The 144179-nt window shown below is 43.2% G+C and overlaps 1 protein-coding gene across 1 annotated transcript; it reads right to left on the minus strand.

Moving 5' to 3' along the window:
• Positions 1-36041: 36041 nt before the first annotated feature.
• On the minus strand, positions 36042-105495 carry LOC147435481 (eukaryotic translation initiation factor 4E-1-like). The gene is made up of 4 exons (XM_086488543.1): positions 105254-105495; positions 36666-36837; positions 36365-36556; positions 36042-36281 (listed from the first exon to the last, which is right to left on the minus strand). Exons 1-4 carry the CDS (start codon positions 105430-105432, stop codon positions 36231-36233), a joined length of 594 nt encoding a protein of 197 aa, XP_086344669.1. The 5' UTR covers positions 105433-105495; the 3' UTR covers positions 36042-36230.
• Positions 105496-144179: the final 38684 nt, after the last annotated feature.

A 144179-nucleotide genomic window follows, 5' to 3' on the forward strand; every position in this document is an offset into this window, starting at 1 on the left:
TTTGTAAAGGGAGACTTTTTCATAATCAAAACTTTAGCGCTGCCATCTACTGTGTGTGATAGAGAAAGAGAGTGAGCGTGAGCTTTATCCTCTAGCTACGCCCGGCTCGCTCAACACATTGGAGATCCCACTGCACCATTGTTGTAGGCTCGAGAAGAGCTACGCGACAACGCCAAGCATTCCACGCAAGACGAAGCGCACATGCCGACGCATCTACGAGCTATTTGTGGCCGTAAGTGTATCAAACGATGTCTGTTTTCTGCATGCTAGTAGTCTATAGAATCGTGGCGACATAAGCTACACATAGGTACTCATAAATTTTAGTTTCAGACACTTTCAAAATTTTGCTCTGTCATCCTACGCGTTTTCTGCAAACGGGTTTAGAGTGAGGGTTTTGAGTGTAGAAGCGTAGGGACAGGTGTATCCTAGTGAGGGGATGGTGTTCCTTAAGTTTCGTACGAATCTGGCATGATTAGGTGATTTACCTTCCGTATGTGTGTATGTGGCTAGGTGGTGTAGTTGAGAGCAGTGAGGTTCTTGATTGTGGTATAGTTGGCCTTCCAGAGTGTTGTATGTGTAGGATGGTCTCAGGCTGACAAGCTAAAGAGATTTCCTCCGTGTGCCTATTGTGTCATCTATGTCCTCGATTGACATTATGTTGATCTAGGTAGTGTTTGCATGCACTTCATGGGTGTGTGAGTCGCTCCTGCAACATTGGCGCCGCTGCCGGGGACACAAGGACCTAAGTAGGTTTCCTACTAGCACTCGTGTGATGGTTGCTTGATTTAGTTTCGGCTAAAGAAAGCGTTTTTCTTAAGTGGATCCGGAAGAGGATATTCCGCGATCAAGTGGATAGCCAGGAAGCGTGTGTCTTGCCAAGGGTCTGCGATTAGATAGGTTTAGTTAGGATCTGTGGATTAGAGTAGTTGTTGGTGGTCGAGTGATTTGTGAGGTGATAAAAGCGTTTACTAGTCCGTGTGTGGCAGTGAAGCGTTTTTCTACTCATAGATGCAAAACCCCATATGATTTGTCGGAGTAGCTTAGGTAAGTGATCCGATTTTGATCTAGAGCTATTCATCACTGAATTATTTGCTAAAGTGCTTGATTGCATTTGAAATCACGGAAAAGTGTGCTTTTGAGGGTAAAAATGCATTAAACAATCTTTTGTGGATATTTTTGTATGATTGACTGATGCTGTGCATATAAAAGAGCATTTGAAAGGGTTCTATGAAGAAAACCTGCAATTCTGTAAACATAGGCATCCTACGCGTAGGATGTCTCAAGGGGGTTCTGGAGACCAAATTTGAAAATTTTGACTGCACCAGTGTGTTCAGAAGGGGGGGTTTACCCTAAGTATACATTGAAACTAGAGTTTTGACCAACTCTTGATACCCAAAAGACCAAAGACGGAGTGTAAAAAACACGAAAACAAGAAACTTAAGATTATGAGAACAATTTTGCATAAAAACTGGTAGGAATGCTTGAAAAGTAGTGCTCAAGACTTGGGGATGCATGTGGATGAGTTCTGCCAAAAATTTCATCATTAGACATCCTACGCGTAGGATGTCTAGAGAGTGATTCTGGAGGCAAAAATCGAGTTTTGACATCATACCCATATTCTGCATGTTATGTTGGACACACACACCAAAGCTCATGGCATTTGGACATATAGACTGAGAGTTAAGGGGATGTTACTCTTTCAGAGAAATATTTTCCCAAAAGTGGTGATTCTGAGCAATTTTGACATCCAAAATTTGTTGTGATCACATATTCTTGTTATATGCATCAAGAAGCACCTTGGGTAGAAATAGAAATCAAATCTGAGAAAAAAAGACGTCCTACGTGTAGGATGTCTATAGGGGATCTGGTGGAAATTTTAAAATTATGACTGCACCAGTGGGTTTAGAGGGTAGGTTTTACCCTAGTAACATATTGACTTGAGTGTTTTTCCCTATTTTTGTTGACCAAAAGCCAAAAGACGGAGTCAAAAAACGTAAAAGTTCAGAAAAGGCTTAAATTGAGTGATTTTTGCATGTTTTTGCAATTGTGAAGCATACTTACACTGGCTGAGAGCGTAAGGAAGCATCAGGGACACTTCAGTCTGAAAAAATAAGCAGTAGACATCCTACGCGTAGGATGTCTATAGGGTGATCTGGGCATTTTTTTGAAAATCTGAGGTTACCAGTGTGTTTAGAAGGTAGGTTTTACCCTTTTTTCACCTGGAAAGTGGAAATTTGACCAAATTTTGACAGATCAAAGCCAAAAGATGAGAATTGCCAGACATCCTACCCACATTGTGCCCAAGGCATAATTTTGAGACCAAACCATAGGATGACTCCATAGGCATGTTCTAAATGTTGTATTGAGTGCATGTGATAAATTTCATCTCATTTGGGTCAGTGAAAGGAAGATTGAACAGACTTTAGCATTTTTGAATGGAAAAGGCAAGAATAGCTAGTTTTGGGGTCTTTTGACATCCAAACTCAAATCTAAGCATACCAGTGGGTTGCTGAAGACTAGGGGGATCTTTGGTCCAAGTTTGGGTTCATTCTGAGCAAAAAGACATCCTACGCGTAGGATGTTTACTGCATGATTTTGAAACCAAAATTCTATTGTGACCATACCATGCTATCATATAGCCTTAGATAAGCCTCCTAGGCAAATTTGGTCCAATTTGGAGTTGATTTGACTTGGGAATTCATCAGAACAGACATCAGGCTTTTGGAACAGATTCTTGATCATTTGACCAACCTATAGGTGTCAGAATCAAAAAGTAAAAATAGCTATGAGTTTAGCACATCAAGGGGAAGCTACAGTGCAAGTTTGAGCTGAAACAAAGCAAAAAGACATCCTACGCGTAGGATGTCTCTAGGGTCATAAAGTGGTCAAAATTCTACTTTGGCCATATAGGGAGGTTCTAAGTGTCTCAAGGATTCCAGAACTTTTTTCAAAAGTGAATTTGGACCTTGTTTGGCCTATTTACCAAGCAAAGACAAGAATTGTCAGATATCCTACTCTTGGAGTGCACTAAAAGCTTATGCAGCCCAAATCTTGACCTATTGGCATCCAAATTTAATTTTGAGCATACCATTGGGTTGCTGAGCACTAGGAGAATCTTGGGATCAAGTTTGGACAAAATCTGAGCAATTAGACATCCTACGCGTAGGATGTCTCCAGCTTGATTTAGGACTCCAAACCAACCTATGAGCACACCACAGTGATCAACACATCAAGGAGAAGCTAGGGTGAAAATTCTGAGCAATCCAAATGAAATTTTGAGCATACCATTGTATTGCTGGACTCAAGGGGAGTCTCTGGACCAAACTTTGTTAAATTCTGAGCATATAGACATCCGACGCGTAGGATGTCTTTAGGCCAGTTTTAAAGTCCAACTGTACTTTTGACCATACAGGAGTGTTCACAGTGTCACATAGATCCCAAATCTTCTTTTAAAATTGAATTTGGACTCATTTTGACCAGTTTAAACTGCATTTCACTATTTTGGCCATAACTTTAACAAACGGTATCAGATTGAAAAAGTTTTTATATCAAAACGTAGCCTGAGAGCGGCTCTACAGATCGTAGAGCAAAACTTGAACTAAATGTATGCCAACAACAACCATTTAGTTCAACTTTGAAAAAAAACATCGTTTGAGGCCTCAAAATACATCCGCAAGTTAGGGGTGTCTGAAAGCGACAATTTGCGAGAATTGTGACAAAACAGTTGCGGTTTTGGACATAGTTTCGACTTTTCCCTAACCAAAGAACTTGAACACAGTGGAATAAGTTTACTTGAACCAAGCAAAAGCTCTTAAGCCCAAAAATCATGTCTACCCTAGATTCAGACGCAGCTTACACAAGCTTGGAGATCCCGACGATAGAGGAATATCCTCCCACAATGGATCTTCCAAACTTACAATTGATAAAGATCCATCTTGTTGAGAGATTTTGGATGATTGGTCATGAGAGTGAAGGACTATATAGATACATTAACGACAATGAGGTCAATCTTTATAGGTGCTCAGATCCATACCTAGAAGAGATAACATATTACAAGCTCTTATATGTCTACACATACGGAGTCGACTGTCAATGGAGATCTATAGTTGTGGACAAGTATGGACAAGAATACAGAGTTGTAGAAAGAACAAATACACAGACTGTACTAGGAAGAGGTGGATATTTGGTCAATGAAGGACCACAAATGCCTCCACCAAACACGAGAATTCCTATAGGAATTCCAAGAAGAGAGCCACTAGGATTCCCTTCAAGAGCGATAACGAGAGAAGGATTGGGAGAGTCTCTAGTTAGACTTGTAAACAATCGACGAGTTAGACCATCCCGAGTGCAGAAATGGGTGAGCAGAAAATACTCCGGAGATAAAGATCCGAGAGATCACGTAACGGCTTTTAGAAGAGTGATTAGAGCAGAGGAAGTTTCAGATTTTGCGACACAGTTTGCGGGATTTGGATTGACTCTAGAAGATGATGCAGCTACATGGTTCGACTCAGTGGAAAAATGGGATTTTGAGACCCTAGATGAGCTGTTTGAGGAGTTTATTGAAGAATTCTCGCCAAAAGGCATTGCTCACAACACAGTCTCACAAATCCATAGATTCAAGCAGAAAGAGAATGAATCAGTACGCAAAGCATCATTACGGCTCAAGAGATATGTTAAGCTCTGTCCGAGAGTGGAATTACCTACGCAAGCACGAATGATGTTGATCTTTATCCAAGGAATGAGACAGGCGGGCCTTCAGAAGGATCTGCATATGATAAGGAGGATGACGCTCATTAGGAGAAATATGAACCTTGCATGGGCCTTGTAAGGAATCCTAATTTTTAGGGATTAAGGCTAATGTTGTGTGGGGTTTAGGGGGCAAGGGCATTGAAGAAGGTAGTTTTGAGTAGTCTTTTCTAGCCTTTTTTTTAGACAAATGTAGGATGTGGACCTAAAGGGTTGCTTTCTCTCTCTAGCTTTTTTTAAAGTGAAGGAAGCATAGGAGTGTGTCCACATCAGCAATTCCGTGGGTCAAAAAGAGTCAAAATTTGACTTTTTAAAAAAAATAATCATTTTTATTTGTTTTTTACTTAAAACTCCCTCCTAACATATATACATATCCAAAAATCATTTTTTGACCCATTTTTTAACCCACAAGCTTAGAAAGTCCATTTTTTCAAAAATCTTTTCCCCCAAAAAGTAATAAACATTTTGTTCTCTCCTCCTCCTCCCTCCTCCCTCCTCTCTCCCTCTCCCTCTCCTCTCCCTCTCTGCCCCTACCTTCCTCCTCCTCCCCAATCTCTCCCTCCCCTCCCTCCCTCCTTCTCTCCTCCCATCCTGCTCGGCCTCTCTACCCTTCCCCCTCTATCTTTTCATCATTTGCTTCCTCACGCAACAGCTTCCATGGTGCTCACGGACATCACAAATGGTTTGCTTCCACCACCACGTACTCCGCACACCAAAAGCATACATATTCGCTTACCCACGGCATTTGTACCGAAGACCACTAGTGAAGGTGATCAAAGGTCATCACAGGAACGTCGCACCGCTTGTGAGACCAATGTTGACATTTGGGTGGATGGCCATTTGTACCCTTACGATCCTATAAGCCGCTTCCATCCACCGTTTAATAGCCTTTCCACATTTCTTCAATTTCTTGGGAGGGGAGAAGCAGGCTTGTTAGGCTATTGCAAACGGCTGTGTATGGGTGCAGGTGCTTCTTTGCATATGTGGATGCACGAATGTCAAGCTCTTCACCTCAAGACGACGGCATTACAAGAGAGTGTTGCCTCTTCGGAGAGGGTAGTTAAAAGTCTTGAACAACAAATGCAAGAAAAGGAGTCCCACATCCAGAAGCTTACCAACACCATCACATACTTGAAAGAAACACCCCTTGGTGCAAGGGAACGCAAACGCCCGTATTCATCCATTGAAACTCTTGCACATTCCGAAGGAGCACGCAAACGACGAGTTACAGCCACAAGGTGATTTGGTCTTTACTTGCATGCTGCATTCTTACTTCAAACTATTTTCTAACATTTATGTTTATTTGTTGCTAGAAACTTCATCCAGGAGGCATGCGGTGGAACAAGCCAAGATAATCGAGTCAACCTTCTCACTAGTTGTCTCAATACCGAGGACATTATTTCTATCTTACAATCACCTGGAGGTAAGCACATTAAGGATGCAGTCACCAAGGACCTTATGTGTAAATTAAGAAATGTGGTTAATGATGATGACGTTCAACAAGCTTGTGATGAGGTTGGAATCAGCACCAAAGCCTATCAGGCTATTTTTCAACTCCTAAAGGATGCCCTCAAAGAACATGGCATTGTGGAAAACCTATTTCCCGTTCCTCACAAGGTCAAGCTCGCAAAGAAGGCCACAAACGAAGATGTGTTCTCCCGCATTGGGACATACCTACACATTGAGGACACAATGCCAACTTCCCTTTATGCTTCGTGCGCAACAAAGACAAGGGGAAAAGGTAAGAAACAATCCATAAGACCTTCGAATAAGGGCTTTCCTTACACAATGTGGAACAATATTTTCGTGGATCTTAGAAGGCTTCAAGAAGCCATGCTTAGATTTTACGAGTTACCTGAAGAAGGTGACACACTTTACTTTTTTCTTTGGTATTATTCTTTTCATAGAAGCTGAAGTTTAAGGTCTTAGCACTATTTATTTTGTAGTGCTTGGCACAAAAGTCGCTTTTGTGCTGAAACTCGATGAGTGTCAAATAGTGAAAGGCCGAAGGTTAGAGAGGCTAAGTGTCACTCTAATGAACGAGACCCTTCTGCAAACCAAGCGAAGGGATTCAGTCGAGCCATATCCCACCCTATCTTTTAGCGTGCAATCAGAGAAAGACATTTGGTGGTTGGGTGCTATTGAGGTGGCCAAAGAGACCAATGGAGTACTTTCGTGGATTTTCGAGAGAACTCCATGGATCACAGAAGTAATACACTCCCAAATTGCAGGTCAGAAGTTGGAGATTGAGGGCTTTGGTAGTTATGATGTGGAGTGGCACTTAGGTGGGGATTTGAAGACCATAAAGTGTTTGCTTGGCTGCAAACAAGGGGCTTCTTCTCTCATGCCTTGTCCATTTTGCACTCGAGGGTACAAACCTAATGAACAAAAATCACATAAGAGCACTGCAAAGGCCAGTTACATGCTTCCATGGCAAGGGCATGGAGAACAAGGGTTAGATTGTCATGATGTTGGAGATGAAGGTAGAGAATGGGAAGCGTCTATTCTGAGATGTCCCATGCTCAATGCCCCAGACCGTGATCAAAAGGACCACACTTGGAATCCAATCTTTCGATTTCCTCTATCGAATGTACATTTTTGTACATTACACGCATTCATGCGTATTTTTGATAGGCTATTGAAGCTCCACATTGACTATGCTTTCACAATGAAACCGTTGGAAAAGTCCCAGGAAGCGATCGAAAGAGTGGAGGTACTCTTGAATTCCATTGGCTGTCACGGTGGAAATGTGTCTATAGTTGCTGCAAAGAACACAGGGGAGGCCCATGAAATTGCTCAACAAGTGTCAATGAGTGGACAAAAAGCTAGACACTTTTTGAAGAAAGTTTCCCAAGGAAAGCCAAGCCGATATGATGCTCAAAGCAGCTCCAACCAGTAGGCAGGTAACCTTTGGGAGCTTTGGAAGGAGTTATGCAAAGCTACTACTGACAATGATTCAAATGGCGAGCTTGCAAACAAGCGCAAGCAAGTTTGGGCCCATTTTGATAAAATGGTCAAGCTTATGAGCCTTAACAGCACAACAGAAGAACAACGGCAATCATTTCAAGAAGCTTTGGCGGATTTTACCAAGGTCTTCACCCTTTCTTGGGGTGAAAATAACATCACACATTACATGGTAAGTCATTCATGGTGTATTCATTACAAGGGATTGTTTTTATTTACTAATGTGGATTGTTTGCTCATGTGAACAACATATCTTGTTTGCGCATGGTGCATTTTTTATGCACAAGTATGGATCGCTTGAAATTTTTAGCACTCAAGGCATGGAGAAGTCCCATTATCGAGCAAGGGGAGTGTACTTCAAAAATACTCGACATGGTGGTGGAATGGTGCAATCCAATTATTTGGAGGAGATGTTCAACGGGTTTTTTCGCACAACATTTGCTCGTAAGCTCACAATGGAGCGTGCGCGACAATCCAAGATTGCTATTGAAGTGCGCAAATGGAGTCGTCAAGAGCATAGCAACAAGTGGCAAATGTCGCAAGGTCCCACCAAGCATGCTGCATGGCGGCGATGCAGAGTGCGACAAGGATCAAAGTGGATACTGCGCGAGTCACTAAACGTGAACGCAGGGTCCAACTCTTAGCGACATATTTATTTAAAAAATAATACTTCTTTTAAAAAAATTAGTGTGAACAGGGCCCTTTTTAAATGGGCCCTTATAAATATTGCATGCTCTCATAAATCACTCATTTCTTAAGAACAGGTGAGCTCTTACCAACGAAATGGCGCGCACCAAACAAACCGCGAAAGAGCATCCGCCTGCCAACAAAAACACCCTCCAAGGATGTGAGAAGCCGTCATGGCTTAAAGGCACAAGAAAACGGCCACGAACACCTGGCCATTCCAGGAACTCTTCTGGTAGTGGGCATGGTGGTAGGGCACGAGAGTCATCAAGGACTGTTGAATCTCCACCTCCTCAAGATATAACACCTAGAAAGAGAATGAAGCAACGTGCCCAGCGCTGGAGAGAAGCAGAGGGCCAGCAAACATCAGAGTCCGATAGGGAGCAGCCGTCGCGCCCCCAATCACAAGCAGGACCATCCAGGACTCGGGTGGTCAATACAGACACCGAATCAGAGAGTGAGCCACCATGGCTGCAAGAAAAAATACCGCGCACACACCGGGTGGCCGTTGGGGGGAAGAAATTGCCACTGGACCAAATGAGAGAAATATTGCTGAATTTAAAGCTGATTTGAATGCTACTTTCAAGATGAAAGATTTGGGGCTGTTGCATCATTATTTGGGCATATAGTTTAAGCAGTGTGATGGTGGTATTGCCTTGTGTCAGAAAAGTTACATAGAGACATTGCTATGTAAGTTTGGACTTGAGGATTGCAAAACTATTGCCACTCCCATGGAAACAGGTTTGAAGTTGAGTCTACATGATGCTGGCGATCTTGCTGATGTCACTCTTTACCAAACTGCTGCTCGCTGCCTCATTTATGTATGCAACACGAGGCCAGATATTCAGTTTGCAGTCTCACAAGTCAGCAGATTTATGCATAGCCCAGGGTCTAAGCATTGGCAGGTTGTCAAGAGGATTTTCCACTACCTTAGTGGCACTTTACATCTTGGCTTGTTTTATCCCAAGGGGGGATCATTGCCGCCAGACTTACATGCTTTTTCGAACTCAGATTGGGCTGGTTGTTTTGACACGCGAGTGTCCACAAGTGGTTTTTGTTTCATGCTTGGCAGTTCATGTATATCATGGTTGAGCAAGAAGCAACCTACTGTGGCCACTTCCAGTTGTGAGGCTGAGTACAGAGCAGTCTTCACAGCTACGGTTGAGTGTGTATGGCTCAGACGCCTTATTGGCTGATTTGGGTGTTGGACAGGACACTGTCAACACTATCTACACTGACAGTCAGAGCGCATAGGCAGTTGCGAGGAACCCAGTTTTTCATGCTCGCACAAAGCACATTGAGGTGCATTACCACTATGTCAGGGAGAGGCTCTCAGCAGGAGAGATCAGCTTGGCTTATGTGCCAACACAAGACAACCTTGCAGATCTTTTCACAAAGGCATTGTCTCGTGAGAAGCTTGAAGCTTTCCGCAAAGCTTTGGGCTTACTCCCCTTTGTGGACTGATCCTGTCCTCAGGGCATGGCACTTCCCTTTACTCATGTGCCAGCTCTCGTTCACTGCATCACTCCAGGGGGATTTGTTACCATATACATGTGGTAGTGATGTGTGTGAACACACTAGGACCGCCGGGGCATTTTTTCCCTCTTTAGGAGGTTTTTTCCCCTGTGCATTGTATATACGCCCATCACTCTAGGGCTGTCTATCTTTCCATTGCACACTAAGTAATACACTCTCTATTGTGTGCCTTGAGCTTCCTTCGTCTTCTCCAAGCTGTGTGTGTTTCTTTGCAACCCTAATTCCAACAACTATCACTGTACAAGAGACAATTGTTTTGTTTGAATCCAAGCTCTTCTAAGAATCAATGAAGCCACATAATTTCTTTGCTTGCCTCCGTCATTGCTACATACTCTGCTTCAGTGATAGAAAGTGAGACCACTTTCTGCAGCTTTGAAGCCCAGCTTACTGTTGTGCCTCCAATCGTGAAGACATAACCAGTAGTGCTCCTTTGAGTATCTTTGTCACTTGCCATATCTGCATCGGCATACCCTTCTAGAAAAATATCAGTTCCTCCAAAATACAAAGCATTTGTTGTTGTCCCTTTTAGATACCTAAGTATCCACTTCACAACTTGCTAGTGTTCTTTACCTGGGTTGTCCATGAACCTACTCAGAACTCCCACTGCATGTGCAATATCTGGCCTTGTACAGACCATAGCATACATTAGAGAACCTACCATTGCAGCATATGGAACTTTAGACATATAGGCTATCTCCTCTTGTGTCTTTGGACACATATCCTTCGTTAGTTTAAAGTGGCCAGCCAAAGGTGTAGAAATTGGTTTTGCATTTTGCATTGCAAACCTTTCTAGTACCTTCTTGATGTAATCCTCTTGAGATAGCTTTATCGTCTTCTTCGTCCTGTCCCTTGATATTTTCATAACAAGTATCCTCTTTGCAGCACCTAAATCTTTCATTGAAAAATATTTAGACAACTCCTCTTTTAGGTTTTTGATGTCCTACATGTTAACACTTGCAACAATTAACATGTCATCAAGATACAACATTAGGATGATAAATTTCCCATCTCCCAAATTCTTCATGTAGACACAGTGATCCTAGTTGCATCTTGTGAATCCATGATCAAACATCCATCGATCAAACCTCAAGTACCATTGTCTTGATGCTTGTTTTAAACCATACAAGATCTTCTTTAACCTGCAAACCATTTTCTCCTTACATTTTACTTCATACCCCTTTGGTTGAAGCATGTAGTTCTCCTCCTCTAAGTCATCGTGAGGGAATGCTGTATTTACATCCATTTACTCGAGATTTAGATCATGAGCAGCCACAAGGCTTAAGACAAGCTTAATTGAGTTCATTTTTACAATAGAAGAAAATATTTCATTGAAGTCAATACCTTTCTTTTGAGAGAACCCTTTTGCCACAAGCCTAGACTTATACCTTTTCTTCCCACCTTCTTCTTTCTTCAGCTTGTACACCCATTTGTTTTGAAGTGCCCGCTTACCTTTAGGCAACTCAAGCAACTCCCATGTTTGGTTGCGATGTAGTGAGTCGATCTCCACTTGCATGCTCTTCGTCCATTCCTCTTTGGATTCATGTTGCATAGATTTTTTGTATGATTTTGGCTCTCCAGAATCTGAGATCAAGAGATGGTTGAAGGAAGAAACAAACCTTTCTGTAGGTCTACTTTCTCTTGTAGATCTTCGGGGAATAGGTCGAGGCTCCTCATTTGGTTGACGTTGTTGCACATTGTCACCATTTGCAGTCCTTGAGTCTTCACGTCCTCAAGCTCCATGTACTCATCACCTGTTTCTTTTGTTTGTTTTCTTTCCAAGTAATCTTTGTACATATTTTTTTCGTTAAAAATTACATCCCTACTCTTTAAGATTTTACCATCTTCAGGATTCCATAGGCGATACCTAAAGTCACCTTCTCCATAGCCAATGAAGAAACACTTTTTGGACTTTGCATCTAGCTTTGATCTTAGGCTTCTATCTATGTGCATGAAAGCCTCACACCCAAACACTTTGAGAAATGCATAATTCACCTGTTTACCTGTCCATGCCTCTTCTAGAACTCCCCCATCGAATGCCAAGCGGTAGGCCTACATGTAGCCGCATACTCCATGCTCTCTCCATGATTGTCATGTTCATCCTTTCCGAAATCCCATTTTGTTTAGGTGTCCTTGGGGTTGCCCTTTGCCTCCGAATGCCATTGCTAGCACAAAAGCTTTCAAAAGCTTGGCTGCAATATTCGCCTCCATTGTCGGATCTGAGGCATTTAACCTGGGTACTTGTTTCATTCTCCACAAAGGCTTTCCACCTGTGAAATATGGAAAATACATCAGACTTATTCTTCATGACATAAACCCATGTTCTTCTAGTCGCATCGTCTATGAATGTTACATAGTACAATGATCCACCAAGTGATGGTGTACTTGCTGGACCCCAAACATCAGAATGAACCAACTCAAGTTTTTTATTTTTTCTATCATTTCCTGATTTTTGAAATTTTATCCTCTTTTGTTTACCATAAACACAATCTTCAAAGAACTCTAAGTCCACTTCTTTCAAACCTGGTAGAAGCTTCTTCATTTGGCACTCATATGCCCAAGCCGGTAGTGCCACACTGCACTGTCAACTTCTGTAGTTGTTGCACAAGCTGAAGGTTGCGTGCTGATAGTACAAAAGTAAAGTCTACCGACCTTTTCTCCCTTGGCAACCACCAAAGATCCCTTTGAGATCTTCCACCATTTGTTTTCGAATGCAATGTTGTGACCTTCATCGTCTAATTGTCCTGTAGAGATCAAATTTTTCCGAAGAGAAGGAACATGCCTAACATCTTTAAGCTTCCACTCATTTTCGTTAGCAGTTTTGACAGAAACTGTACCTTTGCCGACAATCTCACAAGCTTCATTATCTCCCAAGTATACATACCCAAAATTACCTTTGCTGTAATCTTGGAAATGTTTCTTGTGTGGTGTCGCATGGAATGAAGCCCCAGATTCTACTATGTAGGAATTAGACACATTGTCTAATGAGAGAATTAGAGCATCTTGCTCTACTTTTCCTGCCACATTGGCCTCCGATGTTGGCTTGTTGTGTTGAGACTCAGTCTTCTTCTTCTTCTTGGACCAACAATCCTTCTTGACGTGGCCCTTCTTGCCGCAGTTCCAACCGTCTTGAGCGATCACGACCCTTTTGGTTTTTGAACCTCTCCTTAGGCCTTCCTCTTGTTTCCACTTACAGTGCAGCACTTGATGATTCTCCTGTGCTTCTCCTTTGTATTTACTCGCTTAGGAGAACACCCACAACATCATCAAACTTAAGAGTATTTGTGCTAGAAATAGAATTACTTACAGCCATCACAAGGCTGTCCCAACTATCCGGTAGAGATGATAGTATAAGGAGAGCTCGCACTTCGTCATCGAAATTGATTTTCATCGATCGAAGTTGGCTTTTGTTTGTGTTAAAGTAATTTAGGTGTTCTGCAACTAAACCATTCTCTGCCATCTTTATATTGAACAAGCGCTTCATAAGAAATACCTTATTGGATGCCGATGGTTTCTCGTAGAAGTCGTCAAGTGACTTCATCAAGTCCTCCGTGGTCTTCATCTCCGAAACATTGAAGGCCATCGTTGACGCCAAGCTTAACCGGATTGTTCCCAATGACTTTCCATCAAAGACAATCCATGCTTCATCTGTCATTGTTGCGGGCTTCTTTGCAAGACCGCCTAGTGGCAAATAGAGGTCCTTCTGGTAGAGATAGTCTTCAATCTGCATCTTCCAATGTTGGTAGTTTTTGCCATTGAACTTCTCAATCCTGAGCTTCCCTTCCTCCGCCATAACTCCCACTCAATTCAAGGAATCCTTTCCTTGAGATAATTTAGCTATGAGCAAACCTTGCTCTGATACCAGTTGTTAGGAAATATGACGTAGCTAAATAGATATTTGAGTAGATTACTTAATGGAGAGAGATAGATTTCACACACAAGAGATTATAGAGTAGAGAGAGAGAGAGAGAGTACACATGATATACGTGGTTCACCCAATGTGGGCTACGTCCACGGGAAAGCAGCCACTCAATGGATTTAGTACTTCAAAACAAGAAGTAGTTTACAAAGGGATTATACCCTTAATAGAGCTCCCGCCTTGCTTCACTCTCACCACCTCACACCCACCTTATTGCATCAACTTCACACTATGAAATGTGTGTAGAAATGGCCTCCTTTTATAGGCCAAAAGTGTTGCCCTTTCTCATGAGAGGCAGCCATGTGTAGCTGCCCTTGTGTAGATAAGTCCAAATCGGACCCTCCAATCCGCCCATGTGTGGCCGCCTTTGAGAAGACAAGTCCGCTTTTGACTTCGGCCACCGGCCATTGACTTCTGACCATCGGGCACCGGCCATTGACTACCGGCTACCGGCCAACCGATCGGTCATTTTCCGACCACTTTCCGGCGTCCGTCCAACCATAATATTCTTGAGAAAATGAATATTCCGGGGCCATGAAAATTTTGGTTTCCGGCGAGTGATTTTTATTTCCGATGAGTGATTTTCCTTCATGCACGATGGCTTCTCCTCATAATGGGGGCCTTACAAATGTGCATTTTTACCACAAAAAATTACAAGGGGTAAATCAGGCTCCATACTCAACACTTAGCTACGTCGTATTTCCTAACATGGTATCCAGTCCAAGGTCAACTCACTCAAGTCACCTTTTCTCTATGAGGCAATATCCCATATTGAACATAACAAACACAACAAGATCCAGGTAAGTCAGTTTCAATTCATGCTTTGCTTTACCTAAAAGGTAAAATTGATAACAGTAGTGTGTATGTACTACATGATGATGATAGTTCACATGATTTCATTTTCCAAAAACTTCTTAACACTAGTTCTTTAATCGAATACTCAAGTGTCCTGAAACACTAAAGTGTCCTCTTTTTCTAGTAACTTGTTATAATTATTTAATGAAGCTAGAGAATAAAAATTATAGGTCACGTTCATACCTTAGGCCAATCATGAGTTAAAGAACATAAATAAATTTTACTTTTTTAAAATTAATACCAAATTAAGATTATGGTGATAAGTTTTAAGATGAAAAAATCTTAAAAATTTAGTTCAATTTTAACAAAATTTTCATAAATTGAATATAACTTCTGATCAAAATAATATTTTTCATAGATTCCAAATTGTATGGATAGGAAAAAATTAATATAGCAAGAAAGTGAGCTTCATAACTTGGTCATGAGACTAATTTTTGTTATAATAAAAAAACTCAAATCTTGAAAACGTCGACAAAGGGGAAAATTTTGATCTTTAAGGCCTCTTTCATGATGAGGTAATATGGTAAAGGTTAAGCTCCATAAAATGTATACATAATCCAATACCCATCAACTAAGAATTCTCCAAGCTTTCAAACTCACAAAAATCTTGTAATTTGAGCTCATTTTAAAAAATATATAGTGCGTAATTTCTTGAAAAAAAATATTGCTATGAAAAACTAATGAAATTGTGTAAAATTCCCCGATTGTATCCATACGAGGTATTTGAATACAAATAAGTGACACAAACTAATAAAATTGTGTATAAATTCCCCAATTGTGTCCATAGGTATTTGTATACAAATAAGTGATATGAATGGAAAAATACAAAAGTGGACTTTATTTTAAGGCTAATCTTTGATAAATTAAAAACAAGAATTACAACATGCGCAGTTTTTGGGATATGACACAAATCACCAAATGTACCTTACATAACCATCAAATAGTATCATATTAAGTAAAGGAGTCATAGATCTAGTATATATGCATCTAGGACATTGCAAATTTAGATGAACTACATGGTTTATGTGGTTATTAATTGAATTTGTAAACATTGCATATTAAATTTTAGTCACAAAAAGAAAAATTATTTCATATGACAATTGCAAAAATGTCAAACATATATATATATATGTAGTTATAATGGATTATTGCATGCACCTTGCTCATTTTTCTTAGACTAAAGTACGTGTTTTAGTGAACCATTGACCGTTGTTTTGCATAGGTGTTTTTCATGACTGTAGTTACTATGAAGGTTGTGTACAAAAGTAACGGATTCTAATATTTGGATAACATTTTATAAGTTTACAAAAGCATTTCTTATGACATTTTCTAGATTTTATGTACCATTTTATATAAATTTGTGAAAAAGGACACTAAAATTATCTTGTTGGTACCAAACTAGTGTTAAAAAATTGGATCTAAAAAACACACCGTCTACACTAAAAAACAAGGTTGTTTTATTGCACCACTACAATCCACAAGCATCATCAACACCCATGTAGAGTCCCATATAGGCATAGTCATTTACACCAACAAAAAAAACAAAGACAAATCATTGAACTCTTAAAAAAGGGTTTGAGTCTTCTAAGCTCTTCCTTTTTTGGTGGAGTGTATTGTTAGTGCCAAAGGAAAACAAAACTTTTCATACGGGCGTCAACTATATGACCTTAAACAAAGTAGCCCAAAAAATTGCTACCCCATTCCTCGTATTGATGTCCTTCTTAATAGATTAAGAGATGCACAAATGTTTGGCAAAATGACCTAAAATATGGCTGCCACCAAATTTGCATGCACCCTAGTGATATCTTTAAAATTGATTTTGTATACAATCCGACCCAAGGGATCCACTCTTTATAGAAAAGGAGATGCCACTTTTGAGAAAAGAGTCTAAGATCTTGTAAGGTGCTTTCAAAAAATGCTAGTAATGAAGCTCTCTTTTGTGTTTTTAAGTATTAGTTTATGTTGATATGCCTTCATGAGATTCTCCTTATTCCTAAGCCTCAAATAATCCTAACACCATAAGAGACAACAAAAATAAAAAGTACTCGTTAGTAGGTAATCCTTGATGGTAGCGTGAGTACGTATAAACTTGAGGTGGTTATATGAAAAGGCTCTAAGTTTTATAATGTGAGAGACTTACTTTCAAGATATGAGAGATTGAGTTTCAAATGATATGAGAATTACAAAATTTTTGTTAACAATGCTGATCTCTGATGTATTCACGAAACTCTCTATCTATATATGTCAATGTCAATCTATGTTATTGATAGGCTTCATAGAGAGAAGATATGTTTCTCAAATGTATTCATCAAACTCTCTATCTATATATGTCAATACCAATCTATGTTATTGATAGACTTCATAGAGAGAAGGTATGTTTCTCTATTATCAATACATCTCTCTCTCCTTCTTCCCCTTTTATCCTCCCCCTTGAGTCAGACTTATATCCCATCCCCTAATTATTAAAAGGAAAATTACTAGGGGTCTACCCATGGGCCCTAACTTATTTAGATTTTTTGAAAAATCCCTCTCCCTTGCACTTACAAGGTACGGTAAGTTTTCCATGGTCGATCCCCCAAAAATCATCAAATTGTAACAATCACTTATTCTATAAAGAAACATTTTTCTGGCATTGTTGGAAACGGACATTCATGGAACATGTTACATAATGCATGATGTACCAAAAAGTAAAATGTGATAGAGGCAAGTATCCAAGTTTATTTCTACCACTACCAATATTAGAGGTACCATAGAAGAGTATAATTATAGAATTTATCTTTGGTCTACTGAAGCCTCTCAATGGTAACAAGGGTATTTGGAAATAGTAGACAAGTTCAGCAAAGCAAGCACATTTAATACTTGTCTCAAGAAGACTATCAAGCCTCATTATATTCTTTTTTTCTCTCAAATTTTCAAGCATCATGGCTTACCAAATTCAATAGTCTCTCATAGAGACTCACATATGACAAATATCTTTTGACAAGGATCGTTTGAAAATTTAGGTAGTAAATTAAACGTTTCCTCTTCTTATCACCCATCATAGCTTGATGGGCAAAGTGAAATTGTTATCTCCACTATTTTGGGTCTATGTAAGAATTATTTCGATGAAGTAGAACAAAGAAATCAATGGGAGAATTACCTACCACTTGTAGAATATGCATATAATAACGGAGTGCATGCTTCTACTGGAAAATCTCCATTTGAGATTATTGAAGGAGGATCTAAGGTTACTCCTATCCTAAGAACACATAAAATGACCTTTGTTGTTGATGAGTATGTGCATGATTTATAGATTGCATTTTAAAACATTAAAGATTTTATAAGTTACTCTTAGCATAAATAGGAGCTAGTTGTAGATAAGCACAATTGTGCTCTCGCATTCAATAGTGATGATTGGATTTTTCTCAAATTTCAAAGGCTCTATTGCATCAAGAATTGACAAGGTGATAAAATTGAACATAAAACTGTTATACAAAGCTAGCTCATGGTTATTTTGGACCATTCCAAATTTAGGAAACGATTAATAATATGGCATATAAGCGCAAGCCTCCATCCTAGTGGAAGGTATATAACGCTTTTTATGCTACCTTATTAAATCCAGTTAAAGGGTCTCCTCCTACAGAGTCACTTCACAAAGATCCTCCTAAATCATTTGATGAGATAGATGAAATACTCCAACCAAAAGTCATTTTGTGACACAAAGATAATCTTTTGTGCAATGGTAATAATTGGTGTAAGTATTTAACCAAATTTAAGAATTATTCTTTTGATGATGGAAAATGGTGATGGAACTTGAACTTAAAGACTCTCTCCTTAGTTGAATACTATAATCATACACATGAGTTGAGTATGGAAAAAGACATTTTTGGGTAAAAAGTTTTATGAAGCCAAATTTTGTCTCTTTGTTTGTTTATTGCTTTCATTTTGTACAATGAGATTGGTATGCACACAATGTTTTCATGCATACATCAAGTCTTTACGTCTCTAGCACTAGATAGTGTAGCATACTATGTTAGGCAAAGTAGAGTTTCTCTTCTATAACTTGTGTAGCCCATATCTTCACCTTCCTTCTCATGAATGTTTTGTTGTACTGCTACTCATGATATGCTTGCAAAGTCTTGGATAGTGTTACTTGCAATCATGCGCAAACGTCATGCAACCTCTTAATTACAACATCCTTTGTTTCCACTTTGTTTTCCAAGTTGAAAATGGTCTTGCACATGGATGTAGTTTCTTACTTTATCAACTTTCATGCATAAATTCACTCAATTGATTATGATATTAACTAGACTCTCTAGCTACCAACAATACGCATGTAAGCGTAGCCAATGCAAAAATGGCATCTTTGCCAGTGGAATAGCAAGATCTTTAAAGGAAGCATTTCCAGATGATAGTAGATCTACAAGTCAGAGTTCTTAATTCAACACAAACATTACAATTAACTCACCTCTCTAGCTACCAACAATACACATGTAAGCATAGCCAATGCAAAAATGGCATCTTTGCCATTGGAATAGCAAGCTCTTTAAAGGTTTCATTTCTGGATGCTAGTAGATCTACAACTCAAACTTCTTGATTCAACACAAACATTACAATTATTTTAGAAGATACTAGCAAAAAACACATGGGGCAATGAAGCTTACTTCTCTCTATTAGTGTATGCTTTGTGTGACTTGGAGAGGCTTGAGAGACTGTGAAGGGACTCATCTTGTTTCCCTTCTAACCCTAGCTAGTATACAAGATGCATGTAATTAAAAAAGTTGGTCATTATTGGGGTTTGTGATTTGATGATGACAATCTTTAGTCCCTTGCACACATTTTTTTTTTATAATCTTTCTTAATGCATCAAGATAGTTTTCCTCATATAAGCACTTGGTAACTTATTACTCTTTGCTACCTCTTGCAAGCACATCCTTGATCTTTGTGCAGTACATTGCATCAAGCTCATCTTGGAAAAAAAACAATAAAGAATTGTGCATCGATGCACACAACAAAGCAAAGAAAAAGTTGTAAAAGCTTCCCTTCCAGAGTAATTGTGCTAGCAAAGACATTGATAATATAAACTACCTTAATCTATTCATAGCATTTTGTTTGTATAGCCCTTATGAGATACAACATTGTTGTTGTCATCAAACTTCTCTAATAGGGAGGCATGGTTCACAAGGCTAAGCTTTTACATCTTATAATATCATGGGTAGTATTATGCAAGACACACACTAGAGTCAATCTATTAGAACACATGACGAAAGGAAGGAACATTTTGGTCTAAATGAGGTTTAAACTGAGAGAGAGAGAGAGAGAGAGAGAGAGAGAGAGAGAGAGAGAGAGAGAGAGAGAGAGAGAGAGAGAGAGAGAGAGAGAGAGAGAGAGAGAGAGAGAGAGAGAGAGAGAGAGAACTTACTTGTTGATCATCTTGAGCCCCAACAAAAGCTCTACCATCTCTTGCTACTTGAATTGCACTAGGGTGCACTCTCCATGTAAGGTTGTGTTTACTTCCAATCATTCCCTATATGGCCACTCCTTCCATTCGTGCAATTGGTGATTGCTATCCCACACACATTAAGGTAACTTTGAGGTCTTTTTTTGCCTTTTAATGTTTAGAGAGAGAGAGAGAGAGAGACAAAGTGCTTTATGGAAATGGGGGGTGGATTCCATTACGGAACCTTCGTTTTATAAATTCTTTTGAATTTTTAAAATGATTTTTTTAATAGACAATCTAAAGTAAATTTCCATTACATGATAATTTTACCTCAAGACGGTCTCTTTCATTGACCAAGACAAGTTTTTGAATTTTCTCATTGCCTTCTGTTCCCTCCTCTCTCCTCGTCCCACCACCTTCTTCTCCCCTCTCTTTACCTTCATCTTTTGTGTGGCATCTTCTTCAAGCAATGGAGTCCACCCGATCCAAACACCCTAGCATATCCATTCAAATCATCACCACCTATGGAACATTAGGTGGATCCCAATATCCATAACCAAGGGTAGCTAGGTATTCATGCAGTAGAGCCAAAGAAGGAAAGCCTCAATTTTTCTCATGCTGAAAAGGAAGAGCGAAAGATTTCAGGCTTTCTAGAGCCAAGAAGATAGTGAAGTAAGCTAAAGTGCAACAAGTTTATATTCACAAGGAGCTTCACTATTGTCCTGGGAGCTCCAACTTTTCTCTGCACATGACAAGCCTAAGTGATTCATATGTTTACACTATATTATTGATTGTTTTTTTTTTTTTTGCTTGTTTCCGCTACTATGCTTCTATGATTGTTATATTTTCTGCTTTTTTTGTGCTACGATGCTCTATTTGACAGATAAAGCATATGAGTGCCCACCTATCCAAACACCGCATTTTTAATGTATTTGTATTCTATTATTTTTTCAAGCTAGTGTAGCTACACTGTGTGTAAATCCAGATCCCAAAGGTCCAGGTTGATTCCCTGAGTTGTAATTTTGTCATGATATGTATAAAGGCCCATGTGAGCTAACCATTGGCCATTTAGAAAGCCCTAGGTATAAAAGATAATAATTTTAATGTGACAAGAAGGATTATCTTTTTGAGAAAGGAAGCTCTATGCACGCACGCTCAAGCGGCCAAGTAGCTCCAACTTGTAATCAACTTTTTCAACGATTGGGTAATCCGATTTCAATTCCAAAACTTGCATTGTGTTCCTCTTTCTTTGCTCTTTCAATCAAGTGTAGGAATTTCAAGTTTTTTGGGGTTTGTGGATACGCATTTGTGAGTCTAATCTTCAGTTTTGAGTGCTTAAATGACTGTTTTTTGATGTTTTTACAACTAGAGAGTGTTATTAGACCTTAGGGCGACCTGTTTGGGCTATTCTGTTGCAGTTTTTGTGACCAGGGTCATGATGGATCGTGATCCATGTACCTTGTTAGAATGTGACCAAACTTTATAGACTTGTCCCCTTAGGCCTAGTGAAGCTTCCCTTAAAGTTTCATGTCACGATCCAAGTCCGTTTAGTCAATGAAATGGTGTGATGACCTAGAGTCGTGAGAAAATGCATAGGCAGATTTCCTGATCATTGAGTGGTGGTTTGCTTGTTGAATTGATGTGTTCGCTTGTTAGGTTCACTTCTTGAGGACTGACAACCACAAAGAGTCTTAGTGCCCAATCTGAATCACTTCCCTGAGGATTGACATATTGTGTTAGTGCCAAATAGCTATGCTACAGAAATCCATCGTGGTGACCCGTTAACATGCTCCTTACAAACCTGTATCCCTTAAGCATAGAGGAACTGTAGCCAATGGACTATGTCGTTGACATTTTGGATGTCTAGCATGGATCCAATTGGGAGAAGCTTTACAAAGGGAGAACTCATGGGTCTCTCGTAGAGAAGGGATTCACACTATCGTGATGTAATTCTCAAGCTGGAGGGTTTGGATACCTTTCAGTAAGTGTGTGGGCTTGATCGACACCACATCTTAAGAAGCATGTCAAAACCCAAGACCCTAAGATGCTTGAGGAGGTCATAGTGCAAGTGCATATACACAACAATCCCGATGAGAAAGCACTACATAATACTCATGTGCCTGACACTGCACATGAAAATGCACACACAAAACATGGGCACAACAAAAGAAAGTTTATGGTAGCTACATCTCAGGCATCTAAGAAACCCAAGGGGTCTAGAAGCCCTCTATCTAGTGAAGAGTTTGAGAAGTCTAAAAATAAAAAATTATGTTTTACATGTTTACGGACTAGACATGGAAAAAAGGATTGTCCCAAGGGGATATCTGCTGCCTAAGCTAAGGAGAAAGTAGTGCACATGGTGCAGTTGTTGCCTCTTGAGTCCTCCTCTCATTTCTCCAATGTGGAGGTAACACACATACCAAAGAAGTGCACGAGTGTTGTATAACGCCTCAATGTGGCACCCAACTTTTGTTCCACATGATTTGGTGTGTATGCATGGGTCTATCCAAGGACACAAGGTGAAAATCTTGGTGGATGATGGTGCTTCACACAATTTCATTAACTATAAGTTCGTGAAACAACTCAAGTTAACCCAGGCTGCAAGTTCCCACTGTTACAAGAAGGTAGTTGCGATTAACGGCCATGATTCCAAGGTGTGGGATACTCAAGTAAAAGATGTACCATTAGAGATTCAAGGGTATTACACATCCTTAAATTTTTCAAGTCATGAATATGGAGCAAGCAGATGTGGTCCTTAGTAGGAAGCGGTTGCATAGTCTAAGATCATCATTTAAACATAGCTATGAGCACAATAATTTGATGTTTGAGTTCAATGGTGTGCACATGCTGTTGTTGAGAGAGAAAGAATGTTCCCTCCTTGCCACACACTTGTACAAATGAGCTTATGAAGCTCTCTTCTCAAGATGAAATAGAAGAACTCTTTTTGTGTTACTCCATGTGTCATTTTCTTTCAAATGTTGATAATGTTTTGAATGGCAATTTCTCAATGTAGCATGCTTCTCTCTCTTCTCTTCCACCTATGGCTACTTCTCTTTCTAGAACAAGCAAATGTTACTAATAAATCAAAAGATTTATTAATAGAGTACAAAGATGTATTTCTAGATGATTTTCCATCAAGGTTATTGCTAACACGTGTTGTGCAGCATCACCTAGACATGGTTGCAAGTAATAAGCCCTAAGTAAACCACCCTATAGAATGAGTCATTCTAAGGCTACTGAGGTGGAATGTCAGCTTAGTGACTATCTTAATAGAGGGGTTATCCAAACCAATTCTTCACTTGGGCCTCTCCCATCCTGTTGGTGAAGAAAAACGACAGTAATATGCGCAGGTGTGTAGCTGTGGTTTATATACGGTTACTGTGTTGGAATTAGGGTTGTAAGAAAACACACACAGCTTGGAGAAGACGAAGGAAGCTTAAGGCACACAATAGAGAGTGTATTACTTAGTTTGCAATGGGAAGATACATAGCCTTAGAGTGATGGACGTATATACAATGCACAATGGAAAAAACCTCCTAAAGACGGAAAAAAAGTCCCGGCGGTCCTAATGTGTTCACACACATCACTACCACATGTATATGCTAACAAATACCCCCCTGGAGTGATGCGGTGAACAAGAGATGGCACATATGTAAAGGGAAGTTCCATGCCCTAAAGACATGATCAGTCCATAAAGGGGAGTAATCCCAAAGCTTTGCGGAAAGCTTCAAGCTTCTCATGAGACAATGCCTTTGTGAAAAGATCTGCAAGGTTTTCCTGTGTTGGCACATAAGCCAAGATGACCTCTCCTGCTGAGAGCCTCTCCCTGACATAGTGGTAATGCACCTCAATGTGCTTTGTACGAGCATGAAAAACTGGGTTCCTTGCAATTGCCAATGCGCTCTGACTGTTAGTGTAGATAGTGTTGGCAGTGTCCTGTCCAACACCCAAATCAGCCATAAGGCGTCTAAGCCATACACACTCAATCTTTAGCTCTGAAGATTGCCCTGTACTCAGCCTCACAACTAGAAGTGGCCACAGTAGGTTGCTTCTTGCTCAAACATGATATACATGAACTGCCAAGCATGAAACGAAAACCACTTGTGGACACTCTCGTATCAAAACAACCAGTCCAATTTGAATCCGAAAAAGCATGTAAGTCTCGCAGCAATGATCCCCCCTTGGGATAAAACAAGCCAATATGTAAAGTGCCACTAAGGTAGCGGAAAATTCTCTTGACAGCCTGCCAATGCTTGGACAGTGGGCTATGCATAAATTTGCTGACCTGTGAGACTACAAACTGAATATCCAGCCTCGTGTTGCATACATAAATGAGGCATCCAACAACATTTTGGTAAAGAGTGACATCTGCAAGATCACCAACATCATGAAGACTCAATTTCAAATTGTTTCCATGGTAGTCTCAACAGGTTTGCAATCCTCAAGTCCAAACTTACATAACAATGTCTCTATGTAACTTTTCTGACACAAGGAAATACCACCATCACACTGCTTAAACTGTCTACCCACGTAATAATGCAGCAACCCCAAATATTTCATTTTGAAAGTAGCATTCAAATCAGCCTTAAATTCAGAAATATGTCTCTCATTTGGTCCAGTGATCAGCAAATCATCTACATAAAGAACCACAATGAGAAGTACATCACCCTCACACTTTACATACAATGTGCTTTCTGTTGGACTATTACGAAAGCCTTGTTTGACCAAATGAGTGTTAGATTTCTCATACCAAGCACGAGGAGATTACTTCAAGCCATACAAAGCCTTCTTACATATGCACACTTTGTCCTCTTGTCCTTTCTTGACAAAACCGCAAGGTTGCATTACATAAACTTCCTCAAATATGTCACCATTCAAGAAAGCGCTAACAATGTCTGATTGATGTACATCCCAACCAAAATGAGCTTCCAATGCACATAGAAAATGCACAGTAGTCATACGACAAGTGGGAGCAAAAGTCTCTTCATAATCTATGCCTTTTTGTTGTGCATAACCCTTTGCAACAAGTCGAGCCTTATGGCGATCGATCTCGCCATCTAGCTTGCGTTTCAACTTATAAACCCACTTCATACCAATGGCTTTTTTGCCAGGAGGCAAATCACATAAAGTCCATGTGTCATTTTCTATAAGTGCATCATATTCTGATTGCATGGCAGCCATCCAATTTTTTTAATTCTGTGCTTCATCAAAAGATAGAGGTTCCTCAACATCATGTAAGCTAGACACAGCCAAAGCATAACAATCTGATGCATAAGATGCATGACAAGAGCCTAAACGAGTACGAATAGACAAAGGTGCATCCAATTTACTGATATGCAATGTATGCACTAGCCATTTTGACATACTTCTAGCCTGCTCATTTTCAGTCCTTTCCTCATCAAGTACATCATGTACATCTGCATCAGTAATAGGTTGATCTGTAATATTTTTTGAAACCCCCGTAGGCTGTACATTTGCTGTGAGCTTACATGTCCTGTGAGATTACATTACTGTCTCTAGTACATGACAGCAAGGGCTGAACAGAATCTTCCACAAACACTACATCCTGTGAAACCAGAATACGCTTTTTTTGCGGATGATACAACTTGTAACCTTTGCTTTCAGCACTATAAGCAACAAAAATACATTTGACAGCCTTATCATCCAATTTTCTGCACTGTGTTTGTGGCACCAAAGCATATGGCAAACAACCAAAAACATGCATGTGCTCAATAGAAGGCTTTCTATCATGCCATGCTTCATATGGAGTAATAGACTGCAAATATTTTGTAGGACACCTGTTTAGTACATAAGTGGCACATATGATGGCCTCAAGCTAAAAAGAATGCGGCAAAGCTTGACTTTTGACCATACATTGTGTCATTTTCATAAGTGACCTGTTTTTCCTCTAAGAAACACCATTTTGCTGAGGTGTATAAGGCACTGTACATTTTATCCCACAACGAGCTATAAATGCATTAAATTCATTAGACATATACTCCCCCCCTCGATCAGAATGGAGGGTGCCCATAGTACATTTTGATACATTTTTAGCCATAGTCAGAAATTGTTTGAAGCACATAAAAACTTCAGACTTCTCTTTAAGCGGAAATACCCATGCATGCGTGGAGTAATCATCAATGAAAATCACAAAGTAAAGGTAATTGCCCAAGGATGGAGTTTGCATGGGCCCACAAACATCACTATATGCACAAGCTACAATCTGCATGTGGCCCTAACTGAACCATCCTTTGGAAACTTAGAACGCTGCATCTTACCCAAAATACAACCTTCACAAACATGTTTGACAGGAGCTTCAAGAGGTGGCAAACAAGCAACCATATCAGATTTCTGCAAACACAGCAAACTGGCAAAATTCAGATGACCCAAACATGCATGCCAAATTTTTGCATCCGAAATAGCCCTTGAATCTGCAACTGCATTTGCAAAATTTTGTCCTCACTTGTCATACAAAGTGAGCTTATACAGCCCACGGCACAAAAGTCGAGATGCAACAATTTCATCACCAAAACAGAGATCATGAACTATACATTTGTCATCCACAAATTTGACTATAAGTCCAAGTCTAGCAAGTGCAGATACAGACACTTTTCTCATTATCATTATCATTTTTCTCAATGATATTTTAGTGTATAGTGCCCTTGAGGAAGAACATTTACAACATCTGAAGTAGGTGTTTGAATTATTAAGAGAAAATAAGTTATATGCCAAAGAATCCAAACGTAATTTTCTCAAGGAGAAAATTCACTACTTAGGGCATGTTATTTCAGCTGATGGGATACACATGGATCAGTCCAAAGTGGATGCCATTTGGAGCTAACCTTCTCCCACAATTCCGAAATAGTTACATATCTTTTTGGGATTCGTATATTTTTATCAAAGTTTCATTAAAAACTATGCTCATATTGTTGTTCCAATGACGGACCAACTGAAAGCCAAGGGGAAAACATTTCAGTGGGGTGAAGCTCAACAACAAAGTTTTGATGCTCTTAAGGATGCATTAGCTACATCTACTATTTTGGATATCATGGATCCTTTGAAGCCATTTGTTTTAGAAATGGATGCTAGTAATTGTGTTATTGGAGCAATCCTTCTGTAAGAGGAAAGGCCAATTGCATTTGAAATCAAGAATATTCATTCAAAATAGTAGAATTATTACGCTTACGAAAGTGAAAACATCTCAAAAACATGGTGACATTATTTGTATGGAGCTCAGTTGGAGATTGTGTTTGACCATGAAAGCATAGAATGGTTTACATAGCAAACAAATTTGAAGGGTCAAAAGGCTAGGTGAGCTGCGATTCTTCAGGAGTATGATGCAAAGCTTTGGTGTTGTAAAGGACGATAGAATGTGGTAGATGATGCTCTTAGTTGTATGCTTGAGATCAACTCTCTTCTCTTTATCGAGCTTCAAAGTGATTTTTTGGAATCTCTCAAGGGTAAATGTGAGCATGACGATGCATACTCCAAAGTGTGGAACCATGTGAAAATGAGGGATCCTTCTCATTTCAATGCTAGTATTGTATCTTTAACCTAGGCACCAAGCTCTCCTCTTTCGAGTGATGAGCTACAAAGATGGAAGAATTTTTCCATAGACTATGAGTACTTAATCCACAAGGGGAGCATTTGTGTACCAACGAATGCAGACATTTAGTGCCAAATTCTTTATAAATGTCACAACAAGTGCAATGCACCCATGCATAAACAAAACTTATGCACTTATACGACAATAGTTTTACTAGCCAAGCTTACATGGCTATGTTCAAAACTATGTCTTGCATTGTAAAAAATGGAGCAAAAATGTCAAGTAAATAAAGCAAAGCGACTAAAGATAGGAGGTCTCTTGCATCCATTGAAGATTCCTAATAGTAACTGAGAAAGTATCTCTATGGATTTTATTGTGGGTTTACCAACCACTATACGAGGTCATGACTCGGTATGGGTGGTGGTAGACCAGTTGACTAAACTTTGCAAGTTTATTCCAACCAAATTCACGATCAAAACTTGAGAGCTAGCTAAGTTATTTGTGAACAATCTGTATAGGTTGTATGGCCTACCAAGTAACATTGTGAGTGATCGTGATCATTTTTGGAGGGTTGTGTTTAAACGATTGGGTACACAAATCAAGTACTATAGATCATCCTGAAACGGATGGTGAGACTAATCGTGTCAACCAAGTGCTAGAGGATATGCTATGAGCATACGTTAGCAAGAATCAATCGGATTGGGAAGATTATCTCCCTATTCTTGAGTTTCTTACAATAGTGCTAAGCATGTGATGAGTGGTTTTAGTCCTTTCATGCTTATGTACGGTTTTCAACCTAGGTCACCAATTACGGTGGGATTGGTGACTGAAAATCTAAAGCAGGTCAGGGATTTCCTCCAAGACCATATAGAAATGCTAAGATTTCCTTGTCAAGTGTTTGACAAGCACATGATCAATATAAAAAGTATGATATGAAACGTCGACAAGTTACCTTCACGGAAGGGGAAGAGGTATTTTCACATGTGCCAGAGCAATTAGAAAATCTAAAGGCTGTGCCAACACCTAAAGTATCTTTGAGGTATTGTGGGCCTTTTATTAAGATACTCAAGCGAGTTGGTGATATGGCCTACAAACTCTCATTATCTGTGCACTCTCACAGTCATCCGGTATTCCATGTAAGTCATTTACGTAGATTTTGGTTGATTTCATTCAACCTCCAGCTTAACAGCATGAACCTGAGCATATACTCAAGTACCATGACCTATCTACGCATCATCATGTACATTGACAAGCATTAATCAAGTGGAAAGACAGACCTAAGGAAGGTGCCACTTGGGAAGAAATTTCCCATTTTTATTTCTGAGGATGAAAACGCTTCTACAAGTGGGGAGTAATGTCAGGCCAAGGGCCTAGAGGCCAGGGGCCAAGTCTAAACTCAGCTTGAGGATTGCCTATTTATTGACAAGAGGCTGGGAGAAGAGGATAGAGTTCAGTACCCCTGCCTCATATAAGGCCACTACAATTTAATTTTTGCAGATTTGGACATTTCCATGATTGTTTTGGAAGTTGCCACTACCAAAAGCCATTTTTTACATTTTCTTATGCTCAGTGAACTTGATCATGTCGACACGATTTGCTTCATAACATTTTATTTGCACATAACATACATGCTATAGAGAAATAAAATATGCAAAATGGCTCTTTGAAAGAGCATGTGTTGACACGGAGTGCTAGATGAAGGAAATTTGAGTGTAGTGTACCTAGACACGTTCTTGGTTTGTCATCATTGCCTGGTATTGTAGATTGAGCTACAATTTAAAGACAAATGTTGAGTTGTTGTTTAGTTATGCAGATTGAGCTGCTCTTTGAAAATATTATTTGATTGGACCTGCCAAAAACACTAATATTTATCACATATTTGCTGGCAAAGATATGCTTTAGCACTATTTCGCGATTCATGCTAGCTTGTGAATGCAAAACCTGACATTATTGAGTTGAGTCCTAACTTGATCCCTAAATTGAGCAACCTTACATTGATGCCCTAAGCTCCAAAATGCCTTGATTTCTTCCATGACTAGAATGGAGCAAAAATATGATAGGCATCCATGGATAGAGTATGTGATAAGCAACAATGACAACTTTTTTGGTATAGTGAGTTTTAATAGATGTTATGGTCATCTTTGTTGTGCCAATCTTGATTGTCCTTACTATCATAGGAAATCTATTTTCAATGATTCTTAGTGGAGTGGAAGACTATCAAGATTGGTATAAACCAAAGAGTCAGGCTCTCTCATGTGTATTCACTGCAAGTGAATGCCAAAGTGCATTGAAACATTCCCTACTATCATGTATTTTTGCATTCATCAAGACAAAGTTGGAGTGACAAGTGACAAGATGTGTTATTCACCTAGGGCATCACAAGCACCTAGTTGTGGAAGGAAAAAGTAGAGTCGTCTCTGAGCATATTCAAGAGATTTTGCATACCCGTGCATCATTGGAACTTCTTAACAATTGGAAAAAAAAGCTATTGAGGATATAATTATGGACAAACTTGTCACTAATGATATAGGTGCTAGTGACATCATGGGTGATAAGGAGTTTCAGAATTCCTTGATACATTTACTCCATTGTCCAGATGGAGCATGCCTTGGAAGATGCTAAGAGAACAAAAGGGATCATTGCTAAAGGTCTAGAGGTTGTACTTGACCTGAAGTCAAGAATCGTTATGTATTTATTCATAGTGTGTTATATCCACGATAGTTAGAAAGAGAAAGCCAACTACATGTCTTTAAAATGATCACTCATGGCCCTGGTAGTGGTGTTGATTTTATCAATAGAATGTGGCATGGGGGAAACTTGCAGCATATGTGGGTTTATTTTGATCATGACCACCGCATTCCTGGATGGCCTACCATGTCAGCTCATGTGTATGACCCATATGTTCGTGAGCTTCTCACATTTTGCCACATGTGAGTTCACTGTTGAGAATAAGCATGCACAAATTAAATTTTGGAACATGCTAAATAGAGTTGTTATGAAAGAAGGTTGTGAGGTGCCCGTATTTGGGGTTTTTATGGCTGATGAAGCCAATGCAAATTGGATTATAGTGTGTACTATGTACTTCAGTGGGTCGTTGGAGAATCAAGTGCATGATGAAGAAAGGTCGTGCAATTTTCATTGGTGTGTCATACCACTAAGTGCATACTCACCCTTTACAAGAGGAGCATAAGATTTTATATCACAAATGGAGAGACTCTCCTTCTGAACATGATGTAGAGTGCGAACTAAGAAATTTTTGGAAAGCAGGCCATGCCATTGATAGTGAGATCCCATCCTTGGAAACATGGTTGTTATGGTGAGATGTGTGGGTGTGGCAATGGGGAGGTAGGTTTTTTTCACAAGATGCCTTTGGTGTGTTTGTCCCAACAACTAATCTTTTTGAGACTAAGCATGCATGCATCTATGGGGTACAAGGCAAGCCTTGGTCTATATGAGGCAACATCTACAAACATGGTTCTTATAGTACGAAGTATAATGTGTACTTAAAAGGTATCCATAGCTCCACAAGGCCTAGAATTCATGACCTTGCCTATTGATTCAGGAGGCGATCATCAAGAATTGGTCCAAAAAACAAGCTATCTGACATGGCACACTCCTCAATGTACGAAATAGGTACAAATAGTCTTGAAATGATTGGATCCACCATAAGGGAAGAGAGTGTGCACAAAAAAGGCCTATCTTGTAATGATGATGATATCTTGGATGATGATAGCCATCATCTAGAGTATGTTACAATCACAAAATCCACCACTGCAAGAGATGAGAGAGTACAAGGAGTATACAGTTGAGAGACATTGTGAGGCATTAGACCATCTTGTATAGAGTGGTGTAGACGAGAAAGACACTACTTATACTTGGGTCTATAGCCTTAGCATGGGGTTTGGGGATAAACCCTTGAGTCTCTCTCTCTCAGTACTAGTATTGTGTATCTAGATGGTTCACAATACTTGCTTTGGTACTTACAATGCCAAAAATTTGGTACTTTTAGAGTACCAAATTATCTATTTGGTACTATTAGCTCCTTCTCTTGGTACACTTAAGAGTCTATTATAGTACCAAGGTTGGTGGTCTGTAGTACTTGTTTTGGTATCCAAGAGTATCAACATTGTATCCAAGGTAGTTTGCTTATGAATAAAGTTATTCTTCTTGTTATGTTTGATTACATACTGGTTCTCCTCTCTCATATATCTTGGCACAAAGATCCACACACATTCCTCACACTTTTTCACAAGGTATCAGAGCCTATATATTTTAACACAATTGTCCATATATCTGCTTAGGAGTGAGCTATATTGCCAAGATTTTGGCAATTTACATATACCATATGTGGATTTGCTACCAAAATATTGAGTGTCTGTTTATGGTCTATGCGGTTTTGGTGAGATTTTTTGAGATTTTGCTTAAATTTTGGGAAAACTCTGTTTTCCCCAAGTTCTTGCCATAGTTTCTATGTATAGTGTTCTTGTATGATCCACGCTCGCAGAAGGTTGAAAGCAAGGATGGTGGTACAAAATTGGATGTCCTTGCCCTTAACAAATCTTTACAATGCAATTTATCGAAGTCCCAAAATAAATCACTTATCATATTGTATATCATTGGATACATCTTGGAAAGAAGAACATAAAAAAAACAAACCCCGACAAGTTTTGACACAAACTACGAAAATTTTACCGGTCCCCACTTTTTCATTAGTACCAATAAGGTGGAAAAAAATTTGGTCCTTTTTTTGTACCACCAAACCCTGCTTTCAGCCAAAAGTGAGATTTAGTGGTTTCGTGTTCACATGAGTGAAATTTGTGTATTGATTGTCTGGCTACAGGCTACAGGTAGCCAATTTTGACCTCTAGCAGGCTTTAAAGGTTATAGGTAAAAGGATTTGTACTTATTAGACTTTGCAGGTAGTTTTTTGAAATGCATTTTTGAGCGTTGTGTTTGCTAATTACTTGCATATATGGTTATGTGCTTTATGCCCGGTTGAGTTGTTTATCCCCAGTTTGAGCTCACTTGGTTTAGTGATGCTTTTGTCCTTGCATATCTCGTGTTTGTTGCTTGTTCGTGTGTGGATGCATATGCGAGTATTGGTTTGATGCAGTTGATCATGTTTATGATTGTGTAGTGGTTTAAGTGATCTCCTACTTTGGGCATGTTTGATGCAGTTTATGGTTGAGATTTTGATTGAGATTTTTCTCAGTTTACAAGGGAGACTCTATCGATTTTCTCCTTAGATTTCTTGCCATGGTTTTGGTTTTATCACCATACTTGCTTGTTGCATATACACTATTCACTGATATGACATCCATCATCTGTGACAGATCAGAGTCAAAAGTGATGACTTGTGAGAGACGGTGGTCTTGTAGTTGCCGATATATGTAATGTTGCTATTGTGGCCACACAGTGCACATTAGGCGTCATCGCCTTTGATGTACGAGGTAGCGAAAACAATGTATGCGAGCTGAAGATGTGGTTTTGACACATGCTAGAGGTTGATATGGTTATGTCAGGACATGTGGATCTAGGTCCTCCAGAAGTTAGAATTGACACATCCATGCGTGACTTGTCCTTATGGTGATGTTGTATTTGATGCAGATAGTGTTGAGGTGTCTAGGATAGCCTAGGTTGTACAGTTTTTATTAGCCTTTGAGAGTCTCATGTATGATCTTTTAGTATCGAGACTAGAGATAGCAGCTGTGCAGTGAGCGTTTTCAAATTAGGGTTGTCAGTCGAGTGATAAACTGACACTAGCATGATACATCTTGGAGTTATGCAAATCATTATGGGATACCTGCAGGATATGCATTCTAGCGGAGATACGCACTTTCGTGTAGCGCTAGAGCTTATACGGTGGCATGTGCATTCTAGCGGAGATATGCACTTTCGTGTAGCGCTAGAGCTTATACGGTGGCATGCATGTACTTTGAGAGAGCCAATGGATGTAGATTGAGAAGGTCTCTCACCTACCATTGTATATGCTATTAAGTCTTATAGTGGATCCACTTATCGACACACTCGCCTTTAAGGGGGAGGTTGTTGGAGTAAAGGCGGTGTGCCTTACCCCGTCCAATGCCACGTGTTTGAGAAATCTATCCTCAATGTGTATTATACTTACTTTGAGGAACTTATGTCTACAGTTTAGGGCAAACTTATGACTGATGCCATTTATGCCTTTATAAGTTATATGCGTTGTTTATGCTTTCATGATGCTCTAAATAAGTGGCTACATATATGCAAATTATTTGAAATCGAGCCGGATTATGGTAGTTGTTTCCAAAATTGAATTGACTGTGGACTAATTTTATATCCAATGGAATTTTATGTTTTTATTTGCAAGCTTATGCATTTTTGCATAGATCTTCATACACTAGTTTGATGCAAGCATACTCATATGGTTACATTTTGATTTCTCTTTGTATGGTGTGTGCAAGTCTGAGATCAATTTTGCTTGTTTGAGGCCTTGTATGGCAATCTACTATCTTGATGCTCTCATGTACTTTTGAAGTAGATTTTTGTGGAGGTGGAAGTACTTGCTTGCATCATTTGGTGCCTATTGGAGCACACTATGGACTAGTGTTTTAGTGATTTTTTGTAGATACTCTTGGGGTTAAAGGCAAATGTGCCTTTGCCTTGAGCTAGAGGTTTGGTGTTGGGCCGCCCATATTGTATCCAGCCATTGCCTCCATATGTGAAACTTAGCCACCAAGATAATGCCCCAATATTATAGGAAAGGGCTAAAAAGGCCAAGATTTCTGAAGTAATTGTTGTTAGTTCTTTGATATACACCACACCATGATTGGGATTCATGCGCACATTATGTTTTCACTTGGAGTTGTTAACAGATTTATAGTGAATCTTAGCTAGAAGCATTGAGAGGTAGTGAAAGAAAGAATGAGATATCTGAATGGAACGTAAGAGAAGTGCATTTATTTAAGGCAAAGGCACAAGTATAGCTGGCTACATACATGCAAATTATGCAAGGAACGTGGCCAAGAAATGTGTATATTAAGCAATGTCTTTACATTCATTGGTCACACAATGTCATGGCGTTCTTGTTTACACAACAATCTACCATAGAAGTAGATTATTTAGTTGCGTCACATGCTAACAAGGAAGCTATGCACTTACTCATCTAGTGGGAGGTTTGGCCATTAATGCAAAAGTTCTAGTTTTGCATTGTGATAGTTAAAATACAATCCAACTAGCATGGAACCCAATGTTCATGCAAAGACAAAGCACATTGATGCAAGGTATCATTTTATTTGAGGGTACTTGAAAACAAGCACATTGAGCTTGTCAAAATTCATACAAACAATAACCCTACTAATATACTAACCTAAGGTCTACCCTCTTAAGAGGTTTGTACACTGTCTAGTGCTAATGGGCATTGGGTAGACCTCCACACTCTACATACCTTGTTAAGTAGGAGGTTGTTGGGTCTAGACACACTAGCCGACCACCAACTACATAATGGAGTGGAGTGCACAGAGAGAGAGAGAGAGAGAGAGAGAGAGAGAGAGAGAGAGAGAGAGAGAGAGAGAGCTTTATTGACAACTTCTAGAGGCTGGTGTTGGCCTAGGAGACAAAAACGTGTGGGATCGTATGAATCCAATACTCAATGCATGCCACAATTGAACCGCGTCTCGTCAATAGACGGTACAACTCTTAGCTCTTGAGCCTCTACAAAGTTGACTATATAGCTCTTTGCACTAATAGTCATACAATCTCTTCTCGGGCATAGTCCAAGGGCGTGTAGTGCTGGCTGCCTGAGTATGGTGTGTGTGTGTGTGTTTGTGTTTGTGTGTGTGTGTGTGTGTGTGTGTGTGTGTGTGTGTGTGTGTGTGTGTGAGAGAGAGAGAGAGAGAGAGAGAGAGAGAGAGACACACACACACACACACAGAATGGGCACCCACACAAAAACATACAAATTTCTCTCAACCGAATGGCTCATTACAACTTAATAAGCATAACAAGGGAAAAAGCTAACCCTTAAGCTTACCCCTAAATGTCAGAAGAAAGGTATTGAGATGTACAAACAACTCGAAGAAAAAAGTGCAATCTAGGTGAAGCATGCACAAGGTGAAAATCCGATGTGTGAATGAAACTAAACTAAGCTGAGGACAACCAATATTTTAGACCACTTTGATCATTGGCAAGCAAAAGATAACAACTTTTATTCACATTCATTTACCTGACTTGATCAATAATTGTCCTAAAGGAGACACTGAAATAAATGCAATGGAAAGGTGCCTGCAAGTATTTATTGCCTAACCACGCCACATCGGTTGCAAGGAACCATATAGACTATTGTACATATTGTCAAAACATGGCTTGACCCCAAGCAGACCAAAATCGAAAAGAGAGAGAGCTAACAAAGATTCACTTCAGTCTGACAAAAAATAGTACACGATTTTCTGAAGAGTTCTGCAAGAAAGCTTTCATTGACCCATTAAAACTCACATTTTGGGCTTCTGACAACAGATTTAAGAGCAGCCTATCTTCCATTCGGACAACCCACAGAGCCATTTTTTGCGGTTTGAACCACCAAACAATCACGCATTGTATTTATTTTTTGCTGCCTTGTCATCCCTCTTGGCATCTTCCTGGTAAATACGTGTTTAAAAATCAGAAAAGGAAACAGTTTTCTTAATCAATCACAAGCATCTCTACTTGCATGAGAACTTACATGAGCTATAAAGCCTATCTTTTCATGATAGTCCAGTAGATCTTTCCACTGCTTGCCGATGCTCATCTGTGCTCCTTCATTGGATGCAGTTTTTGTCCACAATGCTAGTTTTTCCAGTCTAGTCCTTATACTCACAACAACCCCACAGATTTCATCACTTTCGGTAAACTGCTCCCCAATCATCGCCAAAACCTGCGTAAATTTAACAAGAAACCATCTAAGTGCTTTAAAACATCATGCAGCGTGCTTGCTGCGCATCGCTATCATCATCTTCGTAGAGCCCAAGTTTTGTTAATTATACCGTGTAAAGCCAGAGAGTGTCTGTCATGCTCTTTCCTCTTGGTGAGGTGATAGACCACTTTCCACCTCGCGCGCAGATTGGATCCTCCCACTTTGGTTCTATTCCAGCCTTGAAGCAATGAAAGTCAGCTCCATGAGCTAATTGACTTGGTTGGATCACATTGTTGTAAATACTGCTCATTGTCCATCCACCAACATGTAGTACTGATTAGAACAGAACCAGGGAGAAAACCTAATATCATAAGAAATGGTACAAAGCCTCTGTACTCATGGAATAAGCACCTTAGGAATATACATTACCCCCGTTCTTTCACTCTCATCACTCAGGCTATCTCTACAACCAACAAAGACATTCTTATCCTAGATACCAATTTTCTAGGAAGACAGATGATGTCACACTTCTAAATCTAGCAAAGGTGAATCCCCATGCACCTTTGACAAACATTACATAGCAGCTTACAAACGTTATCCATGCAGCTGCAGCTAGCTGCTGCAGGGAGACATGGTAGAGGCAATATGCCTCAAAATAGCTACTATGAGGATGAGTGTCGACAGACTAGAGCGATGCCATACATACATACAGCCAGATCACATAATCATGATGTCAGTTTTATTGAGCATTTATGTCACACTTGACTCCTGAAATACATTGGCACCTTCATTTGCTAAAGTTCAAGAATTATTCTACTTTAGACGCTCAATGGATGATCGAGCAGGAATTAGCTCGTGGTGCCCGTCCCGCTAGAGTGGTATTAGAGCTCCAGCCGTGTGCTTTTCTGGAAGCATACCGGTCAAACACCCATGCATTGGAACCCCTTGCTTTGCGTGCTGTTGCACGGACTCGGACTTCTGCAGCAGACAATAATCCCGTACCTCTTTAAGTAGACCACAGCAAGATCGCTCTATCTACTGCTTGAACGTAATTTTCTTGAAAGAAGAGGCCGGTAAGAAAGTAAGCCAAAATTTCTGATAGTAAGTATCTAGTGTATCTTCCTTGGTCGTCCTCAGATGATTCCAAGCTGTAATCACATCACGTTCGTATTCTTGAGTGAGCCATGAGGAAGTAAATACTCTTTTAAACTAAAGCCACTTTGTTGGTGACTCCCTCCATAGAAGCAGGGTAGACCATCACGTTTGTGTGTTCCCCAAATAGGATGCCGCCCTCCGGACTTTGAAATGCTCTAAATAGCGTCCTCTGGAGTATGCAATATCAAACTATTGAATAAAAGCAAGGGCCTTATGAATATCCTTAAAGCCAAAAAAAGTATCAAACTTTATCGCTTGCCCGCCCTCCTTAAAATCTTTGGGTTTCTTCTTCCCATCCTCGAGAAAATCATACTGGTTGGCTATGTAAAAGTGCTCTCTCTTTGTAAACATCGGCTCATCAGAGTCTAAAATGTCCGAGGAAGAGTAATGCTCGTCTGAACTGTCAAAATACTTCCAAGATCTTCTGTGGGATCGACTCTTCTTTGACTTCTTCTTGTCTTTGCTGTGTCTCTAGATCTTTCTCCTCTTCTTGCTCTTTCTTCCCTCGTCGCTAGACTCAGAGGTCGGAGAACTGTCACAGCTATCCGAAGAAGATGAGGACGAACTGGAAACATCCTTGAATCTCACTTGTTTCTTTGCCTTCTTGGCGTTTTCAAAAGTAGATCTCCGACCCAAGTAGCCTAGATAGTCTGTTGATGGACTATGCTTTCCGGGCGACTTCTTGGTCTTCATGAGTCTATTGACTCGTCGTTCTACTGTTGCTTCAAACTCATCCTCTAAATACACCTTCTGAGCAGGAGTCCTAGGTGTAGTCGGCTTCTTCAATGCTGACTTCAGAGGTGATCTGATGGCGGAAAGACATCTAGAATGCATCTCGTCAAACACGTGCTTGGCCAAAAATTTCGCATACTGAGGATCCTTGGAATATTGAAGATCTATTGGGCACAAGCGTCAACCTATTGTTGCCGCTGCATCTACATCCTTTCAAACTTAGAAGGTGGAGGTAGCCCGTACTAATGCTCGAACATGGTGGTCCACTCTTCTTCTGAGGAAAGAAGCCCTAGTCAAGTGGTTGAAATTCAAACGCTCTTTATTTCTTCTTGGTTGACCCTCGGTTGGAACCATCTTCGGATGACCAAGGGAGATTCTTTGGATGCATATTGCAAGAGGTTTTGGGACTCTTTTCTACAAATCTCTTCATTTAAGAAGGTCACCTTTAAGGGAATCCAAGATTATTGACTTGAACAAAAGTCTAACTCTATTCAAGAACTGATGGGTCATGCGAAACAGGGGTTCTCGATATATTTGGGGAATTTGACTTACCCCACTTATGAAATCTTGACTCAAAGGACCAGCAAACAATGAAAATAGAAAGAAAAAGAGTCCCCCGGAAAAGAAAGATACACGACTCCAACTCACTCTTAGAGAAAGGGCTAACTATCTCAAAGAGGGAAAGTGTTTTGGTTGCAGGGAACAAGGGCACATCTCCGCAAAGTGCCCCAAAAAGGCACAACAAGGACAGATTGAAGACAGGCCAGAGAGTTCTAGAGCAGCAGAGGAACATGGCACAGAAGGCAAGATGAAAGCATGACTCGTACCGGATTGCATGGGAACCGACCCAAGCTAGATAGATGAAAGTACAGAACTTTGCCGAGCTTGGGGCAAAGTGAAAGATCAGGAAGCCCTTATCTTTTTCGATGGAGCAGCCAAGGCCAACTTCATTTCACCTAAATTGGCGGCGCCGCTCGAGATTACGCTCGACAGGATGGGGCCACCGGCAGAGGCAGTTCTAGCGGCACCCGGACGAGATGTAGCCATTACGCCTGTCAATGGCAAACTTCGTTTGCATTATCAAGGGTATTTAGGGCACGAGGAATTTTACATCGTGCCTTTGGAAGGGTGTGACGTCCTCCTAGGAGTCCCTTGGTACCATAAGAACAACGCCGTGGTCGACTATCAAACCAAGAAAGCGACTTTGACAAATGAAAAGGACAGAAAAATTGTACTAGATGTAAAATTGAAGGGCAAGTCCATCCCTATTGTATCGGCTTCGGCCATTTCAAAAATTAATGAAATCCAATCTTTTTGTTTACTCGATCTATTTGAAAGAGTTGAATGATGAACATCGAACGAACATGGATCTTTTCGAGCTCCTACATCAGCCAGGTTGAGAGGCTGATCAGGAACTTCCTTTGGTTAGGGCGCGACACTTAGATAGTCTGGGCCAAAGTGGCTTGGCAAGTCATCACTCTACCTTGTTCTCAGGGGGGGGTTGGGGATCATAGACCCAGCACAGCAAAGCAGAGCTCTTCTTGGGAAGTTTATTGTCAGAGGACTGCTTCCATGGGAGGAGCCCTGGAAGGAATTTTTGCTTCAACGGCTCAGAGCTAGAGTGCCTCAGGCAAGAGGCCCTTGGAGACCTTCCACCGGATGGATTTTCACAGAGATGCGCAGAGTTGGCTTGAGCAGGAGACTGGAGGATCGTTTTGCTGTGAGCCTCTTCGCTCCTAGGAGCGGCTGCGGAGAGGCCTGGAGCCGCACCAACCCACTTGCACGGAGGAGTGCCTGAGACAACCCCTTGTTTGGAACCCCATGGTCAGCACTCAGAGAGGCCACTTGGTTGGTAGTACGCCTCATGTTTCTTGGGGTCCCATGGCTGAGGGTCTAGCACGCACTCTAGGTGACTAGCTGCAGTTCTCAGGTTTGTCAGAGGAGCTTCAAAGCATCCAGTTTCAGGGCATGAGAGGGGTGCAAAGCATGTGTCAGGACATCACAGAGGCAGTACTAGTTGAGTCACAAGTGGCTTACACCTCTCGAATCAGCAGCGCCAAGATGGATGGGGGGCTTCACGTGACTGGAGGTCCTCATCGCAGTTCGAGCTTGCTCAGAGATTGTACCCTCCATGTTTTTCGAGCTACTGTAACAGACTTGGACACTCCAAGTCGAGAATCTATCGCAACAGCACAAATAAATACTTTAAAACAGTTCAGCGTTCACAATTGATTCAACACCGATTCGACACTGGCCCAGCGGAGTTCCGTGCCTAGAGATATTGGCCTCAAAGACTTGCGAACCTTTCGGTATTTCTTTTTGTATTAATCTGCAAGTACAAGTAGTCATCGGGACTCACTCTCAGACTCTACGTTTAGATGCTCTGAGAAGTGAGAGCCCAGAGACCCTTTTAAAAGTTTACAAGGGATGCCAAAAGCAGAGCCCAAAAGCTGAGAATGAAAAGCTCTTTTAAAAATAGAACTCTTTCTCTCTCTCTTGCTTAGTGTAAAAATAAAGCAAAGAGTTTCTTTCTCTCTCTCTCTCTCTCTCTCTCTCTCTCTCTCTCTCTCTCTCTCTCTCTCTCTATAACTTGCGTAAAATAAAGCAAGTTAATAGCGTAGGATATTAATCTGCCTTTGCGTAGCCAAAAAAAAAAAAACTCTCTTTCGATGCGTAGACAGATTTTCAGCCACGCAATGCTTTTTGCTGGCCTGTCCGTACGCTGTTGCCCACGTCAGCACCTCTTGCTGCTCTGCTTTCCAGAAGTCGTAGAATCCGTACAACCTGGCCACCTGGCAGCCCTGCCATACACAGCAGCGCCACATCAGCAATTTGGTGTGTGTGGGTCTAGCGGGCAACCAGGCGGGTATGTGTGTGTACTGGCAGCAGCCCCGTCACCCATTTGTGACATACCCCCCTCTTGAAAGCATTGTAATCGCCCTCAATTACGCCTACAAAACAGACAAAAGCCATAAACTATCTTAGCAGACAGTAACTGTTAGTACCGACGCACTAAGAACACACATCTAGCACACATGTACCAATCGACAATCACATCACTGGACATCACTAGACATCACAGGACATCACATGACAAATCACTCTCAACATTCATTCGGATTTTAGACCATGCAATGCAATTAGCAATCGCATCTAGATCCACTCAGGACCTCATAGATGCCCGATTAACTAACCCCTATTGCAACCATGTCTATTCGAGATCATTCATACCAAAATGCTGCAGTCATTTCGTCTATCAGTTCCTGCACTTAAAAACAAGTCAAGAACAAATCACTTTCATATTCAGAAATTCCATTTCATAAAATCATACAGCAGAATACTGTTAGCTCTCAAAATCCCTGAAGCTCAAAGAGACATCAGTGACTCTAGTATTCAAAAATTCGAGGCATCTGTTGACAAAGAAGCGGAGTAACTCCCCTCTTGTGGATCCTACTGCACCAGATCTGTGGCCAAGCTGAATTCTCGGTTCCATTTGGAATAGACTATGCTAAACCAAAAGCTTCAAGGTAAAGTTTCACAATTTGAGGAGTATCTACTAAGTCCTCCTCCTCCATCCACTTCGCATCCAATGCAAAATAGTTCATGAATTAACCAAGAACCGCCTTCTTACTTTGCCCTTATTCTTTGTGTCCTTATGTGCCAAAATCTGTTCAGGAACAAGGATCTCCTCGTTTTCCTCTACTTCGGGTTGCTCATCGGGCTCCCCATCTTCAGGCACATCACCTTTGAAAGGTTTCAAGAGACTCACATGAAATGCATTGTGAATCCTCCAAGTGTCAGGTAGTTTTAGTCGGAAGGAGACATCATCGATCTTTTCAGAGATCTGAAGGGGAGAACCGCCAAGGTCTTGCTTGAGAAGTTGCCTGATGAGCTTGGCTCCTGTTGCCTCTTCTGCCAAGTAGTGCTAGTTTAGGTTTGCTTATATACAAACTTACTCAATTTGCCCTAACCTACTTTCCAACAAAAGTCACTTAAAAATAATAAGTGAAAAATGTCAAAAATAGGTAAAATAGGCTAAATGCACTAGAAAATTCCCCTGAAGGATTCTGATGGATTCTGATGGGAATGCTTATGATCATGCTGTGTGCATCCAGAGGATATGAATCTACACTAAGTGACTGGGAATGCACGGTCTACGAATAGACTCACAAAAGTGCTAGATCACTTCTAATATAGACTGACTTGACTGATTGAACCTTGATTGTGTTGTAGCTTGTCCACGGACACATAGGGTTGGATGTGTCATGTGACAGTTGGGGTTCCTGCTGAGAAGGTGCATGTTGAGCGGTGCTCCTGCTGCCTCTTCTGCCAGAAAGTGCTAGCGCTAGGTTTGCCCCTACCTACTTCCAACAAAAGTCACTTAAAAATAATAAGTGAAAAATGTCAAAAATAGGGAAAATAGGTCTATGCACTGTAAAAATGCTATTGACTGGAATCTGAAGGTCATGCGGTGTGCAACCAAAGGATATGCATCTAATCTAAGTGTCTGGTCATGCTGTCACAAAGTGATGACATGGCGGACAGCAGAAACCCTAATTTCTGTCAAAAACCCTAAAATTCTTGCAAACCCTAATTTCTGCCAGAAACCCTAATTTCCGAAAATCGCGGAGGCTTGAAAAAAAAAATTTGAAAATGATAAGCGACGTAAATTTCGCTTTTTCTCTACTTAATGAGAAAGAGAGAGAGAATGCTTTTGCTTTCAAGTTTTGACTCTCTGTGAGAGAGAGAGAGAGAGAGAGAGCAATTGCTTTTGATTTGAAGCTTTTGGGGCTCTGCTTTTGGGCATCCCTTGTAACCTTTAAATTAGTGGTGAGGGCCTCACTTCTCAGAGCATCTGGACGCAGAGTCTGAGAGTGAAACCCTAGCCACTCTCTTGTACTTTGATCTGATTAATATAAAAAGAAATACCGAAAGGGGCGCCAGTCTTTGGGGCCAATATCTCTAGGCACGGAACTCCGCTGGGCCAATGCAAATCTATTGTGATCTGTGAATTGTTTTGAAGTGGTTATTTGGTGCTGTCGCGATTGATTTTGACTTGGAGTGTCCAAGTCTGTTACAGTGGTATCAGAGCACGGTCGATTTCTCTTCTACGGGAAATCCGATCCCCGAATTTTTTTCCGCGGCACCTATGGCTTCAGGCAATGATCAGTCGACTCCCTTTGCATCTTGAGATGCGGGCAAGGATCACAACGAAGATTCTGACAGAGAGTATGGCCCGCCTCGGCCTACTCAGCCGGAGCAAAGAGAGATGGAGCATCCTCAATTGATTGGCGATGCAACAAAGATGATGCTCAATTTTTCCAAGGACCCGAAGATGGCAAAATATATGAACTAGACCTCTTTGGAGTGGCAAAGAACCACAACACGACTCCCGAAAACGGCTCTCAAGAAACCTTCTGCCTCCAAGAAATATACGGAGAAGCAATTGGAGAACGTGGTTGATACACGGATTGCTCAGCTTTTTGACGCGCAAAAGAAAGCCAAAAAGCACCGCAAAAAAGCAGAAGAAAAGCACGGACTTCCCGGGATATTTGGGTCGTCAATCGACTTTTGACAAGGCAAAGAAACAGAAGAAGCGTGTTCGATTTGAAGGAGTACCCAGTTCTTCTTCTTCTTCTTCTTCTTCCAGTTCTTCTAGCTCTTCAGATTCCAGCGTAGAAGACAGAAAAGGTAAAAAGCGAAGCAAGAAACAAAGCTTCGGAAAGGGTAAGAAAAAGGCAAAGAAGGCTACATCTCACCCAGAGACTGACAGTTCTACTGAGGACTCGTCTATAGACAGCTCAGATTCCGATGACGGAAACTTTTATGCGAACAAGAAGAATTTTTTTTACAAAGCTAACCAGTATGACTTTCTCGAAGATAAAAGCAAGAAAGTCCGAGAGTTTAAGGAAGGTGGCCACTCGATCAAGTTTGATACTTTTCAAGATACTCAGATCCTTCGAAGGCTTTGTCTTTTATACAGCAGTTTGACATCGCTTTCGCCGGAGGACACTATTCAGAGCACTCCAAGATTCGGAGAGCTACCTCTTACCTTAAGGGGAATGCTCGTACTTGGTGGTCCACGCTTTCTTAACAAGAGTGCGTCAGTTAAATGGCTGAAATTTAAGAAGCTTTTCATTTCTTCTTGGTTGACGCAAGAATATGAACGAGATGTACGAGCTGCTTGGAACCATCTTCGGATGACCAAGAAAGATACAATCAATGCTTATTGTGAAAGATTCTGGAGCTCTTTTCTACCCGCCTCTTCATTCAAGAAGATCTCGTTCAGAGAACAGATTGAGCGGTTTACCTTGGGTCTACCTACAAAGATCCGAGATCACTGCTTGGAACAGAAGTCAGCTTCTATTCAGGAGTTGATGAGTCATGCGAAGCGGGGCTTTGCCATTCACTCTGGCAGTCTGACCTACCCCACAGATGAGGCCATGACACAACGAGCCGAACAGACTTCTGGGAATGAAAGTAGAAAGAAAAAGAGTAACCCAGAGAAAAATGATACACGACCCAAGCTTACTCCTGAGGAGAGAGCTCGCTTCATCAGAGAGGGGAAGTGCTTTGGATGCAGGGAACAGGGACATATCTCCGCGAAGTGCCCTAATAAGGCACAGAAAGAACAGAATGATAAAGACGACGGCAGGCCTGAGAGTTCGAGAGCAGCTAAGGAATGTGGCAGAAAAGGCAGATAGAAAAGCAGAACTGGTACCACATGGCGTGGGACCTGCACCGAATCTAATGAATGAAAGTACAAACTTTGCCGTTTTTGGGGCGAAGTGAAGGATCACGAAGCTCTTTTGAAGGAGCCAAGGCCAACTTCTTTTCAGTTGGAATTGGCGGCTCGATTTGGAAGTACGCCAGACAGATTGATGCCACAAGCGGAGGTAGTTCGACTGGCACCCGGATGGGATGTTGCCATTACACCGAGCATTGGTAAACTTTGTTTGCAATGACAAGGGTGTTCAGGGCACGCGAGTGACGTTCTACTCAGCACAAAAACTACGCCGTGGTTGACTACCACAAAAACTACGCCGTGGTTGACTACCGGGCCGAGAAAGCGACTTTGATAAATGAAGGGCTTAGAGATTGTACTTGATGAACTTCAGTTTCTTACTCATTCTTTGGGAGAGAACTGAACGATGGATAAAGGTTGAATATGTTTTGACCTGATCAAAAGAACGCCAAGATTTTTCTCCACACTCATACCGATTGCTTTTCAGAGGGCTTGAAGATCAAACCATAGATCTGATACCTGGAAACACGCCACCGAATCGGCCACCTTATCGTGTGAGCCAAGTACAGAATGAAAAGATTATGAACCCAGTGAAAGACCTCTTGGAAAAGGGTCTTGTCCGGCCTAGTACTTCATCGTATTGCTCTCCAGTGTTGTTGGTTTTGAAGAAAGACGGATCTTGGAGAATGTGCATCGATTATAGCGCTCTCAATAAAATCACCATCGAGAACAGATTTCCGATTTCTAGGATCGATGATATACTTGACAGGTTACAGGGATCCTCGTGCTTTAGCAGGATTGACTTGAAGAGTGGATATCATCAGATCAGGATAGCGCCGAGAGATGTCTACAAGACAGTTTTTCGGACGACTTTTGGGTTATTTGAGTTTTTGGTGATGCCTTTTGGCTTAACCAATTGTCACCAGCGTGTGACTACTATCTATCCTTTTTGTTGATTTCTTTCTTATTATCTATTTACTTTCACTTTTTGGAAACACCCCTCGGGAAATCTAACTGCCCTGTATTGCATAGCTAGTGTGGAACTGTCCAGAGGGAGTCCAGGCCTGAGGGCAAGAGAGCACTAAGGTTGGACAAGGACTATGGTTAGCCAAGTGGGGTCATTGACTAGCCAAAGTGGAATCCTTTGCTATAGAGGCTACATTTCAGTTCTGGATGTGGCCGCAGTGTACAAAGAGGGTCGGATGACCTAGAAAGATACAATGGCAGCATCTCCTAAAAATTAGGGAACTGCTATTTTGGGACCTGAAAATGTGTTGACGTCATTACCTCCGGAATGACAAGGGGAACATTTTCTTACTCTGCCGTGAAGTCAACTAGGTAACCGGTTGGGATATTTTTAGACGGCAACCCCGAAACGGGAAAATGCTTATAAATGTGCCAAGTGGCACCTTCTGGTGCACTTGCCTCATGCAACAAGAAGTGGCGCTGAATTTAGGAGGGGGAGAGCCTCATTTTCAGATTTGTCACAGGTTAAAAGCTATGGAGTGCTTGCTTTCCCTCTTATGCACAGTGCGGTGCCAGGAGTGATGCCCTGCACGCTACGCACTGCCCTCTCTCTCCCCTTTGGCAGTATGTTATGCCCCTCTAGTGGGCTCTTCATTTGACCAATGTACAGTTGTGTGGGTTCATGCGCGATTGCCGAGGCAAGAACCTCTTGCACAGGTACTGGATTAGCTAGCGGCTAATCCCCCGCAGGTACAGGTGAATTCGGAGAGGTTTCACGCCAGAAATCTCGTCCGATTCAAAGGGCAAGTAGCCCTATAGGTGCGGGAGCTCGAGGACTTGCTACGGATGCGACCGGCACGCGAAACGGAGCCTGAAACAGTAAATTACAGCCTGATGTGTATTTTTGCAGGTTTAGGGTTTTGGCCCTAAACGGACCCTAATACCCCCAGGAGGTTCGGGGACGCAAGGGGACCGCTGTACAGGTGATCTGGCGCATTTTCAGGGCTGAAAACAGAGAATTCAGCGTGCTGCAGATTCTCGCCAGGTTTTGCAAAGTGCCTGTATGCGTCGGGAAAGTCAGTCAATGCATGGGAATACTGACTGTGAAGGGTCCTAGTACAATTATGCTACCGAAATCAGGCCGGAACAGTTGAAATTCAGCCAAGTTTGTGCGGGGCAGCTGGTAGGGATCCACAGCATTTATTCCCTCTTTTAAAGAATAAAGAAATACCGAAAGGGGCGCCTAAGTTAGGGGCCAATCTGGTGTCGGTCTTATCATACAGGTGCATTCTAGCATCTGTATCCCATTCCCCTCTCTTGTGTCACTATAGCGCAGGTAAAATAGACGACTAATAATGGGTGAAAGCTAAATCAAGGTTTCAAGTAAAGTCTACCGCCCTTTTTGGATTGAACAGGCCGGTTTCACCAATGCTCATGCGAAATTTAACCGGATGATGGATAGGATTTTTTGAGAGTACTGGCTATTTGTTGGCACTTTCTTTGACGACATCAATGAGGCAGAACACAGAGATCATCTGCTTCAAGTCTTTCAGGCATTACGAGATCACACGTTAGTGATTAATGCAAAGAAAAGTGAATTTTTCCTACCAGAGATACACTTTTTGGGACACATTGTGTCAGCTGCAGAAGTGCAAATACACCCGGCCAAGATAGAGACTATCCGTGATTGGCCCGATTTGAGGAATGTCCATGAAGTTAGAAGCTTCTTGGGATTGTGTTCGTACTACAGGCGGTTCATACGAAAGTTTGCAGAGGTTGCTTCCCCTTTGCATACCTTGACCCAAAAAGGAGTACCTTTTTCGTGGGGACCCACAGAGGTGACTGCCTTTCGGACATAGAAAGAGAAATTGACGATGGGACCTATTTCGACTTTGCCGGACTTGCCGAAGTCATTTGAAGTATATTGTGATGCTTGTGGTCGTAGTCTGGGTGAAGCAGCTTTCGGAAAAGCAGATGCAGTGGGCGAACATCTTGTCACAGTTCCACTTCCAGATTTTCCATGTGCAGGGACAAAAGAATGTGGTGGCAAATGCTTTGTCTCGAAAACCGTTGGTTCTGGCTGTTTCCGCGATACATCATAGGAGCCACAGATACAGATTTTGCAGATATTTTCACACAGATACGGGATGGGGGACAGTAGCTGGATACTCCCTTCGGGAAGGCTACTTGATGAAAAAGACTATGTTCTGCGTTACACAGCCGTTGAGAGATAAGGTTATGACTGAATGCCACTGTCCACCTTTTACGGGTCACGGCGGCATTGCTACCACCATGAAGGGGGTAGAGAGATACTTCTTTGGGCCGAGACTCAAAAAGGATGTGGAAGAGTTTGTGCGCAGTTGCTTGGTATGCCAGAAGGTCAAGTTTGACAGGCATAAGGCACAGGGATTGTTACAGCCTTTACCCATACCCACCCACCCCTGGGAAAGTATTGCACTGGATTTAATTTTTGATCTCCCAAGAACACAGAATGATCACAATGATTTTCCGATTACATGGCACGTCTGAGACGATTGTCTCCGACAGAGACCCCAGATTTATGAGTTTGTTTTGGAAGGCAATTTGGGAGAACATTGACACGCAGTTGCAGTTCTCGTCATCGTTCCACTTGCAGACTGACGGGCAATTTGAGATTTCCAATTCAGTGATTTTAGATTTATTGAAGTCTTGTATCTCGGATCAGAAGACTCAATGGGAAAAGAACTTACCTTTGGTGGAATTTGCCTACAATAGCACGATACACTCTTCGATGGGGAAGATGCCATGTGAGATTGTTGAAAGTGCTACGAAGGTTCCATCCTTCCTGAGCACGAAAGATTAGATATTTGAAGCGGATGAATATTCGCGAGATTTGGATACGACTTTTGCCAAGGTTCGCGAGACTTTGCAGGAGTCTCAAGAACGACAGAAAAAGGCAGCGGATCGCCATCGTCACGACTTGAAATTGAAGGAGGATGATTGGGTGCCCTTATTTTTGAGAAGGCACGCCTACGAAAGAAAAAGGGAAAGGAGAGGCTTTTTCCAAAGCTTAGTATGCGATACTACGGACCTTTCCAGATCACTGACAAGATGAATGATGTCTCCTCCGATTGAAACTGCCAGATACTTGGAGGATTCATAATGCATTGCATGTGAGTCTCTTGAACCCTGTTAAGGGTGATGTGCCTGATGATGGGGAGCCTGATGAGCAACCCGAAGTGGAAGAAAACGAGGAGATCCTTGTTCCTGAACAGATTTTGGCACATAACGAAACGAAGAAAGGTAAAGTCCGAAGGCGGTTCTTGGTTAAGTTCAAGAACTTTCCTGCATTTGATGCGAAGTGGATGGAGGAGGAGGACCTAGCAGATACTCCTCGGATTGCGAAACTTTACCTCGATGTTTATGTTTAGCATAGTCTACTCCAAACTGAACCCAGAATTCAGCTTGGCCGGAGATCTGGTGCAGTGGGATGCACAAGAGGGGAGTCACTCCGCTCCCTTGTCACCAGATGCCTTGATTTTGATACTAAAGTCACTGATGTCACTTTGAGCTTCAGGGATACTGAGAGCTGACAGTATTCTGCTGGATGACTTTATGAAATGGAATTCCTGATAATGATACTGATTTGTTCTTGACTTCTTGTGAGTGCAGGAACTAACAGACGAAATGACTGCAGCATTTTGGTCTGATTGATCTCGAATAGAGATGGTTGCAATAGGGGTTAGTGAATCGGACATCGATGAGGTCCCGATTGGACCTAGATGTGATTGCTAGCTACATTGCCGATAAATCATGGTCTAAGATCCGAATGAATGTTGAATGTCATGTGATGTTCTGTGATGTCTGGTGATGTCCGGTGATGTCGTGTGATGTGTCTGTCGATTTTGTACATGTGCTAGATGTGTGTTCCTAGTACGTAGGTACTAACAGTCAGTGTCTGCTAAGACGGTTTATGGCTTTTATCGGTTTTGCAGGCGTAATCGCGGTCGATTACAATGCTTTCCAGAGGGGGGTATGTCACAAAGTGATGACGTGGCGGACAGCAGAAACCCTAATTTCTGCCAAAAACACTAAAATTCCTGCAAACCCAGAATTCTGCCAGAAACCCTAATTTCCGAAAATCGCAGAGGCTTGGGAAAAAAAAAATTGAAAATGATAAGCGACGCAAATTTCTCTTTTTCTCTACTTAATGAGAAAGAGAGAGAGAATGCTTTTGCTTTCAAGTTTTGGCTCTCTGTGAGAGAGAGAGAGAGAGAGAGAGAGAGAGAGAGAGAGAGAGAGAGAGAGAGAGAGAGAGCAATTGCTTTTGATTTGAAGCTTTTGGGGCTCTGCTTTTGGGCATCCCTTGTAACCTTTAAATTAGTGGTGAGGGCCTCACTTCTCAGAGCATCTGGACGCAGAGTCTGAGAGTGAAACCCTAGCCACTCTCGTACTTTGATCTGATAAATATAAAAAGAAATACCGAAAGGGGCGCCAGTCTTTGGGGCCAATATCTCTAGGCACGGAACTCCGTCGGGCTAGTGCAAATCTATTGTGATCTGTGAATTGTTTTGAAGTGGTTATTTGGTGCTGTCGCGATTGATTTTTGACTTGAAGTGTCCAAGTCTGTTACACATGCACGGTCTGCGAACAGACTCACAAAAGTACTAGATCACTTCCTATTCTGAATTGACTATGTAACCGGCCTGTTAACTGCAAAAAGCACAGTAAACTTTACTTCAAACCTTGATTTAGCTTTCACCCATTATTAGTCGTCTATTCTACCTGTGCTATAATGACACAAGAGAGGGGAATAAAATACAAATGCTAGAATGCATCTGTATGCGAGTCAGACACCATATTGGCCCCAAAATAGGCGCCCCTTTCGGTATTTCTTTATTCTTTAAAAGAGGGAATAAAAGTTGTGGTTCCCCACAAGCTGCTCCGCACAATCTTGGCTGAATTTCAACAGTTCTGGCCTGATTTCCGCAGCATAACTGTACTAGGACCCTTCACAATCAGTATTCCCACGCATTGGATGACTTTCCCAACGCATACGGACACTTTGCAAAACCTGGCGAGAATCTGCAGCACGCTGAATTCTCTGTTTTGTGCCCCGAAAATGCGCCAGATCACCTATACAATGGTCCCCTTGTGTCCCCGAACCTCCTCGAGGTATTAGGGTCCGTTTAGGGCCGAAACCCTAAACCTGCAAAAATACACAGCAGGCTGTAATTCACTGTTTCGGGCTCTGTTTCGCGTGCCGGTCGAGTCCGTAGCAAGTCCTCAAGCTCCCGCACCTATAGGGCTACTTGCCCTTTGAATCAGACGAGATTTCGCACGTGAAACCTCTCCGAATCACCTATACCTCTGGGGGATTAGCCGCTAGCTAATCCAGTACCTGTGCAAGAGGCTCTTGCCTCGGCAATCGCGCATGAACCCACACAACTGTACATTTGTGCAGGTCATGACATCCTGCACCTCACTATACATAGAGGGTAAGCAAGCACTCCATTGAAGCTCTCCCACCTATGACAGCACTCAAAAACACAGCTGAAAAATCACGTTTTTGCCTTCTCTTTAAGTAGTAAACTGGCCTCAGAGTGCCAAGTGTCACTCATTTGTGCATTTTCCCGCTTTAGACCCTCGGGTCTAAAAATATCTCACCTGCAGCCTCTGTTGACTTGGCCACAAAGTAACAAAATGATCCCCATGTCAAACTGCACGTAATGACGCGAAGACATTTTGCCGTCCAAAAATAGCAGTCCCTAAAATTTAGAAGTTTCTACCATTACATTCTTCTAGGTCATCTGACCCTCTTTGTACACTGCAGCCACACCCAAAACTGAAATGTAGCCTATGTAGCAAAGGATTCCGCATTGGCTGGCCAATGACCCCACTTTGGCTAACCATAGTCCTTGTCGAACCTTAGTGCTCTTTAGCCCTCATGCCTGGACTCTCTCTGAACAGTTCCACACTGGCTATGCAATGCAAGGCAATTAGATTTCCAGAGGGGTGTTTCCAAAAGGTAAAACAAACGAAATTCCCCAAAGAAAGAGAAAATAAACAAAAATGGAATTGCACTGCCTGGTGACATACCCCCCTCTTGAAATCTCGAACGTCCTCGTTTGCACCTATGTTGTACATGCTTACAGCCAGCACTCGGGTGTCCGGACACCGTGTCGACACATGTACGACACATACATGCTCACAGTCAACACCTCGTTGACACATGTATTGCCTGCGTATGAACCCTGTCCCAATGACATAGTGGAAGCGTCACACTCTGCCATTGCTTTGAGTCCATAACTTTCCAATGACAAAATGGAAGCGTCACATTTTGCCATTGTCTTTTAGTACGCGTTGAATCTAGTAACCTTTCGAGCATACCCAAACCGACAGTTTAAGAATGCAGTTACACATGTACTCTTCAATAGAAATAATTGTTGTACCCTTGACAAACTGACAAGAAATACTCACTTCTCTAGCACTAAACAAACTTTTGGACATTCCATAAGAGCAATTGTCAAACTGACAATCTGTACAACTCTAACATTCATGTAACATGCACTTCATTTGAGCTCACTGTAAGTAACATGCACATCATTTCTTTCAGAAGCCATTGTCACACTGACAACCATGTAGCTCTGAATCTCAAGGGGTCAAGGTAGGTTGCAAACCAAGGTTTTAAGTTCCGATACTTTTAGTGACTCTGCAAGTTCACTTTTTTCCATCCACTTGACATCCAGAGGTGGATAGCTTTTGAACTTTACCAAACAGCACCTTGCAACCATGCCTTTTCTTTTCTTTCTTTATGTGCGAAAATCTGTTCCGGGACCAAGATCTCGTCAAGTTCCTCGACTTCCAACTGATCTTCAGCTGGCATATCTTCTGACACATCACCCACATAGGGTCTGAGAAGACTCATGTGAAACGCTTGTGAATCTTCCAACTCTCATGCAATTTCAGCCTTTATGCAATATCACTGATTTGCATACTGAGCATCGAAAACAATCTTTCTCTGTTCTTCATCTTAATCTTTGGAGATTAACCTGTGATCTACCCTTATGCTGTCACTTTTATTGGGCTGAGAATTCTCTTTTTGACCCAATTTTGGCAACATAACTGTAGTAGAAACCTTCACAACCAAAAATCCACATATCCAAGTGATTATCCACGCATAATAGAGCACTTTTGCAAACCTGTCCTGGAAATTCAACAGGCTGAATTCTCTGTTTTTAGCTCCTAAAATGCTCCAGATCACTTATATTACTGTCCTCTAGCTTCCCCGAAGCTCTTGGGACAAAAAGGCATCAAATAGGGTCAAAACCCTAAATCTGCAGAAAAATACAGCAAGCTGTATTTTCTTCTTTCGGGCTCTGTTTTGCGTGCCAATCGCACCAATTCGTAGCCTTTGATCTTCTGCATCAGTAGGACTACTTGCCCTTTGATTTACACGAGATTTCTCGCAAGAAATCTTGTTAAATCATCCTGTACCTGTTTTGAATTAGCCTTTAGCTAATTCGGTACCTGTATGAAATCATTCCAAGTGGAAGGAGTCTGTCCTTGTAACAACAGTGTATTCCACCACTGACTTGCATTTTTTTTTTTTCAAAAAAGTGACAGCTTTCCTGACTTTAAATGCTCCTTCCAACAAATGCTTTGTCAAATTGTTCGAGGAAAGAGTCCTCTCATCAAAGCCATTGAATGTGTCAATGGATTCACTGATCATCTTCTTTGTATGGCTTTAGCTTATCCATTGACTCCAAATTGTCAAAAGAGACAATTTGCATAATGGGTACACTTGTGGGATCCATTTGTGCTCCCTGGCCAGTAACATGTTGATGTCTAGGTGTCATATTTACTGATGGGATTGAAAAACCAGCCATACCCAAGTTGCCTTGTGACACCCCAAACTGACCTTGTGTGCCCTGAAATCCTGGGTGCAAACCAATGTTTGCATACATGGGGTTGGGCACCATTTCTTGCATACCCCTAAACATTGTTCATGGCATGCCAAAACTGCCTTGAACTTGATGTGCTATTGATGAAGATTGTATGAACTCCATAAATCTTGGATTCTCCATCAATTGCTTGAACATGGTCACAGCAATAACAACCTGCAAAGCTTTCTCTGCTTGGCGTGAACTCTCGCCAATTTTATGTGCAGTTGGAATAGGCTGTCTATCCTCTGAAGAGGAACCCTCTTCCTTATTTTCATCCATCCTGTATCCAAAGAAAGACTCGTAGCCTTTCTCACCTGTATCCAAAGAAAGACTCTCGTAGCCTTTCTCACCTGTAAATCCACTCGATCTACTTTCAAACTATCTGTGTTTTCAAGGTCATCCCAAACTCTCTCTATGTCTTTAACCCAAACTGACCAAGGCTCACTTTTTGAGGAAAAAGTAATTTAATCCCGTCGATGGAACCATGTAACCGACCTGTTAACTGCAAAAACAACGGTAGACTTTACTTCAAACCTTGATTTAGCTTTCACCCATTATTAGTTGTCTATTCTACCTATGCTATAATGACACAAGAGAGGGGAATGGGATACAAATGCTAGAATGCATCTGTATGCGAGTCAAACACCATATTGGTCCCTAAATAGACGCCCCTTTCGGTATTTCTTTATTCTTTAAAAGAGGGAATAAAAGTTGTAGTTCCCTACAAGCTGCTCCGCACAATCTTGGCTGAATTTCAACTGTTCTGGCCTGATTTCCGCAGCATAACTGTACTAGGACCCTTCACAATCAGTATTCCCACGCATTGGATGACTTTCCCGACGCATACGGACACTTTGCAAAACCTGGCGAGAATCTGCAGCACGCTGAATTCTCTGTTTTCTGCCCCGAAAATGCGCCAGATCACCTGTACAGCGGTCCCCTTGTGTCCCCAAACCTCCTGGGGGTATTAAGGTCCGTTTCGGGCCGAAACCCTAAACCTGCAAAAATACACAGCAGGCTGTAATTCACTGTTTCGGGCTCCGTTTCGCGTGCCGGTCGCATCCGTAGCAAGTCCTCGAGCTCCTGCACCTGTAGGGCTACTTGCCCTTTGAATCGGACGAGATTTCGCACGTGAAACCTCTCCAAATCACCTGTACCTCCGGGGGATTAGCCGCTAGCTAATCCAGTACCTGTGCAAGAGGCTCTTGCCTCGGCAATCGCACATGAACCCACACAACTGTACATTGGTCAATCTGATGAGCCCACTAGAGAGGCATAACCATAAAGAATAGGGGAGAGAGAGAGCAGTGAGAGGTGTGCAGGTCATGACATCCTGCACCTCACTGTACATAGAGGGTAAGCAAGCACTCCATTGAAGCTCTCCCACCTATGACAGCACTCAAAAACGAGCTCACAGTTGAAAAATCACGTTTTTGCCTTCTCTTTAAGTAGTAAACTGGCCTCAGAGTACCAAGTGTCACTCATTTGTGCATTTTCCCGCTTTGGACCCTCGGGTCTAAAAATATCTCACCTGCAGCCTCTGTTGACTTGGCCACAGAGTAACAAAATGATCCCCATGTCAAACTGCACGTAATGATGCGAAGACATTTTGCCATCCAAAAATAGCAGTCCCTAAAATTTAGGAGTTTCTGCCATTACATTCTTCTAGGTCATCTGACCCTCTTTGTACACTGCAGCCACACCCAAAACTGAAATGTAGCCTATGTAGCAAAGGATTCCGCCTCGGCTGGCCAATGACCCCACTTTGGCTAGCCATAGTCCTTGTCCAACCTTAGTGCTCTTTAGCCCTCACGCCTGGACTCTCTCTGAACAGTTCCACACTGGCTATGCAATGCAGGGCAGTTAGATTTCCAGGGGGGTGTTTCCAAAAGGTAAAACAAACGAAATTCCCCAAAGAAAGAGAAAATAAACAAAAATGGAATTGCACTGCCTGGTGACAGACTGAACCCTGGTCATGCTGTAGCTTTGTCCGCGGACACATGGGGTTGGATGTGTCACGTGACAACGAGATCACAAGTAAATGATTAATACAATTTCCTACCAGAGATACACTGTTTGGGACACATTGTGTCAACAGCAAGAGTGCAGATGGATCCGGCCAAGATAGAGACTATCGTGATTGGCCCGATTTGAAGAATGTCCATGAAGTTAGAAGCTTCTTGGGATCGTGTTCGTACTACAGGCGGTTCATTCAAAAGTTTGCAGAGGTTGCTTCCCCTTTGTATATCTTGACACAGTAAGGAGTCCCTTTCTCGTGGGGACCCACAGAGGTGACTGCCTTTCAGACTTTGAAAGAGAAATTGACTACGGGACCAGTTTTGACTTTGTCGGACTTGCCGAAGTCATTTGAAGTATATTGTGATGCTTGTGGTCGTAGTTTGGGTGCGGTCTTAATGCAAGAAGGCCATGTCATTGCTTACGAGAGCCGAATGTTCTCAAGGCCGGATTTGACAGCACAGATTTATGAGAAAGAGCTTTTGGCGGTTATCCATGCTCTTACTCAGTGGCGGCACTACCTACTCGGAGCGGATTTTACTGTCTTCACAAACCATCAGAGTTTACGCTACTTCTTGTCACAGAAGCAACTATCGGAAAAGCAAATGCGGTGGGCGAACATCTTGTCACAGTTTCAATGGGAAAAGTATCTACCTTTGGTGGAATTTGCCTACAACAACACGATACACTCTTCGACGGGGAAGGCGCCATTTGAGATTGTTGAAGGTGCTGCGAAGGTTCCACCCTTCCTAAGCACAAAAGATAAGATTTTTGAAGCGGATGAATATACGCGCGACTTAGACACGGTTTTGCCAAGGTCCGCGAGGCTTTGCAGAAATCTTAGGAAAGACAAGAAAAGGTAGTAGATCGCGATTGTCGCGATTTGAAATTGAAGGAGGATGATTGGGTGCTCTTACGTTTTGAGAAGGCACGCCTAAGAAAGAAAAATGGAAAGGAGAGGCTTTTTCCAAAGCTTAGTATGCGATACTACGGACCTTTCAAGCAAAGACATCATCGCCTAGCTTCATCCCTAGCGTTTTCAACAGGAGATCATCGCCATCATCTGCATCAGCCTAGCATTTTCATCATGAAGACCTTCACCGCAAGAAGTCTGTCACAAAGTGATGACGTGGCGGACAGCAGAAACCCTAATTTCTGCCAGAAACCCTAAAATTCCTGCAAACCCTAATTTTTGCCAAAAACCCTAAATTCCGGAAATCGCGGAGGCGGATTATTTTTTTATTTTTTTTTAAAAAAAATTTTGGAAAATGATGAGCGACGCGAATTTTGCTTTTGCTTTTTTTTATTAAAAAAAAAGAGAAAAGACTCTCTAAGAGAGAGAGAGAACTGATGCTTTTGATTTTAAAAGCTTTTGGGGCTCTGCTTTTGGGCATCCCTTGTAACCTTTAAATTAGTGGTGAGGGCCTCACTTCTCAGAGCATCTGAACGCAGAGTCTGAGAGTGAAACCCTAACCGCTCTCTTGTACTTTGATGATTGATTAATACAAAAAGAAATACCGAAAGGGGCGCCAGTCTTTGGGGCCAATATCTCTAGGCACGGAACTCCGCCGGGCCAGTGCAAATCTATTGTGATCTGTGAATTGTTTTGAAGTGGTTATTTGGTGCTGTCGCGGTTGATTCTTGACTTGGAGTGTCCAAGTTTGTTACAGTGGTATCAGAGCCCGGCCGATTTCTCTTCTACGGGAAATCCGATCCCCGAATTTTTTTCCGCGGCACCTATGGCTTCAGGCAATGATCAGTCGACTCCCTCTGCATCTGGAGATGCGGGCTGGGATCACAACGAAGATTCAGGCAGAGAGTATGGCCCGCCTCGGCCTACTCAGGCGGAGCAAAGAGAGATGGAGCGTCGCCAATTGATTGGCGATGCAACAAAGATGATGCTCAATTTTGCCAAGGACCCGAAGATGGTAAAATATATGAACCAGACCTCTTTGAAAGAGGTACAGATGGAGTGGCAGAGAACCACAACACCACTCCCGAAACCCGCTCTCAAGAAACCTTCTACCTCCAAGAAATATACGGAGAAGGAACTGGAGAACGTGGTTGATGCACGGATTGCTCAGCTTTTCGGCGTGCAAAAGAAAGGCAAAAAGCACGACAAAAAGCAGAACAAAGGTACTGACTTCCCGGGATATTTGGGTCGTCAGTCGACATTCGACAAAGCAAAGAAACGGAAGAAGCGTGTTCGATTTGAAGGAGTACCCAGTTCTTCTTCTTCTTCTTCTGACAGTTCTTCTAGCTCCTCGGATTAGAGCGAAGAAGACAGAAAAAAAGCAAAAAGCGAAGCAAGACACAAAGCTTCGGAACGGGCAAGAAAAAGGCAAAGAAGGCTACATCTCGCCCAGAGACTGACAGTTCTACTGAGGACTCGTCTACAGACAGCTCAGATTCCGATGACGGAAAGTTTTATGCGAACAAGAAGAATTTTTACAAAGCCAACCAGTATGACTTTCTCGAAGATAACAGCAAGAAAGTCCGAGAGTTTAAGGAAGGTGGCCACTCGATCAAGTTTGATACTTTTCAGGATACTCAGATGCTTCGAAGGCTTTGTCTCTTATACAGCAGTTTGACATCGCTTTCGCGGGAGGACGCTATTCAGAGCACTCCAAGATTCGGAGAGCTGCCTCTTACTCTGAGGGGAATGCTCCTACTTGGTGGTCCACGCTTCTATTAAGCAAGACTGTGCCAGTTACATGGCTGAAATTCAAGAGGCTTTTTATTTCTTCTTGGTTGACTCAAGAGTTTGAGCGAGATATACGAGCTGCTTGGAACCATCTCCGGATGACCAAGAGCGATACAGTGAATTCTTATTGTGAAAGATTCTGGAGCTCTTTTCTACCCGCCTCTTCATTCAAGAAGATCTCGTTCAGAGAACAAATTGAGCGGTTTACCTTGGGTCTACCTACAGAGATCCGAGATCACTGCTTGGAACAGAAGTCAGCTTCTATTCAGGAGTTGATGAGTCATGCGAAGCGGGGCTTTGCCATTCACTCTGGCAGTCTGACTTACCCCACAGATGAGGCCATGACACAACGAGCCAAACAGACTTCTGGGAATGAAAGTAGAATGAAAAAGAGCAACCCAGAGAAAAAAAAAGGATGCACGACCCAAGCTTACTCCTGAGGAGAGAGCTCGCTTCATCAGAGAGGGGAAGTGCTTTGGATGCGGGAAACATGGACATATTTCCGCAAAGTGCCCTGATAAGGCACAGAAAGAACAGAATGCTAAAGACGACGACAGGTCTGAGAGTTCGAGAGCAGCTGAGGAATGTGGCAGAAAAGGCAGATAGAAAAGCAGAACTGGTACCACATGGCGTGGGACTTGCACCGAATCAAATGAATGAAAGTACAAACTTTGCCGTTTTTTTTTTTGGGGCAAAGTGAAGGATGTAGAAGCTCTTTTGAAGGAGCCAAGGCCAACTTCTTTTCACTTGGAATTGGCGGCTCGATTTGGAACTGCGCCCGACAGACTGACGCCACTGGCGGAGGTAGTTCGACTGGCACCCGGATGGGATGTTGCCATTACACCGAGCATTGGCAAACTTCGTTTGCAATGACAGGGGTGTTCAGGGCACGTGAGTGACGTTCTACTCGGGATCCCTTGGTACCACAAGAACTACGCCGTGGTTGACTACCGGGCCGAGAAAGCGACTTTGATAAATGAAGGGCTTAGAGATTGTACTTGATGAACTTCAGTTTTCTTACTCATTCTTTTGGGAGAACTGAACCATGGATAAAAGTTGAATATCTTTTGACCTGAAGAAAAGAACGCCAAGATTTTTTTCTCCACGCTCATGCCGATTGCTTTTGAGAGGGCCTGAAGATCATACCATTGATCTGATATCTGGAAGCACACCACCGAATCGGCCACCTTATTGTGTGAGCCGAGTACAGAATGAAAAGATTATGAACTCAGTGAAAGACCTCTTGGAAAAGGGTCTTGTCCAGCTTAGTACTTCACCGTATTGCTCTCCAGTGTTGTTGATTTTGAAGAAAGACAGATCTTGGAGAATGTGCATCGATTATAGCACTCTCAACGAAATCACCATCAAGAACAGATTTCCGATTCCTAGGATCGATGATATACTCGACAGGTTACAGGGATCCTCGTGCTTTAGCAGGATTGACTTGAAGAGTGGATATCATCAGATCAGGATAGCGCCAGGAGATGTCTACAAGACAGCTCTTCGGATGACTTTTGGGTTATTTGAGTTTTTGGTGATGCCTTTTGGCTTAACCAATGCTCCTGCAACATTTAACCGGATGATGGATAGGATTTTTCGAGAATACAGGCTATTTGTTGGCACTTTCTTTGACGACATCATTGTTTTCTCCAAGAATGAGGCAGAACACAGAGATCATCTGCTTCAAGTCTTTCAGGCATTACGAGATCACAAGTTAGTAATTAATGCAAAGAAAAGTGAATTTTTCCTACCAAAGATACACTTTTTGGGACACATTGTGTCAGCAGCAGGAGTGCAAATGGACCCGGCCAAGATAGAGACTATCCGTGATTGGCCCGATTTGAGGAATGTCCATGAAGTTAGAAGCTTCTTGGGACTATGTTCATACTACAGGCGGTTCATACGAAAGTTTGCAGAGGTTGCTTCCCCTTTGCATATCTTGACACAGACAGGAGTACCTTTTTCGTGGGGACCCACAGAGGTGACTGCCTTTCAGACATTGAAAGAGAAATTGACTACGGGACCTATTTTGACTTTGCCGGACTTGCAGAAGTCATTCGAAGTATATTGTGATGCTTGTGGTCGTAGTCTGGGTGCGGCCTTGATGCAAGAAGGCCATGTCATAGCTTACGAGAGCCGTTTGTTCTCTAGGCCGGAGATGGCAGCACAGATTTATGAGAAAGAGCTTTTGGCGGTTAGCCATGCTCTTACTCAGTGGCGGCATTACCTACTCGGAGCGGATTTTACTGTCGTTACAGACCATCAGAGTTTGCGCTACTTCTTGTCACAGAAGCAGCTTTCGGAAAAGCAGATGCGGTGGGCGAACATCTTGTCACAGTTTCACTTCCAGATTGTCCATGTGCAGGGACAGAAGAATGTGGCGGCAGATGCTTTGTCTCGGAAACCGTTGGTTCTGGCTATTTCCGCGATACATCATAGGAGCTTCGAGGATATGGTCGATCAGTGTGCCACAGATACAGATTTTGCAGATATTTTCACACGGATACGGGATGGGGAGACAGTAGCTGGATACTCCCTTCGGGAAGGCTACTTGATGAAAAAGACTATGTTGTGCGTTACACAGCCGTTGTGGGAAAAGGTTATGACTGATTGCCACTGTCCACCTTTTACGGGTCACCGCAGCATTGCTACCACCATGAAAGGGGTAGAGAGAGATTTCTTTTGGCGGAGACTGAAGAAGGATGTGGAAGAGTTTGTGCGCAGTTGCTTGGTATGCTAGAAGGTCAAGTTTGACAGGCATAAGGCACAGGGATTGTTACAGCCTTTACCCATACCCACCCACCCGCCCCTGGGAAAATATTGAAATGGATTTCATTTTTTTTTTTATCTCCCGAGAATACAGAATGATCACGATGATTTTCCGATTACATGGCACGCCTGAGACGATTGTCTCCGACAGAGACCCCAGATTTATGAGTTTGTTTTGGAAGGCAATTTGGGAGAACATTGGCATGCGGTTGCAGTTCTCGTCATCGTTCCACTTGCAGACTGACAGGCAATCTGAGATTGCCAATTCAGTGATTTTAGATTTATTGAAGTCTTGTATCTCGCATCAGAAGACTCAATGGGAAAAGAACTTACCTTTGGTGGAATTTGCCTACAATAACACGATACACTCTTCGACGGGGAAGACGCCATGTGAGATTGTTGAAACTGCTGCGAAGGTTCCATCCTTCCTGAGCACGAAAGATTAGAAATTTGAAGCAGATGAATATTCGCGAGACTTGGATACGGCTTTTGCCAAGGTTCGCGAGACTTTGCAGAAGTCTCAAGAACGACAGAAAAAGGCAGCGGATCGCCATCGTCGCGACTGGAAACTGAAGGAGGATGATTGGGTGCTCTTACTTTTGAGAAGGCACGTCTAAGAAAGAAAAAGGGAAAGGAGAGGCTTTTTCCAAAGCTTAGTATGTGATACTACGGACCTTTCCAGATTACTGAAAAGATAAGTGATGTCTCCTTCCGATTGAAACTGCCAGATACTTGGAGGATTCACAATGCATTGCATGTGAGTCTCTTGAACCCTGTTAAGGGTGATGTGCCTGATGATGGGGAGCCTGATGAGCAACCCGAATTGGAAGAAAACAAGGAGATCCTTGTTCCTGAACAGATTTTGGCACATAACGATACGAAGAAAGGTAAAGTCCGAAGGCGGTTCTTGGTTTAGTTCAAGAACTTTCCTGCCTTTGATGCGAAGTGGATGGAGGAGGAGGACCTAGCAGATACTCCTCGGATTGTGAAACTTTACCTCGATGTTTTGGTTTAGCATAGTCTACTCCAAACGGAACCCAGAAACTCAGCTTGGCCGAAGATCTGGTGCAGTGGGATGCACAAGAGGGGAGTTACTCCGCTCCTTTGTCAACAGATGCCTCGATTTTGATACTAAAGTCACTGATGTCTCTTTGAGCTTCAGGGATACTGAGAGCTGACAGTATTCTGCTGGATGACTTTATGAAATGGAATTCCTGATTATGATACTGATTTGTTCTTGACTTCTTGTGAGTGCAGGAACTGATAGCCGAAATGACTGCAGCATTTTGGTCTGATTGATCTCGAATAGACATGGTTGCAATAGGGGTTAGTCAATCGGACATCGATGAGGTCCCGATTGGACCTAGATGTGATTGCTAGCTACATTGCCGATAAATCATGGTCTAAGATCCGAATGAATGTTGAATGTCATGTGATGTCCTGTGATGTCTGGTGATGTCCTGTGATGTCGTGTGATGTGACTGTCGATTTTGTACATGTGCTAGATGTGTGTTCCTAGTACGTAGGTACTAACAGTCAGTGTCTGCTAAGACGGTTTATGGCTTTTGTCGGTTTTGCAGGCGTAATCGCGGTCGATTACAATGCTTTCAAGAGGGGGGTATGTCACAAAGTGATGATGTGGCGGACAGCAGAAACCCTAATTTCTGCCAGAAACCCTAAAATTCCTGCAAACCCTAATTTTTGCCAAAAACCCTAAATTCCGGAAATCGCGGAGGCGGATTATTAAAAAAAAAAAAAAAAAAAATTGGAAAATGATGAGCGACGCGAATTTTGCTTTTGCTTTTTTTTATTAAAAAAAAAGAGAAAAGACTCTCTAAGAGAGAGAGAGAACTGATGCTTTTGATTTTAAAAGCTTTTGGGGCTCTGCTTTTGGGCATCCCTTGTAACCTTTAAATTAGTGGTGAGGGCCTCACTTCTCAGAGCATCTGGACGCAGAGTCTGAGAGTGAAACCCTAACCGCTCTCTTGTACTTTGATGATTGATTAATACAAAAAGAAATACCGAAAGGGGCGCCAGTCTTTGGGGCCAATATCTCTAGGCACGGAACTCCGTCGGGCCAGTGCAAATCTATTGTGATCTGTGAATTGTTTTGAAGTGGTTATTTGGTGCTGTAGCGGTTGATTCTTGACTTGGAGTGTCCAAGTTTGTTACAAAGTCCCAGAACCTAGCGTTTCCGGATAGTAGCCCTAGCGTTTTGCACACTTGATCGCCCCCCCTTTCTGGCTGGCGTTTTTCAGCAGACGAACCTCAGCAATGCAGCGTTTTTCAGCCATGAAGCACCTGCACATTCAGCCCTAAAAGAGTAGCAGATTCAGCCCAAAGATCATTACTTTTCAGCCCTACAGTAGATGCAGATTTTCAGCCCTAAAGACCAGCAGAATCAGCGTTTTCCTCAGTGTTTGCGCCAACATCAGATTTCAACCCATAGCATTTTTGGACAGCAGATAAAAGATTGCAGATTTCAGCCCTAGTGTCGGCCTCGCCATCTCCGTCGTCGTCATCGATCTAGCCTAGACTTGCATCAGTCACATGCATCCACTTTGTACCAGTTTGTGCAATCAATAGTAGACTACTCTCGCCGACAAGAGTGGGGCCTTCGGAGGAGCGTTTTACAACGTCTCTGTTGTCGTTGTTAGGTGCAGGGGAATGAATGTTGTATTTTTCTCAAGATTAGTGATCTTTATTGCTCAAGGTTCCTTTTAGTTCTTAGGGAAAGAGAGAGCTTTCCGTCTGTAGAGTGTTGTGGTCACGAACAAAGTGAGTGGATGTTGTGCGTGCAAATGAATGAGACTGAGAGAAGGAGAGAGAAGAGATACGACACCGAGGGGTTTGTAAAACCCTCCTCCGAAGGCCCCACTCTCGTCGGCAAGAGTGGTCTACTTTGATTGCACAAGGTGTACAATGCGAATGCAATGGACTGATGCAATGGGACTATGCCGATGACGACGACGACTTGATGGCTGGAATCTGTGGACTTTTATATGCTGATTTTCATGGTCTTCTTGGTGGGCTGAAAATGACTGTTTTGGCTGCGTTTTGATGGTTGGGAATGGGGGAACAATCTACAACCGTCTAGGGGGGAAATTTGCTACTTTATCATGGCTGAGATCTGCGTTTTTAAAGGGCTGAGATCTGCGATTCTGCAATGGCTGAAACCTGCGTTTTTCTCCTATGCTGAGTGCAGATCTGCTAGCGTTTTTGCAGGGCTGATGGTGGCTGAAAATACTGAGCACCTGCTGCGTGTATAAGGCTGATTCGCTGAGCATTCAATGCTGAAATTTTGCAGGCTGAAACGCTGAATCACTTGCTGCGTTTTGGTCCTTAAAAACGCTACTGATGCATAGGCCAGGCTAGCGTTAGTGATCTTCTGATGTTGTTGCCAATGAAGGTAAAACGCCAGGGCAAGAGGGGCTTGAGAGGGCGATGGCAGATCTTGGAAAAGCCAGGGAGGGAGAGGTACGCCGCTAGGGGGTCATAGCGGGGGGGTACTGCCGAGAAGTTGCCTGTTGAGCGGGAAGCTCCTGCTGCCTCTTCTGCCAGAAAGTGTGAACTTTGGTTTGCTTATATATTAACTTAGCAAAATTGCCCTACCTACTTTTGTTGGAAAGTCACTTAAAAATAATAAGTGAAAATCCCAATAAATAGGAAAATAGGCTAAATGCACTGGAAAATTCCCCTAATTGATGCTAATGGATTCTGATGGGAATTCCGATGATCATGTTGTGTGCAACCGGAGGATATGCATCTATGCTAAGTGACTGGGCATGCACGGTCTACGAATAGACTCACAAAAGTGCCAGATCACTGCTAATCTAGACTTGACTGAACTGACTGAACCCTGCTGTGGTGTAGCTTGTCCACGGACACATAGGGTTGGGATGTGTCACGTGACATCCCCTCCTTTTCAAAGTGAGGTACTGGTACCGAACTGTATGGCGTCGAGGGAGATCGCCAACAGCATCCGGAATCCTGGAAGGGACTCTTCGCCGGCCCACTCTGCTGTGTGGGTCGAGCGGTACTTGAACTTCATAAAGGTCTGCAACGCTTGCTTCTTTGGGCCGCGCCGAAAGCGACACAAAGTCTTCTGAATCTCCTTTCTTGCTTCAATTTCGTCTAGAGTCCTGCTTCTTTCATCATGCTTCTTTCGTCTTCAAGAATCTCCATGGCTGAAAATTCCTGTAACAATCTCCAACACAAAACCATGAACATACCCATTCCATGTACAGTGAAGGAAAAAAATTGTGTCTTCTCTAAGGAATGTGTATGCAATGTAGATGAACAAATAGACGGAGTGACAACTCGTTCATCAAACACATGCAAACAATGCGGTCGAATCTTTTCTGTTTGATCGAAATCAATCAACTGTGGCAAATCACAATGGAAATGCCCATGCTTGGTGCTCACACTATCATGTGCTCTTTCGGAAACTGTGTCATGCCACGGAAGAAACATGGAATGTGACTTCCTGACATACAAACTTTTCAGCTTTTTATGAACAATCCGCATACATTTGTGCTCATCCATGAGAGAAACGTGCTCAACATGCAGTATGTCATGCCTAGGAAAAGGGATCACATAACGATGCTGACTAAAATACAGGAAACCTTCACGAATGAAACACTCGAACAATGCGTGCGTATCAATCATGCGAACACATAATACTTCCTGTGATGGTTCCTTGGACCAAGGCTCGAGAGTCAAGATCGGTTCGTCCTGAATGATTCAATCGTCCTGTGGGAGTTCTTTGGACCTCGACTCGAAAGCCAAGATCGCTTTTTCGCGATTGATCGAATCTACAACGAGGTTAGCTTCGCTAGAAAAAGCATCAACTAACACATCATCCTTGTAAACAATCACATCATCTTCATGCAACGCATCATGCTTGTGAGAAATCACATCTTAATCATGCAAATCATCATGCTCGTGAGAAATCACATCGTGATCATGTAAATCATCATGCTTGTCATTGTTATCCAAATCATTATGCAAATCATTGGCATCCAAATCATTATGCAAATCATTGGCATCCAAATCATCATGCTTATCATTGTGCTTCAAATCATCATGCGAGTCATTGTCAATCAAATCATCATCATGCTTCACACAATCATGCAAATCCTGTGTATCATGCTTTGGAGAAGAAGAGACTGAGAGTCTCCTTTGCCCGATTCTGTTGCATCAGTGCCTGAGCTTGAGAAAAGAGTCGCAATAACTCTTGCATTTGTGCTTTGTTCTCGCGATAAAATTTTGCTTCTATGGCTGCCCTTCGTTCTTGGTACTTAACGCTCGATGGCTACCATATCTTCTTCGTAGGCTTTTCTTTCTGCTTCTCTTTCTTGGTCCAACTCCTCTATAGGAGTTAGTGCAATCTTTGTCGTAGATGGGGAAGGGTCGGAAAAACCTCCTGGTGGGGAAAATTCTTCTTCGCCTCTCTCACGCTCATCACTTCCAAGCGAAGTATCCAATCCGCTTCTAGTGATGATCATTCTGCAATCGTGGGTTCTTGTGGGTTCTTGGGTTCTTGGGTTCTTAAGTCCACGAGGAACTTGGGTTCTTGTGGATCTTGGGTTCTTGAGGTTCTTGAGGTTTTCTTTCGCTTGCAAACAACGTTGAGAAGGATCTTCTCTTCACCCGAGTTCTACTCTTTTCTGGGGCGCACCCCTTGGCGGCCTTGCGCTCACACCAAGGTTGCTTTTTCCCACCTCACGTCGATTGGCCGGCTGCTACGTGCACGGACCGTTCTCAATGAGTGAAAAGAGACACAAGGGGAGGCTGGACAAGCCCTTCTTTCTTGGGATTCTTGCCACTCTTCAACAAAACACGATTAGGAATCGCCACGCCCAAGTAAACTTGGGTTTGTACGATCGCAACCAGCAAAAAAATTCTTGTGGTTCTTTCCTTGAGTAATGCAGAACACTTCCAAAGCTTTGATACCAATGTTAGGTGTAGCGGAATGAATGTTGTATTTTTCTCAAGATTAGTGATCTTTATTGCTCAAGGTTCCTTTTAGTTCTTAGGGAAACAGAGAGCTTTCCGTCTGTAGAGTGTTGTGGTCACGAACAAAGTGAGTGGATGTTGTGCGTGCAAATGAATGAGACTGAGAGAAGGAGAGAGAAGAGATACGACACCGAGGGGTTTGTAAAACCCTCCTCCGAAGGCCCCACTCTCGTCGGCGAGAGTGGTCTACTTTGATTGCACAAGGTGTACAATGCGAATGCAATGGACTGATGCAATGGGACTATGCCGATGACGACGACGGCGATGACGACGACGACTTGATGGCTGGAATCTATGGACTTTTATCTGCTGATTTTCATGGTCTTCTTGGTGGCTGAAAATGACTGTTTTGGCTGCGTTTTGATGGTTGGGAATGGGGGAACAATCTGCAACCGTCTAGGGGGAAAATCTGCTACTTTATCATGGCTGAGATCTGCGTTTCTAAAGGGCTGAGATCTGCGTTTCTGCAATGGCTGAAATTTTTCTCCTATGCTGAGTGCAGATCTGCTGGAGTTTTTGCAGGGCTGATGGTGGCTGAAAATACTGAGCACCTGCTGCGTGTATAAGGCTGAATCGCTGAGCATTCAATGCTGAAATTCTGCAGGCTGAAAAGCTGAATCACTTGCTGCGTTTTGGTCCTTAAAAGCGCTACTGATGCATAGGCCAGGCTAGCGTTAGTGATCTTCTGATGCTGCTGCCAATGAAGGTAGAACGCCAGGGCAAGAGGGGCTTGAGAGGGCGACGGCAAATCTTGGAAAAGCCAGGGAGGGAGAGGTACGGCACTAGGGAGTCATAGGGGGGGGGTACTGCCGAGAAGTTGCCTGTTGAGCGGGAAGCTCCTGCTGCCTCTTCTGCCCTACCTACTTTTGTTGGAAAGTCACTTAAAAATAATAAGTGAAAATCCCAATAAATAGAAAAATAGGCTAAATGCACTGGAAAATTCCCCTAATTGATGCTAATGGATTCTGATGGGAATTCCGATGATCATGCTGTGTGCAACTGGAGGATATGCATCTATGCTAAGTGACTGGGCATGCACGGTCTACGAATAGACTCACAAAAGTGCCAGATCACTGCTAATCTAGACTTGACTGAACTGACTAAACCCTACTGTGGTGTAGCTTGTCCACGGACACATAGGGTTGGGATGTGTCACGTGACAGTCGTATTTCTGTTCTCTCTCTATCTCTCAGTCGCATACACTTGCACGCACAGTGTCCATTCACTTTGTTTGTGATCATAGCACTCTCTCATTAAGAACGGAAGGCTCTACCTGCCATAAGAACAAAAGGAACCTTGAGCACAGTTCGGAGCACTGATCTTGAGCAAAGCGCAAACATTCATTCCGCTACACCTAACATTGGTATCAGAGCTTTGGGAGTGTTCTGTATCACTCAAGGAAAGAACCACAAGAATCACAAGAATTTTTTTTGCTTGTTGCGGTCGCACAAACCCAAGTTCGTCGCTTGGGCGTGTCGATTCCTAATCATGTTTTTGAAGAGTGATAGGAATCCAAAGAAAGAATGGCTTGTCCAGCCTCCCCTTGTGTCTCTTTTCACTCATTGAGAGCAAACCGTGCACTTAGCGGCCGATCAATCGACGTGAGGTGGGAAAAAGCAACCTTGGTGTGAGCGCAAGGCCGCCAAGGGGTGCGCTTGGGGAAAAGAGTAGAACTCGGGTGAAGAGAAGATCCTTCTCAAACACAGATTGCAAGCGAAAGAAAACCCTCAAGAACCTCAAGACCCTCAAGTACCCAAGACCCTCAAGAACCCAAGTTCCTCGTGAACTTAAGAACCAAAGATCATAGTGCATGGTCATCACCCATACTTCGCAAACACGTGATGAGCATGAGAGAGGCGACAAAGAATTTTCCCCACCAAGAGATTTTTCCGACCCTCCCCCTTCGCCATCTATGCCACAAAGTGTACCAAACCCTATGGAGGCACTGGTCAAGTCGATGATGGACATGATCGCCAAACAAGAAGAGACTCGCATTGCCTTGGAACGCGAGCGCGACTAACGGAAAGAAAGTAAAGCACAAAGAAAGAAGGAAGCTGTAGCAAGACGTGCGGTCTGGGAGGCGGAGGGAGGGGCTCAAAGAGAACTACACACTCAAGAATTGGTTCGACAAGTACTTGCCTCGAAGTCCGAACCAGACAAAGATCGTGGGAGTTCCTCAAGTGGCGCAAGCCACAATGCGGATTCCTACCACTCAGTCACAGAGAAGTTGACTTTCAGTAAGTATGATGGTAAGATGGATGCTACGGTTATTCATTCTTGGTTGCATCAATTTAATGCTTATTTTGCGCAACTAAGAAGACAGGAGATAGCAAAGTTTTGATGACAGCCATGTACCTTGCCGGTGATGCCATTAATTGGTACCACGCATGGCAAGAGGCACAGTTAGCTAGAGGAAGCCGACGAACTCACGTCCCTTTCCTTCAATTGGGCTAATTTCCAAGACAAGCTCAAGGTGCGGTTTATGCCACCTCAGTACCTCGCACGATTGAAGGACGATTGGCATGCTCTCAAGCAAAATGGTATGCCGGTTATGTCTTTTTCTAATCGTGTTTTGCAGCTAAAGTACCGAATTACGCAAGTCGGATGATGAACGCAAAGAGGCATTCCTTTATGGATTGGACGAGTATATCAAGTACGATGTCGAGGTGCTCGATCCAATCGATCTCAACAAGGCGGTAGCGATTGCTCTTGCACAGGAGATGAAGCACAACAAGGGAAAGCCTAAGGAGAACAAGACTTCTACAAGTACCTCGCAGACGTCTCAAAACCCTCAGAACGGTAAGAATGGTAAGAACGGTAACTTTTCTAACCAATCTTCCAACAGTCTCTCAGAAAAGAATTCTTCCAATGAACTTAAGGGTAAGGCTAACACAATTGCTAAACCTAAGCTTACTCCAGATGAAAAGGTAGCACAAGGAATTGTAGGAGGATACATCACGTCGGAAGAGCAAAGCACTTATTCTAAGGAAGGTCGTTGTTTTCATTGTCACATTAAGGGTCACATGAAAAGAACATGTCCTAAGCTTGAATCGAATGAATCTAAAGAATCCACAGAACCCGCTTCCTCTGTCAATGCAATCACTGATAACACGAGTGTGCCCTAAGTTTCTCTTGACCCTCCCATTGATGATTCTCTCATTAAATGTTATGGTCATGTGTCGGGGCAGCGTTTTGTCATATTGTTTGACCCAGGTAGTATGCATGATGTGATCAATCCCTCTCTTGTTGAGAGAGCCCGCCTAGAAGTTAGTCAGAAATCTCCTCTCGAGGTCTCTGGCTTTGTCCCCGGTATGGACTCTCTCATCACGCAAGAGTGTCTTGGTGTGTTGTTTACAATTCAACAAGCTGCCTTCAGTAGAAGATTTTTTTGTCTCCTCTCTCAGGATGTGATATGATTTTGGGCATTCGATGGTTTCGTGATCTTAACCCTCTCATTGATTGGGAGGCTAACACTTTCACTCTCTATGCCAAAGGTGACTCTCTCATTGTCATTCGTGGAGAGAACATTTATATATACCTAGATGAATCCAGGATATACCCAGATTCACCCTTGAAGGAAAGTGCAAGGTATAGCCTCATGGTAGTCACCCTTGTTCATTCTCCCTCTATCATTGCTAACATGCAAGACAAGATTGAAAGGATTCAGGAAAAGGAGACTCTCTCAGTCTCTTCTTCTCCAAAGCATGCCACACATGATTTGCATGCTGATGATTTAAATAACAATGATAAGCATGATGATGATTTGAATAACAATGATGGGCATGATGATTTGCATGATCAAGATGTGATTTCTCACAAGCATGATGATTTGGATGAAGATGACGTGGTTGTTCACAAGGATGATGAGTTAGTTGATGCTTTTTCTAGCAAAGCTAACCTCGTTGCAGATTCGATCAATCACGAAAAATCGATCTTGGCTCTCGAGTCTAGGTCCAAAGAACCCCTCAGGAAGAACCGATCTTGGCTCTCGAGCCTCGGTCCACAGACCCCTCACAGGAAGTATTATGTGTTCCCATTATTGATACGCATGCATTGTTCGAGTGTTTCATTCGTGATCGTTTCCTGTATTTTCGTCAACGTCTTTATGTGATCCCTTTTCCCAGGCATGACATATTGTACGTTGAGCACGTTTCACTCATGAATGAGCACGAATGTATGCGGATTGTTCATGAAAAGCTGAAAAGTATGCATTCAAGGAAGTTGATCGATACGCACGCATTGTTCGAGTGTTTCATTCGTGATCGTTTCTTGTATTTTAGTCAACGTCTTTATGTGATGCCTTTTCCCAGGCATGACATTGTACGTTGAGCACATTTCACTCATGGATGAGCACGAATGTATGCGGATTGTTCATGAAAAGCTAAAAAGTATGCATTCAAGGAAGTCACATTCCATGTATCTTCTTGGCATGACACATTTGTAGAAAGAGCACATAAAAGTATGAGCACCACGCATGGGCATTTCCGTTGTGAATTGCCACGGTTGATTACTCTAGATCATAAGAGAGAGATTCGATCTCATTGTTTGCATATGTTTGGTGAACGATTTCTCACTCCGTCTCTATGTTCATCTACATTGCATACAGAGTCTTTAAGGAAGACAAGATTTTTTCCAATCACTTTACGTGGAATAGGTATGTTCATGGTTTTGTGTTGGAAATGGTTTCAGGAATTTTCAGCCATGGAGATTCTTGAGGAAGAAAGAAGCATGGCTCTCGACGAAGTTGAAGCATCGAAGGAGCCACAGAAGACTTTGTGTCGCTTCCGGCGCGGCCCAAAGAAGCAAGCTTTGCAAACCTTTATGAAGTTCAAGTACCGCACGACCCACACATCACAGTGGGCCGGCAAAGAGTCCCTTCCAAGATTCCGGATGCTATTGGCGATCTCCCTCGACGCCATACAGTTCGGTACGAGTACCTCACTTTGAAAAGGAGGGGATGTCATATGACACAATCCAACCCTATGTGTCCGTGGACAAGCTACAGCACAATCAGGGTTCAGTCAGTCAACTCAGTCTAGATTAAAAGTGATCTGGCACTTTTGTGAGTCTATTCGTAGACCGTGCATGCCCAGTCACTTAGTGTAGATGCATATCCTCTGGTTGCACACAACATGATCATAAGCATTCCCATCAGAATCCTTCAGGGGAATTTTCCAGTGCATTTAACCTATTTTACCTATTTTTGACATTTTTCACTTATTATTTTTAAGTGACTTTTGTTGGAAAGTAGGTAGGGCAAATTGAGTAAGTTTGTATATAAGCAAACCTATACTAGCACTAATTGGCAGAAGAGGCAACAGGAGCCAAGCTCAGCAGGCAACTTCTCAAGCAAGACCTTGGCGGTTCTCCCCTCCAAGCAAAGACATCATCCCCTAGCTTCATCCCTAGCGTTTTCAGCAGGAGATCATCGCCATCATCTGAATCAGCCTAGCGTTTTCATCATGAAGACCTTCACCGCAAGAAGTCCCAGAACCTAGCGTTTCCAGATAGCAGCCCTAGCATTTTGCACACCAAATCGCCCCCCCTTTCTGGCTGGCATTTTTCAGCAGACATAACCTCAGCAATGCAGCGTTTTTCAGCCATGAAGCACCTGCAGATTCAGCCCTAAAAGAGGAGCAGATTAAGCCCGAAGATCATCAGTTTTCAGCCCTACAGTAGATGCAGATTTTCAGCCCTAAAGACCAGCAGAATCAGCGTTTTCCTCAGTGTTTTTGGCAACATCAGATTTCAGCCCATAGCGTTTTTGGACAGCAGATAAAAGATTGCAGACTTCAGCCCTAGTGTCGGCCTCGCCATCTCCGTCATCGTCATCGATCTAGCCTAGACTTGCATCAGTCACATGCATCCACTTTGTACAAGTTTGTGCAATCAATAGTAGACCACTCTCGCCGACAAGAGTGGGGCCTTCGGAGGAGGGTCTTACAACATCTCTGGTGTCGTATTTCTCTTCTCTCTCTATCTCTCAGTCTCATACGCTTGCACGCATAGTGTCCATTCACTTTGTTTGTGATCATAGCACTCTCTCATTAAGAACGGAAGGCTCTACCTTCCATAAGAACAAAAGGAACCTTGAGCACAGTTCGGAGCACTCATCTTGAGCAAAGCGCAAACATTCATTCCGCTGCACCTTACACCAACTGCATGACCTAGCGTTTTGCAACTCAGCATCAAGCTAGCGGTTTTGCAAGGATAGATCAGCCTTGGCGATTTTGCATTGCAGAGGAGCTTCGGCATTGGCAGACACAGCAGAATCACTTCGCGACAGCAGATCAGCCCTAGCGTTAGTGGATTTTCCCCCAGTAACAAAATTCAGCCCTAGTGTTTTTGGATCAGCCAGAGACCTAGCGTTTTTGCAGATCTTCGCAACAGAAGCAGCAATAGCACCAGCGTTTTCAGTTTTCAGCAGTCAGACTCCGCAGTAGAACCCCCGAACCTCGCAGATCTCACCTTCCCGCAACAGATCCTCGCCGCACGGTCAGATCCTGCAAAGTTTGCAGTTTCAGCCCGAAAAACACAGATTTCAGCATCTACGTTTTCAGCGGATAAAGATTTGCAGATTTCAGCCATTAGCATTCTCAGATTTCAGCCCGTCTTGTCGTCGTCCTCATCATCGTCAACATCGTCGGCAAGTCCAAGCATTATAGAGATTTGTGCAATCAATAGCAGACCGCTCTCGCCATAGAGAGTGGGGCCTTCCGAGGAGGGTTTGACAATTTGTCTAGTGTTGTATTCTTCTCTCTCTATCTCTCAGTCTCAGCACCTTCTCGCACAGGGTCTATTCACTTTGTTTGTGATCACTTGCACTCTCTCAATAAAGAACGGAAGGCTCTCCCTTCCCTAAGAAAAAGGAACCTTGAGCACAGTTCGGAGCACTCATCTTAAGCAAAGTTCAAACATTCACTTCCGCTGCACCTTACATTGGTATCAGAGCTTTGGCAGTGTTCTATATCACTCAAGGAAAGAACCACAAGAACCACAGAATTTTTTTTGCTTGTTGAGGTCGCAGGAACCCAAGTTCACTTGGGCGTGTCGATTCCTAATCGCAGTTTTGAAGAGTGACAGGAAACCCAAGAAAGAAGGGCTTGTTCAGCCTCCCCTTGTGCCTCTTTTCACTCATTTTGAGCGGACCGTGCACTTAGCGGCCGGCCAATCGACGTGAAGTGGGAAAAAGCAACCTTGGTGTGAGCGCAAGGCCGCCAAGGGGTGCGCCCGCGGGAAAGAGCAGAACTCGGGTGAAGAGAAGATCCTTCTCTAACAAAGATTGCAAGCGACAAAAGAACCTCAAGAACCTCAAGAATCCCAAGAACCCAAGTTCCTCGTGAACTTAAGAACCCAAGACCACAAGAACCCACGACTTCAGTGGATGGTCATCACTCGAAGCGGAATAGATACTTCGCTTGGAGGTGATGAGCATGAGAGAGGCAAAGAAGAATTTTCCCCACCAGGAGGTTTTTCTGACCCTCCCCCTTCCCCATCTACACAAGGATTGCACTAACTCCTATGAAGGAGTTGCCGCAGTTGTTTCTGGACAGGAAGTTAGAACACGAAGAAAGAAGGGCAACCATAGATCGTGACTACGAAGAAACAGTGGCAGCCATAGAGCGTAAGTAAAGCTTGGAAGCCAAAGTAAGAAAAGCAGAGAGAAAGGCCGACTTGGAGCGTGAGCGTGAGCGTGAGCGTGAGCGTGAGCGTGAGCGTGAGCGTGAGCGTGAGCGTGAGCGTGAGCGTGAGCGAACAGAGAGCCTGGCACATGAAAGAGATGTTGCGACTCTTTTCTAAGTGCAGGCACAATTGCAAGAGATTCAAGAAAAGGACTCTCTCAATCTCTTCTTCTCTAAAGCACGACGCACAAGATTTGCATGATGATAAGCATGATGTGTTGAATGATGATGATGAGCATGATGATTTGAATGACAATGACAAGCATGATGATTTGCATGATGATCACGATGTGATTTCTCACGAGCATGATGATTTGTAAGATCAAGACGTGATTGTTTACAAGGATGATGGTTTAGTTGATGCTTTTTCTAGCGAAGCTAACCTCGTTGCAGATTTGATCGATGACGAAGAATCGATCTTGGCTTTCAAGTCAAGGTCCACAGCAAACCCCCAGGCAGAGTCGATCAAACACGAAGAACCGATCTTGGCTCTTGAGCCTAGGTCCAAAGAACCCTCGCAGAAAGTATTATGTGTTCACATGATTAGTCAGCACGCATTATACGAGTGTTTCATTCGTGATCGTTTCCTGTATTTTAGTCAGCGTTTTTATGTGATCCCTTTTCCTAGGCATGACATATTCTACATTGAGCACAATTCACTCATGAAAGCGCATGGATGTATGTGGATTTCTCATGAAAAGATGAAATGTTTGCATTCAAGGAAGTCACATTCCATGTCTCTTCCTTGGCATGACACATTCGTAGAACGAGCACAAGAAAGTATGAGCACCAAGCATGGCCATTTCCGTTGTGAATTGCCACAGTTGATTGCTTTAGATCAGAAAGACAAGATTCGATCTCATTGTTTGCATGTGTGTGGTGAACGGTTTGGCACTCCGTCTATTTGTTCATCTACATTGCATGCACAGTCTTTTAGGAAGACAAGATTTTTTCCAGTCACTTTACATGAAGTAGGCATGTTCATGTTTTTGTGTTGGAAGTGGTTTCAAGAATTTTCAGCCATGGAGATTCTTGAAGAAGAACGAAGCATGACTGTAGACGAAGTTGAAGCATCGAAGGAGCCACAGAAGACTTTGTGTTGCTTTCGGTGCGGCCCAACGAAGCAAGCGTTGCAGACCTTTATGAAGTTCAAGTACCGCACGACCCACACATCAGAGTGGGCCGGCGAAGAGTCCCTTCCATGATTCCGGATGCTGGCGATCTCCCTCGACGCCATATAGTTCAGTACCAGTACCTCACTTTGAAAAGGAGTGGATGTCACATGACACATCCAACCCAATGTGTCCGTGGACAAGCTACACCATGACCAGGGTAACAGGGTTCAGTCAATCAAGTCAGTCTAGTGTCACAAGGCGGGCACCTCGTGCCAATAGAAAAGAACAGACTGAACAGACCTTTAGCACTTCATTAACAACTAAACTGAAAGAGAGAGAGAGAGAGAGATGACACCCGACACAGAGTGGCGGAATTCCACCCCAGAGAGTATTGGCCCCAAACCTTGGCGCCCCTTTCGGTATTTCTTTATATTGCATCATCAAAGTACATGTAACTAACTTGGACACTCCAAGTCAAGAATCAACCGCGACAGCACCAAATAACCACTTCAAAACAATTCACAGATCACAATAGATTTGCACTGGCCCGGCGGAGTTCCGTGCCTAGAGATATTGGCCCCAAAGACTGGCGCCCATATCGGTATTTCTTTTTGTATTAATCAATCATCAAAGTACAAGAGAGCGGTTAGGGTTTCACTCTCAGACTCTGCGTCCAGATGCTCTGAGAAGTGAGGCCCTCACCACTAATTTAAAGGTTACAAGGGATGCCCAAAAGCAGAGCCCCAAAAGCTTTTAAAATCAAAAGCATCAGTTCTCTCTCTCTTAGAGTCTTTTCTCTTTTTTTTATAAAAAAAAGCAAAAGCAAAATTCGCGTTGCTCATCATTTTCCAAAAAAAAAATAATTAAAATAATCAGTCTCCGCGATTTCCGAAAATTAGGAATTCTGGCAGAAATTAGGGTTTGCAAGAATTTTAGGGTTTCTGGCAGAAATTAGGGTTTCTGTTGTCCGCCACGTCATCACTTTGTGACATACCCCCCTCTTGAAAGCATTGTAATCGACCACGATTACGCCTGCAAAACCGACAAAAGCCATAAACTGTCTTAGCAGACACTGACTGTTAGTACCTACGTACTAGGAACACACATCTAGTACATGTACAAAATCGACAGTCACATCACACGACATCACAGGACATCACCAGACATCACAGGACATCACATGACATTCAACATTCATTCGGATCTTAGACCATGATTTATCGGCAATGTAGCTAGCAATCACATCTAGGTCCAATCGGGACCTCATCGATGTCCGATTGACTAACCCCTATTGCAACCATGTCTATTCGAGATCAATCAGACCAAAATGCTGCAGTCATTTCGGCTATCAGTTCCTGCACTCACAAGAAGTCAAGAACAAATCAGTATCATAATCAGGAATTCCATTTCATAAAGTCATCCAGCAGAATACTGTCAGCTCTCAGTATCCCTGAAGCTCAAAGAGACATCAGTGACTTTAGTATCAAAATCGAGGCATCTGTTGACAAAGGAGCGGAGTAACTCCCCTCTTGTGCATCCCACTGCACCAGATCTTCGGCCAAGCTGAGTTTCTGGGTTCCGTTTGGAGTAGACTATGCTAAACCAAAACATCGAGGTAAAGTTTCACAATCCGAGGAGTATCTGCTAGGTCCTCCTCCTCCATCCACTTCGCATCAAAGGCAGGAAAGTTCTTGAACTAAACCAAGAACCGCCTTCGGACTTTACCTTTCTTCGTATCGTTATGTGCCAAAATCTGTTCAGGAACAAGGATCTCCTTGTTTTCTTCCAATTCGGGTTGCTCATCAGGCTCCCCATCATCAGGCACATCACCCTTAACAGGGTTCAAGAGACTCACATGCAATGCATTGTGAATCCTCCAAGTATCTGGCAGTTTCAATCGGAAGGAGACATCACTTATCTTTTCAGTAATCTGGAAAGGTCCGTAGTATCACATACTAAGCTTTGGAAAAAGCCTCTCCTTTCCCTTTTTCTTTCTTAGACGTGCCTTCTCAAAAGTAAGAGCACCCAATCATCCTCCTTCAGTTTCCAGTCGCGACGATGGCGATCCGCTGCCTTTTTCTGTCGTTCTTGAGACTTCTGCAAAGTCTCGCGAACCTTGGCAAAAGCCGTATCCAAGTCTCGCGAATATTCATCTGCTTCAAATTTCTAATCTTTCGTGCTCAGGAAGGATGGAACCTTCGCAGCAGTTTCAACAATCTCACATGGCGTCTTCCCCGTCGAAGAGTGTATCGTGTTATTGTAGGCAAATTCCACCAAAGGTAAGTTCTTTTCCCATTGAGTCTTCTGATGCGAGATACAAGACTTCAATAAATCTAAAATCACTGAATTGGCAATCTCAGATTGCCTGTCAGTCTGCAAGTGGAACGATGACGAGAACTGCAACCGCATGCCAATGTTCTCCCAAATTGCCTTCCAAAACAAACTCATAAATCTGGGGTCTCTGTCGGAGACAATCGTCTCAGGCGTGCCATGTAATCGGAAAATCATCGTCATCATTCCGTATTCTCGGGAGATTAAAAAAAAATGAAATCCATTTCAATATTTTCCCAGGGGCGGGTGGGTATGGGTAAAGGCTGTAACAATCCCTGTGCCTTATGCCTGTCAAACTTGACCTTCTGGCATACCAAGCAACTGCGCACAAACTCTTCCACATCCTTCTTCAGTCTCCGCCAAAAGAAATCTCTCTCTACCCCTTTCATGGTGGTAGCAATGCCGCGGTGACCCGTAAAAGGTGGACAATGGCAATCAGTCATAACCTTTTCCCACAACGGCTGTGTAACGCACAACATAGTCTTTTTCATCAAGTAGCCTTCCCGAAGGGAGTATCCAGCTACTGTCTCCCCATCCCGTATCCGTGTGAAAATATCTGCAAAATCTGTATCTGTGGCACACTGATCGACCATATCCTCGAAGCTCCTATGATGTATCGCGGAAATAGCCAGAACCAACGGTTTTCAAGACAAAGCATCTGCCACCACATTCTTCTGTCCCTGCACATGGACAATCTGGAAGTGGAACTGTGACAAGATGTTCACCCACCGCATCTGCTTTTCCGAAAACTGCTTCTGTGACCAGAAGTAGCGCAAACTCTGATGGTCTGTAAAGACAGTAAAATCCGCTCCGAGTAGGTAATGCCGCCACTGAGTAAGAGCGTGGATAACCGCCAAAAGCTCTTTCCCATAGATCTGTGCTGTCATCTCCGGCCTAGAGAACAAACGGCTCTCGTAAGCTATGACATGGCCTTCTTGCATCAAGACCATACCCAGACTACGACCACAAGCATCACAAAATACTTCAAATGACTTCTGCAAGTCCGGCAAAGTCAAATCTGGTCCTGTAGTGAATTTCTCTTTCAATGTCTGAAAGGCAGTCACCTCTGTGGGTCCCCACGAAAAAGGTACTCCTTTCTGTGTCAAGGTATGCAAAGGGGAAGCAACCTCTGCAAACTTTCGTATGAACCACCTGTAGTACGAACACAGTCCCAAGAAGCTTCTAACTTCATGGACATTCCTCAAATCGGGCCAATCACGGATAGTCTCTATCTTGGCCGGGTTCATTTGCACTCCTGCTGTTGACACAATGTGTCCTAAAAAATGTATCTCTCGTAGGAAAAATTCACTTTTCGTAGCATTAATCACTAATGTGTGATCTCGTAATGCCCGAAAGACTTGAAGCAGATGATCTCTGTGTTCTGCCTCATTCTTGGAGAAAACAATGATGTCGTCAAAGAAAGTGCCAACAAATAGCTTGTACTCTCGAAAAATCCTATCCATCATCCGGTTAAATGTCGTAGGAGCATTGGTTAAGCCAAAAGGCATCACCAAAAACTCAGATAACCCAAAAGTCGTCCGAAAAGCTGTCTTGTAGACATCTCCTGGCGCTATCCTGATCTGATGATATCCACTCTTCAAGTCAATCCTGCTAAAGCACGAGGATCCCTGTAACCTGTCGAGTATATCATCGATCCTAGGAATCGGAAATCTATTCTTGATGGTGATTTCGTTGAGAGTGCTATAATCGATGCACATTCTCCAAGATCCGTCTTTCTTCAAAACCAACAACACTGGAGAGCAATACGGTGAAGTACTAGGCTGGACAAGACCCTTTTCCAAGAGGTCTTTCACTAAGTTCATAATCTTTTCATTCTGTACTCGGCTCACACGATAAGGTGGCCGATTCGGTGGCGTGCTTCCAGATATCAGATCAATGATATGATCTTCAGGCCCTCTCAAAAGCAATCGGCATGAGCGTGGGGAAAAAAAATCTTGGCGTTCTTTTCTTCATGTCAAAACATATTCAACTTTTATCCATTGTTCAGTTCTCCCAAAAGAATGAGTAAGAAAACTGAAGTTCATCAAGTACAATCTCTAAGCCCTTCATTTATCAAAGTCGCTTTCTCAGCCCGGTAGTCAACCACGGCGTAGTTCTTGTGGTACCAAGGGATCCCGAGTAGAACGTCACTCGCGTGCCCTGAACACCCCTGTCATTGCAAACGAAGTTTGCCAATGCTCGGTGTAATGGCAACATCCCATCCGGGTGACAGTCGAACTACCTCCGCCTGTGGCGTCAGTCTGTCGGGCGTAGTTCCAAATCGAGCCGCCAATTCCAAGTGAAAAGAAGTTGGCCTTGGCTCCTTCAAAAGAGCTTCTACATCCTTCACTTTGCCCCAAAAAAAAAAACGGCAAAGTTTGTACTTTCATTCATTTGATTCGGTGCAAGTCCCACGCCATGTGGTACCAGTTCTGCTTTTCTATCTGCCTTTTCTGCCACATTCCTCAGCTGCTCTCGAACTCTCAGACCTGTCGTCGTCTTTATCATTCTGTTCTTTCTGTGCCTTATCAGGGCACTTTGCGGAAATATGTCCATGTTCCCCGCATCCAAAGCACTTCCCCTCTCTGATGAAGCGAGCTCTCTCCTCAGGAGTAAGCTTGGGTCGTGCATCCTTTTTTTTTTCTCTGGGTTGCTCTTTTTCATTCTACTTTCATTCCCAGAAGTCTGTTCGGCTCGTTGTGTCATGGTCTCATCTGTGGGGTAGGTCAGACTGCCAGAGTGAATGGCAAAGCCCCGCTTCGCATGACTCATCAACTCCTGAACAGAAGCTGTCTTCTGTTCCAAGCAGTGATTTCGGATCTCTGTAGGTAAACCCAAGGTAAACCGCTCAATCTATTCTCTGAATGAGATCTTCTTGAATGAAGAGGCGGGTAGAAAAGAGCTCCAGAATCTTTCACAATAAGAATTCACTGTATCGCTCTTGGTCATCCGGAGATGGTTCCAAGCAGCTCGTATATCTCGCTCAAACTCTTGAGTCAACCAAGAAGAAATAAAAAGCCTCTTGAATTTCAGCCATGTAACTGGCACAGTATTGCATAATAGAAGCGTGGACCACCAAGTACGAGCATTCCCCTTAAAGTAAGAGGCAGCTCTCCGAATCTTGGAGTGCTCTGAATAGCGTCCTCCCGCGAAAGTGATGTCAAACTGCTGAAAAAAGACACAGCCTTCGAAGCATCCGAGTATCCTGAAAAAGTATCAAACTTGATCGAGTGGCCACCTTCCTTAAACTCTCGGACTTTCTTGCTTTTATCTTCGAGAAAGTCATACTGGTTGGCTTTGTAAAAATTCTTCTTGTTCGCATAAAACTTTCCGTCATCGGAATCTGAGCTGTCTGTAGACGAGTCCTCAGTAGAACTGTCAGTCTCTGGGCGAGATGTAGCCTTCTTTGCCTTTTTCTTGCCTGTTCCGAAGCTTTGTGTCTTGCTTCGCTTTTTGCTTTTTTCTGTCTTCTTCGCTCTAATCCAAGGAGCTAGAAGAACTGTCAGAAGAAGAAGAAGAAGAACTGGGTACTCCTTCAAATCGAACACACTTCTTCCGTTTCTTTGCCTTGTCAAATGTCAACCGATGACCTAAATATCCCGGGAAGTCAGTGCCTTTCTTCTGCTTTTTGCCGTGCTTTTTGGCTTTCTTTTGCGTGTCAAAAAGCTGAGCAATCCGTGCATCAACCACGTTCTCCAATTCCTTCTCCGCATATTTCTTGGAGGCAGAAGGTTTCTTGAGAGCGGGTCTCGGGAGTGGTGTTGTGGTTCTCTGCCACTCCATCTGTACCTCTTCCAAAGAGGTCTGGTTCATATATTTTGCCATCTTCGGGTCCTTGGCAAAATTGAGCATCATCTTTGTTGCATCGCCGATCAACTGGCGACGCTCTATCTCTCGCCGCTCCGCCTAAGTAGGCCAAGGCGGGCCATACTCTCTGCCTGAATCTTCGTTGTGATCCCAGCCCGCATCTCCAGATGCAGAGGGAGTCGACTGATCATTGCTTGAAGCCATAGGTGCCGCGGAAAAAAAAATCGGGGATCGGATTTCCCGTAGAAGAGAAATCGGCCGTGCTTTGATACCACTATAACTAACTTGGACACTCCAAGTCAAGAATCAACCGCGACAGCACCAAATAACCACTTCAAAACAATTCACAGATCACAATAGATTTGCACTGGCCCGGCGGAGTTCCGTGCCTAGAGATATTGGCCCCAAAGACTGGCGCCCCTTTCGGTATTTCTTTTTGTATTAACCAATCATCAAAGTACAAGAGAGCGGTTAGGGTTTCACTCTCAGACTCTGCGTCCAGATGCTCTGAGAAGTGAGGCCCTCACCACTAATTTAAAGGTTACAAGGGATGCCCAAAAGCTTTTAAAATCAAAAGCATCAGTTCTCTCTCTCTTAGAGAGTCTTTTCTCTTTTTTTTATAAAAAAAAGCAAAAGCAAAATTCGCGTCGCTCATCATTTTCCAAAAAAAATAATAATAATAATAATAATAATCCGTCTCCGCGATTTCCGGAAATTAGGGTTTTTGGCAGAAATTAGGGTTTCTGCTGTCCGCCACGTCATCACTTTGTGACAGTACAAGCCGGTACTCCAGACTCTGCACCTTCTCGAGGAAGCATACCAGAGAATGAGCCCTAGCCTCATATTTAAAGGCCCTTGGCCTGAAAAGCGGTTTACATGAAAAGCTTTCAAACTCAAAAGCTTCTGGTCCAAAAAGCAGTTTACATGAAAAGCTTTCAAACTCAAAAGCTTCTAATCCAAAAAGCAGTTTACATGAAATGCTTTCAAACTCAAAATCTTCTGGTCCAAAAAAACAATGCCAAAAGCTGTCAGCATAAATCACGAAAATCCGTACAGCCTGCCACGTCATTATGCCAACACAATTTTCGGAAATCAGCCACACTGTTGCAGTTTTAGGGTTAGGATTTCCAAAATTAGGGTTTGCAAGGTTTAGGGCTAGGGTTTTCAGAATTAGGGTTTCAATAGTTAGGGTTTTCGGCAAGAATTAGGGTTAGGGTTTCTGGCAAAAATTAGGGTTTAGGCCCCTCGGCCACATCTGTAAGTTGACTCCATTCTTTAGGCTGTGACACGTCAGCAGTTTGTTACATCTCCCCTTCTTGAAAGAGAGTAATCGTCCGCGATTTTACAGCATATCTACAAAACAACTCAAGTTAGTTCAAAAATTTCCGAGGGACATTCCGAGGGACAATCAGTTTGCTCTTTTTATTAAGGAGTTAGCTTCTCCTTTCTGCTCTTTTGATCAAGGAGTTAGCTTCTCCTTTCTGCTGTTTTGATAAGGAGTTAGCTTCTCCTTTCTCCAGATCGGAACTCTTGATATTCCGGCGTAGTAAAATTAGCCATCACACCCAAACCGTACTGATCTTCCACGGGTGTCTTGATGCACTAAAATTACATACCCACGCAATCTCATCCAATTAGGAATATTCAGTGGTTGGCACATCACAATGCAACACAAATGCTTACATATGCATGTTACAAGACGCAACAAACAACGCCGTTGAGCACTCCCCCGAGACAAACGGTCTGCTGTATGAAGCTACTTAACGACTACCTCGTCACTCCCCTCGCAAATAACCTAAAAAGGTCCGGGCCATGAGCTCAGAGGACTGTACAACCAAACGCTCCCCAAACCGCAGTCTCCGTCGCTTGGAGATTCAAGCATACAACCAAACGCTCCCCAGGCATCGGCCTGCGTTGTTCGGAGGTTTTCTAGCATACAACGAAACGCTCCCCAAGCATTGGCCTGCGTCGTTCCGAGGTTCAAACAATATCAAGACAGTATTTCTCACTTCTCCACTCGGGAGTAAAAATCACCAATCAATGAAACCAGTATTGAAACCAGAGTCAAACATTTCAAGTCGGCACCAAAACAGGTTCGAAACACATACCATCCATTTCAAACAGATTCCAAACAAGATCACCAAACAAGATCAAACAAAACTCAAACTTAAAAAGCAATCTCGACATCAGTAGAGCTCGAAAAGTCAACTGACTTTCCATCTTGAAACCTGCACCAAAAATTAGGGTTAGGTTCCTTCCATGAGGTCGTAGCCGAGCACAGCATGGTCCATCAGCTGTTGGACAAATAGTGTTTCTTTAGCGGCGATGGTAGTCCCAAGAGATAGCAATCACACCGAACCTCCAAGGTCATCTGATCGTGAAGAGACATCTACTGGGAGATGTCGAGAAACTTCAAGTTATAATCTGCTAGGGTTTCCATTGCAAGCATTTCAGGATACCCCACTCTGCCAGAAGTTGCACTCCGAAGGAAGATGTCAGAAACCATATAACTTCGGGCAAAAATTTTCTTGAAAGCTTGCCAAGTACTTGGAGTATGCTGCTTGGTAGCTGTAGACATCAACATTTGCATGGCACTGCTTCTAAGAAAAAAAAACAGTGACTTGAAACAAATCTGGATCCTTCTCTTGCAAGTGATCTTAATTGGCTTATGCCCTGTAAGACACTGCAGTGAAGACGGGAGCGCGCCCAATGCGCGATGAAGTAAGGGTGGGAGTGGCTAATAAGTCTGGGTTGGAGGGCGAAGATACCTCAAATAAAATTCCAAAAGCTCTGTCTGTTCTTTTGTAGGACCGGTATGCTTTCAGAAAAGTGCACGCCTGATGCTCTGATACCACTGTCACAAGGCGGGCACCTCGTGCCAATAGAAAAGAACAGATTGAACAGACCTTTAGCACTTCATTAACAACTGAACTGAAAGAGAGAGAGAGACGACACGCGACATGGAGCGACGGAATTCCACCCCAGAGAGTATTGGCCCCAAACCTTGGCGCCCCTTTCGGTATTTCTTTATATTGCATCATCAAAGTACAAGCCGGTACTCCAGACTCTGCACCTTCTCGAGGAAGCATGCCAGAGAATGAGCCCTAGCCTCATATTTAAAGGCCCTTGGCCTAAAAAGCAGTTTACATGAAAAGCTTTCAAACTCAAAAGCTTCTGGTCCAAAAAAACAATGCCAAAAGCTGCCAGCGTAAATCACGAAAATCCGTACAGCCTGCCACGTCATCATGCCAGTGCAATTTTCGGAAATCAGCCACGTTGTTGCAGTTTTAGGGTTAGGGTTTCCAGAATTAGGGTTTGCAGGTTTTAGGGTTAGGGTTTTCAGAATTAGGGTTTCAACAGTTAGGGTTTCTGGAATTACGGTTTTAGCGGTTAGGGTTTTTGGCAAAAATTAGGGTTAGGATTTCTGGCAGAAATTAGGGTTTAGGCCCCTCGGCCACATCTGTAAGTTGACTCCATTCTTTAGGCTTTGACACGTCAGCAGTTTGTTACATCTAGAATAGGAAGTGATCTGGCACTTTTGTGAGTCTGTTCGCAGACCGTGCATGACCAGACACTTAGATTAGATACATATCCTCTGGTTGCACACCGCATGACCATCAAATCCCATCAGTAGCAGTTTTACAGTGCACAGACCTATTTTCCCTATTTTTGACATTTTTCACTTATTATTTTTAAGTGACTTTCGTTGGAAGTAGGTAGGGCAATTTTGCTAAGTTTGTATATAAGCAAACCTAGCGCTAGCACTTTCTGGCAGAAGAGGCAACAGGAACACCGCTCAACAAGCACCTTCTCAGCGGGACCCCCAACTGCATGACCTAGCGTTTTGCAACTCAGCATCAAGCTAGCATTTTTGTAAGGACAGATTAGCCTTGGCGATTTTGCATTGCAGAGGAGCTTCGGCATTGACAAACACAACAGAATCACTTCACGACAGTAGATCAGCCCTAGCGTTAGTGGATTTTCTCCCAACAGCAGAATTCAGCCCTAGCGTTTTTGGATCAACCAGAGACCTAGCGTTTTTGCAGATCTTCGCGACAAAAGCAGCAGTAGCACTAGCATTTTCAGTTTTCAGCAGTCAGACTCCGCAGTAGAACCCCCAAACCTCGCAGATCTCACCTTCCTGCAGCAGATCCTCACCGCACAGTCAGATCCCGCAAAGTTTTGCAGTTTCAGCCCGGAAAACGCAGATTTCAGCATCTATGTTTTCAGCGCATGGTCGTCACCGACATAGTCAGAATTCAACAGATAAAGATTTGCAGGTTTCAGCCATTAGCATTCTCAGATTTCAGCCCGTCTTGTCGTCGTCCTCATCATCGTCGACATCGTCGGCAAGTCCAAGCATTGTAGAGATTTGTGCAATCAATAGCAGACCGCTCTCGCCATAGAGAGTGGGACCTTCGGAGGAGGGTTTGACAACTTGTCTGGTGTCGTATTCTTCTCTATCTATCTCTCACTCTCAACACCTTCTCCCACAGTGTCTGTTCACTTTGTTTGTGATCACTTGCACTCTCTCATTAAAGAACGGAAGGCTCTCCCTTCCCTAAGAAAAAGGAACCTTGAGCACAGTTCGGAGCACTCATCTTGAGCAAAGTTCAAACATTCACTTCCGCTGCACCTTACACTCATAATGCTTGAAAGACCTGAAGCAGATAATCTCTATGTTCTCCCTCATTCTTGGAGAAAGCAATGATATCGTCAAAGAAAGTGCCACAAATAGCCTGTACTCTCGAAAAATCTTGTCCATCATCCGGTTAAATGTCGCAGGAGCATTGGTTAGGCCAAAAGGTATCACCAAAAACTCAAATAACCCAAAAGTCGTTCGAAAGACTGTCTTGTAGACGTCTCCCGGCGCGATTCGGATCTGATAATATCCACTCTTCAAATCAATACTGCTAAAACACGAGGATCTCTGTAATCTGTCGAGTATATCATCGATCCTAGGAATCAGAAATCTGTTCTTGATGGTGATTTAGTTGAGAGCTCTATAACCAATGCACATTCTCCAAGATCCGTCTTTCTTCAAAACCAACAACACTGGAGAGCAATACGGTGAAGTACTAGGCTGGACAAGACCCTTTTCCAAGAGGTCTTTCACTTGGTTCATAATCTCTTCATTCTGTGCTCGCCTCACACGGTAAGGTGGCCGGTTCGGTGGTGTGCTTCCAGGTATCAGATCAATGGTATGATCTTCAAGAGGAGAGGGTGATAACTCGCCTGGCAAGCCCTCTAAGAAGCAATCGGCGTTCTTTATCAAGTTCAGACATATTTGTCCTATCCTCATCACTCAACTCTTTCAAAAAGATCGAGTAAACAAACAAACTAGATTTCATCAACTTTCAGATGGTCGAAGCCGATACAATAGGGACAGACTCGCCCTTAAGTTTAATATCAAGTACAATGGTTATGCCCTTCTCTGTGGTCAATGTTGTGTTCCTCGCCCGATAGTCGACCACAGCGTTGTTCTTGTGGTACCAGGGAATTCCCAAGAGGACATCACAACCTTCCAAAGGCATTATGTAAAAGTCCTCATGCCCCAAATACCCCTAACAATGCAACCAAAGTTTGCCAATGACAGGTGTAATGGCTACGTCCCTGCCGGGTGCCGCTAGAACTGCCTCCGCAAGTGGTCCCATCCGATCGGGAGTGATCTCGTGCCGCCAATTTCGGTGAAATAAAGTTGGCCTTAGCTCCTCCATCGAAGAAGATCAATGCTTCTTGGTCTTTCACTTTGCCCCAAGCTCGGCATATTTCTGTACCCTCGTCCACTGTAACAGACTTGGACACTCCAAGTCAAGAATCAATCGCGACAGCACCAAATAACCACTTCAAAACAATTCACAGATCACAATAGATTTGCACTGGCCCGGCAGAGTTCCGTGCCTAGAGATATTGGCCCCAAAGACTGACGCCCCTTTCCGTATTTCTTTATGTATTAAATCAATGTCAAAATACAAAGAGGGGTTAGGGTTTCACTCTCAGACTCTGCGTCCAGATGCTCTGAGAAGTGAGGCCCTCACCGCGTATATAAAGATTACAAGGGATGTCCAAAAGCAGAGCCCCAAAAAGCTTCTAGTTCAAAAGCAATTCTCTCTCTCTCTCAAGAGAGCAAAATAAAGTAAATTCTATCTCTCTCTCTCAATCTCCCTTGCGTAGCCAAAAGCATGCAAAAACACATCGCTTGCTTTTTTTCAGCTTCCGCAAATTCCGGGACCTCTGTACACTGCTGCCACATGGCACTAGTGCCAGCTTTTAGGGTTTCCAGCCACTTAGGGTTTCAGCCAGCAGTTAGGGTTAGGGTTTCCAAAAATTAGGGTTTTTGGTAGAAATTAGGGTTTGTAGGATTTTAGGGTTTCTGGTAGAAATTAGGGTTTTTGTTGTCAGTAGCCACGTCATCACTTTGTGACATACCCCCCTCTTGAAAGCATTGTAATGGACCGCGGTTACGTTGCAAAACCGACAAATGCCATTAACCGTCTTAGCAGACATTGACTGTTAGTACCTACGTACTAGGAACACACAGCTAGCACATGTACCAAATCGACAGTCACATCACAGGACATCACATGACATTCAACATTCATTCGGATCTTAGACCATGATTTATTGGCAATGTAGCTAGCAAGCGCATCTAGATCCAATCGGGACCTCATCAATGTCCGATTCACTAACCCCTATTGCAACCATGTCTATTCGAGATCAATCAGACCAAAATGCTGTAGTCATTTCGTCTATCAGTTCCTGCACTCAAAAGAAGTCAAGAACAAATCAGTATCATTATCAGGAATTCCATTTCATTAAAGTCATCCAGCAGAATAATGTCAGCTCTCAGTATCCCTGAAGCTCAAAGAGACATCAGTGACTTTAGTATCAATATCGAGGCATCTGTTGACAAAGAAGCGGAGTGACTCCCCTCTTGTGCATCCCACTGCACCAGATCTCCGACCAAGCTGAATTCTGGGTTCGGTTTGGAGTAGACTATGCTAAACCAAAACATCGAGGTAAAGTTTCACAATCTGAGGAGTATCTGCTAGGTCCTCCTCCACCATCCACTTTGCATCCAATGCAGGATAGTTCTTGAACTTAACCAAGAACCGCCTTCAGACTTTACCTTTAGTCTTCGTATCTTTATGTGCCAGAATCTGTTCACGAACAAGGATCTCCTCATTTTCTTCCACTTCGGGTTGCTCATCAAGCTCCCCATCATCAGGCACATCACCCTTAAAAGGTTTCAAGAGACTCACATGGAATGCATTGTGAATCCTCCAAGTATCTGGCAGTTTCAATCGGAAGGAGACATCATTTATCTTTTCAGTGATCTGGAAAGGTCCATAGTATTGCATATTGAGCTTTGGAAAAAGCCTCTCTTTTCCTTTTTTTCTTTCTTAGGCGTGCCTTCTCAAAACGTAAGAGCACCCAATCATCCTCCTTCAATTTGAAATCGCGACGATGGCGATCCGCTGCCTTTTTCTGTCGTTCTTGAGACTTCTGCAAAGTCTCGCGAACCTTGGCAAAAGCCGTATCTAAGTCTCGCATATATTCATCCGCTTCCAGAATCTTATCTTCCGTGCTCAGGAAGGGTGGAACCTTTATAGCACCTTCAACAATCTCAAATGGCGCCTTCCCCGTCGAAGAGTGTATCGTGTTATTGTAGGCAAATTCCACCAAAGGTAAGTACTTTTTGCATTGAGTCTTCTGATCCAAGATACAAGACTTCAATAAATCTAAAACCACTGAAATGGTAATCTCAAATTGCCCATCAGTCTGCAAGTGGAACGATGACGAGAACTGCAACTGCGTGCCCATGTTCTCCTAAATTGCCTTTTAAAACAAACTCGTAAATTTGGGGTCTTTGTCGGAGACAATCGTCTCAGGCATGCCATGTAATCGGAAAATCATCGTGATCATTCTGTGTTCTCGGGAGATCAAAACTGAAATCCATTGCAATCCTTTCCCAGGGGCGGGTGGGTATGGGTAAAGGCTGTAACAATCCCTATGCCTTATGCCTGTCAAACTTGACCTTTTGGCATACTAAGCAATTGCGCACAAACTCTTCCACATCCTTTTTGAGTCTCGGCCAAAAGAAGTATCTCTCTACCCCCTTCATGGTGGTAGCAATGCCGCAATGACCCGTAAAAGGTGGACAGTGGCATTCGGTCATAACCTCTTCCCTCAACGGCTGTCTAACACACAACATGGTTTTTCTCATCAAGTAGCCTTCCCGAATGGAGTATCCTGCTACTGTCTCCCCATCCCGTATCCGTGTGAAAATATCTGCAAAATTTGTATCTGTGGCATACTGATCGATCATATCCTCGAAGCTCCTATGATGTATCGCGGAAATAGCAAAAACCAACGGCTTCCGAGACAAAGCATCTGCCACCACATTTTTTTGTCCTTGCACGTGGACAATCTGGAAGTGAAACTGTGACAAGATGTTCGCCCACCACAACTGCTTTTTTGAAGCTGCTTCTATGACAAGAAGTAGCGCAAACTCTGATGGTCTGTAAAGACAGTCAAATCCGCTCTGAGTAGGTAGTGCCGCCACTAAGTAAGAGCATGGATAACCGCCAAAAGCTCTTTCTCATAAATCTGTGTTGTCATCTCCGGCCTAGCGAACAATCGCTCTCGTAAGCAATGACATGGCCTTCTTGTATTAAGACCACACCCAGACTACGACCACAAGCATCACAAAATACTTCACATGACTTCTACAAGTCCGGCAAAGTCAAATCTGGTCTTGTAGTCAATTTCTCTTTCAATGTTTGAAAGGCAGTCACCTATGTGGATCCCCACGAGAAAAAAGACTCCTTTCTGTATCAAGATATGCAAAGGGGAAGCAACCTCTGCAAACTTTCGAATGAACCGTCTGTAGTACGAACACGGTCCCAAGAAGCTTCCAACTTCATGGACTTTCTTCGAATCGGGCCAATCATGAATAGTGTCTATCTTGGCCGGATCCATTTGCACTCCTGCTGCTGAGACAAAGTGTCCCAAAAAGCGTATCTTTGAAGCAGATGATCTGTGTGTTCTACCTCATTCTTGGAGAAAACAATGATATCATCAAAGAAAGTGACAACAAATAGCCTGTACTCTCGAAAAATCCTGTCCATCATCCGGTTAAATGTCGCAGGAGCATTGGTTAAGCCAAAAGGCATCACCAAAAACTCAAATAACCCAAAAAGTAGTCCAAAAGGCTGTCTTGTCGACGTCTCCCGACGCGATTCGGATCTAATGATATCCACTCTTCAGATCAATCCTGCTAAAGCACGAGGATCCCTGTAACCTGTCGAGTATATCATCGATCCTAGGAATTGGAAATCTGTTCTTGATGGTGATTTCGTTGAGAGCTCTATAATTGATGCACATTCTCCAAGATCCGTCTTTCTTCAAATCCAAGAACAGTGGAGAGCAATATGGTGAAGTACTAGGCTGGACAAGACCCTTTTCCAAGAGGTCTTTCACTTGGTTCATAATCTCTTCATTCTGTGCTCTGCTCACACGGTAAGGTGGCCGGTTTGGTGGCGTGCTTCCGGGTATCAGGTCAATGGTCTGATCTTTAGGCCCTCTAAAAAGCAATTGGCATGAGTGTGGAGAAAAATCTTGGCGTTCTTTTGTTCAGGTCAAAACATATTCAACCTTTATCCATCGTTCAGTTCTCTCCCAAAAGAATGAGTCAAGAAACTGAAGTTCATCAAGTACAATCTCTGAGCCCTTCATTTGTCAAAGTCGCTTTCTCGGCCCGATAGTCAACCACGGCGTAGTTCTGGTGGTACCAAGGGATTCCAAGTAGAACATCACTCGCGTGTCCTGAACACCCCTGTCATTGCAAACGAAGTTTGCCAATGCTCGGTGTAATGGCAACATCCCGTCCGGGTGCCGGTCAAACTACCTCCGCCTATGGCGTCAGTTTGTCGGGCGCAATTCCAAATCGAGCGGCCAATTCCAAGTGAAAAGAAGTTGGCCTTGGCTCCTTCAAAAGAGCTTCCTGATCCTTCACTTTGCCCCAAAAACGGCAAAGTTTGTACTTTCATTCATTTGATTCGGTTCAGGTCCCACGCCATGTGATACCAGTTCTGCTTTTTCTATCTGCCTTTTCTGCCACATTCCTCAGGTGCTCTCGAACTCTCAGGCCTGTCGCCGTCCTTATCATTCTGTGCTTTCGGTGCCTTTTCAGGGCACTTCGCGGAGATATGTCCATGTTCCCCGCATCCAAAGCACTTCCCCTCTCTAATGAAGCGAGCTCTCTCCTTAGGAGTAACCTCATCTGTGGGGTAGGTTAGACTACCAGAGTGAATGGCAAAGCCCCACTTCGCATGACTCATCAACTCCTGAATAGAAGCTGACTTCTGTTCCAAGCAGTGATCTCAGATCTCTATAGGTAGACCCAAGGTGAACCACTCAATGAACGAGATTTTCTTGAATGAAGAGGCGGGTAGAAAAGAGCTCCAGAATCTTTCACAGTAAGCATTGATTGTATCTTTCTTGGTCATCCGAAGATGGTTCCAAGCAGCTCGCCTATCTCGTTCATATTCTTGCGTCAACCAAGAAGAAATAAAAAGCTTCTTAAATTTCAGCCATTTAACTGGCGCAGTCTTGTTTAAAAGAAGAGTCGACCACCAAGTGCGAGCATTCACCTTAAAGTCTCCGAATCTTGGAGTGCTCTGAATAGCGTCCTCCCGCGAAAGCGATGTTAAATTGTTGTATAAAAGACAAAGCCTTCGAAGCATCTGAGTATCCTGAAAAAGTATCAAACGTGATCGAGTGGCCACCTTCCTTAAAACTCTCGGACTTTCTTGCTTTTATCTTCGAGAAAGTCATACTGGTTGGCTTTGTAAAAATTCTTCTTGTTCGCATAAAAGTTTCCGTCATCGGAATCTAAGCTGTCTATAGACGAGTCCTCAGTAGAGTTGTCAGTCTCTCGGCGAAATTTAGTCTTCTTTGCCTTTTTCTTGCCCTTTCCAAAGCTTTGTTTCTTGCTTCGCTTTTTACCTTTTCTGTCTTCTTCGCTCGAATATGAAGAGCTAGAAGAACTGTCAGAAGAAGAAGAAGAAGAAGAACCGGGTACTCCTTCAAATCAAACACGCTTCCTCTGTTTCTTTGCCTTGTCAAATGTCGACTGACGACCCAAATATCCCAAGAAGTCAGTGCCTTTCTTCTGCTTTTTGCCGTGCTTTTTGGCTTTCTTTTGCGCGTCAAAAAGCTGAGCAATCCGTGCATCAACCACCTCTTGTAATTCCTTCTCTGAATACTGTTTGTGATCTGAAGGTTTCTTGAGAGCGGGTTTCAGGGGTGGTGTAGTGGTTTTCTGCCACTGCACATGCACTTCCTGAAAAGAAGTCTCGCTCGTATATTTTGCCAATTTTGGATCCTTCGCAAAACTGAGCATCATCTTTGTTGCATTGCCGATCAATTAACGATGCTTCATCTCTCTTTGCTCCGCCTGAGTAGGCCGAGGCGGGCCATACTCTCTGCCGGAATCTTCGTTGTGATCCCTGCCCGCATCGCCAGATGCAGAGGGAGTCGACTGATCCTTGTGTGAAGCCATAGGTGCCGCAGAAAAAAAAAATGGGGATCGGATTTCCCATAGAAGAGAAATCGGCCGTGCTCTGATACCATTGTAACAGACTTGGACACTCCAAGTCAAGAATCAATCACGACAGCACCAAATAACCACTTCAAAACAATTTACAGATCACAATAGATTTGCACTGGCCCGACGGAGTTCCGTGCCTAGATATATTGGCCCCAAAGACTGGCGCCCCTTTCGGTATTTCTTTATGTATTAAATCAATGTCAAAGTACAAAGAGGGGTTAGGGTCTCACTCTCAGACTCTGTGTCCAGATGCTCTGAGAAGTGAGGCTATCACCGCGTATATAAAGATTACAAGGGATACCCAAAATCAGAGCCCCAAAAAGCTTCCAGTTCAAAAGCAATTCTCTCTCTCTCTCAAGAGAGCAAAATAACGCAAATTCTATCTCTCTCTCAATCTCCCTTACGTAGCAAAAGCATGCCAAAAAACGTCGCTTCCTTTTTTTCAGCTTCCGCAAATTCCAGGACCTCCGTACACTGCTGCCACGTGGCAATGGCACCAGCTTTTAGGGTTTCCAACCACTTAGGGTTTCCATCCAGCAGTTAGGGTTAGGGTTTTCAAAAATTAGGGCTTCTACAAAATTAGGGTTTCGGTTATCGATCGCCACGTCATCACTTTGTGACATCCACCGTGCTGGGATTGGTACCCACGCAATCGGGAACCAGTCCTATTTTCATCTTGCCTTTTCTTCCACGTTTCTCAATTGCTCTCGAACTCTCAGGCCTTTCGTAGTTCTTGTCGTTCTGTTCTTTCTGTGCCTTTTTAGGGCACTTCGCGGAGAAATGTCCAATTTCCCCGCATCCAAAGCACTTCCCTTCCCTAATGTAGCGAGCTCTCTCCTGAGGAGTGAGTTTGGGTCGTGCATCTTTCTTTTCTGGGTTGCTCTTCCTCTTTCTACTTTCATTTGTCTAAGTCTGTTCGGCTCTTTGCGTCATGATCTCACCCGTGGTGTCACGTGACACATCCAACCCTATGTGTCCGTGGACAAGCTACAGCATGATCAGGGTTTAGTCAGTCCAGTCAATCTACATTTAGGAGTGATCTGGCACTTTTGTGAGTCTGTTCGCAGACCGTGCATGCCCAGACACTTAGTGTAGATGCATATCCTCTGGTTCCACACAACATGATCATAAGCATTCCCATCAGAATCGATCAGAATCCTTCAGGGGAATTTTCCAGTGCATTTAGCCTATTTTACCTATTTTTGACATTTTTCAGTTATTATTTTTAAGTGACTTCTGTTGGAAAGTAGGTAGGGCAATGTTGCTAAGTTTGTATATAAGCAAACCTAGCGCTAGCACTTTCTGGCAGAAGAGGCAGCAGGAGCACCATTGCTCAACAGGCAACTTCTCAGCAGAACCCCAAGCCCTAGCGTTTTTGCTCCACAGCAACCACCTAGCGTTTTTGGACCAAATCAGCCAGTGATTTGCACTTGCAGATTCCGACGACAGCAGAACATCAGATCAACCTAGCGTTTTGCATTTGCAAGACAACCGACGACAGATTTGCAGATTTTCAGCCCTAGCGTTTTTGCATCCGCATCACCACCAAGCGTTTTGCAGATTCACTGCGTCGAAACATCAAGAAACCTCAGCGTTTTCAGTTTTCAGACCTTGGACACCACAGATCACGTCCCGAACTTCGCAGATCTCACCTTCCTGCAGCAAATCCTCGCCGCACGGTCAGATTCCGCAAGGTTTACAGATTCAGCCCGGAAAACGCAGATTTCAGCATCTGCGTTTTCAGCGCGTCGTCGTCATACCGTCGTCATCGGCATTGTCACCGACATAGAGTCAAAATTCAGCAGATAGAAGATTTGCAGATTTCAGCCATTAGCGTTTTCAGATTTCAACCCGTCTCGTCGTTGTCCTCATCGTCGTCGACATCGTCGGCAAGTCCAAGAATTGTAGAGATTTGTGCAACCATAAGTAGACCGCTCTCGCCATAGAGAGTGGGGCCTTCATAGGAGGGTTTTACAACGTCTCTGGTGTTGTATTCTCTTCTCTCTCTATCTCTCAGTCTCATACACTTGCACGCACAGTGTCCACTCACTTTGTTAGTGATCATTGCACTCTCTCATTAAGAACAAAAGGCTCTCCCTTCCATAAGAATAAAAGGAACCTTGAGCACAGTTCGGAGCACTCATCTTGAGCAAAGTTCAAACATTCATTCCGCTGTACCTAACATTGGTATCAGAGCTTTGGCAGTGTTCTGTATCACTCAAGGAAAGAACCACAAGAACCACAGTTTTTTTTGCTTGTTGAGGTCACACGAACCCAAGTTCGCTTGGGCGTGTCGATTCCTAATCGTGTTTTTGAAGAGTGACAGGAATCCCAGGAAAGAAGGGCTTGTCCAGCCTGCCCTTGTGCCTCTTTTCACTGATTGAGAGTGGACCGTGCACTTAGCGGCCGGCCAATCGACGTGAGGTGGGAAAAAGCAACCTTGGTGTGAGCGCAAGGCCGCCAAGGGGTGCGCCCGCGGAAAAGAGTAGAACTCGGGTGAAGAGAAGATCCTTCTCAAACACAGATTGCAAGCGAACGAAAACCTTAAGAACCCAAGTTCCTCGTGAACTTAAGAACCCAAGACCCCAAGAACCCACAAGAACCCACGACTTCAGAATGGTCATCACTCGAATACTTAGCTTGGAGGTGATGAGCACGAGAGAGGCGAAGAAGAATTTTCCCCACCAGGAGGGTTTTCCGACCCTCCCCCTTCCCCGTCTATGCAAAGGATTGCACTAACTCCTATGGAGGAGTTGAAGCAGATGTTTCTGGAAAGGAAGTTGGAACGTGAAGCAAGAAATGCAGAAAGAATGGCAGAAATGGAACGCAGACACGCAGAAAGAGAAGCAGAAAGAAAGGCAGCCAAAGCAAGACAAAAACAGAGCGACCGACATAGGAAAGAGTTGTTGCGACTCTTTTCTCAAGTTCAGGCACAGATGCAAGAGATTCAGGAAAAGGAGACTCTCTCAGTCTCTTCTTCTCCCAAGCATGACACACAAGATTTGCATGATTATGAGAAGCATGATGAATTGAATGATAATGATGAGCATGATGATGATTTGAATGACAATGATAAGCATGATGATTTGGATGATAATGATGAGCATGATGATTTGCATGATCAAGATGTGATTTCTCAAAAGCATGATGAGTTGCATGAAGAAGACGTGATTGTTCACAAGGATGATGAGTTAGTTGCTGTTTTTTCTAGCGAAGCTAACCTCGTTGCAGATTCGATCAATCACGAAGGATCGATCTTGGCTCTCGAGCCTAGGTCCAAATGTAAGGTGCAGCGGAATGAATGTTGTGTTTTCTCAAGATTAGTGATCTATATTTGCTCAAGGTTCCTTTTAGTTCTTAGGGAAGGAGAGAGCCTTCCGTCTTTATGGAGAGTGCTATGATCACGAACAAGTGAGTGGATATTGTGCGTGCAAGTGAATGAGACTGAGAGAAGGAGAGAAAAGAGATACGACACCCGAGAGGTTGTAAAACCCTCCTCTGAAGGCCCCACTCTCGTCGGCGAGAGTGGTCTACTTTGATTGCACAAAGGTGTACAATGCGAATGCAATGGACTGATGCAACTTGGACTATGCCAATGACGACGACGGTGGTGACGACGACGACTTGATGGCTGAAATCTGTGATCTTCTAATCGCTGAAATTCGGGACTGTTTCGGTGGCTGAAAATGACTGTTTTGGCTGCGTTTTTTTGGCTGAAAATAGGGGAACATTCTGCAACCAATCGGGGGCTGATCTGCTACTGTGCATAAGGCTGAAAACGCTGTGGTCTGATGTGGTAAGGGCTGAAACTAAAAACGCTGATAGGTCCTACTGCTAGCCAAAAATGCTAGGCTGATCTGCATCTGCAATCCAAAAACGCTGATGGGGCTGATTTGGGAAAACGCTAGGGAAGCTGATGAATCTGCTGGCGATGGCAGGGATCTGCAAACACTAGGGTGCTGATGGTTGATGGCGATGGCCTGCTGTGGAAGGAAACACCAAGGATGGGGGAAAGATGCAAAAACGCTAGATGGTCTGAGGGGGTACTGCTGAGAAGTTGCCTGTTGAGCGGGAAGCTCCTGCTGCCTCTTTTGCCAAAAAGTGCTAACTTGGGTTTGCTTATATATTAACTTAGCAAAATTGCCCTACCTACTTTTGTTGGAAAGTCACTTAAAAGTAATAAGTGAAAAATACCAAAAATAGGGAAATAGGCTAAATGCACTGGAAAATTCCCGTAACTGATGCTAATGGATTCTGATGGGAATTCCGATGATCATGCTGTGTGCAACCGGAGGATATGCATCTATGCTAAGTGACTGGGCATACACGGTCTACGAATAGACTCACAAAAGTGCCAGATCACTGCTAATCTAAACTGACTGAACCCTGTTGTGGTGTAGCTTGTCCACGAACACATAGGGTTGGGATGTGTCACATGACACCAACGAACCCCTTAAGGAAGAACCGATCTTGGCTCTCGAGCCTAGGTCCAAAGAACCCCTTCAGGAAGAACCGATCTTGGCTCTCGAGCCTAAATCCAAAGAACCCTTACAGGAAGTATTATGTGCTAGCATGATTCATACGCACGCATTGTTCGAGTGTTTCATTCATGATCGGTTCCTATATTTTCATCAGCCTCTTTATGTGATCCCTTTTACTAGGCATGACATATTGTACGTTGAGCATGTTTCACTCATGAATGAACACGAATGTATGCGGATTGTTCTTGAAAAGTTGAAAAGTATGCATGTAAGGAAGTCACATTCCATGTCTCTTCCTTGGCCTGACACATTTGTAGAAAGAGCACATGAAAGTATGAGCACCAAGCATGGGCATTTCCGTTGTGAATTGCCACAGTTGATTGCTTTAGATCAGAAGAGAAAAATTCGATCTCATTGTTTGCGTGTGTGTGGTGAACGGTTTGGCACTCCGTCTCTTTGTTCATCTACATTGCATGCACACTCTTTGAGGAAGACAATATTTTTTCCAGTCACTTTATATGGAATAGGTATGTTCATGGTTTTGTGTTGGAAGTGGTTTCAGGAATTTTCAGCCGTGGGGATTCTTGAAGAAGAAAGAAGCACGACTCTCGACAAAGTTGAAGCATTGCAGGAGCCACAGAAGACTGTCGCTTTTGGCGCAGCCCAAAGAAGCAAGCGTTGCAGACCTTTATGAAGTTCAAGTACCGCACGACCCACACATCCGAGTGGGCTGGCGAAGAGTCCCTTCCAGGATTCCGGATGCTATTGGCAATCTCCCTCAACGCCATACAGTTCGGTACCAGTACCTCACTTTGAAAAGGAGGGGATGTCACCAACTCTATGTGTCCGTGGACAAGCTACAGCATGATCAGGGTTCAGTCAGTCCAATCAATTAGATTTAGGAGTGATCTGGCACTTTTGTGAGTCTGTTCGCAGACCGTGCATGCCCAGACACTTAGTGTAGATGCATATCCTCTGGTTGCACACAACATGATCATAAGCATTCCCATCAGAATCGATCAGAATCCTTCAGGGGAATTTTCCAGTGCATTTAGCCTATTTTACCTATTTTTGACATTTTTCAGTTATTATTTTTAAGTGACTTTTGTTGGAAAGTAGGTAGGGCAATTTTGCTAAGTTTGTATATAAGCAAACCTAGCGCTAGCACTTTCTGGCGGAAGAGGCAGCAGGAGCACCATTGTTCAACAGGCAACTTCTCAGCATAACCCCAAGCCGTAGCGTTTTTGCTCCCCAGCAACCACCTAGCGTTTTTGGACCAGATCAGCCAGCGATTTGCACTTGCAGATTCAGGTGACAGCAGAACATCAGATCAGCCTAGCGTTTTGCATTTACAAGACAACCGGCGATAGATTTGCATATTTTCAGCCCTAGCGTTTTTGCATCTGCATCATCACCCAGTGTTTTGCAGATTCACCGCGACGGAACATCAAGAAATCTCAGCATTTTCAGTTTTCAGCCCTTAGACACCGCAGACCAAGTCCTGAACCTCGCAGATCTCACCTTCCCGCGGCAGATCCTCGCCACACGGTCAGATTCCGCAAGGTTTACAGATTCAGCCCGTAAAACGCAGATTTCAGCATCTGCATTTTCAATGCGTCGTCGTCGTACCGTCGTCTTCGGCATCGTCAACGACATAGAGTCAGAATTCAGCAGATAGAAGATTTGCAGATTTCAGCCATTAGCGTTTTCAGATTTCAGCCCGTCTTGTCATCGTCCTCATCATCGGCAAGTCGAAGCATTGTAGAGATTTGTGCAATCATAAGTAGACCGCTCTCGCCATAGAGAGTGGGGCCGTCGGAGGAGGGTTTTACAACGTCTCTGGTGTCGTATTCTCTTCTCTCTCTATCTCAGTCTCATACACTTGCACGCACAGTGTCCACTCACTTTGTTAGTGATCATTGCAATCTCTCATTAAGAACGGAAGGCTCTCCCTTCCATAAGAATAAAAGGAACCTTCAGCACAGTTCGGAGCCTCATCTTGAGCAAAGTTCAAACATTCATTCCGCTGCACCTTACATGTGGGGTAGGTCAAACTGCCAGAGTGAATGGGAAAACCCGTTTCGCACGACTCATCAACTCCTGAATGGAAGCTGACCTTTGTTTCAAGCAGTGATCTCGGATCTCTGTAGGTAGACCCAAGGCAAACTGCTCAATCTGTTCCTTGAACGAGATCTTCTTAAATGAAGAGGCGGGTAGAAAAGAGCTCCAGAATCTCTCGCAATAAGCGTCCACTGTATCCCTCTTGGTCATCCGAAGATGGTTCCAAGCAATTCGTATATCGCGTTCATACTCTCAAGTCAGCCAAGAAGAAATAAAAAGCCTCTTAAATTTCAGTCATTTAACTGGCGCAGTCTTGTTTAATAGAAGCGTGGACCACCAAGTTCGAGCATTCCCTTTAAAGTAAGAGGCAGCTCTTCGAATCTTAGAGTGCTCTGAGTAACGCCCTCCCGCGAAAGCGATGTCAAATTGCTGTATAAAAGACAAAGCCTTCGAAGCATCTCTATAACCAGAAAACGTGTCAAATTTAATTGATTGTCCACCTTCCTTAAACTCTCTGACTTTCTTGCTTTTGTCTTCTAGAAAGTCATATTGGTTGGCTTTGTAAAACTTCTTCTTCTTTGCATAAAAGTTGTTGTCATCGGAGTCCGAACTGTATGTAGACAAGTGCTCTGTAGAACTATCACTCACTGGGCGAGATTTAGAATTCTTTGCCTTTTTCTTGCCCTTTCCGAAGCGTTGCTTTTTGCTTCGCTTTTTGCCTTTTCTGTCTTCTTCGCTCGAGTCAGATGAGCTAGAAGAACTATCAGTAGAAGAAGAAGAAGGAGAAGAAGAACTGGGTACTCCTTCAAATCGAACACGCTTCTTCTCCTTTCTTGCCTTTTCAAAAGTAGACTGACGACCCAGATAACCCGGGAAGTCAACGCCTTTCTTCTGCTTTTTGTCGTGCTTTTTAGCTTTGTTCTACGCGTCAAAAAGCTGAGCAATTCGTGCATCAACCACCTCTTCTAATTCTTTCTCTATATACTTTTTAGAAGTAGGAGGTTTCTTGAGAGCGGGTTTTTGGGGTGGTTTTGTGGTCTTCTGCCACTGTGTGTGCACCTCCTCAAAAGAAGTCTTGCTCATATATTTTGCCAATTTCGGGTCCTTGGCAAAATTAAGCATCATCTTTGTTGCATCGCCGATCAATTGTCGGCGCTCCATCTCTTGACGCTCCGCCTGAGTAGGCCGAGGCAGGCCATACTCCTCGCGTGAATCTTGGTTGTGATCCCTTCCCGCATCTCCGGATGCAGAGGAAGTCGACTGATCTTTGCCTGAAGCCATAGGCATCGCGGAAAAAAAAATAGGGATCGTCAAAGAGAAATCGGCCGTGCTCTAATACCATTGTAACAGACTTGGACACTCCAAGTCGAGAATCTACCGCGAAAGCACAAATAAATACTTCAAAATAGTTCACCTTTTATTGATTCGACACTGGCCCGGCGGAGTTCCGTGCCTAGAGATATTGGCCCCAAAGACTCGCGCCCCTTTCGGTATTTCTTTTTGTATTAATCTGCAAGTACAAGTAGGTCGCCGGGACTCACTCTCAGACTCTGCGTTTAGATGCTCTGAGAAGTGAGAGCCTAGAGACCCTTTTAAAAGTTTACAAGGGATACCAAAGCAGAGCCCAAAAGCTGAGAATGAAAAGCTCTTTTAAAAATAGAACTCTTTCTCTCTCTCTTGCTTAGTGTAAAATAAAGCAAAGAGTTTCTTTCTCTCTCTCTCTAACTTGCGTAAAATAAAGCAAGTCAATAGCGTAGGATTTTAATCTGCCTTTGCGTAGCCCAAAAAAAAAAACTCTCTTTCGCTGCGTAGACAGATTTTCAGCCACGTGATGCTTTTTGCTGGCCTATCTGTACGCTGCTGCCTGCTTTCCGGAAGTCGCAGAATCCATACAGCCTGGCCACGTGGCAGCCCGGCCGTACACAGCCAGCCACGTCAGCAATTTGGTGTGTGTGGGTCTAGCGGGCAGCCAGGCGGGTATGTGTGTACTGGCAGCAGCCCCGTCACCCATTTGTGCCAGCTACACAGAGTCTCAGTAGAAGCCCCACAGGTTGCAGAGTGTTGTTTTCAAAGGATCCGAGTTGTAGGCATATGTGGGAGGGCTTGTGTCATAGATCCTGACCCAGCAGCTCTTGAGACAGGCCACTGGAGGTTGTGGGCTTGGGAGAGTTGTCCACTGGCATGAGTGCAATGGGATCCTGGAGAGTGGTTTTGGAGGGACCCTTTCTCCTCATCCGACCATCCATTCTTTCAGTACACTGTTCGACGGGGACATCACATACTGGCAACACGGAGAGAGGCTCATCCTGCTACAGCTCCTCATTGGCAGGAGGAGGGTCTCACAACTGAGTTCTTGTCAGCTTTTTGGTCGAGGTTGTGGGACGCCAGACAACTGCGGCGAGTCACGTTGTTCCAATGGGCTGGTTGCACATAAAGCTACAACAATGGGGAGCTGGATTGTACATAGTGGCCTCTCGACAGCATGTGCAGCTTGTGACCATCCTTTGGAGAGTCAACGTCACTGTCTTTGGGATTGCCCTATGGCATAGCATGTGTGGCTTCGGGTCCTTCGGCTGATGCCTGCTCTTTCCACAGCACGGCAGTACACTTGGGGGACAGCTGCCTGGTTCACTCTCACGGGCCCTGCACTACAACTTGCGCCATCCTCCACCATCAGGATTATAGTGATACGGGTCTACCTACACTCCAACCTGCTACAAAGCTTACTCTACAGGAGTGGTGCAGTGAGAGAGAGGTGTGTTGGGAGCTCGTCTGTGGCCTGAGACTCTGGTTCATCTGGTGGTTCCTCTGCTTCCGCATCTTTGAGGCTCGCCTTTGCCACTAGCGGAGACTGTTCGAGATTTTTGGTTGGAGCTGATCCATACTCTCAGGAGACAGTTCGAGAGACTTCAGGGCAGCTCCAACCGCATGCGGGAGTGTAGAGAGGCGTTCCTTCAACTTTGGCACCCTAGGCCTTTCTTCACCATGGTCCAGGGTGTGCTCAGATGGCACTACCGTCCACCTGTGTGGCCTTTTCCTCCTCCCATCTCCTGATTTAGCCCTCATTGTACATACGTTGTTTGTTCATTGGGAGAGTCTCCCCGTATGATTGTTGTAGCCCTCTCTAGCAGAGGTGGTTGTAGCCCTATGGGCAGTTTCATTAACTAATAGAAGGATCTTTTCCTCGGAAAAAAAAAGAAGTAGCAGAAGAGGAAGAAGAAAGGCTAGTGTCATCTTCAAAATGCACACGTCGGCCATGTTTCTTTTGAGACCCCTTCTCTGCAAGTTCTTCAAAAGTAGATTGTCGGCCCCGATAGCCAAGGAAAGACTCGGACTTTCGTCCCTTTTGTGAGTGTTTCGATGCTTCATCGATTCATTGATTTTCCGCTCCATAGCTCGTTCAATGTCCTCTTCTGTCAAATCAGAAGAGCATTGACCTGCCACATATCATGGAGCTCCGGAATTGGTTGGTTCTTCATATACTTTCCATGGTTTGGATCCTTCGCAAACTTCATCAACCGTTTCGCACAAGTGCTCACATGAAATTTCCGACGAAATTCAAAGATATGTAAACTATGAATCCTCATTGGGATTTTCGTCGAGACCATCAAACTCCTCATCTGTCAATTAGTTGTTGTTTGAATCTCCATTACCAGTGGGGTCATCCTCGCCACACACTCCCGTTCTTGATCAGGTTCTCTATCAGAACCCATGGCGTGTGTTGTAAAAAGTTTGACCCGATCCTCCATAAAAGAAGAATCAACAAAAGCTCTGGTACCACCGTAACCAGCTTGGCAATCACAAGTCAGTAATCTCACAGCAATACACGGACAGAACTGGAAAACATTTAACACTTCAAAACTCAAAGTAGTCTCAATAAGAACCGACAAAGGTCCTCTTCCACATGCACTAGCCCCTAGCGCCCCCTTCCAGTACTTCTTTTTATATTAGTAATCACAGAGTACAACTACCTGGAAGTCACTATGCAACCCTGCAACCATACACTGATCTGCCAGACGCGAACCCCAAGGCTCATAGTTTGAGGATAGTGTGAGCTTCATATCTCCCAACCGAGTTATCGGTTTGGTTTGGCAACTGAACCACAAGCTTGCACTTATCCTAGTCTACATGCTAGTGTTGCCCTACAAACAGGCTCACAAAATTGCCAATACTAAATTTCTCACGCTCTATGGGCATTTTTTGGCTTGAGCAGTAGGTTTAGAATATCCACATGGCACAAAGAGCCAGTGTGCACGAACTTATTCAGAGTTACAAAAATAGAGGCCACAATCAATAGAGTCAGCGGCCAAAATAAAAGGTTGAAAACAACTATGGTGTATAGTCTCCTCATAGGTGATCATTTCCGATGCTCTTTTGTGCAAATTACGTATGATGATTGTCATCATTATGTGCCTGTCTTTCCCTCTGCATATGATTCTGCTTAAGAATCTCCTCCATAGTTTAGCTTAACGAGTGAATGAGATCATAGATCATCTCGTGCTGAATTTTTGTCGACAACTACATCTCTCTCTCCAACTACATCTCTCTCTCTCTCTCTCTCTCTCTCTCTCTCTCTCTCTCTCTCAAACGATCTTACCCCCAGAAATCCTCCACGGTAGAAAAGGTGTAGACGGGGCGAAGAGAGCTTCCCCAAGTCTTTTGCTTGGATTTGGCGGTGTAATTGTCGTACCAGAAAGTCCAGGCACGCTCCAAGCGATGCTTTGGAGCCCTCGGGATTTCGCCTTCCTCAAGCTCAGCCTCTTCTGTATTCGCCATAGCCAGGGTCGTGAGAAGCGAGTCAAACAATTCAAGTGAAAGTTAGGCTTTGCGTAATGACATTTGAGGGATGGAGCTAAAGCAACAACTTGCGATTCAACCAACTGCTCGAAAAAAATTGGCCATGTTTTTTAAGGGCAATCTGGGATTTATGCCAAAATCTACACTATTTGTGGGGATATTATTATCCAAATGTCCAATTTTTTACCTTGAAAATTAAAGTCCGATTGCTTTTACAACTGAGATTTTTCATTTTCTATTCTATCGATAATTTTACACTACAAACCGAGGTATGTGAGCATTGATGCTCTTGAAACTTGGTTGTCAAATCTTCAAGATGATCTCAATGATATCATTTGCACCTTCATCAAGAATCATGTGAAAAAGCGTCGAAAAATGCAACAACATTAGATGCACACAAATGAAGAAGCTGGGAGTTGAGGTGCTCATGATGGTACAACTACACTGACGAGGGAGGTGGTCTTCAATCTCTCTCTCTCTCTCTCTCTCTCTCTCTCTCTCTCTCTCTCATGTACTTACATGTGAAGAAACAACTTAGCATGAAAATCTTAGCCAAAGTGAAGAAAAGTTCTCTTTGTATGGATTTCACCAAGCATCGATGTATATTGATTGGGTTTACCATAGTTATGGATAGCAAAGCTCCAACATGAAGCACCATTGGAAACTAAATGAGAAGCTTTCACGAAAATAGTTTGCTCTCTATGTCGAATAATGCTTTGCCATAAAGCCAAAGGTGTCAGCAAAGGTGGATCACACAACAGGTGGTTTGAAAAAGAGTGTCAAGATGCTTGAAAGTTCTTGATAAAGCTAGATGCTACTGTCATAAAATCTAATACATAACCAACCCAAAATATTAAACTGATCATTTAATGTGGGAGAATAAACAGGAACAAGGGTTAGGATATAGACATGTGCTTATGGATCTATCTCAACACAGGGCCAAGGTAAAAGGGTCCAAATGAGAGATTGTCTGTCAAAGAGCAATGCTACCTAATGGAATTTAAACCTTAGGGTTAACTTCATTAAAGACCTCCAAAGGTTAGTGTTAAAAAATCCTTAGACCTGGGACCATAAGCAAGTTGGGGCTGACCTTGAGGTGGGAACCCTACCCAAGCTTGAGGTGCTTGTCGTGATTGCTAACTAAGGTGCTTAAGATGTTTGTGGGAAAACTTGCCCAAGTTTTAGGTGCTTGTCATGCTTAAATGACTAAGGTGCTTGAAGTGTTCAATTCAAACATGATCTCTCAAAAGGAATAAAAGATTGTCATGCTTAAATGACTAAGGTGCTTGAAGTGTTCAATTCAAACATAATCTCTTAAGAACCATAAAAGACACATGTCAAGATCCTCCCCATTTTTCCCTCATGACGTGCTTGAATCATATTGGATAGGCTTTAACGGGGTCCAATGAGAATTTAGATGCATTTAAATAAATTGTTAAGCTCTTTCTCTCAAAGAGGCAAAAGAGGACACTTGTCCAAATGACATAATTAAATAATACAAGAGAGAGAGAGAGAGAGAGAGGAGGGGGTGGACTAAGCATGAGAGGGGGGACTTATTTAGGCATCCATATGCTCTCTCTCTCTCTCTCTCTCTCTCTCTCTCTCACACACACACATACACACACACACACACACACACTGTCATAAAACCTAATATCTACTTTCCCAAATGATTTTCTCATATTAAACTGATCATTTAATATGGGGAGATACCAAGGGGAGCAAAGGCTAGATATTGGAAAGTTGTTAGACCTATCTCAATAGGGGATCCAAAGGAGGGGAAATAGGGATCCAGATGGGGATGGTCTGCTAAAGAGCAAAGTGCACCAGTGGAGTTTAAAAGACCCTTAGGTTTAACTCCATCAAAGACTTCCAAAGGCTAAAATTCCAAATTTTTAGTGTAAAAGTCCTAGGCCATGGGAACTTCTCTTAGTGACTAAAGTGTTGAATGCTAAAGTCAACAAAGTGGCTTCAAGGAAAGGACAGAAGAGTGAGCACGTTGGGAAAGAGACAGCACACTCTCTCTCTCTCACACACACACACATACACACACTTTAGTTTACCTTTCCACAAAGCAAATAGGACACATGTCAGGCATGCAGGAAAACCCCCAATTCTTGTCTAAATCCTATTGGATGGACATAGAGGTGAACCAATGAGGGCTCGGCTAGTGTAAACTAAACTTTTTATTTTATAAATGCTTTAAAAAAACAACCAATAAGAATTAGTCTCCCTAAAATACTATTGGACAGTCAAAAAGTCCAATGAGAATTAAGCAACCCATAAATTTGCTTAATTCCTATTAGCCAGAAGACAAAAAGGTCCAATAGGAATTCAGATAATTAAATTAATTGTCTGAGCTTTTACAAAAAGGAAAAAAGGATGGATACTTGTCACAAGGCTCTTGACTGGGCCTCTCAAATGCTATTGACTAAACCTTTCACAGGCCAATAGGAAGCCAACAAGAGTAAAAAGCTTGCTCAAATGCTATTGGCTAAGCTTTTCAAGGGCCAATAGAAAGCGAGCATGAGTAAATTGCAATAGGGGTCGACCAAGATGAGAGAGGGCTAATTTGTGAAGCCATTATTCCACACACACTCACACAAGCTCATGTGTGAAGTAAAGAAAGTCTATCTCCATCACAGGCTTTAATGGACAGCTCTTCATCTACTCCAAGCTTGTGAGAAGGGAGGCCTACACCAACAAACTCTTGGCTTGTGATGCAAATCCAACCAAGAGACAAGCTCCAAAATTGCATGCTCATCTCCTCTACCATGAGTTGTTATGAGTGATTATGTGAGGAGAAATACTTCTTTCTCGTAAGGATACTCCTTCTTCCTCTAGATCTACTCTCATACCCCGCTAGCTATCACCATCTTTGAAGGTGTGTGAGGTCTTGGGTCTGAGACCGTGAGGGAATTGATGTTATGTGTTATCACGTGTAAGTTTGGTGCATGAAGCTTCCATCTTCATTGCACCAACGAGATTTTACCAAGGAACACAAAGAATTGTATTGTACAAAGTCTCTCTTAATGGGAGGAGCTATAATACAAATGCCTAATGGAGGGGGGACCGGTCCATGTAAATCCGGTCCTCAATAGTTGTCAATTGTTCTATTTCTCTATCTCTTTCAAGTATTGTTATGCCAAACTAATTAGGTGTTATGCTAATGTTGTTATCTCCAACCAAGCACTCTTCTGTGCTCATTAGGAACTTGCTCTTAATGAAATGCTCACTATGTTAAGTTCTTTTCCGCTATTTACAAGTTGTTTAGACCATTAAATGTTACATTGGTATCAGATCTATCTGTTTCTCTTTTCTTGCTCAAGAAGAGAAGTCCTCAAGCTTGCTACAAATGGTTGGTATTATTAATTGCACGAAGGTAAGTAGAATAGGGATTTATTATCCTTGAGGTGCGTCTGCGAGGGGGCGAGTTGGGAAGATGACATATGACTGGGGATGAGATAGAGCGCACGCACACACACACGCACTCATAATTTTACCCTTCCACAAAGCAAATAGGACACATGTCAGGCATGCAGGAAAACTCCCAATTCTTGCATGAATCCTATTAGATGGACATAGAGGTGGACCAATGAGGGTTGAGCTAGTGTAAACTTAATTTCTTATTTTATAAATGCTTAAAAAAATAGCAAGTAAGAATTAGTCTCCCTAAAAGACTATTGGACAGTCAAAAGGTCCAATGAGAATCAAGCAACCTATAAATTTTCTTAATTCCTACTAGCAAGAGACTAGAAGTTCCAATAGGGATTCAAATAATTAAATTTATTGTTTGAGATTTTACAAAAGGGAAAAAGGATAGACACTTGTCACAAGGCTCTTGACTGGGCCTCTCAAAGGCTATTGGTTAAACTATTCACGCGCCAATAGGAAGCCAGCAAGAGTAAAAATATTGCTCAAACGCTATTGGCTAGGCTTTTCAAGGGCCAATAGGGAGCCAGCATGAGTAAATTGCAATAGGGGTTGACCAAGATGAGAGAGGGGGCTGATTTGTGAAGGCATTATTGCAGTTAGTGGGGTATCACCGTCAAGAGCTATGGTCTTAATAATGGAGTCCCAAGGGGCTTGCCTATGGCTTAACCATTATTGAGCTATTAGAAGCTTGACAGGAACCGGTGCCGACTGAGCTATGATAAACCCTCTCTTCTATTTCTTGCAATTAATGATATTTCGAGCCACGGGTAGCCACGGGTATAGATGCTTGAGTGCTTATCTTTGAAATTAAAGAGGAGTAGCAACTAGGGCTTGAAGTGCCAAAGTACAAGTAAAAATTTACACCTAAAATTTAGTTAGAATGGCTGACAATAGTAGAGAGAATGAAATTAATGTTGATGGCTTTGATTTTGCTAACGATCAAGCTACTAATGATGCTCCTATGCTTGTGGACTATCTTGTTACTTGTCTTCAACAAGCCATGGGAAACCCATCCCTCTAAGGAGAAGTGCCACAGTAATTACTGATCCATGGGATTCTCCAATCTCCTCACCTAGAAGAGGGAGTGCCTATGAAAGCTCCTAGTGAGATTTCTAAAAAGAGGGCTCTCTACGGTGAGAGAAGAGGAGGACCCATACGAAGGGCTCAAAAGCTTACAAGTTGATAGGGCAACTCCCTCACAAAAGAGAGCCCAAACCTCAACGATAGAGCCCTCACCAAAAGAACGAGCAAGAAGTGAATCTCCCACCACATCGGTGGAGATGGCACCACGAAGACGATGGACAAAACGCTCTCCAACACCCCCTAAATGGAGAAGACCATCGCATAGTCCTTCTCACCATAATTCAAAGAAGTAAGAAAGGAAGTATGAGAAGAAAAAGGCGAGAAAGAGGTCACCCTCTTCTCCATCTTCATCATCCTCCTCCTCTTCTGAAGGAAGTGATGGTGCAGCTCCCAAAGAAGTCAAAAGGAGAGGCCATTGGAAATCCATGCCGCTTGGAAGAGGTCGTCCAAGCTCAAACAGTTCAAGGAGGGAGGAAAGAGTATCTCTTTTCTTACCTACGATGGCACCTTTGGTGCTACAGACAAAGTCTTGTCCTCTAAGATACGTCATGTAGCCATGCATCTTCAAAATTCCGCCAGGCAATGGTTGTCTAGCCAACGAGCACACGGTGAAGCTCCACGAACATGGAAAGCTTTAAGAGCTTCCATTATGAAGCAGTTTTTGGCTAGCGATGCCAAAGACAAATTACTCACCAAATGGCGAAGCTCTCTCCCTACGAATCTATCCACAAATACGTAGACAAGTTTTGGGATCTACATCTCAAAGCCACTGTCTACAAAAAGATAAATTTTGGAGAGGAAAAACAACAATTTTGTGCGGATTTATCTGAAGATATGGTGGAGTATGTCAATTCCCAAAGGCCTCGCACTATTTCAGCAGTCATACACCATACTATGGTGGCTTCCAGAATCCACTTCCAACAAGGGGCTAAGAAAAATCTTAAGCCCATGGAAAGCAAAGATCGTAATGAGCCTAAGGGGAAGGACCATGTCCAAAAGTCTCCCAAGGGCAACTTCAACAACAACAAAGCTAAGGAGAAGGGAGTCTACAAAGGCAAAAATAGACTCTCTCATGAAGAGCTAGAGCGTTATTGCAAGGATAACCGTTGTTTCAAATGTGGGGAGCAAGGGCATGCTTATCGTGCTTGCCCACAAAAGAACACACGCAATGAACCTCCTAGAGCTTCCATAGTTGAATTTCAAGAAGATGATGCTCATCGCAAAGGATCTCCTCTATGTCATGCTTGGGGAAAGGTAAGAGAGCATGATGCTTTCATTCTCTTCGTCAACAATGGCTCTACTCACAATTTCATATCCATGGAGTTGGCGTCTAAATCAAGTTTCTCAAGCTCAACAAGAGGAAATTATGCGGCAAGTGCATGAGTTGGTTGAAAAAGGAATGGTTAGGCCTAGTTCATCTCCATTTTGATGGCACATATCATATGTGTGTCGACTATAGAGCACTAAATAGGATCACTATCAAAAATAGGTTTCCCGTTCCGTGGGTAGAAGACCTATTTGATAAGCTACAGGGACCGACCTACTTCAGTACATTTGACCTAAAAAGTGGCTATCACCAAATAAGGAGAGTGGATCAAGACATTGTAAAGACCGCATTTTGCACTATGTTTGGTCTCTACGAATTTATTATCATGCCTTTTGGCTCGACAAATGCACCAGCTACATTCAACCGCATGATGGAGAAGCTCTTTAGGCCTCACTGCAGTTACACTAGAGTGTTCTTTGATGATATAATCATCTACTACAATTTCGTGGACGAATACAAACAACACCTCCAAGTAGTTTTTCAATTTCTGCAAGAAAATAAGCTTTACATAAATCAAAAGAAAAGTGAATTTTTCTTACAAGAGATTCACTATTTAGGTCATATTATCTCTAAAGATGGCATCCAAATGGATCCATCAAGTTAGAAGTAATAAAAGCATGGCCTAATCCAAAGAATTTGCATGAATTAAGAAGCTTTATAGGTATGTGTGCATACATAGACGCTTCATAGGAAAATTCTCACTCATAGCAGGATCATTGCATGACCTAACAAAAAAGAACGTTAAGTATGCATGGTCTACCAAGGAGAACGCTGCTTTTGAAAAGATTAAAGAGAAGCTTATCTCTCAACTTGTGCTTAGCCATTTGAGGTCCAATGCGACGCTTGTGGTGATTGCCTTGGAGCCGTGCTGCTCCAAGAAGGGCACGCCATAGCATATGAAAGTCGAAGGCTCGACATAGTTGAGCAAGCTCTAGGCATATATGAAAAGGAACTATTAGCAGTTCTACATGCCCTAGACACGTGGAAGCACTATTTATTGGGGACTCCTTTCATTCTGCGAACGGATCACCAAAGCCTTAAGTACTTCATGACGCACACCAAGCTCTTCAACAAACAAATGATGTGGGAAAATTTCCTTTCGCAATTTCATTTTCATATTGATCACATTGCTGGCAAGCATAATCAAGTAGCCAATGCACTCTCAAGACGACAGAGAGTGAATGCGGTTTCCATAGCAACTCACAATGATCTATCTTTTATGATAGACGAGTACTCTATTGATCCCAATTTTAAAGATGTAATGTCAGCCCTTGCACTAGGGAAGAAAGAGGAACCATTTACCCTACAAGATGGCTATCTTCTCTATGGTAATAGTCTATGCGTTACTAACTCACTACGTGAGAAAGTAATGTATGAATTTCATGATCCTCCATATGAGGGGCATAGAGGGATTCAAGCTACCCTAAGAGGAATAGAAATGTACTTCTAGTGGCCTACCATGAAAGCGAATATACAAGAGTATATTTCAAAATGTGTGGTTTGCCAAAAGAAGAAGTTTGATAGAGGGAAGCAACCCGGTTTGCTTCAACCTTTGCCAATCCCTAATTCACCCTGGGAGAGGATATCCATGGATTTTATCTTTGGATTGCCTAAGTCTATCCATGGGAATACGGGAATATGGACAGTAGTAGACAGGTTCAGCAAACAAGCGCATTTCATACTTGTCAAAAAGGCTATTAAGGCCCCATCAAATGCAAACCCTCTTTATATCACAAATCTTTAAGTACCACAGCTTGCCAATGTCAATAGTGTCGGATAGAGATCCTAGAATGACCAGCAATTTCTGGAAGGGTCTCTTTGAGAATTTAGGTACAAGGCTAAATTTTTCTTCGGCCTATCACCTGCAAAAGGATGGCCAAACTGAGATAGTTAACCTAACAATTCTTAATCTACTAAAAGCTTATGTCACTGAAGTAGATCAAAAGTCCCAACGGGAGAAGTACTTACCTTTAGTGGAGTATGCTTACAATAACACAATACATACATACATCCATGGGAAAAGCACCTTTTGAGGTAATGAAGGAAGATCAAAAGGTCCCTTGCTACTTAAGGTACATGGGAAGATCCTCGCTACATATGAATATAGCCGCGACCTACAAGAATCTTTCCAAAAGATTAAAGATTCTATATCCATCTCACAACAGCAAAGGCAAAAGGCTGTTGCTAACAAGCACAGAAGAGTCCTGACCTTTAAAGAAAATGATTGGGTTTCGCTTAAATTTCCCAATGCTCGGTTAAGGCACACAATGGGAAAGAATCCTACGTGACACCAAAAGTACTATGCTAAACTAGCAAAAAGGTACTATGCCCCCTTTTAGATTCTTAAGTCAATCAATGAGACAGCTTATCAGCTCAAGTTTCCCAACCACTGGCTCATACACAATGCTTTCCATGTGAGCCTGTTAAAGCCTTACCAAGGAGAGCCACCCCAAGAAGCAACCACAGAAGACCCACCGGAGATTGAAGACCAAGAAGAGGTAATGCAGCCCGAGTCCATTTTGCGACACAAAGACAATGTATTGAGAGGCGGTAAGATTATCCAACGATATCTTATTAAGTTTAAGAATTATCCTTTTGAAGATGTTAGATGGATGCAAGGCATACAATTAAAGGATAACCTAAACCTTGTCAATGCTGAAAATGATTCCCTAGAGTAAGCAAATGTAATTAAATGATCAATGTTTTTGTCTTATAAGACTCTCTTTTTCTTTATTGTGCACAAATATTAAGAAGTATGCATGCTTAGGATCATGTTTGTGGCGACGATGTCTCCCAAACACCAAGTAGAGCTTGTCACTCTGCCATGGAAGATTGATACGGACTAAAGCGCAAACATGCTTGCGGCAGCTAAGTCTCTCAAGCACCAAATGGATTAGTCATCCAGTCTAGAACGATGTCGTAGGGTAACATAGGGATCCTCTACCCGCTAGCAAACGGACTAATGATTAGGCTTGATCTTCCCTACCTCATAGTCGAGGACGACTATGATATCAAGAGAGAGGTAATGTCATAAAACCCTAATATCTACTTTCCCAAATGATTTTCTCATATTAAACTGATCATTTAATATGGGGAGATACAAAGGGAGCAAAGGCTAGATATTAAAAAGGCTACCATATCTATCTCAACAGGGGATCCAAAGGAGGGAAAATAGGGATCCACATGGGGGTGGTATGCTAAAGAAAAAAGTGCACCACTGGAGTTTAAAAGACCCTTAGGTTTAACTCCATTAAAGACTTCCAAAAGCTGAAGTTTCAAATTTTTACTCTAAAAGCCCTAGGCCATGGGAACTACTCTTAGTGACTAAAGTATTGAATGCTAAAGTCAACAAAGTGGCTACAGGGAAAGGACAGAAGAGTGAGCAAGCTGGGAAAGAGACAACACACATACACACATCAGATTACCTTTCCACAAAGCAAATAGGACACATGTCAGGCATGCAGGAAAACCCCCAATTCTTGCCTGAATCCTATCGGATGGACATAGAGGTGGACTAATGAGGGCTCAACTAGTGTAAACTAAATTTCTTATTTTATAAATGCTTTAAAAAACAACCAATAAGAATTAGTATCCCTAAAATACTATTGGACAATCAAAAGGTCCAATGAGAATTAAGCAACCCATAAATTTGCTTAATTCCTATTGGCCAGAAGACTAAAAGTTCCAATAGGAATTTAGATAATTAAATTGATTATCTGAGCTTTTACAAAAAGGGAAAAAGGATGGACACTTGTCATAAGGCTCTTGAATGGGCCTCTCAAATGCTATTGGCTAAACTTTTCACAGGCCAATAGGAAGCCAACAAGAGTAAAAATCTTGCTCAAATGCTATTGGCTAAGCTTTTCAAGGGCCAATAGGAAGCCAGCATGAGTAAATTGCAATAGGGGCCGACCAAGATGAGAGAGAGGGCTGATTTGTGAAGGCATTATTCCACACACACTCACACAAGCTCATGTGTGAAGTAAAGAAAGCCTATCTCCTTCTCAAGCTTTAATGGAAAGATCTCCATCTACTCCAAGCTTGTGAGAAGGGAGGCCTACACCAACAAATTCTTGGCTTGTGATGAAAATCCAACCAAGGGACAAGATCCAATGCATGCTCATCTCCTCTACCATGCTAATTACTAAGCTATGGTAAGCTATTATGAGTGATTATGTGAGGAGAAATACTTCTTTCTCATAAGAATACTCCTTCTTCCTCTAGATCTACTCTCATACCCTGCTAGCTCTCACCATCTTCAAAGGTGTGTGAGGTCTTGGGTCTGAGACCGTGAGGGAATTGATGTTATGTGTTATCACATGTAAGTTTGGTGCATGAAGCTTTCATCTTCATTGCACCAACTAGTTTTTACGAAGGAACACAAAAAATTGTATTGTACAAAGTCTCTTTTAATGGGAGAAGCTATAATACAAATGCCTAATGGAGGGGGGACCGGTCCATGTAAATTCGTTCCTCAATAGTTGTCAATTGTTCTATTTATTTCCCTCTTTCAAGTAGTGTTATGCCAAACTAATTAGGTGTTATGCTAATGTTGTTATCTCCAACCAAGCACTCTTCTATGCTCATTAGGAACTTGCTCTTAATGAAATTCTCACTATGTTAAGTTCTTTACAAGCTATTTAGACCATTAAATGTTACACGCTCATTGTGTGAAGTGCAAAGTGCAAGAGCTCCATCTCCTTCTCCAAGCTTGTTGAGAAGTTGAGAGCCTACACCAACACTCTTGGCTATGGAATGCAAGTCCAACCAAGAGCCATGCTTCAATACTTAAGCATTTCATCTTCTTCATCTTCATTATTATGCTATTATGCTATGCTAAGCAAGAAGAGTGATGATAATTGAGGAACTATTTCTTTCTCCTTTTGAATGCTTCTTCTTCCTCTTCCCTATTCTCATTCCCCGCTAGCTCTCTCCACCTTTGAAGGTGTTTGAGGCCTTGGGACTGAGGCCGGAGATGGTTAATGCTTTTACAAAGTTTATGTTATGCGCATGATGCATGAAGCTTTCCATCTTCATTGCATTACCTAGGTCACAAGGAACACAAAGATTGTATTGTACCAAGTCTCTCTTGATGGGAGAATCTTGTTAATCCTCACGGACACCCTATCACCTTCGATGGACGCCTTATTATTTATTTGATTGAGTCATAGACCGGGCTTGTCGGTCCAATAGGTGTGTAGGCGATTGTCGATGAGAGGCGCATCACTTATCTTATTTTACAGTATTTTTGCAACGATCGACCACTGTGGGCACCCATGTGTGAATGGGTCAAACTCTTATAAAAGGTTTTTTTTGACCTAAAATCCTCATTCTCTGAGGTGCAAGCTAAGAAGTGCTCTTGCTCTACCTCTATCTTCTCCTCCTTCGTGTGCTCACATGTGTATGTGTGTGTGTATATGCTTGAGAGAGAGAGAGAGAGAGAGAGAGAGAGAGAGAGAGAGAGAGAGAGAGAGAGAGTGATTGAGCATTGCGGCAGCATCGGTGACAACGAGGCGATTGAGTGTGGCGGTGGCGATGGCTCCTTCTTCTTCACGGCACAGGATCCTTCACGACGGAAGCATTGAGTGGTGAGTGACACGCCATTGCCCCTTTGAGCTTGCTAATACTCTCTAGTTGTGTGCTTGCAGCCATTCGTGGCTCTCACACGGTGTTTTGGCACTGTTCCCAACCTCCGACACGTGTGGCAAAGCGCACATTTTTGGCGTCATTGCCGAGACCTGCCTTGCACTAAGCTTGAGGAGCACTCAGTGCTACCTCTTGAAGCCATTTCTTCATCTGTTTTCAGCTATAATGTGTAGGTTTAGCAGGATTTGTTAGAATCTGTTAGTGTTGAAATGTGCAGGTTTTTGTTAGATCTGCTAAGTTTTGTAATGTGCAGGTGTTAGCAGGTTTGTTAGTTAGTGTTTAGTTCTGTAATGTGCAATAGACAAAGTACAGTAGACAGTGAGAAGGTTGACTATGTGTAGTTTATTGTGTAGGCAATGTGTGAGTAGAGGTAATTAGTGTTAATTAGCTCTGTTAGCTATAGGCAGGTTAGACAGAGTAGTAGCATTATTCACAGAAAACTTTTTTCAAAAAGTTTTTTCGCCCACAGGCAGCATTATCCACAGAAAACTTTTTTCAAAAAGCTTTTTTATTTAAAAAAGTTTAAAATTTAAAAAACAAAAAAACACTCAAAAATTTTGAGACCAAAAAGAAAATTGAAAAATAAAAGGAAAAAAGAAAAAAATTTATTTTAAAAGGAACGAATCGGGATCGAGATCAGGATCCGAGCCCGAGCCAGGCCTCAGTCTTCAATCTTATGATATAGTATACACACTACCGTATATATAAAAAGATTAGGACCTCAAGTGAAGGGAGGGCATGTGGGACAAGTTCCTCAAGTCCTCCACCATCCCCTTCTGTGACGACCCGGGAGTTGGGCCGTCAATGCGGAGAAGCGTGGTGGGCGCGTTTGCGGAAGCTTGCGGAGAAAAGGGCCCAGCTCGGATAGGACCGGCTCGGGTCAAGGTGCGTTTGTCTTCAAGGGGCTTGGCTCGGGTCGAGGTGCTTGTCTTCAAGGGGCCCAGCTCGGACGGGACCGGCTCGGGTCGAGGTGCTTGTCTTCAAGGGGCCTGGCTCGGACGGGACCGGCTCAGGAGGGCCCGGCTCGGACGGGACCGGCTCGGGTCGAGTTGCCTTCAAAGGGGCCCGGCTCGGACGGGACCGACTCGGGCGTGGTTGGGTTCCGTGGGTCGACGGCCGTGTTGCGTTTCGCGGGTCTTGCGTTCCATGGGTCCCTAGTCCCACGTAGCCTCAGGCTCTGCCGCACTCACGGAGGGTCATAGCGTGCCCTGGGGAACCTTGCGTGGAGTCCCCACGGTGCACGAGTGCGTGGAGTGAGGCTAGCGTGTCTAGGTGGGGGGTCCCCCCCCCGTGGCCGTTTTCGGGAGGCTCATACCCCTTATATACAACCCCGGTTGAAGAAAGTTCGACGTCCTCGTCGAACGAAGGGAAACGAGAGCTTGGCTATGCATGAGGCCAAAGGCTAAGGGGTGCATATAAGTGCAAAATGTGTGAAAACTGTACCCGAAAATGCAAGTAGAAAACATGCTTTGTTTTTGTCATTTTTGGAATGAAGTGTGTGTATTTTTGTGTTTTTGGCAGAAGGCTGAAAAAGAGATGCTTTGAATACCCAAGTAGAATTCCCCATACTTGAGCATTCGCCAAAAAGGGTAACCCGATGTGCGCGGAGCCACCTGCTGCGTTGGCCCGCGCGGAGACTTCTTGAAAGTCGAATTGGAGGTAAAGTCCGTCGCAATGCAGCCCTTGCGAAGTTGCAAGGAAACTTACCGTCATTTTGACGCGCGTTGTAGACTTAGGCTGACACCAGCTTTGGTTTCCAATCGCTGAATCTTGACTCGAGTGAGTTTACTTGGTTAGATGCAGTCTTTGGGTTGAAGTAGCTTTGGTCGTCATGACACCATGAAGGCTTTGGCTGAAACTTCACTCTTCGAACTGATCCCTGTTTGTCCCTGTGTAGACGTCATTTGGAGGGCTAGCACGGTGCCCTGTGGTCTCTTGTAGACTTGAATGGGTCTTCAGCTCAGCATGGGCCACAAAAGTGGCCGGGGCGCGACGAACTAAGTTGAGTTGGTCCGTCGCGTTTTTCTCTTTTGATTTTTGATATAAAGAGCCCTGTCTGGCTCGCATCTTTCCTTTGTGTATGCAGAAGTGGTGACGGCCCGGGGGTTGGCCGCGTCACGGGGACGGGGCCTGGAGCTCTTTTCCTGGAGCTCTGATACCAAGTGTGACGACCCGGGAGTTGGGCCGTCAATGCGGAGAAGCGTGGTGGGCGCGTTTGCGAAAGCTTGCGGAGAAAAGGGCCCGGCTCGGACGGGACCGGCTCGGGTCAAGGTGCGTTTGTCTTCAAGGGGCCTGGCTCAGGAGGGCCCGGCTCGGACGGGACCGGCTCGGGTCGAGGTGCTTGTCTTCAAGGGGCCCGGCTCGGACGGGACCGGCTCAGGAGGGCCCGGCTCGGACGGGACCGGCTCGGGTCGAGGTGCTTGTCTTCAAGGGGCCTGGCTCGTCGGACGGGACCGGCTCAGGAGGGCCCGGCTCGGATGGGACTGGCTCGGGTCGAGTTGCCTTCAAAGGGGCCCGGCTCGGACGGGACCAGCTTGGGCATGGTTGCGTTCCGTGGGTCGACGGTCGTGTTGCGCCCTCCCTCCTGATCCGGTCCCGTCCGAGCCAGGCCCCTTGAAGACAAACGCACCTTGACCCGAGCCGGTCCCATCCGAGCCGGGCCCTTTTCTCCGCAAGCTTCCGCAAATGCGCCCACCACGCTTCTCCGCATTGACGGCCCAACTCCCGGGTCGTCACACTTGGTATCAGAGCAACGTTTCCGCGACGGCCCAACTCCCGGGTCGTCACACTTGGTATCAGAGCAACGTTTCCGCGACGCCCCAACTCCCGGGTCGTCACACTTGGTATCAGAGCAACGTTTCCGCGACGGCCCAACTCCCGGGTCGTCACACTTGGTATCAGAGCAACGTTTCCGCAACGGCCCAACTCCCGGGTCGTCACACCTTCACACTCACCCTTTGGACCTACTAATTCTATCCTTCTTCTCGATAAGGAAAATTTTTTTTTTAGGATTCTGAAGGCTTTATGTAACCGAATCGGGGGCTGTAAAGCACGGCATGCACCTCTAGCCAAGACGCTCGTTTTGAGCTATCACACGCCATATTCCGTGGCTTGGTTAGAAAAAAGGACAAAAAACAAAAAAATTAGGTTGTAAACACCTAAAAAACTAGGTGACCGGCCTTCACGGGCACTCGCCAACGCTTCTAGAGTGTTGAGGTCACATGCAACTATGCTTTGGTCGTGTTCTAGAAGGAAATCACATAGAGAGTGTCTCCATTTACGCAGGCACTCATTATTTCTCCACCTTAGGCTCTAGGCCCTCAGCGGAAACCCAAGGTGGTACCACTCAGGACCCACATATTGCGTCTAGTGACTCTTCCTCTTCCATGACTACGATGTCATGGAAGGCTACCCAATGCCTAATCCCGATAATCCAAGCAACCATGGTCCGAGCCAAGCGTGCTTAGCCGCTTGAAAGAGACTTTGAGTAGAGCCACTCGCTCCGAACATGGAGCTAACGATGTGAATGAAGGGGGTGGGGAAGTAAATTCACCATTCATGACCAACGTAGATCCCATGCTCCTAGAGAGTGTGCATGTGAATACTCCATTCACTGCACCCCCTGACTCTTTAGAGTTATTCCCCTCCGAGGTTATATTACCTGATGGTAGAAGCCTTGCCGAAGTGCAAGAGGTTGAGCGATATATCATTGTGGCTAGGAGAAAGAAAATCGAGAGCCTACGCAAGTCAAAGCAAGGGAGAGAGTTAAAAGCAAAGGCCCCTATGTCAACATTCATGCTAGGTGAGCAATCGAGTGCTCTTGACTTAGCAACCACTAAGGGTCAACCCATAGAGATCCACATTGCATCCAGTTCAAAGGACAACCCTAACACCTCAATCCTAGATGGGGCATTTCTAAACAAAAAGTGGGAGTATGAACTAAAAACGGAGACTTTAACCGACCTATACACAGGTCACACCTATCACTGGGTTGGTTAGATGTCCTACAATCCACATCGGGTGCTACTAGCGTAGAGGAGCAACAACAAAGAGTTTGTGATATCATCCATAGGGTTATTGAACTGGAGAGGCAAAACAAAGGGGTCCACATGCCTTCAACGGGTCTCATGAGATTTTTGGATACAGGGAAGGCTAAGCAACCAACTTTATCGCAAATGGAGACTCCCTCGGTAAGCCCGATGGATCCTCCATATGTTGTTTCGCCAGGGGTCTCAGTACAATCTGAGCCCACAAGTGATAGCTTTACCTTTCCAAGTTTAGCTCATCTTTCTCTTGATGACACTATGGCTAACGTGGCTACCCTAGTGATGGGCATGCCAAAAAACATGCCATGGACCTCATTCATTAGTAAAGCACCACTACATGGTGGCCCAATGCCTACAACAATACCTACAAGTGTGTATCAATCATATACACCTATGGGTCCTCATGCTCATGTAGCTCCTACCCCTCCCATTGTTTCAACAACTTATGTTCCACGACCACAACACCCAAACCCTTATTTCAATGGGACCATACCAACTAGCGGTAGCATATCACATTTGACGTCTGCTATGCCTAGGGCCACACATATGAACTTTGGGCCACCACATGGCACAACATCATACCCAACTTGGAAACCAAGGGGTGCATATACGCCAAACCCAATGCAAACCCCCATTCCACATGCAGTCCCAAGAGCACTTGTCCCCACTATACCTGCTCACTTAGGTGACTTGGCAACATTTGCTCAAGCTATTGGTCGATCCATTGCTGAAAATATGCGTAACATGCCTGATAGAGAGGCTAGAAGTAAGTCAATGCAAATAGCCAAGCTCACACAAAAATTTAGTGGAGACGGGGATGTGAGAAAGCATATCGAAGTGTTTGAACAAATATGCAATTCCCTAGGAGAACACAATGACCTGCATAAAAGTAATGCTTTAAGCTTGACCTTGAGTGGAAAGGTTGAGAATTGGTATAGAACCCTAAGGGTGGAAGAAAAACCGATTTACCCTACTCTTAGGAGACCGTTCTTGAAAGAGTACATACGAGAGGGAGTACTTTGGGGTGTAGCATCTCCCAAAAAGCCCAACGAGAGGAAGGAGAGTCCGTGAGAGATTTTATTAGTCGCTTGAAGCATTTGAATTCTCGTTGTAATCCAAATAAGTGCTTCAATATAATAACCAATTGCTCGATAGATTCATAGGGAATTACAACATGAGGATATCTACAATGGCTTAGTCATTAGAGGAATCACCACTTGGGAAGCAGTCACCACCAATGTGATCCAATTGGAGGACAATTTAATGATTCAAGAAGAAAGAGTGTCTGTTGAACCTAAATCTACTAGCTCGCAAACATCGGGGCATGAGCCAATGAACCTAAAGCCTATTCCTAAAGAGCCAAAGATATCTGAGATGAATTTAGCAGAACTCACCAAGGTCTCAAGAGAGTCTAGAGACAATAGTGCTCCACAAAACAATCATATGTATTCAAGAAGGGAGAAACAATGGTGCTCAGTTTGCTATGGTCTGCATAGTATTAGTGAATGCCCTACATTTAGAATAAAATTTAATGGAAATTGCAATGCATGTGGAAGACATGGTCATCAAGCCAATGATTGCATAGTATTTAAATGCACGATGGCCAATAGACCAACCTTAGCATGGACGGACACACCTCGAGTGCCTGCATTGATGTTGGCCCCACCTCTTGAACAACCATCACAACACATGGTCCCTAGGGCCCAGAATGTTGTTCAAACAACACCCTTACCACCTCCACTGCTAGGATTGCAACCCCCACATCGGAGAATCACTTCTGTGAAAGAATCAAGTGGATTGTGAGTCATCTATTGCTTGTTTGGAAGGTTGTGAGGAAGATATAGACCCTAATATTGCCTATAGGATTGATACACTTAAAGAAAGTCCACAATACTACATGGAGGACTATTGGAGACAAGTCAAACATGTCTATCAAGTAGCCGCTCTTGCAGTAAGAGGCCAAAATATCAATTTCATTGCCAAGAGACCACCTCTTCAATGCTATGAGTGTGGAGGCCCACATCATGTAGCCGAATGTCCTATTAGATTACAAAAAAATGTCACACTAATACAAACCAATCAAGCGAGCACATCTACAATGCCAAATGCCAATATTCATGTTAATTGATGTGGCATAGATCATTTGATTGCCCAATGTCCAAATAAACCAAATGCACCAAAGATAACACCATTGAATTTAATTGAGGTTACTGAGGAGCCAACACAAAGTACACATGTGGTACTAGTAAATGTACTCACACGATCGATGCTCCAAAACCAAAATTATATTCTTGAAGAAAGAGACACGACATCAATTGCCCAATCTTAGAAGAAGAAGAAAACACGAAGGAAGAGATCGTAAAAAGCAGCGAAGTCAGAACCCAGTTCAAAGACCAACATAGGGACTGGTGACGACCTTGTATATGCGAATGATGCTGAAATGGATTCTGATTCAAATGAGACCATGGAGACTAAAACAACCACTAGGAAAGAAACCAACAAGGAAGATCATAATGAGCCACAATTGCCAGGACCCAATAAGAAGATAGAAACTTACCCAAACCCTACAGAGGAGATCGGGTAAGTCAAGCAATTAATGGGTTTGGTAGAATAGACCCAAAGGATCTAGAGCCAGTACCTAGGCAGATCCAGATTACAGACATAATGTTCCCTACGCAAAAGCAACCTCACAAAGTCCAAAAGTCATGGGAAAGTAGGTGTACTCCCTTCTTGTTGGAAAGAATGTTTACAGAGGGATTACCTGACCCTATCGAAGAAATGGAGATCCCATCTTCCCCATGTCAAGGGCATAAAGACCAAAAAGTGCCGTTAAATATTGCCAAATTGATGGATTTCATGGCTTCAGAAGTTAGAACCATCAACATGTCTAAACTGTATGGAGACCCCAAGCTATTCTTAGCTCTTCGAGCTTTCCTTAATGGAGAACTGAAAGTCGGTCTACCACAATTTGCACAGATGGATGGAGCTAGGGAGATGCCAATAGAGGAGCAACACTTAGATCCACAACCTAACATAGATAAGAACTCTGTTGTTGAAATACCCGTTAACAAGTTGGGACAATACTTTGAAGGCGATGAATCTAATGCGACCATACCAATCACTACCAAGGGATTAACTGTGAAGGGAATCCTTGATGGTGGCACTGGGGTTAGCATTGTGACTAAAAATTGATGGGAAACTATGGGAAGACTAATTATATACATGTGGTAGTGATGTGTGTGAACACACTAGGACCGTCAGGGCATTTTTTCCCTCTTTAGGAGGTTTTTCCCTCCGTGCATTGTATATACGCCCATCACTCTAGGGCTATCTATCTTTCCATTGCACACTAAGTAATACACTCTCCATCGTGTGCCTTGAGCTTCCTTCGTCTTCTCCAAGTTGTGTGCGTTTCTCTGCAACCCTAATTCCAACAATTGGTATCAGAGCAAGTTGCGTCCTCCCGGGCTTAGTCGCCAGCTCACTTTCGCCGATTACAGTGAGGTTTGGCGAGCTGTTAGAGTTGCTCACTAAACAACAATTGGTATCCGAGCAAGTTAGTATCACATGCGTGCTCACTTTCTCCGATTACAGTGAGGTTTGGCGAGCGTTCACAGGTCGACAAATATCTCGGGCAAGCTCGTAGAGCTGAGTGTGCTCAGATTTCTAATTCGGGCTCATTTCGGCCTCCATTTCCACTACAGGCAGGTCTGCACAGGCAATTTCGTATTTTTGTGCAGAATTTTTGTCAGTGTCGTTTTCTGCATAACAGGTGCCTTATAGTCTTCTACGCTTTGTGCTATATAGCACATGTTGTTCCCGCTTCGTTTGTCCTATTTTTGGGCAATTTTCACATCAGGTGCAACATTTACCATGGCTGACAACAACAACACAGATGTGTTCAAGATGTTTGCTGCCTGCTGAGGACAGGTTGGATGGGGACAACTACCCTATGTGGGCTTATATGATGCAACATGTTCTTGTGTCAAAGGGCGTCTGGAACATTGTGCAGGGCATTGATGTACGTCTTGGTTCTGAGGATGTAGGCGATGTTGAGGATGTCGCAGGTCTTGCTGCAAGGATTGCTGCTGTTAGAGTTGTTTTGCCTATGGCAGAACAAGCTCGTTGGGATGTTAAGGATGCGCAAGCTCATGCATTGATTGTGTTGTCTGTGAAGCGCACCATTGTTCCTCACATCCGTTCAACAAAATCTGCAAAACAGGCTTGGGATATTTTGGCTGGTCTTTATGCAAGTCGCAATGAGGCTAAAATTTCTTTGCTGCGTAAAGAGTTGGAGTCAAAGATTATGCATGAGGAAGGTGATATGGACACTTTCCTTGCTAGTGTCAAGGATATCAATGAGAAACTTATTTCTGCAGGTGAAGTCATTTGAGAGAGTTCCCTTGTGCAGACTGTTCTTGATGCCTTACCAGATTCTTACCAGAATTTTGCTAGTACTTGGAGACTTATGACCCAAGGAAATCTAGAAGTTGTCAAGTTTGATGCTGACGGGAGCAAAGCGAACCCCGAACCCCCGAAGGCCTCTAAAACACCGGGGACCGAATGGCGCGCCTCGAGCCTGTCATAGTAAAGAAAATAGGGGGCACCACCTAGCTTCAGCGGCTAGGACGCAAACAACACCACCATAACAAAGTTTTCATCCAAGAGAGATGGATGCTTGGGAGTAATGATGAAGAGGAAGGGAAATGAGATCAATAGAGAGAGAGAGAGAGAGAGAGAGAGAGAGAGAGAGAGTATGACGGCTTAGTACTTAGGCACCACATAAGGATGGCGAATCCGCACACCCTTCACACATACACAAGCTCACTTCAAACACAAGACTAGGTGGCGATTCCGCACATGTCACATGGGCAAAACATTGCAAGAAAACATACTCACAAAACCTCAAGCTTTATTTAGAGAATAAGGCGATGAAATGGGGAGCATAGGGTAGGGGAATGAGAAGGGAGAGAGTGGTAGAGCACATGGCGGATATGTGGGAGTTGATGGAGAAGACTCGCACGAGGGTTATGGCCATCATCCTTCATTTAGTTGCCCTTCATCTTCCATAGCCCAAGGGTGTAGAGGTCATGCTCAAGACGAGCATGGTGATTGCGGTGATGGTGATGGTGTGGGTGTGTGTGTGTGCACTAGGCACACACAGTGCATAGTGTACTCTTTGGTGATGTTGTGTGTGTTTTTGTGTGATGGTGACCCCTCTTTATATAGGGAAGGAGGGGGGGAGAAATTCTAGAATTTAGAAATGAAGAAATCATTATCTACATAGGCCATGTGACTGTGGGCCCCACTTGTCTGGCTGTGTGTATATGTGCCAGAACAGCAGTCTCATGAGAGAGAGACTAAGAGAGAGAGATGGGTTGATGAAAAAAAAATGAGAGGTGACATGGAGAATAAAGTAATTACAAGAGGGGAGAGAGGGGAGTGTGTTGAGAGGTGAATCTGTGTGCAGATGTGTGTGAACACAAGAAAAATCAGGTAACCACCGGGTGGGGATGGGTCTGTGGACACCTTTTCTAGTGAAACTGAGTGTGTGTGAGTGTGGGGGAGGTTATTTAGCTACAAGACAAGAGACATGGCGCCCTTTAGAGAGAGAGGGGGGGGTATTTGGGTCATGGGATATGATAGGAGAGAGAAAGGGGGGGTGGGGTATACTATTTTGGAAGATAGGATAAGTTGCATGTGAGTTAGGGTGCATTATTGGTGAGTTAAAATGCATTATTGGTGAGAGGTGGGGTAGCTTGAGGGGAGAGAAAAAGGAGAAAGGACAAGGGGAAGAGAGAGGGGGTTGACCTTTTGAGTGGAGGAGAGGAAAAGGGACACACGGCGGGGCAACAGTGAAGAAAAAGGAGGCAAGGTGGGGATGGGCTGCCTCGCAGGCATGAGGTGGCCTATTTTACCTTTCTCATATATTTACATAATCATACTTTATTTTTTCTTACTTTTTCCAATGCCTTTTATCTCTCCCTCCCTAAGAGGGGTTTTCATGGGGTGGGGACGAGAGAAGAGGGGTATGGGAGCTTGGCTTGTGAAAAGCCCCCATCATTAGCCCTCCCCTTTTGGCTAGAGGCATTCATGTCTCTAGCTCATCTGTTTGATCATTATCGTCGAAGGTGGCGGATGATGGTGTGTCCTCATCTGGAATGTCAATTGGTGGAGCTTGGTCAAATCGAAGAAAATAAGGTTTAAGTCGCCAACCATTTACCCTGGTTTTATGAAGTTTTCCATCAGCCTCCATAAGCTGGTAGCTTCCATTGGCATACTTTTTCCTGATGATGAAAGGGCCTTCCCATCGGAGCAGGAGTTTCTTATCCTTGCGCGTGTCGAAGCGATTGTCGTAGTGGAGCACCAACATTCCTTTCTTCAATTCTTTTTTCCGGAGATGCTCGTTAAAGCTAAGCCGTCTATGCTCTGCTTGTGCTGCATAATAATTTATTGCTTCTTCTCTGTCCAGCTGCAGTCTTTCCAAGTTGATGATGTGATCTCTCAAATGCATGTTGGGTTGTTGAAGTTGGCTTGCCATTACTCTGAGACTTTGTAGTTGCACTTCAATGGGCAAGATTGCTTCCTTACCAAATACTAGATGATACAGTGTGAATCCCAAGGATGTACGAAATGAAGTTCTGTAGGCCCATAAAGCTGGTAGTAGATACTTATCCCAGTCTCTAGGATGATTGTTTACCTGCTTGGTAATAATTTTAGAAACCATTCCATTTACCTTTTCAACTAGGCCATTGCATTGACGGTAATATGGTGAAGAGTGCCTCCTTGTAATGCCCAGTTTCTGCATTAATTCTCCTACCAAGTCTGCTCTGAAACCTGGCCCTCTATCAGAGATGATCTCTAAAGGTGTGCCAAACCTACAACATATGTGCTCGTAGATAAATTTAGCTACCTCTACTGCTGTGATTCTAGTGGTGGCTGTAGCCTCTTCCCATCTAGTCATGTAGTCGACCCCCATGATAATGTAGAATTTTCATGAGTTGGCCCTAGGTAATGGCCCAATGGCATCGATACCCCATTTTGCAAATGGGCCATATGAGAGAATAGGTGTCTGTGGTTCAGGCATAAGTGACCTAGTGCCGGCCTTTTGACACAACTTACATGTTTTGCACCAGTGGTGTACATCACGGTTGAGGCTAGGCCATATGAAGCCTGCATGCAAGATTTTCCTACTTGTTATGTCTAGGGCAAAGTGACCACCACAAGCCCCGTCGTGACAGCTAGCAATTACTCCCGTGATTTCCTGAGAGAGAGGGACCTTCCTGAGTATTTGGTCCTTACCCTTACAATACAAATCGTCATTGATGAGTCGATACCTTGTGGCCTTCCGCGTCAGCCATTGCTTATGTCCCTTTGTTAAATCTGATGGGCATTCCCCTGTTTCCAAAAAATGCATGATGTCAGGCAAGGCGTCACTACCTTGAAATAGAGGGAGCTTTAGTTTTATTGCTCCAACCACCACTTCCTGTAGTCTTTCACTTGCTAGGACATCTGCTTCTTGGTTTTGAGCCCTTGGGATATGGTGTATTTGAACTTCTTCAAACTTACCCAACAAGGTTTTTATATCACTTAAGTGAGTCCTTAAACTAGGATTCTTGCATGTCCATGCTCCATTTACTTGCCTTACCAGAAGTAGAGCATCCCCAAATACATTAAGGCGTTGTACACCTTGTGAGACACACCATTGTAGACCCTTGGTTAGTGCTGCATACTCAGCTTCATTGTTAGAATGTGAATCTAACAATTGGCCCAATGAAAATACCTTTGTCCCTTTGTCATCAAAGACCACTATGCCTGCAGCTGCTTTGTCGGACGCTCGCTTGTAAGCTCCATCAAAGTAGAGAGAGTATGCTCCTTCTACCATCGGTGGTACTGGAGGTAATCGGACTTCTCCTTCCTTAGATTGCTTCTCCTTCCTTTCAAAGACTTGGTAGGTCATGAGTCCCTCCAAACTTGCCCTTGTCGTGCTTTCTACCTGTACCGTGTAGTCAAACTCTGGAAGACGAACTAGCCATTTAGTAATCCTAGCAGACACATCCATGTGTTGTACAACATAGGGAAATATTTCATCCGTGGTTAGAATCACAAATTGCTTAGGTAGCAAATATGACCTAAACTTTGTAGTTGCAAATCTAAGAGCTAGGACTAAGTGTTCCACATGGGTGAAACCTTTCTCTCCTGCTGTCATCATTCGACTAGAGAAGTAGATTGGCCTCATGAAAGATGTCGTCGTATCCTTTTGGAGTAGCACAGCCCCCAATGAGTCATCACCAACACTTGAGGTGACATAGAATTTTTCATCCCACTTAGGTTGTGAGATAGTTGGCAGAGTGGCTAAGACCTCCTTTACCTTGTTGTAGTGATGTTCGCTTTCCTCGTCCCAAGTGAAAGTTGATCTTTGAGTGAGTTGTTGCAGTGGTAGAACAAGTTGTGATAGTAGATGTATGAATCTACTTAAGTACCTCACCTTCTGTAGAAAAGAGACCAGTTGACGTGCGGTCGTTGGTGAAGGTAGGGCTATGAGTGCGGACACCTTACTTGGGTCGGCGTTGATACCTTTTGCTGAAATTTCATGGCCTAGTAGAATGACTTTACTCTCCCCAATGTGGCATTTATCCACATTTAATTGCCCACCTAGGCTCTGCAACCTGGCCAAACCTTCAATTACCTTTTCTAAATGTGAAATACGGGAGCTATATATACAAAAATCATCAATGAACACTCTTATGGATGTTCCAAAGAACGGTTGAAAGACATATGTGACATATCTTTGGGATGTGGTAGGTGCATTTGTGAGACCAAATGGCATAACCCTATATGCAAAACAACCCCATGGCGTGATAAAAGTGGTTTTTAGCTGATCTTCCAAGGCTATGCGTATTTGAAAGTATCCAGAATAACCATCACAGACGGTATAGCATTCAAAACCCGCTACTTCATTCAGAATTTCATCCAAGAAAGGGAGAGGAAAGTGGTCTCTCTTTGTAGCTGCATTTAGTGGTTTGTAGTCAACACAGACCCTCCACTTACCATTATTTTAAGGCGTCACCACTACGGGTGACACCCATTCTGAGTTTTCTACAGGATAGATGAATCCTGCCTCCAACAGTTTCCTTACCTCGGCCAAGAGTTCCTTTTCTTGTATGACCCCTAGTCGTCGTAGCTTTTGCACAACTGGTTTTACCCCTTCCTTCAGCTTAATATGATGTTCCACCACTGTAATGCCTGCGATTCTTTCATAGTTGTCAATGAACAGGTTAGGAAATCTCATCAACATTTGCAAAAAACTATCTTTCTCCTCAAGTGTTAATTCCGTAGACAACATACCCTTCAACCTACTTCCTCCTAGGCCAGGTGATTTTCTCTCCTCTTCATTGGGTTGCCCTTTTGGTGATGGATCACCAGTTGTGCTTACCCTTTGTGGATCCTTCATAATGATACCCATCACATCAATGGAACTGTCACTTTCGTCGGTGGATGTGGTCTCCTCCTCAGAACTGGAAGATTCGCTAGTGGTTTCATCTGCCGATGTTTCCAGATTCATTTGCTTCTGCTTGCCAATCCTCATGTTGTAGTAGATTGTCTCCCCTTTCTTACCGGTCATGCGTAGAAGGCCAGTACCCCAGTCCTGTTTTGCCTTCATGGCCATCAACCATGGCCTTCCCAAGATTAGTGGATAGCCCTCCCCCTTAGTAGGCATTACAAAAACATCTACCTCTACCTCAGTGTTGAAAGATTTTATTTTCACGGCACTTACCACACCCACACACTTTACTTTTGCGTTGTTTGCCATCTTTGCCTTGCATGGAGAAGGCCTGTCAACCTCGAGCCCTCATCGAAGCATCATAGCTTCGCTCATTACACAGATTTGTGCACCTCCATCAATGTAGGTGTTTCCAACCCTCTTTCCTTTTATGTTTACGTCGACAATTGGAAGGATGTCATCCATGTTGCAACCCGAAATTGCTCCGGCTACCTTTGTTTTGGAGCGTCTTGTACTTACCATTTTGGACCATTGTCGCCTTACTTTAGGTGCAAGATGTAGTAGCTGTGGCCATGTAATCTTCGGTCCTTGCTCTGCCACATCCAATGTTAGATCATAGGGCTTAGAACTTTCCCCTAGCTGGAAGTCGGTGATGCCCAATTTCCGTCATGGCCTGGATGGCCTCTTGCTAGTTTCTTCTCTCATGCTTCTCTCATCATTTGATTGTGTAGCTTTCTCCCTCCTAGCTCTTTTCACAGTCATGGCTTCAAGTGGTTCCAAAAAGGTTACCTTCTCCTTACCCTTGTCCCTCTCCTTTGCTTTGGGTGGATCCACTACTACGGCTTTTCCTTTCTCTTCTAGCCTTATGATGTTTACAGGGCGATCAGGTGGTGGGGCTGGTGGTAGAGGTGGAATGGATGCTTGTAGTGGTGTCTGGGGTGGACGTAGAATTTGTGTTGGTGGGGGTGGTGCTCGGGGTGGGGGTGTTCTTTCTCTAGGGGGTGACAATTGGTTCCTCCTACTTCCTCTATTATAGTTTTGTCGTGGTTTGGGACAGTAGTACATACCGTGACCGTCTTCTCCGTAGTTGTAGCAATGATACTCCCTGTTTTGTCATCATGCTCTTCCAGGGTCTTGATCTCTTTCTTGACTCCTCCCTTGCTGTATTAAGTGGACAGACAAATTCTGCAGTTGGTCAGTAATATGGGCCAACATATCTTATTGGTCATCTCTTACCCCAAGAGCCGGTGGTGGTGGTGGAATGGTGGTTGTCTTAGTTGCTGGTCGACGTGATGTTCCTGTTTCTATTGACTCGGTTTCTTTGGCTTTCATTCGCAGCTTCTTGTCCTTAAGGCGAGCAATCTCAACGGCTAACTCATACGTAGCCGGGAATCTACCTTTCACCTTCTCCTTGAGAAGCGGCCATAAGCCATGCGTGAATCGATCTTTTTTAGGAAATCGGGTGCAGCTTCCCCCCTTGCCAGTGACTCAACCCACCGTTCCCACAAATCCACAAATTTGGACTCATAGGTGGCATATTCTAAAAGACCCTCTTGCTTCAAGTCTCTCAACTTGTCCCACAACTTTTCTGAAGTGGTACCTCCCCCAAAGCGCCTCTTAAAAGTGGTTTTTAAGGGTTCCCAGTCATCCTTGGTTGCTTGTGGAAGTGCATTGTACCATGATCTAGCTTCTAGCTTCATGAGATGCTTAAAGATTCTAACCCGGGATTCATCCGTATCTTTGTTGCTCACTAAACATGCTACTTCAAAGTCATCTAGGAAGTCTGTTACCAAATCCTCCCCCTTCTTTCCTTTAAATGTTGGAAATGCTACACTTGCCATGATTACTGCGAGAGAGCTAGAAAGACACACTGCTTAGCTTGCAAAAGTTTTTTTGTTCTTTACAAGGAGGCATGTATACCCTCTTATACTAGGACATAGATTAAAACTTCAAACGGTACATTGCCTTGTACCAAAGGTAAGACAAATGGTTGATCTGATGCCAGAACCTCAAAAAACCGCTCCCCACCCAGCATGGTGTCAATGGCGTGTTGGTAGTGAGCCTTCAAGTCGAGTATTACCTTGATTGAGCGTACACGTGTTGGTATGTGTGATCTGTCTTGAGGTAGGTTGTACTGATTCATGTGAAGCTTAGAGGTGCTTAGTCACTGTCCAAGCTTGTGGGAGAGGGTGGTGTTCTTTCCTGAAACAAACTCAGTAGATCCCTAGTTTCTCTAGTGAGAGTGTGAGCCAATGCTTCTGTTATCTGTGCTGCAGCATCAGGTGTTACTTGAAAACTGACTGTGATAATTACCTCGGTGACTTGAGTTACCCGATTCTCAAAGTAGAATAGTGTTGATTCTCTATTGCGCAGAGCTCCTTCCATTTTGTTGTTGTTGGTTGGTTGTAGGTTGCGGACATGGTTCTTAGGTAGGTAGCTTCTCCATGGTATGGGGAATATTTCTTCTTCACACGATCAAAAGATCATGGTTTTATCTCTTGGTAGTAGGTAGTTCCCAACTTGATATGCTGGCTCTTCTCTACAGTTTGCTGCTTTGCAGGCAACAACTTGACGCCTTCACTAGAAATGGTAGGAGAGGAATTAGATGAATCTTGTGACCAGATTGTAGTCCATATATTGGGCAAATCAAATTCTCATTGTATTGGTCCATGAGATCATGGATGTAGGTGACTGAAATCACCCCTTCAAATTTGCCTGCTGGACCTCTTGAAGTTTCTCATGACTTTTAGGTACTTTTGGTACGTTACTTCCCAATTGCTTGGTAATTATTGTAGACTGTTCCCACACCTAGATTTGATGACATAGATGACTTTGATCATCCAGAGTGATGTCAGAACATTGTTCCAAACCTTCATGCCATCATGTATCCATGCCAACATGATTGGACCTTTGTTTCTACCTTATTGAAGAAGATGTGTTGGACTTGAAACTAACACCTTATAGGTATCTCTAATGAGAAAACTAAAAACATTAAAGCAAAACATGAATTGAAGAAACCAAATATCTAATTTTTAAATTAAAGACTCTCTGAACAAGCCTTCCCTTATTCATGAACCTGCATGAGAAGCCTTCCCTTACTATTCAGCTCCTTCCCTTAAGGGAAGCTCCATCATGCCAAGTGTTGATCTATGCTCGAAGAAAATATCCTTCCCTAGAGGTAATATAAGGGGATGGAAATGGAGGGGACTTTGGAGGGAGTTTTATTTTTATTTTTGCTCAACTAAACAATTAAAAAATAATGCTAGCTTCGCTCCAAAATCAATTTTTGGACCGAGCTTTGCGGAGCGAGCTTTTTTTCTTAATCTCTCTCTCTCTCTCTCTCTCTCTCTCTATATATATATATATATATATATATATATATATATATATATATATATATATATATATATATATATACACACACACACATATACATATGTATACATATATACACATATACATATACATATACATATACATACATACATATATACATATACATATACACATATACATACACATATGTATATATACATATATACACATATACATATACATATGTATATATATATACATATATACATATATACACATATACATATACATATACATACATATATATGTATATGTATATATATATACATATGTATATGTATATGTGTATATGCATATGTATATGTATATATATATATACATATGGTTGCTGCCACATGAACTCCCATTCTGAAGAAGAAAAATCCCATTCTGCCACATGTGGACGTGGAGGATAGCATCTGCCATGTGGCTGCCAAATTCCTGGCCTAAAACTTTGCCTTCGATGACATCCACGAGGACGTAGCTGTACTAGGCTACATGTCAACTATGTTAGACTATGGCCATAAGTACTGGCTTTCAAAGTCACAACAAACAACTTGGTGAAAAAAAGCACGATCAAAGACATTGACATACACAATAGAAAAGGAAGAACATGTACCCGTTCCGCCTCTACGTAGCCTGAAGCCTATCCTACTTCCATTGGCTATAAATGAACCTATTAGTGTTGTGAGCTTTGGAAGTCTTTTTCCAATTGTTATTTCTCTTCATGGAGCTTCTTGGCTTGTCTAGCTCTTGCACTCCGGTCTCTAAATTCTCTTCTACATTGGTTTTGTCTTCATAGGTGGCTCCAATCTTTTTAGTTTCTTTTCCCTGGTTTTGATAATTGATCTATGGTTGATGAACTATAGATCTAGCATTCCTAGTGTCTCATCCATGTTGAATTCCTTTACGTCCTTGAGCTCTATCTTGAATAATTTATTTTCCAAGTCTTCATCTTCTTCTAGAGCTAGCAGCTTCAAGCATGCCGTTCCCTTGTGTGTTCGAATGGACCTCCTATGTCCCTCATATCAATGCTCTATGATTTTTCTCATTCTTTGTTGTTTGTTTGCTTTATATTTACCTCTTTCTACTTGGTGGAGCCTTCATGCATAGAAACTTGAATCGGGGATTTAGAGGTAGCCCATTGCTCTCCTTTATTTTGAGCTTCAATAATGTCAAGCATTCCTGTTGTTTCTCCTTATTGCTCTTGCATAGCATCAGCTTTGATTGTTGAATGTGCAAGTGGAGTTTCCTCGCGCTAGCGCCCACCTTAGCTTGAGAGAGATAGAAGAAGAAGAGAATTTTAACGTCGTAGGAAACTATATCAAGAGACCTTAAAGATTCATCCGACGAGAGAGAGAGAGAGAGAGAGAGAGAGAGGACACGGCCTAGGCGAGGAGAGAGCAGTTCGTGCTGCTCCAGAACGGCACTCGCCTATTGCAATGCCCCTGGCGTCACCCATGTCGAGAGCAAGTGAGCTCCCATTATCCTCTGAGCTGCAGTAAAACAAAACCGGAACTCTCACACTCTCTCTCTCTCTCTCTCTCTCTCTCTCAGGTGGGCGCTAGCGCCCAAGGAGGAAGCTCAAGTAGGAAACTCCTACTTCTTTCCCTCATCCCAGCAATTGGATGGGTCCTCTTCATCATTCTGCAACCCGCCCTCAATCAGCTCGACAGGACGAAGAATGCTGATTCCCTCGCGAGCAGAGGTGGTAGCCCAAGAGCTTGCTAGCGTGCTAAAGGGGTCTGCTGGTTCTGTTTGTGCTGGCTGACAATAAATTTTGAGCGCTAAATTTAGGTGGCGCTCGGAGTCCTCTTACCATGGTACGGGTTGTCGAGACCGAGTCGGCAGTCGTCATCCAAAACCCACGAAAAGCTGCCTTGGGCTTCCAGAACCCAAGAAAAGCTATTAAGGGGGCAAATCATTTTTCCAAACATACAATATTCCTTTTCTTCATTTTGTCAAGAGGAAATTTTAGAAATTAAGTTTTCTTTTGATTTTTACACTTTATTTTTTTGGTTTTTGGGATGCAAATTCTCCTTTTCCCCTTGCCCTCAAGCGGCATTTTCAAAATTGAAAAGGACGCGATATTAAGATGAGACACATTTTTCGTGAACACTCTATGTATGTGTGTGTGTGTGTGTGTGTGTGTGTGTGTGAGAGAGAGAGAGAGAGAGAGAGAGAGAGAGAGAGAGAGAGAGAGTGCTCAAACCAGGGCTAGAAAAATAAATTTTCCTTAATCGGTGAAAATGTGGGCAAACTTGAAATTCTCCCGGTTTTTATGTCAAAATTTGAAGCTTTTTCTAGTAATTACACTAAAACTTGTGTAAATTTCTTGGTTTTCTTAAAGGCACAAGAGGCAGAGGCAAGCTGCAATTCTTTTTCCTTGTGTGATCTGCACACGGTCGATCCCTGTTGAAGTTGCAATCTCCTTATCTTGCGTTTTCAAGTCAGGGAAAGTAGTGATCTTCCGTGGGGGGGGGGGGAGGGGGGCTTGCCTTGAGTATTGTGGGTCCGAAAGTGATATCTCCTCTTTTGCTCCAATGAGCGCTATACATGAAAGAGCCACGACTCTGTGCAAATTCCTTCTGCCGGCTCGTCTGAATCTAGCCTAAGATTCACTCAAGAGGGATTGGTAGAGACACTGGTTCTAGGTGTAAAGCGGCTTTTGAGGATCCCTTGCAATGTTGTTTGCACCTATACTGCCCGAGCGTAATCACAAATGCTACAGGCATCACCGTTGCACAACTTTCCAGCTTTGTATGACTTCTCCAAAAACCCACAGCCTCCAACTTATTGTCCTCAATTTGTACGATCACCCGATGTAGTTACTTAAGATGTATACCTTTATCGAGAGAGAGAGAGAGAGAGAGAGAGAGAGAGAGAGAGAGAGAGAGAGAGAACAAAACTCTCCATTAAAAAATATTAGAAGTTAAAGTGACAATACTTGAAGCTATTCAAGTATGTGTGTGTGTGACGGAGAGAGAGAGAGAGAGTATGTGTGTGTATCAAAACTATCACGAATGTCTTGTGTCTTAAAAAGATGAATAATTTCATCTTAAGAGCCCACAATACCCTATCAAATACTAGTTCTATGATCTGCTATTAGGTCTCCCCAATCTCAAAAAAATAAAAATTCTCTCAAAACATATTAAGTGCATAAGTGAAGGGTGAGTTTAGAAAATCAAAAGACAGATGAAAGTGGAAAGTCAACAGACATATGAAGGTGGAAAGTCAAAAGACCTTTTGTGTCCATATAAAGAGGTGATTCTCTTCTCCTTTATTTTTTGTTTAGCGTTTTCTTCTTTTCAAAGTGTCATCCCCCCCCCTCTCTCTCTCTCTCTCTCTCTCTCTCTCAATGTTGCATCCTTCTTTTATAGCTAACACTGTTGCAAATCTTTGTGCTTTGCCATTGCCCGTGGCTATGTGCTATAGATTAGCACATCATTTTTGTTGTTGATGAGGGAATATTTGAATTAGGAATACCTTTTATTGTTTTTGAAGCCATTAGTATACATTTTAATTTTTGTAACGGTATTAAAAGGTAAGGAATACCTTTTAATACCATTACAAAAATTAAAAGATATTACTAATGGTATTAAATTAGTAATACCTTTTAATTTTTGTAATGGTATTAAAAGGTAAGGAATACCTTTTAATACCATTACAAAAATTAATATTGAGAGAGAACCAATCTTCCTTTGAAAAAGTTGCATAAAAAACTGTCTTTAGAGATGTTTACTAGGTTAATGAGGGGTAATTTGGGAATTTTGGAGAAATGTAAGGGTATTTTGGAAATTTTCAATGGAATATGAACGATATATCAAAAATTTATGAAATTTGAGAGATATTTTGGAATTTTTCACAAATTAGATGGACATTTTGTTAATTTTCTCTTGTTAAAACAATAAAACTTTATTCAGTAAAATTTTGTATAAGACTGCATCGCAACTTTTGGCGAACCTTTTGGCCAATCAACGAACCCATTAGCGAATGAGGCTCCGGCTCTGAGGCACGTTGAGTACGTAGACACCATTTCATTTAGTGCTTGCAGCTTTTGGCGAGCAAGCCACCACATTGGCAATCGTGATGAGGTGGCAACAGGCGCCCTGCTATCACTCTCAAGGAGCGCTTGAAATCTATCCTCAGCCATTTGTGCTCACCTCAGCAATGGGAAGCATGCTTTATATCAGCTTGACAGGATGAAAATAGTTAAGGGAATTCTAGGCGCAGATGGGTTATCAACAACTCTTCGGCTGACATCATCATCGATAGCCAATGCGGCAGTGCAAGAGATGGTATATCTTGCAGAGGGTATGAAGAAGACGGTAGTGCAAGAGAAGACATCAAAGGGCATTGTAGTTACACTTGGGCTCGGTGTCGCCGCCTTAGCCAACTTTCTTGGGCGGTTCGATGCTTTCCAAAAGATTTCCTCCATCGTTGCTGCTACTGACAACAACGATTCCCGTGGAATTTTACTTCTTGGTGTTCTTATTCCTACTATTTGGAGAGGAGCTACCCGGGTCCATTTCAACTTTGAATCTAAGGAGATTCACTTTCCCCTCCTTTTAAAAACAAGCCCCCCCCCCCCTCCCAACTGGAACGCTTGGGAGTGCCTCTGAGGCTTGTTTGGGAATGCTTAGGAGAGTTTTTTTATAGGACCGCCTTCAAGGCCTTTTCACTCACAAATGAGCCGGTTTTTAGTAATTTCAAGAAGGTAAAATACACATAGAAGAAAGAACTTTTGTATTGCATAATAAAGCAATGTTATGTGTGTGTGTGTGAGAGAGAGAGAGAGAGAGAAAGAAAGAGAGAGAGAGAGAGAGAGAGAGAGAGAGAGAGAGAGAGAGAGAGAGAGAGAGAGAGAGAGAGAGAGAGAGAGAGAGAGAGAGAGAGAGAGAGAGAGAGAGCTAGTGTGGGTGGGGGTTTGTTGTTTGTTAATTATAGTGGGCATCCACAATGGGTTCATGGTATGGGGGGTAGTTGCATGGCTTTTGCAATTTCCAGGGTCACACACCTTTTTTAGGGCTTGCCGACAAATCCGGTCTTCTTGCTTACTCCCTTGGGTTATAGACTGGGCACTCTACAGATGATTCCAGATGTATGCCATCGACTCAATTTCACACACACACACACACACACACACACACACACACAGAGAGAGAGAGAGAGAGAGAGAGAGAGAGAGAGAGAGAGAGAGAGAGAGAGAGAGAGAGAGAGAGAGAGAGAGAGAGAGAGAGAGAGAGAGAGAAGAGAGAGAGAGAGAGAAGGGGGGAGAGAGGAATATATATATTGAGATATATATGTGTGTGTGTGTGTGTTGTGTTGTGTTGTGTGTGTGTGTGTGTGTGTGTGTGTATTGAGATATATATATAGTGAGAGAGAGAGACAGAGACAGAGAAGAAAAAAAGTTCCGAAAAGCTCGCTCCAAAAACCGATTTAGGAGCAAAGTGAGCTTTTAAAAAAATTTGCTCGGTTGAGCAAAAAATTGGAAAAAGCTCCCTCGAAACCTCAACTCCTAATATTAGCAAGATTCTCCTTGGTCTTGCAATGATGTAAGACTATGTCTTCACTTTGCACTTTCTCCCTTATGACATGCTCTCGAGATGCAATATGCTTGGGCCTTTGATGGATCACTAGGTTCTTGGCTAATGCTTTAGCTGAGGTGTTCACACATAATGGGTGTCGGTTCTCCACTTTTGTAGAATCCTAATTCTTGCAAGTATCTCTATAACCAAACAACTTCACAAGCTAATGTAGTAAGATCTTTATATTTAGCCTCACTTGAGGAAAGGCTGATGGTGGTTTCTTGCTTGAAGCTCCATAAAATGGCTCCAGTGCCTAAAAAGAAAGCATTTCTAGTAATTCTCTTTCGATCCACCAAATCTGCTGCACAATTTGAATCACTATATCCATGGACATTGAGCATATCTCCTCCATATAAAATACCCAAAGAGGGAGTACCTTTCAAGTACCTTAGTACCCTTGATTGTATTCTAGTGAGATACCTTTGGTGCTTGCATGTATTGAGAAAGTGAGTTGATTGCAAAATAAATGTCAGGCCTAGTGATTGTCAAGTAGATGAGAGGTCCTATGAGTTGCCTATGGAGTGTAACATCCTAGGGAACACCATGCTTATCATGTTACCATATACATGTGGTAGTGATGTGTGTGAACACACTTAGGACCGCTGGTGCATTGTATATATGGCCATCACTCTAGGGCTATTTATCTTTCCATTGCACACTAAGTAATATACTCTCTGTTGTGTGCCTTGATCTTCCTTCATCTTCTCCAAGATGTTTTATTTTCCTGCAACCCTAATTCCAACAATTGGTATCAGAGCAGGTTGCATCCTCCTGGGCTTAGTCGTTAGAAGCTCCAACACACGCCTGCTCACTTTCTTCGATTTTTGTGAGCTTTGGCGAGCGTCAGTAGGTCAAAAAATACTTTGGGACAACTCATAGAGCTTAGTCTGCTCAAATTTCTGATTTGGGCTCATTTTGGCGCTCGTTTCCACTACAGGTAGTACTGCGTAGGCTATTTTGTCATTTTGTGCAATTTTTTTGTCAGTGTCGTTTTTTGCATTACAGGTCCCTTACAATCTACTATAGTTTGTGCTGTATAGCACATCTTGTTCCCGCCTTGTGTCTCCTCTATTTGGATAGTTTTCATATGAGGTGCAACATTCACCATGGCTGACAAAAACACAGATGTGTTCAAGATGTTTGCTACTGAGGAAAGATTGGATGGGGACAATTACCCTATGTGGGATTACATGATGCAACATGTACTTGTGTCAAAGGACATTTTGAACATTTTGTAGGGCATTGATGTACATCCTAGTTCTAAGGATGTAGGCAATGTTGAGGATGTTGCAAGTTTTGGTGGCAAGATTGATACTGTCAGAGCTATTTTGCTTATTGTCGAGCAAGCTCTGTTGGGGGTTCCATCGTTGCATAGATCCAATGACCAACATAATTATCAATCCCGAGGGATAAGCTACCCGGCTAGGGCATGGAAACACTCACACAATTAGTGAGCTAATCATGGCAACATGGATGGTGACTCTACGAGGTGAGCTTCTCGGCCTATGGAGGAGCTAAGCCACAACGATGGGCAATCTCCACATCCCACTTCTCTTCACCTCTAATCAATCCAATCACACACACTAACAATTGCAAGACTCACACAACACTAATCCTATCAAGCAACACACTAATTACAAGCACACATTCGTAGATGTATGGAGCACCACACTCCAATCAAACCTACATGCACACACAAGCAAGAGAGGGCAATCATACAAGATTAGAGAGGGATTACCCACTAATTAGTTAAGATCTAGTTAATCAAAGCATCATAGGAAATCATAAGAAGCATGAGAGAGGCATAGTGAAAGAGAATTAAGTATTGATTAGTGTTAACCAAGTCACATGAGCAAGGAGAAGCTCAAGGACTCCATAGCCACACACCTCAAGAGCTCTCACCAAAGAGTGCTCTCAACAAATGAGCTTGAGAACCCTATTTTCTTCTACACACTGTCTTATATACCTAGGGTAAAAATATGCAATGTCCGGGCACCCAAGGCCTTAAGGGCTCCACCACTTACTGAATTTGCTATCTAGGCACACTAGCTGACCTGTTCTTTATAGATTGGAACTCCCATTGAGCCCATAACACATTAAAATATTACAATGGCTTGAAATAAATCAGGAATTTACAATACTTAACCATTTTGGAAAAATATAAAAAATGTGTAACTCCAATCTTTACTAAATGTTGGGGGTTCCATCGTTGCATAGCTCCAATGACCAACATAATTATCAATCCGGAGGGATAAGCTACCCGGCTAGGGCATGGAAACACTCACACAATTAGTGAGCTAATCATGGGAACACGAATGGTGACTCTATGAGGTGAGCTTCTTAGCCTATGGAGAAGCTAAGCCACAATGATGGGCAATCTCCACATCCACTTCTCTTCACCTCTAATCAACCCAATCACACACACTAACAATTGCAAGATGCACACAACAATAATTCTATCATGCAACACACTAATCATAAGCACACACACATAGATCTATGGAGCACCACACTCCAATCAAACCTACATGCACACATAAGCAAGAGAGGACAATCACACAAGATTAGAGATGGACTAACCACTAATTAGTTAAGATCTAGCTAATCAAAGCATCATAGGCAATCATAAGAAGCATAGGAGAGGCATAGTGAAAGAGAATTAAGTATTGATTAGTGTTAACCAAGTCAGATGAGCAAGGAGAAGCTCAAAGACTCCATAGCCACACACCTCAAGATCTCTCACCAAAGAGTGCTCTCAACAAATGAGCATGAGAACCCTGATTTATTTTACACACTGCCTAATATACCTAGGGTAAAAATATGCAATGTCCGGGCGCTCAAGGACTTTAGGGCTCCACCACTTACTAAATCTGCTACCTAGGCACACTAGATGACATGTTCTTTACAGCTTGGAACTCCCATTGAGCCTGTAACACATTAAAATACTACAATGGCTTGAAATAAATCGAGAATTTACAATACGTGACCATAATGTGAAAAATGTATAACTCCAATGTTTACTGCTTCTTTGTATTCATCCTCAATGTGCATTCGTATGTCTTCGGTCTTTAGCAGCTTCTGTTAACTGACGTTGACTCAATCAACATTCCCCCCTTCCGATTTTAGTGCCCGTCCTCGGGCACTGTTGAAAAGTGTCGGTGGAGGCTGTGGAAGGGTTTTGGTTGGTTGTTGATGGGCTGATTGTCTTCATTTGTCGATGAATGTGTTGATGAGGTTCTACTTTGGCATGCCCGTTTTGGGCATATGAATTTTCCCAATTTGCTGCATTTGCAAAAATATGATATGGTTGCTTCTTTGCCGCCTCTTGAAGCACCTGCCAAACATGTTTGTTAAGGCTATATTTTGGGTAAGATGCAGCGTTTGAAGTTTTCAAAGGATGGTTCAGTAAGGGCCACATGCAGGTTGTAGCTTGTGCGTAGTGATGTTTGTGGGCGCATGCAAACTCCATCCTTGGGGAATTACCTTTACTTTGTGACTTTCATGATGATTACTCCAGGCATGCATGGGTGTATCTGCTTAAGGCGAAGATCAAAGTGTTTATGTGCTTCAAACAATTTTTGGTTATGGCTGAAAATGTCTTGAAATGTACTATGGGCACCTCCATTTAGATCAAAGGGGGGAGTATATGTCTCATGAATTTAGTGCATTTCTGGCTAGTCATGGGGGGATTAAACACCAATGTATAGTTCCGTATACGCCTCAACAAAATGGTGTTGCTGAGAGGAAAACAGGTTTGAAAATTGAGTCTTCATGATGTGGATGATCCTGTCGATGTCACTCTTTACCAAACTGCTGTTGGCTGCCTTATTTATACATGCAACATAAGGTGGGATATTTAGTTTGCAGTCTCACAGGTCAGTGGATTCATGCATTGGCAAGCTTTCAAGAGGATCTTTTTCTACTTGAGTGGCACTTTACATCTTGGCTTGTTTTATCTCAAGGGGGATCATTGCCGCTAGACTTACATGCTTTTTTGGACTTAGATTGGGCTGGTTGTTTTGACACGTGAGTGTCCACAAGTGGTTTTTGTTTCTTGCTCATAAATTCACGCATCTCATGGTTGGGAAAGAAGCAACCTAATGTGGCCACTTCTAGTTGTGAGGTTGACTACATGGCAGTCTTCACAGCTATTGTTGAGTGTGTACGACTCAGACACCTTATGGATGATTTGGGTGTGGGAACTGCCAACACTATCTACACTAACGGTTAGAGTGTGTTGGCAGTTGCGAGGAACTCAATTTTTCATGCTCGCACAAAGAACATTGAGGTGCATTACCACTATGTCAGGGAGAGGCTCTCAGTAGGAGAGATCATCTTGGCTTATGTGCCAACATGACAACCTTGCAGATCTTTTCACAAAGGCATTGTTTTGTGAGAAGTTTAAAGATTTTTGCAAAGCTTTGGGCTTACTCCCCTTTGTGGATTGATCATGTCCTCAGGGCATGGAACTTCCCTATACTCTATGTGCCAACTCTGGTTCACCGCATCACTCCCAGGGGGGATTTGTTACCATATACATGTTGTAGTGATGTGTGTGAACACACTTAGGACATTTTTTCCCTCAGTAGGAGGTTTTTTCCCCTGTGCATTGTATATACACCCAACACTCTAGGGATATCTATCTTTCCATTGCACACTAAGTAATATACTCTATGTTGTGTGCCTTGAGCTTTCTTCATCTTCTCCAAGCTGTGTTGTTTTCCTGCAACCCTTATTCCAAC

This window comes from Adiantum capillus-veneris, chromosome 18, assembly GCF_014529385.1.
Source record: "Adiantum capillus-veneris isolate H3 chromosome 18, ASM1452938v2, whole genome shotgun sequence".
NCBI classification, from domain to species: Eukaryota; Viridiplantae; Streptophyta; class Polypodiopsida; order Polypodiales; family Pteridaceae; genus Adiantum; species Adiantum capillus-veneris.

Excerpts from the sequence above, each read along its gene's own strand:
- LOC147435481 (XM_086488543.1), bottom strand. The coding sequence starts at position 105,432 with ATGGCGAATACAGAAGAGGCTGAGCTTGAGGAAGGCGAAATCCCGAGG. Across the intron at positions 36,838-105,253 it reads ACCGTGGAGGATTTCTGGGG|TATTTACAACAATGTGATCC; the intron begins GTAAGATCGTTT and ends GACAATGAGCAG. Across the intron at positions 36,557-36,665 it reads ACACTCTCTGGCTTTACACG|GTTTTGGCGATGATTGGGGA; the intron begins GTATAATTAACA and ends AAATTTACGCAG.